General features: G+C 48.3%; 1 long non-coding RNA gene across 11 annotated transcripts; it reads right to left on the bottom strand.

Moving 5' to 3' along the window:
• Positions 1-43,750: 43,750 nt before the first annotated feature.
• Positions 43,751-143,586, bottom strand: LOC141425867 (uncharacterized). Of its 11 annotated transcripts, XR_012451047.1 has the most exons (7): positions 142,244-143,586; positions 132,561-132,713; positions 123,778-123,898; positions 62,738-62,955; positions 49,701-49,825; positions 49,452-49,610; positions 43,751-47,327 (listed from the first exon to the last, which is right to left on the bottom strand). It is a non-coding gene; the product is annotated as an uncharacterized lncRNA (long non-coding RNA). The 11 variants fall into 11 exon arrangements; XR_012451046.1 differs by lacking the exon at positions 49,452-49,610; XR_012451045.1 differs by lacking the exons at positions 49,452-49,610; positions 49,701-49,825 and having other exon boundaries at positions 123,778-123,933.
• Positions 143,587-144,179: the final 593 nt, after the last annotated feature.

Raw genomic sequence — 144,179 nt, 5'->3', positions numbered from 1 at the left:
ATTTCTATCGAGGACGGCTTGCAGGCGCCCTTCACCTGTCTCTGCTCTCCTTTACTCCTGGGAGATGTCTTGCTCAATACAGACTCCATCCATAGCTCTTTTCTTTCAGTGCTTTAAAAATGTCACATCAGTTCCTCCGGCTCCCTGATCCCCTGTGAGAGGTCTGCACTCATTGCCTCTCACCTCCTAATGCTGCTGAGTCTCTCTGGCCTCCTTCTCCTCTTCCTCCTCCCTCTCCTTCTCCTCCTTTTCCTTTTCTTGCCCTTTGTTTTCAGCAGTTTGATTATTTTTCTGCTCTAGGACTTCTTTGAGTTGATTTGGTCTGGGGTCCTTGAATCTGTGGGTTTATGTCTTTCCCCAAACTTGGGAAGTTCTCAGCCATTTTTTTTCAAATATACTTTCTGCACCCTGTTATTTCTCCTCTCCTCTGGGACTGTGATGACTTGAATGTCAGACCTTTTGCTACCATCCCACAGGTCCTGGGGGCTTTCATTTTTTCACTTTGTTTTCTGTGTGACATTCACACTGGACCATTTCTATCAACTTGTCTTCCAGCTCACCAACTCTCTCTTCGACCATCTCAACCTTTTGTTGGATCCAGTTGTGGATCTTTAAATTTCAGGTACTATGTTTCTTTTCCCAAACTTCTATTCACTTCTTCTTTGTGGCTTCTATTTCTTTCTGTGGCTTTCTGTTTCGTCTTGATATCCAGAGTGCTTGTCCTACCCTCCCAGAGCAAGCCCTGCCTTGCATAGCTGTGTTAAAAAGTCTTACAAGGCTGGGCTCAGTGGCTCACATCTGTAGTCCTAGCTACTCAGGAGGTGGAGATCAGGTCAGGGCTGGGCAAAAAGTTTGTGAGACCTGTGCATTGTGGTACGTGCCTCCATTCCCAGCTCTGCAGGAAAGCATAAATAAGAGGATTGCAGTTCATGCTGCAATCCCAGCCATGCAGGAAAACATAGCTGACCTCTGCATAAACATAGACATTGTTCAAAAAGTAGCTAAAGCCAAAAGGGCTGGGGGCATGGTCCAAATGGTAGAGTGCCTGCCTAGCAAGTACAAGGCCCCAAGTTCAAACTGCAGTACCACCCCGCAAAAAAGAATCTTTCTAGTCATTCCAGCACCTGTGTCTGTTGATTGACTTTTCCCTTGGAGTTCACTTTTCCTGCTCCTTTCTGTGCTAATTAACTTTGAATCGTCTCTGGACATTTGGACATGGTGCTATGAGGCCCCAGGTCCAGTTGAAATCCTGTGGATATGCTGATGCCTCCTGTAGCAGAGGACCAGTCAAGAGACGTCCAGAGCAGATGTCCAGAGGTCAGGCAGTCAGGTCCTCCTGTGTGTCAGGGACTCAGTGTCAGTTTGGTGTCAAAGCCTGGGCATCACTGTGGGGATATGTCTAGTGTGTGTGCCACCAAGCAGCCTAGCTGGGATTCAGGCAATGACTCTTCTCCTAGTTGGTTCTCTGTGCCTCTGCTATATGGTTTAAGGTCAGAGCTGCTCATGCCCGTAATGTCCCAGTCCTTCTCGGTGACAACAAAGGAATAATGGCAAGGGAACCCCCACCAGTCCTTATTTGGACCTTACATGGAACCCTGTGCACTTTCTTGGAGCTTGTATTCAAGCCTCAGAGGGACAAGGTAGAATCTTTAACTCTTCTTGCTCAGACTTACAACCCACAGCTGCCCATGGCACAGGGGACCATCACTTCTGGAAGGCTGTGGTGTGGGGATGAGCTGTGGTGCCAGGTGCAGAACAGGGAGCCCAGGTCTTGCACCCCACTCAGGGCAGATCACTGTCTGTGGGAGCCTCCTGGAGTCTCTGCCTGTCCTCAGTGGTCAGCCTTCCCCACTGTAAGGTGATGTGGCTCAGCCAAATACTTCCAGGTGCTTTGCCAGGCAGACTCTACACTGTTCCTCACTGAACAGCTCCTGACAGTTCATTAAAGTGGTGGGTTGCTACAGGTTACCTCAGCAGCTGGGATGGACCACTGTGCTCAAGCTCAAGTTACTCTCCCCGCACAGCACCCTCCTCTCTGGCTACCTGGGGGCTTCACTGCTGGGAAGCAGTGGATGGATGATGGATGGATGGATGGATGGATGGATGATGGATGGATAGATGGATGGATGGGTGATGGATGGATGGATGGATGGTTGGATGGATGATGGATGGATGGATGGATGGGTGATGGATGGATGGATGGATGGTTGGATGGATGATGGATGGATGGATGGATGGATGATGGATGGATGGGTGAATGGATGGATGGTTGGATGGATGATGGATGGATGGATGGATGATGGATGGATGGATGGATGGATGGATGGTTGGATGGATGGTTCTCATGATGCATGATGTGAACAGAAAACCAGCTGCACCTCTGTTGGGTGGAGGGGTGCTGTGATTTCACTCGCACCTGCATAGCTACAACCCGCCTCACCCCTCCAGTTACAAGTCCTTGTACTTGGGCTCCACAGAGCTCCTTAAGCATGTGCAGCCAGCATTCTCAGGGTGATGCCTGTGGGCCCTGAACTCAGGATCGAGCACTGGGAGCCTGGCTCTGCACTTTCTTGTTTCACCCAGAGCCAGTTACCAAACCCCAATAAGTCTGATTCCTCTTCAGCCCAGGAAAATAACAGGATGAAATAGGTGTCCTGGAAGCTGCACCATAATGACAGCAATTTCTGTCACTAATGTCCTTTAGCCATATCAGACAATGGCAGGGACAGAATATCTCTCCACTCAGAAAATGGCAGGAACTTCCCAGAATTTTCTTTTACTTTTTCTTTTCTTTTCTTTCTTTCCTTTTTTTTTTTTTTTTCGTTTTTTGTGGCACAGGGGATTGAACTCAGGGTCTCACCCTTGCTAAGCAAGCTCTCTACCACTTGAGCCACACCCCAGTCCTTTTGCTATTTAGTTTGCATTTTAGATAGGGCTTCCTCCAACCTGACTGGGATCACAAGTATGTACTGCCACACCTGGCTTGTTTTTGAGATAAGTCTCACTAACTTTTTCCCAGGCTGGCCTCAAACTACAATCCTCTTTTCTTCACCTCCTGAGTAGCTGGGATTATGGGTGTGCACCACCACACCAGGCCTTGGAACTTTCTTGAAAAGTGGTGGCTGGAATCTCTCTGTGACACCACACCACTTCACCTGGCTCAGGCTGCAGATCCAGCCCAGCCCCCCTCTGCAACCTCATCTCCTCACCATTGTCCCACTGTCCAGCTACACGGCCTCAGCTCCTTAATGCACCATCCCTCCATACCTGGGCCCTTCATCTGAACTGTTCTTTCCAGTGGGCAACTTAGTGAGGTCACCTTCTCCTTCTCGTCTTGAGCCTCAGGTGGTGTCCACCTCCTCCCTGAGTCCCTGTTACTTGGTCCCCAGAGCTCCTGAGCCCCACCACGCACTGACCTCACCCTCTTACCATTCCAGACCCCATGGACTGGGCTGGGATCCCTGAGGAAGGGTCTGGGCTGCTTGATGCTGTGACCTCAGCTCCCAGCTGACACCTGCCCTGCTGAAATTTTTAGTTGGTGTCCAGAAAACAAAACTAGCTGCTTCCTAACCAAAGGTGGGCTGGGATGGTCAAACTGCTAAGGAAACCAGGACATGGAGCATCTTCCTGTCCAAAGAGTGTGGCACCTCCATGGGCCACCTGAGTGTTGATCACAGAGACACAGTTTCCCCGGTGCACAGGAGCACCGCTGCCACAAACGCAGTCTTTAACAGATGGGAGAGAGCCCTGCTAACACCGGGGTATTCCCACCTCCTGTCTCCTTTCCCTGGAAGCCTTTGCCCCCAAATCCATACTCAACCTCCGGGCTGTCCCCAGAAGGGCTCAGTGCCCGAGCACTTCCTCCAGCAGGGCTACCTCCTCTTCCCACTACTGCTCTTCTAAGGCTCTGTCCTCTGTGTATTCAAAGGAGGGAAAGAAATCCTGCCACGTGCCAGGTTCCAACTTCCACCAAGCATGGGTCCCCAGGGCCAGCCCACATGCTCCTGCACTTCTGGCCACGTGCACTGGCTCCAGGCTGGACAGCATTTCTTCACCTGAAGCAACAGTGTCCAAAGGGAGGGAGTATGTGCTGTGAGTCCCAAGCAGGCAGTGAGCTTTGTGCTCCACAAATGGGGTTTTTCTGGGTCAGGTTCAGAAGGACTAAAGGATTGTGATGCAGTTACTGAGAGAAGTGCTGGCTCTGGGGGTCAGATGCCGCCTGATGCAAGAGAAAGGCCAGCTCCATGACATCTGTCCAGGACCATAAGGAGGCCATACAGGGGAAACGGCTGTAGCCTGGCCATAGGCCACCCGCCACTAAGTGCTAGTGTGATGTTGAACAGGGCTTCGCTTCTCGGCCATGTCCCCAAATCCGGGAGGACATGCAAGGAAGAGCCCAGTCTGGCAGACACCTTTCCTGCCCTGCACAGACTAGGTTCACACCTTCCTGGGAGGAGTGCCAGAGAAACGCCAGCCACCGCCACCTCATGTCCACATCACATATGGGCACACTAAGGCCAGGTGACCTACAGACAGGGGGAGCCCAGGGGATCTTCAATCCCAAGTCAGGGCTCTCACACGCCATGCAGGTGGTCCCTCGGGGCCTCAGAAGGGGCCTGGACTTTGCTCCTTCTGAGCATTTAACTGAGGACTAGGCACATCACCGGCCTTGGAGGCAGTATCACGGGCTCTGACTCACAAGGACTCTCTCTGTCCCCATCTTCCTCCATTGTCCCCATCCCCTTCACGTTGTAATAGAAAAATTATTCACAGGTCACTTGTTGGAAATGGCAAGGTTATAACAACCAGCCTCAAGACTGTTGTGGCAGGAAAGGGATGGAAGTCCAGACACAGCAACACTGTGGGGTGTGTGACCAGAGCAGAGACAAGGGAAAGGGCAGAGTCACTGGGCAGGCCAAGGTCAAGACAGCTCGGAAGAGCTTCCCCAAGTTTGGTCCAGGAGAGAATCTTCGCCAGCAGCTGCCCCCCTCTGACCCTGTCTCCCTCCCCAGACCAGAGCCAAGGATGGGCTTCTGGGTCCCCCGCAGCTCCATGCACTGTCTTGCCTTCTGAGACACCTGTCCCTCTCAGTCTCCATTGACTGGGCTTGGGTGTGGTGACTCAGAGATCTGTGGTTAGGGCAGCTGCACATGCTGGAATGTGGGGCAAGGGGGTGTGGGGGTCAGTGGAGGCTTGTGGTCAGAGATGTAGTGTGGATACAGTTTGAGTGGGCCCCCAAAAGTCCCATGAGTTGGAAGCTTGGAACCCAAATGATGCTCTCGGAAAGTGGTGGAAACTTTTAGAGGTGGAGCCTCAGACGGAGGGCCTGAAGTCACTGGAGCTGTGCCCTCGAAAGAGACTACAGGACTCAGTCTCTCTGTGGCTTCCATTGGCCTTGTGACCTCCTCTTCCCACATGCAATACCCCCGCTGGCACCTGCTTTGAACGGACAGAGCCAGGAAGAGCCCTCACCAGAACCTGTTCATGCTGGCTGGACTCGTAACCTCCAAACTGTGAGCTGAATAAACCTCTTTTCTTCACAAAGTTAGCTGCCTCAGGTGTTTCATTATAGTTACACAAAATGGACTGATCCATCGGGCTCTCCAGAGATACACCAGTCCTGCCAGGCGGCTCCACACTCTGCAGATCGAGAGCCACAGCAGCTGAGGAGCTCAGTCAGTGTTGGTGTGGCTCAAACCTAACAGGCTCTCTGGGATTGTGGAGTCCAAGCTCATCACCATCACCTGCTCCCGTGTCCAGCAGCACAAAGGAAATGCCAGCCACCATGCCTCATGTCCAAATGGGGCCTCCAGCACAGAAGAGGGCTGTGTATGTCCTCACACTCCCCTCCTCAGCCCCCAGGAGCCCCATCCCTGTCCTTGGGATCCCACGGGGCCAAGGCCTGAAGCGAGGGGAAGTGCTAAAGAGCATGGGTCCTTCTCCCCCACCCTCCCACCCCTATTCTGTTCATGCAGTCACTCAGTGTGTCACAGACATGCACTCTTGCCACAGGCTAACAGCGTCTTTCCAGCAGAGTGGTGGCAGGCACAAGGGAACAGTTTGGTTTTCATTCATTATTTACCTACGCCCTGCTGTGTGCTGGGCCTGGGACAGGCCAGAGGCCACACAGAAAAACAGACAAGTCCCTGTGTTCACCGAGCTGACACATGACACAAGGTGATCTCTGAGGATGGAGACAAACGATTAAACAAAGTTGTTCCAGTGACCAGTAATGGTGGTGGACTGAAATAGAGCACATGTAATTAAAATGCACACACGAAGCAAATACTGCTAGTTATTGTTAAGTGAGTGCTTTTGACACGCTCTGTTCTGCCTCCCCCCGTGGCAGTGCTGAGGAGGAGACAGAGGCTGTGAGCCCAGGCCACAGAACAGCACTGCCCAGCACAGACAAGACAGTCATAAATGCAAGCCATGTGCAATTTTCAGTTTTATACTAGCTACATTCTATTTATTTATTATTACCATCATTTTTTTATCATATTATTGCACTGAGGTACATTTTAAATAGTAAAAAAGAAACAGGTGAAGTTAATCTTTTCAAAGCATTTATTTCTAAAATTGACAATGAAAATTGCACGTATTTGTGCTGTACAATGTGATGTTTTGATTCATGTGTGTGTTGTGGAATAAATTATGGTGGTTAACACATACTAACCTCACACACTTAATCTTTCTTTGTGCTGAGAACATTTAAAAGCTTCTGTTGGAGCAATTTCCAAGTATGCAAGACATTTTTGTTAACTCTAGTCACCATGTTGCACAGTCAGTGTCTGGAATGCATTCCTTCAGTCTGCTTGAAATTTTCTACCCTCTGAGTGAAATTAATTTTAACAATATAGTTTCTTCAGTCCAATAGATCCAAAGTATTATCATTTCAATTTTGGCCATTTTATATTTTTTTCAAAATGAGTCTTTGAAAATCACAGTTTAGTTTAGATTTACATGCAGTCCAGCCATTCTTTGTGGTTTCGAAACCACACGTGGCTCATGGACATATCAGACAGCACAGATCTAGAACTTGGGGAGGAGGAATGGGGGCCCCAGAGGCTGGCATGGAAGAGGGACAAAATGGGAAGGGAAAGGTGACATTTTACATTGAGTCCTGAATTGCCAAAGAACAGGCCTTTAGAATCTCTTGGGAAAATCTTTATTGGCAAAGGAATGAGAAAGACACGGGTCTTCAGCTAGGAATAACCTTGATATATTTGAGAAGCAAGAAAAAAGGGCACTGGGCCAGAGCACACTGTCCAGAATATGTGTCAGGAGACAGGTAGGAGGCTTTAAGATGAGTACACAGGAGAGAACAGGAAAGGGCATGTGTTTGGGGACCCTCAATACTCAAATGCCTACTGGCACAGAAAGATTCAGAACAGGAAGTAGAACATGATAACATGATCAGAACAGGAAGTGCAACACACTCAGAACGGTACATAACACAATTAAACTAGGAAGTTCGGTGTGCTCAGAACAGGAAGTGGAAAGCAGTAAGTTGTGTTACAGCGGCCACATGCAGACTTGATCTCAAAAACAAGGCAGAGTCCAGTTGGCAAGTGGGCTTCTGTGGTGGAGAGCACTGGGGTTAGGAGGAGGCAAGGGGAGTGTACTGTTGTGATCTTCAGCATCTCTGTGGTTTCACCTTCCTCAGCATTTGTAGCCTACAGAAAGGCAAAGGTCTGCCATGTGGAAAACTCCCCTCCACTCTCAGGCCGAGTAAACGAGTAATCAAGCCAGAAAGCCCCACGGCAGCCACCCCTCCTGTGTGGGAGTCAGTGGTCTGGCTAAAATAGTCTTATTTTGACTGATGAGAAGAAAAGTGGAACAAAAGGGAAGTCATGGAACAGAATGATTGCTCTCACCTGAGGCAGACAGCAGGGTTCACGATGGCCTGGTGTGTGCCCCCGTTTCTGCTCATCCTGGTGTTTAATAACCCTGACATCAGTTGTTGGTTACCATAGAAACCACCACGTCTCTTTAGCTTCTCCAGGGGGGTGGGTACAAAGTCTACTGCAAGTTTGACCAGAGTCTGTCACTTTTTCCAAGCTTATTTAGATCAGTAGTTACTCCAAGGGAAGACCACCAGTCGTCCATCAGCAAGAAGAGTTCTGTGCTGCACACAGAGTTGTGTCCTCAGAGCACTGCCAGGCGTGGTCTCCAGACCTCATTAATGATCACATACTTGGGGAGGAAGGCTCTGCTTTGTGAAGCAGAAGTGTTCCACCCAGCAACTGGATGTGGTGTCTCTCAACAGCCCTTGGATTCACAGCCATGGTTCGTGAAAGAGGCTCAGTAGCCACACTGAGGAACACTGCCAGGACAATAGCCACAGAACCCCTGTAACAAAGATGCCCAGGGACACAGCCAGGTGCAGGTGAAGGTTCCAGAACAATAGGGAGAAGGGGCCCGTGGGTCAGTCACTCAGTCTATGAATCTTTGTGGGACAACTGCTATGTGTCCAGGGGATGCTGGGATGAATAAGCCAGGCCACGTCCCTGAACCTGGAGCCCACAGAGGGAAGACTGGTGGGGTCCAGCGGCCATTGTTGGAAGTCTTTGTGCCCACCTCGAATAAAGCACATCATCCTTACTCCCCAGGAGCCAGACTTCTCCAACTGTTCAGTGGAAGCCGTGCTGACTCGGTGGCCTTCTTAGAAACTTTGTAATGTGTTAACACAGCAAGGCACCAACTACTCAATCACAATGGCCAGAGGGTGGAGGCAGCTCAAGCACCCATCCCAGATGAGCGACTAACAAAATGAGCTGTGCACATCAGGTGGGATATTATTTGGTCATGAAAAGAAATGAAATCCTGACACATGCTACATAATGGAGAGACTCTGAAAACATGCTAAGTGAAATAAGCCAGTCACAAGAAAGACAAATACTGCAAGATCCCATTTACTTGAGGGTCTTAGAACATCAACCCACAAGAGACGGAAAGTAGCTACAAGTGACCTCAGGGTAGGAGGGGTGAGTTGGCGTTTAATAGGGACAGAGTTTAGTCTTGCAGGATGAAGAAGTTCTAAAGATGGATGGGAGTGATGGTTGCCAAAAAAGGGAATATGCGTCATCCTGCTGAACTGTGTACTTAAAAATGGCTACCAAGTAAATCTGGTTATGTATATTTTACCACAATAAAAAGAAAATTAAAACACTTTCATAAAAGCACTCTGCCAGGTGAGGTTCTGTGATTGTGATCAATGTTTGAAGAACAGCAATGGGACACGGTTGGCTTTCATTGGATCATCCCACAGGCGATCCTGCCAGGATTCAGGAAGTATGCTACAGTGGGGAGCAAGACAGCCAGGCCTCTGTCCTCTCGGAGCCTCTCTGGGTGGCAGGGTCACAGTGCAAGGAAGGAACGCACAATGCTATAACTTCAGATTTCATGAAGGCTGGTGCATCCGTTGGATTTTCATCAGGTGACCAAATACCTGAAGAAACACTTGAGGGGAAGGAGGATTTGCTTTTGCTCATGCTTTCGGAGGCTTCAGCCCACGGTCATCTGGCTCTGTTACTGTGGGCCTGAGGCGAAGCAGAGCACAATGGAGGAGAGGGTGTCCTGGAGCAGAGATGCTCGCCCCACAGCAGCCAAGGACAGAGAGACAGAGAAAGGCTCTGTTACTGTGGGCCTGAGGCGAGGCAGAGCACAATGGAGGAGAGGGTGTCCTGGAGCAGAGATGCTCGCCCCACAGCAGCCAAGGACAGAGAGACAGAGAAAGGAGCCGTGGACAAGACATCCCCAAGGACACCCTGGATGTCTCACTTCCTCCAGCCCAGTAATGCCATCAAATTGTGACTCCTCGAGAGATTAATCCACTGATTGGTCAGAGCCCTCGGGATCCGACTGTTATTGGCAAATGGTGTCTTCAGAAGATCTTGATCCTTGGGTTCCGAATGGAAGAATCCAAGCAGAGCACATGGATGGGGGGAGGTAGAACAGCTTTATTGAGGAAAGGGGCGTCACTTCCTTTACCAAGGAAGGGAAGAAAAAGGGCCAGGGTCTCTTTTATATCACCTTGAACTTGGAGGTGGGGAGACAATATGTCATCACCTGGCTCCTCTCACCCGTGGGCCAGGAACAGGAGCCCTTAAGCCAAGGTGGGGAGCAGTTCCAGACTATTCCTTACCTAGCCTGCTTCACAATCACCCCTCAATGTTTGAACCCACCAGCTAGGAACCAAGCCTTGAACACATGAGCCTTCTGGGGGACACTTCAGATCCAAACCACAGCAGATGGAAAAGAAAACATTAAACTGGATGAGAGAGAGAGAGAGAGAGAGTGTCCCTAAACACTGAGGTCCCTGTGCTGAGAGGCCAGAGAAGGTGGACAGAGGGGGAGACCTTGGGAAGAGGAGGCCCTGAAGGGTGAGCACAGAGAACACATCAAGAAGTCAGTGACTTTAGAGGCTGAACAAGAACAGAGTGAGCCCAAGAAGGAAGAAGAGAAATAATACAGAAGGAAATAAGTGACAAGGACAGCGAACCCACAGTGAGAAATGAGACCACAGGGAGCCAGGCACGGTTGTCATGACCCCAATGTTACAGCGAGAATGAGGTGCACAATGATGACAGAGGAGCCACAGGGTTGCACGCTGGAAAAGACGCCAGAGATGGAAAATAAAAGCCATGCCCTGCTTCAGACAGGGCAAGTGAGGCAGGTTAGTCAGAGGGAAAGGACACAAGCCACGTCACAGGGAACAGGTGGCCTCCTCAGGTCATCTCACAGGGAACAGTTGATCTAGTCCCATCCAGAACTCTCCTAAAATGCTCCTTTTGAAACAGCATTGCCATCTGGACCCAAGCTGGGGCAGGGGCACAGGGGCCCAATTATAGCTCAATGAATTCAGAATTCACGGGTGCAGTCCGCTTCCAAAAGTCACTCCTGAATACTGCCCAAGTCTCTCCTTGCTCACCCCTCGTGGTATATAAATAAACACCCATCCAACCGAGGCACTAGTGTTCTTGAGCCACAGGTGCTGCTCTTAAGCCACCACGTTCCCCACTCCCTGGGGAGTACAAGTTCCTGCTTTCACACATTTTCTGTCACGCTAAAATTCTGCTACTACTTCACAACCGTGTGTCTCCATTCGACTCTGTGTTTTGGACACCCAGGACCTGAGAGCTTCTCGACCAGGGTTTTCTCAGATCAGGCACTGGTAACATGAAGGGCAGCAGGATTTGTTTTGCTCAGGGAACAAGATACAGCTCTCTTGGTCCCTTCTCAGGGATGGAGAAGAAAGGAGATAAAGAAGGTGACCTGTGTAATCAGCAGAGAAGTTGAAATAGATGAGGCCGTCAGAGTCAAGGCTGGGTGCTGGGGCCTGGCCCAGGGGTAGAGCCTTTGCCTGGCTGTGTGAGGCCCTGAGTTCCATCCTCAGTAGCTGGGAAAAACAGTGAGCTGGAAAATGTAAGAACGCAGACAAAAGTCCTACAAGCTGGCTCAGAGACAGCAAGAGGGGAGCGGGGGAAGGGAGAGGGGGAGGGCCTGAGGAGAACTTGTGTCTGTGATGCTTGGGCCCCTCAGCTGGCACAACCACTCTCAGCTCAAGTAGCCAACAGCAAATTTGGAGACACGTGTGACTTGTGACCCACCTGGAAACCCCCTCTAGACACAGACGCCAAAGAAACCCACAAAGGCCCCAGGAGACACGAGTAAGGGTGAAGGTGGATCTTTACAGGACAAGTGAGCCCAGGTGGAAGATTCACCAAAGGAGAGCAGAGAAGCAACCGTGGCAGTGCACAGTGAGACTTGCTGCAGCGCCTCGGCAATGAGTGAGGAACTGTGTCCATCTCCAGACCAATCCTGGCCACGCAGAATGCAGGACGCGGGTGGCCCCTGAAGGAGCAGAGAAGTGAGGATGGAGCACAGAGCAAAGTGGGCTTCCCTCTGTTCAAAGTGATCTTTTCATTAAAAAAATTTTTTTAAATAATTATGTTAAAATTAAAATAATAAAATATTCATGTTAAAATATGAATTTTTTTAAATATTCATGTTAAAAATTACACACAATTCCCTCTGAACCAAATGTCTAAAAACAGACAAGACTGTAGAAAAAGATCACACATAAAATCTCTCTTGCTGGGCGTGACCTGCAAAGGGGGAGGATTGCGAGTTCGAGGACAGCCTCAGCTACATTGACCCTGTCTTACAAAGCAAAACAAGAAATCTCTCCTGTTGTGTGCAATATATACGATTGTTACGAAATTTCAGTAGCTTAAACAAGGTGATAATGGCTCAGAGACGCTTAATATAAAATTTGCTAGAATTGCGTCAGGATTTCAAACTCATGTCCACAAACGGTGTGGACATCAGTCTATGACGGAGATGTCCTGATAATCAGAGGAGAGCTGCCTGTCAAAAATGGTGGAGACTGGGCTGAGGGTGTGACTCAAGTGCTAGGGCACCTGCCTAGCAAGCAGCAGGCTGTGAGTTCAAACCCCAGAGCCATAAAAACCAAACCAAACAAAAATGGTGGAGACAAATAATTGAGGTGAAATGACCCCCTTACGTCCTGCCACACACAAATTCAAAGTAGAGATGACCATCTGTGTCCTCAAGATGGAAACATGTCTGCTGGAAAACATGCCAGCAATACATTGAAAACAAGCACTGAAGAGGGGAAGAAAGCTGGTAGATAGCACGTGACAAGAAACAGGTACCAGATGTGAACTTGCACTTAAAACTTGAAACCTGAGTGACGGACTGGTAAAAGTTGTTTTTATGGAAACTACCAAGGATTAGTACCCAGAATTTGTAAAAATCGCCCACAAATCAGTAAGAAAGGACAAGTTTTCATCTTAATTCCAAAGTCAGTGTTCAAAGGCATGTAACAACGGATCTCTCCTGCACAAGGAGAGTATGCTCACACAAATGGAGAGAGAAAAGAAAGGGCGAGGCACCCAACGGCAAAGCGCAGAGCTTCCTGGAGGCTGACACTCAGTGGGGGACCTCCCCTTGTCTAGTGGAAATTTAGCCACAGTAAATGACACTCTAAGCACCCCCAATTCCGGCAGTTCCAAGGGTTAGCAGGGAGTGAAGCCACAGGGACTCCCAGACAGCAGATGGGGACGACATTGCCCCAACTCCTCTGCAGAGCTTGACAAAGTCCTCATAGGACTCTGCAGCTGTGACACTGTGCTGGAGTGCGTCCGTACAGGAGATTCCCACATCTGCACAGGTTCGTCCCACAAATGTCTTCTACAGCTCTGTTCTGCTACGGGGAAGTTGAAAACACCCCAAATGACGGTCGACAGAGAAGAGGATAGCCACGTTTCGTGTGCTTACGGGGTGAAAGACGATGAAGCGGTCAAATGACTTCTAGATCTCAGAATACCAGCTAAAAAATTAAAAAGCCAGTAAGACATGACGCCACATTGGTAAATTTGAAGCACTCAACACAGCATTATGGTTGCCATTTATACAGATACAGGTACTAAAACTAAAAATATTAATTGCAAAAATCACAGGACAAGGTATGAGAGAGAAATAGTGAGGTGAGCCCAGGGTTTTAGCTGGAGATTCATCCTCAGAGGTGCTGGTGTAGGACCATGGCAGGGGACAGGGAGAGAAAGCCACCCCTACAAGGCAGGTCCATGAAGAAACCAGAGGCTCGTTCTGTCTGGAATGGGTGCTTTGCTCTATGGGAGACAGCGCCAGAGGGAACCTCAGAAAGTTGCCTGTTGTTCTTCCAGTTGCCAGGAATACAGCATCTACCTCGCTCTTTATTCTCTGCTTCTCCTGCTCTTTCAGAGAAAAAGAGAGGAATGTGTTCCCAAGTGGTACTAATTAAGCCATCTGGCCCGAGAACAAGACTGTAGAAATAACAAGAAGCGGGCACCTCTGCCCTCAGGGTGTGGGCACCTATAGGTGGGGTTGAATTCAGAGAGCTGTGGCAGCTGCCCAGGGAGGTCACTAGCTTGACCCTACCTTGCCTCATTTGCCATTTGAACCTGCAGGTGGTGCACAGGTGGGGACGGAAGCTATCACAGAAGTGGAGGGAATGGAGAGCAGTGGTTTCTGACCTCAGGATAGGAGTCCTTCCTGGGCATAGCATCAAATGCAAACACCGCAAAGGGAAAATTGATAGATTCGACTATTTTACTACATACAAATAAACATTTTTATCCTTGCAAAAACACTATAAACAACATTAATAGCAAAGGATACATTTTACAAGGTTAAAAAAAAGAGCTGATGTGAGCAGAGGCCAGGGCCAAGTGGACCCTGGACACAAAGGCAGATCCTCCAGGGTAGAGGAGGGGGAGTCCTGGTGGGTGAGAACCAGGCACAAGTGGCCCTCACCAGGGCAGCGTCTTTTCCTCCTCCTCCTCCCCATCCCACTCAGCACTTTCCTGAAAGCGTTGACTGACCAGCCCCAGTGGGCTAGTGAAGTGAATCGGGAATGGCGAAATCCGCAGCAAGTTCTTCCTGAGTTGTCAGGCTCAGATCAGCACTAAGTCTGAACACCCAAGACACCGTGTAGACACCCCACCCTTCCTTCAGAATCACTGCACTCCTGACTCTGAAGCACAGGTGTTCCTCAGCCCTCCACCCAGCCCTTTACCCCTGACTCACCCACAGCCGTGTCCCATCCACGTCTGTGGCAGCCTGAGAGCCCTGGAGAGCCAGTCAGGGCTCAGGACCCTCCGTGAGGCTGCTACCCGCCTGGAGTCCCGTAGAACCGAATTTAATGGGACTTCATGGTAGCACAGGCTGGCAGAGGCCGAGGAAGTGAGACAGGGCTACAAGGCAGTTTTGAGCAGATTCCCACAAGGGTCAGTTGAGCCCAAGCCCTTCCAGAGATGCCTGAAGGCATCCCACACTTAGCATCCTCTAAGTGTGATCCACTGGGCTGCATCCTCTGTCTGACCCCATCACACTCTGAGCACCTCAGGGCTCTGCTGGAGGCCCTGCTCCCAGCCTCCCCCAAAAACAGCCAGCTCACAGGCAGCCCTGTATGCACCCAGAAACAGTGACACCTCAGGAATGCGGGTGATGTAGAGACAGCACCTGCTGGAGGATGCAGAGATGAGCAAGATGGAAGACGCAGCCCTTGCGGGATGGGAGCAAAGGGTGAGAATAAAGACCTGGGAGCTTCCCAGAGGGTAGTGCAGAAGCTCACACGTCTGACAAGACAGACCCTCCTTCAGGGGAGATCAGGAACTAAGGGAGGAGGAAAAGAAACAGGGATGGGAAGGGTCGAGTGGGATTCCTGAAAGAGAAGACAGCAGGGACAATGGTTGGGGACGGTGGCTGTGTTTTCTTCTCTCCTCAGCCTTGGCCTTGGCTGTGGTCCTGGTGTGCGGCAGCTACTTCCCTGATGGGGAGGATGGAGATTGTAGTTGGGCCTTCTCTGTCTGGCCCAGACTGTGGGGAGCCCATCCCCAGTGGGCAGTGTGTACATGGGATGTCACCACCGAGGTTGCACTGAGAGTGTGGGGGGGAGGAAGCCAGGCCCCAGCTGTGACCTGTGACAGACACTGTGTCTGCGGACACTGTAGCCGGACAGGCCACAGAGCCAGCAGCTGGCCCAGAGGACCAGACAGGCTGCCCTTTGAGCACCATACAGCTGTGTGAAAATAAATTTGCTGCTTTTCCTAATAACTGGAATCAAAAGTTTGTGTAAACTCAATTGCCAGAGCACTAATAATCAGATCTCTTTCAGCAGGTCAGTCCTCAGGGCTCCAGCTATAAAACAAATGCTTGTTATGTGTAAGTGCTCCTCGGGGGTACGTAAATAATGGGGCTTTTCCAGGATACACCTCGACACACGTTAACTATTCTGTGCTTTGTATGTGGAAATCAGGTTGGTAGTGGGCTTATAAACTCGGACTCTCCCAGGTCTTTTCTCTGGTGTCAAGGCCAGCACAGGTCAGGAGAGACACACTGAGTTCTGCCCACCTCTGCCCCAGGCCAGCGTCTCCTGGCCTGAAGAATGAGTTCATTTTCTCATTTTCCCACCTGTGAACAGCTAGCAGAAAGGAAGTCGTGTCCAGAGAGCACCTTCCAAGGGCAGGAGGTTGTGGCTTTCACTTGTCTCAGGGAGGCCCTTCCTGACCATCCTCTCAGAAGCCCCTGGTACTCCTGCCCACATACAGCTGGGGTCAGGTAAGGTGAGTATTGGCACTTTCTGAGCCAGAAAAAACTTAGTTTGTCTGGCACCTACTCTGTGTCCTTCTCCTCTGCTGGCTGACCCACTCCATGCATGGGGCAAGGGTGACCCAGGGTAAAGTCCTGCAAACACAGAGCAATAGTCACCCCAAGACTTCTCATCACTGCTATAAACCTCCTGCCATCTGTAGGGGACCCCAATGATCCCAGCTCCACTGGGGTCTGAGATATCTCCTCCCAGCACATGCACCAGGGTTGGTCTGTTAAGTAGATAACAAAATGGCTTGCAAGGTGCTATGGTGTCCTCGTGCTCTGGGGAAGGCAGCCACCAGGCCTTGAGGACCCTTGTGCAGCCTGCATGACAACCAGTGGGGAGTGGAGACAGCCAGAGACTTGACAGTGGGCTTGACTGTCAAGTGAGCCCAGGAGACCAGCACCTCAGCTGACTAGACCCTGACCACATAAAACACAGCCTTAGGACAGTGACAGTGTGAACCTGGCTGCAAGCAGGTCATTCGGGGTGTGTTCTTGTCCTGACCCTTCCCTATACCTCTCTTCTGTTTCCTGGTTGCCAAGGTGAGCAACCTCGGTCCTTCAAACCCTTCTGCCATGACACTCTGCTCCACAGCCCAGAAACAATGCGGCTGAAACCTCTGAAACCATGAGCCAAAATAAGTCATCCTTCCTTTAAATAGTTTCTCAGATATTTGGTCACAGCAACAATAAAGCTAATTTACACAAGACAGGATGCCTGCTCTGGAGGGTCCGTAGACAAGGGCTCTAGGGTCCTGGAAACAGGAACAGGATGAGCTTATTCTGACTAGAGTGTGACGGTATAAGCACAGTGGGCTGGGGAAGGTTTCTCCAAGGAGAAGACGTAGCCAGTGTGGGTTTGGAGAACCTGGAAAACCAAGAATAGATGGAAGCAGAGGTAGGGTTAGGTGTGGGAGGAAAAGAAGATGAAGTCCTACAAGGTGGGTCAGAGACAGGAAATAGGAAACACGGCTGCCATGATGTCTCACCTGGCAGCTATGGAGCAGCCACGGACTGACTTGAGCAGGACTTGTGGGCTGTGGGTCCATCTGCTCGAGTCCTGAGCCAGAGGTTACCTCGGGTGGGCTGTCACTGAGTGTGTGTGACACTCAGTGTCACCTTTTACACCTGTGCTCCCCCCCCCCATCAGCAGTAGTGTTCTTCAGAAGGACGACAGAATCTTCCAGAACCTGGCCATGGCAGGAGCTGACCAGATGGAGGCAGGCTATACTTAACACGGCCCTGTCATACTGACCTCACCTGGGAGGGTAGCAGTAGGGATTGTCACCTCCTGGTTGAAGCGAGAAGGCAGACTCAATGAGGAAGGGCCTAATGTGAGCGAGGCCCAAATAAAGGTGTCCCAGGTGGTTCTTCCAGAATCTCCAGCTGTTTCTGTTCCTGGCATTCCCACCTCTGCAGCCACTCCAGTGATGACCATATCTGAGTCTCTGAGCCCAGACACTTCCTGATGCCCACAGGGGGACGCTATGGTGCTCGGGCATAGCTGGCTTTCACTGAGGACCTCCCCAGCACTGCCAGCAGGGCCTGAGCCCTCCACAGATCTAAGACACAGATCCCTGCTCCCTCCGTGCACCCCAGCTCAGTGAACTTGCCCTCCACCCGTGCAGAGCCTGGCGCCCAGCCCCAGCCCAGAAGGAGCTGGAGTGGAATTCAGCTTGCGCACTGCTGAAAAAGAACACTGGGAGCCACTGGCTTCCGGGGCCGGGCTGGAGCTGGCAGGCCCTGAATTTAACATCTCACTGCACAGCCTCCTTTCAAGGAAATAAATAAATAAAGACTGCTCTCCTGCTGGCCGGCTCCTGCAGGCTGAAATGGATTATTTTCTTTGCCCTGTGCCCAATATCTATGCTTATTGAAAAGCATATATCTGCAGTGGTGGGTTTTGAAACTCATCGGTGCGCCTGGCACCCTCAGGAAGCATCTTTCTTCTTTTGAACAGCCGGGCTCTCACGGCAGGGGTCTGCTAGGCCTTTTTATACACTGCCAGGCATTTTTCTTCCCTGAAATGAGGGCCTGGCCGGCAAGGCTCCAGAAGCAGTGAAGGCTGCTGGCAAAAAACACTTCCAGAGCTGGGTCTTTTACCCTTGGGGAGTTTGTGCTCCTGCCCAGGTCAGTGTGGCCCAAATCCAGCACTGGGGCAGGCATGTCCCTTGCCACAGCATGCCAGCTGCTGGGAGACAGGACACAGGGCACTCTGGTCCTGGATGGGAGGACAAGAGATTAGAGATTACAGTCTGATCCTACTGTCACCACTCAAGTAGAACAGGTTGATCCTGGACCTCGAACCTCTCTTCCCCCATCAGTAGCCTCATCTCCACAGAGGGCCCCGTGACTGTGCTCAGGGTCCAGGTCAGGCAGGTTCCCAAGCCATTCGTGAAACTGTGATCATGGTGACAAGTGAGATGGCAGGAGATCCCTCGGCATTCTTCTTTCTCTCCACACCTACAGAGGCTCCCAGGGATCCATGGAGTGCAGGAAACTGGGCTTGGTCACTTCATCTCATCCATCAGCGGTCCTAAGACTGAGTCTGCTTCGTGTGTTTTATAAATGGTGAAACCAAAATTCAGAGAAATGGGCTGGTCTGACCAGGATCACCCAGCTAGGAAGAGTCTGAGCTGGTATTTGTCCCTAGCCTCTCGCTGGAAACACCAGCCCACGTTTTCCCTTGAACAGATTCCCACAACCTTATCAGGTATTTGCATGTGACCCACTTCTCCCCACCATGAAACAGAAGCCTGAGCTCAGAGGGGATCCTCAGGTGCCCACAGTTACACAGCTAGGGAAAGTAGAAGTATACCCCAATTGCTTGCTTTCTGTCCAGGGCTCCATGTCCCCTTCCTCATGGTGGCCACCATCATGCAAACAGGTCTTAAGTAATAAACACCATAATTAGCATTTATTTCAGCCTCGCCTCATACACACAGGGCAATGAACAGAGAACAACAATTGAATCAAGAAAATATGGGACTTTTTAGAATAGTTTACTAGTTAAACAAAAAGAAAACTCTTGCTTTCCATCCCGGGTATTGAGCAAGGTTCCTACAGCTATTGGATTATTGAGCTGTTCCTGCAATGTAAAGTATACAAGATGGACATAATTAAAAACAATTGATTCACTATTTTTTGCCAAACCTCGGGGTGAGAATATAAACTAGTCATAATGGAAAAATGCCAGGCCCAGAGTGACCTGAGCCAAGACGATCATTGTGAGGATACAGAAGGCTGATCAGGCAGCAGTGACGAGTGTCGGCACACACAGCGGAGGGAGTGGTGACCACGCACAACAAGGGCGCCTCCATGCCATACCACACGACATGGAAATCAGTATGGTATCCCTGGGAGACCACACAGCACCAGGCCTTGGGCTCAAAACTGGGGACACAGTGAAGATCATAACAGATACAGGGCACTGCCCAAGTGGCCTCATCTCGAGGAACAGACAGACCCTATCAAGGGGAAAGCACCCTGGTGACAAAGTAGCCTGAGCTGGGTTTTCAGCTGCACCTGTTGCAGGGCTGGACACTGCCCTGAGGGCAAGTGGGGGGCTCTGGACCCAGAACAAGTGCTGTCTACACTGGGAGTTTGAACCCAGGCCGTGTCAGCCACCGAACAAGCCTTGGAAATGAAAGTTGTGCTGGATTGCATGACCTCTGCCCTAGCTCGCCACCAGGCACCCAAGCACTCAGCCACTTGGAAATCTCCTAGAGCAAGATCTCAATGAGGTGCTGAGCCCAAGCCCATGGGCCACCGGATGGCAGGAGTACTCCAACCTGCCGTTCCTTAAAGGGCCACTGTAGGAAGATGATGTCCTAGCTCTCTGTCTGCTGGCCAGAGCCAGCCTGTCTGCAGAAGACAAAACACCAAGCACAGAAGAGGTGACACGTTGGTGTGTGGAGGTTATTAGGAAAGAGACACCGGAGAGATCCGGGAAGACACAAATAAAGCCCTACCAGGGGGAAGCTGGCCAGGACCTCAGGGCGGTGCGGGGCTCTTCAAACACTAGCTCTTCATGGAGGGTGCGGGAGGGGAGCAGTCTGTGCCCATGGTCCTCGTGTGAACTCCCACTATAGCCCATTTCTAGCTACCAATGTGACACGAGCTGTTACAAAAACACAGATATGCAACCGGTGGCTGCTATGAGCACTGCCAGCCAGCCTGGAGCCTCCACAACCCCACACCTCAGAGCTCTGGCTTCTGTAGAAAGCTGGTCTGTGTGTCCCAGCACAGAAGCTGTGATAGACACTCCAATTTGTCCCTTTGCAGCCATGGGTGGAGTCACTGCAGTCTCTGCTGCAGGCGTTCAGAGCCCCAAAGTGTCCTTGACTACTTCATTTAGTGAATGCACTCAGAGTCCTTGATGTGGTCAAGGTGTCTGCTTGACCAGCAAAAACTACATACTGAAGCTGACCCACTTCCAAAGAACTCCCAGGATACACCGTCCCAACAGTGCACTGCAGCACAGGAAAGTATGGAGTATGTGACAGATCAAGCTATATGGCCAGGAGACACTGGACTTGGCCTTGGCCCAGGTGGCAACAACTGGGCAGGCAGAGAAGGAAAGCACTTCCAGGTGAATGAAGCTGGGCAGAAAAGACAGGAAGGTGGACTGAGCAAGAGTGAATGCGAGTATTAATAGAGAGACCTGGGGGGGTCCCACAGGGTCATGAGAAAATAGGTGGGCACCACGCCATGGACCGGATGCCAGGAGAGACAGCTCTGTGTGCCACACCTGCTTTGTGAAATGAGCTAAATTTGAGCTCACACGTGTCATCCCACATGCCTGCACAGCCCAGGGAAACTTGGCCTCTGGGTCCCAGGAGACTAGGGTGCAGCGAGCTTGCAGGGGACAGAGAGCCCACAGGGGACAGAGCCAGTCCAGGCTGAATCCAGGCACGTGGCTCCAGGCAACTGGGTTGTGGAAGCCTGAAGTCAAACACATTCTCTAGGAACACACAGCCCTGTAGTGCTCAGGGAGGCAACCTGTGAATATCACCCATGGGGGTGCCTGCGCCCTGACATGTCTAGATCCTCCTGCTGCTGTGACCTGCCCTGGAGGGCTCATCAGTCCGCTGCCCACTGCCAGGCTGAACCTTAAGGTTCTGGAATTCTGGATGTGACAATGTATCTTGGGACATACCACAGATTCTTCAAAGCATTAGTTGATTAATGGGGCAAACTACCACAACAGTAAGTGTGAGGGGAGGATGGGAGGTGCCCAGATTTTCTGACATTTGCCTGAATTTTCAAAGTGGTCAGAATGGTGGTGGCTGGCTGGGATCAGGAGGTCATCCTCACCACCTGGCACCATGGCCTTACCTGTGCTTGTTCCACCACCTCCACTGGCTTTGCAACTTCACAACCACCACCCGTGGCTCTGCAGTCCATTTCTGGGATCTATCCTTTTCTCTCCCCCCACCTCCGCGTTCTGTTCATCTCCCCAGGACCACACACTCCCAGCCCCCGTTCAGATGGTCATTTGTGTCCATCTCCTGTGCATTTTCCTTTCTTAGTCACTATGACTTGCATTCAAAAAGTAAAGAACCAGCATGGAAAGAGCGCACCAGGCTCAGGGGGTACTGTGTCTTCCTGCTGGACACTCTGGGCAGCATAGCCTCACCCACTCCCTAAGACGGGGCCACACGCAGAGGCCTCATGAAGGAGCCCCAGCCCCACTCAGAGGCACTTCTGGACCAGGATGCTCATTCCGCACAGCTGCACCAGGGACATGCACCTGAGTAAAAGGAGACTTCTGTGTGGAGGGGCTAGAGAGGCAGCCATGCCCACACCCCAACCGGGGCAGACAGGTGCAGGCTCGTAGCAGAGCTGGGGTGTCGCGGTATGAGGAGAACAGCTCTATTTTCCTGGGCACTATTGAGTCCCCAGGTCTGGCTCTCACAGTGACATTAATTCACCAATCCTGTGGTCACTCAGTAAATAAGAATTAATTCTAGTGATCAGAACCTCTCCCGGACTGTCCCGGAGAAGGCACAGGAGAAAACCAACCAAAGGGAGGAGACAAGCCAGGTCAGCACAAAATGAGCAATTTGAGAGGTGCAGGGGCCAGGAGAGCTGTGCCCCTGGCCGGAGGGGGGCTTACTGGAGGACCGAACACTCCATTTCTGTTCTGTTGACTCTCTAAGTGGTCTATTACCCATCCATGGCTCAATCTCCATGAGGACGGGGTGTGGCACATGAGGGTCCGAGCGATGAAGTTCCCACCCCTGGACCTCCTAACCCCTCCACATTCCATGTCTCCACTCAGACCCCAGATTCTGGGACAAGCTTCCTGCATGCCAGCCTGCCACCAACAGACATATGATCTGGGCAATCACAGGACTTGGTCCAGGCGTGTTTGGGTCCAGAGGCCTGCAGAGGTCTGGGCAGCAGCTGGCTCAGCCACGGGTGGTAAGGACACAAGACCAGGACTCCATTAGCAGGCGAGTGCTCTGAGAGTGGAGATTGTGTCATTGGCATGCTCCCCTGGGGTCCCCTTGCCAGCGCCCTTGATGAGGTTAAATCACACCAATCAATTCTGGCCACACTGGACCCCAGGGGGAGGCCACAGTAGAGAAGGCTGTCAGGCCCTGTGGCTCAGGGCCCTGGAAGAAGCTCTTCTCACCCTTGACCACAGCTGCCAGCTCTCTGATTGGATGAGAGCTCAGTGCCCAGGCATGTTCTGGCCCCTGAATCTTCAGACAGTGCTGGTCCAAGGTGATTAATCTCAGAAGAGAGACCTGGACTGAGCATCAGGGAGCAGCACTTGGCCAGCTTTGCTTCTCCATAAGCTGTGAGCAAGAGAAGCAGGGACAACTCCTCTCAGCTGTGTGCCTCAGTTTCCTCAATTTCCCCCTACTCCCACCCACTCTCACAGCTCCCACACTCATCTCTGTGTCCAGTGGTAAATGTTTCCATCTCTGGTCCTATAATCCTACATCCTTCTGGTCCTCAAATGGAGGGAACCCACCTGTGTGACATTTGGAGCAAGCTTGAGGACAGGCCTCCCTACCGCCCTCATTCAGTCGACACTGAACAACTGCTTTTGCTAAATACAGAGCTCATGAGTTGTGCACTCAGGGAAGATCCAGTCCGGGGCAGTGGGGGCAGGGAGGGCCCACGGTGAGATGTGAACAGCACTGGATGTTCTCCCTCATATGTGGACATTAGATCAAGGGCAAACACAACAAGGGGATTGGACTTTGAGCACATGATAAAAGCGAGAGCACACAAGGGAGGGGTGAGGATAGGTAAGACACCTAAAAAACTAGCTAGCATTTGTTGCCCTTAACGCAGAGAAACTAAAGCAGATACCTTAAAAGCAACTGAGGCCAATAGGAAAAGGGGAACAGGAACTAGAGAAAAGGTTAGATCAAAAAGAATTAACCTAGAAGGTAACACCCACGCACAGGAAATCAATGTGAGTCAATGCCCTGTATAGCTATCCTTATCTCAACCAGCAAAACCCCTTGTTCCTTCCTATTATTGCTTATATTCTCTCTACAACAAAATTAGAAATAAGGGCAAAATAGTTTCTGCTGGGTATTGAGGGGGGGAGAGGGAGGGGGCGGAGTGGGTGGTAAGGGAGGGGGTGGGGGCAGGGGGGAGAAATGAACAAAGCCTTGTATGCACATATGAATAATAAAAGAAAAATAAAAAAAAAAAGGAAAAAAAATTATATTACATGAAAAAAAAGAAAAAAAAAGTTAAAGACTCAAAAAAAAAAAAAAAAAAGAGGTCCTGGGAGAGGGAGGTGTCACCACCTGTAAAATGGGAATGACAATTGTACCCTTCACTGGAGGCAAAAGGAGATTACTACCTGTCAGATAATTCTTTTTTCATTTTTTGGCATCAAGACAAAGCAGTGAAGGGTGCCATGGAGAAATACTACCTTTAGCTGGTGACAGCTAATCAGTTAGAGGCTTCTTTTGTGGAAACAAAATTTTCCAAAATTAGATCACGATCATGGCCAAACAATCCTGCAAATATTCTAGAAAACAATGAGTTATACATTTAGGTGGGTAAACTGCATGTTTTGTGAGTTATATGTCAGTAAAGCTGTTAGAAGAAAAGAATATATTAAAATATATTTATTAGGACATTTTAATTGTACAGAGGAGTTTCATTATGGTAGTTGCATACATATGTATAATGTACTTAGATCAAATTCATCCCATTTATTATTCTTTCTTATCCTTCTTCCCTCCCCACATATAATTAGATCTTGCTTTTTTTATTCAATCTGCTGATCCCTGGCTTTTCACTGGGGGCATTTAGGCCATTTACATTTAATAGATTATTGATATCTTTAGGTTTAAAGTTATCATCTTGTTATTTGTTTTCTCTTTATTACATCTGTTCTTCATTCATTTTTTTCCCTTGCTTTGGATTAATTGTGTGTTTTTTATGATTCTATTTCAAGCTCCTTAAGGTGTATTAGCTGTGAGGCTTGTATTTTCAGTGGTTGCATTTAGAGCCTATGGTGTACACATATAATTTATCAGTCTACTTTCAAGTGATACAATGCTACGTTACCTGTAGTCTCTTCCCATTTTCCCCTCCCAGGCTTTCTGCAATCGTGAAACATTTTCATTTTCAGTATGCTATGACTCTCATATATGTGTTTATTTACCATTATTGATACTTTTTATTTCATTGCATAGATCCTCATTCTCAACTGACATCACTTTCTTTCTCCATGAAAGATTTTCTCCTATACCTTTTGGGCTTTGTGAGTACTGATGTATTCTTTCTGCTTTGTTATGTCTGAAAATGTGCTTATTTAACCTTCACTTTTGGAGACATAGTTTTCTGAGTATAATATTCTAGATTGATTCTTTTCCTGCAAGTTCTTTAAGGATAGAGACCTGCATTTTTCTTGCTTGTATCATTTCTGATGAGAAATCGGTTTTCATCTTCATTTTAATTTTCTATACATAATGTCTTTCTCCCCTCTGGAAGCTTTTAGGATTTTCTCTTTGTCACTGATATTAAGTATATTTTATTATGATTTTGATAATGTTTAGTATATTTTGGTTGTGTGTGCCTGGCATAGTTTTCCTTGTGTATCTTGGGCTAGAGAAAGAATGAATTTGTTGGATCTGTAGTTATATAATTTTCATTAAATTTGTCAAAACAGTTGTCCATTAAAAAAAAAAAAAAGGAATCCAAAGAGAACACAGGGAAGATGGTGCTGGGTGAAGGTTGCTGGTGGGGCCCTAGGTTGGAGACCTGAAGAAAAGGGGCCAAGCAGAGTATCCCTGAGACGTGGAGAAGATGCATCCAGGCTGAGCAGCTTCTGGCAACTTATTCATGATTCTGTCCTTCCATGAACATGAAATGAATGACTGTTACACACCTCAAGCCTCCAGGTGTCAGATACCCAGAAGAAAGTCATGCCAGGTCTGCCCAATCTTCCAGGCAAGAAATAAAAGCAATGTCACATGTTGGAGGGTTTTGCAGGCCACAGGAGATCTGTACCCCAGAGGGATGGGCTTAGTGGTTCCAGATGTTTGACCTGGGGCTTGGTGGAATGCTGGGACAGTGGTATCTTAAAGAGTGGATGGCACACAAATGGATGGACAGGAGACGTGAGAGTCGGGGGCATCAACAGAAATGGCAGCTGGAGGCCCTAGATGGTGAAGATGGTGGCTGCAGACTGGGTCTGGGTCTTTTAAGTGCTTCAACCCCCAGGAAACTGACTGTGTCCCCACTGAGGTTCTGGTCATTTATCTGAGGCGGTGGGAGACAATGGAGGATTTAAACTGGACTGTGATACAGCAGGACATGTGTCCAAAAAGCCCACTGCCATGGCCATGCAGGGCAGGCCAGACCGCAGGTGAGGAGATGATGCCCCTGTCTGGGCAAGGGAGCCTCTGCCCTACTCCTGATGGGCGTGTGCCAGAGGTTGTGAGGGAGGAGGAGGAAGAGCAGTGAGTGCAGTGGGCAGGACCGTGTGTCCAGGGGGCAGAACTGCGTATCTAGGGAACAGGACCATGGCTCCTGGGCGTAGGACCACCTGTGTCCCTCTTGCCTGTCCCTCCCAAGGACAGAGCTTAACCCAGGAGTCAGTCATGCACACAGATGTCCATCAGGAGCTATTCTCTCCTGGCATCATGACTTGGTCCCCTTTCGGGCAGCCCAATACGAAGAGGACACTCCTCATGTTGGATTCACAGGCAGGATGACAGGGAGGTCAGCTCCTAACCCATCTGCATAGTAACGGGATTTTTCCAGTTTTTATCTAGAGCTGTGGTAGCTCTGACTCGAGGCTGAGCAAGGAAAGGCCAAGCCTCATTTTCTCTTTGCTCATCCCTAATTTGTACCACTGGGTGTTTTAATTTACAAGTCAGAGTTAACAAATTGCTTGTGTGCTAGATTACCTCATGCTTCCCTGATTCCTCCCCGGCCTGCAGAGTGGCAGCAGACCCCAGGGGAGGAGCTCAGGGGGTGCTGCCTCCCCACCAGGCATCTCATCCCTGTCCTGTGAGTACCAGGGTGGGCATGTACAGCCAATGGCCTGTGCCTGGTGTCACAGAGATGGGTTTAAGTAAAATAACTAAAGCATGGATCTGTTAAGTAAGAATGAAAAAGGAGAAACCTGGTTCAAAATGCATCAGTAACAACAATAACAAAAACGGAGACCTAGGGAGTATCTCCCCAGGCAAACACCTCCGGTGCTCCACGTGCCCCAACCCTCCCATGGAAAGAAAGGCCCTACCAGCTCCACCACACAGGCACCCCGAGTTCCAAGGGACCAAGCTGGTCTGGAGTCCATGACTCACAGCGAGCCTCCATTTCTTAGCCCCTGAAGCCCTGGAGCACTGAGTCAGAGCCAGCCCAGAAAGTTCCAGGGGCATCTGAAGGCCCTACCTCACAGCCAAGCTCCTGGCCCTCTGCAACGCTGCCTGGTAAGTCACTCTGTCCCTCCATGCTACATGTGAGAGGATGTGCAGCTTTTGAAAAGAGAATCTGTCTGATTACTGAGCGGGGAGGAGGACTCGCAGGAAACGAGCATCTGCAGGTAGAACTGGAGACATGCGTGGTCTGAAAAGATGGAGCTCTGCCTAGGCTGACATCCCCTGCTGGGCCACAGGCCATGTCCCCTCCAGGAATGACCTTTCCCTACCTCTGCCTATGTCCACCTGGGGAACCCTTGGAGTCTGAAACCACTTGGGTCGGTGACACCTGGTCAAGGATGCTCCACCCCTTCTTTGCTCCATCCTCCCACCTTCCTGTCCATCCCCCCCTTCCCCACCGCCCCAATCACTGTGCTTTCCAAACTGGCCACTGTGAGGCTCCAATGGCAGGGACTCAGCCTTGCTCTGGCTTGCAGGGGAGCAAAGCAAATGAAAGGCCCAGCCCAGCTCCTTAAATGTGTCCCAAACAGAGCTGTTACAGGAAAAAGCACCCCCTTTCCCTTGAGGTGTTTTCTTTTCCTCTCTGCCCCCTATACAGCTAGTCCTATGAGAGTGTCCATGATGGAAAGGGAGGAACAGGCAGGACAGGGAGGACAGAGCACCTGGCATCCTCTGCGGGTCCCCCTGACCCTTTTAAATTCTCATAAATTCAATCAACCAGCAAACATCAGCCGGGCTTCCCAGAGTGCCAGGCACTGCCTTGAGCACCAAGAGTTGATGGCAGGTAGGAAGTGAATGATCCCTGCCCTCACAGCGTGTGCGCCTCCATGAGAAGACAAACAGACATGCACGCACAGATGTGTGCTGCCTGGAAAAATGAGCAAACCAGCCCCGTACTGTTACATCCAGAAAAGCTGGGCACAGCATATATTTATATTTTAAGTTATAAACATGTCCAAGATCAAAAGAAAGAAAACAAGTCACATATCTGAAATAAGGTCAGGACTCAAGGTCCAGCAGCCAAAGGACAACCACCTCCTGACCTGAGGAGCAGGGCCTGGGGTCCTTATTCCCATACTGAGGCAGAACAATGAAACCAGACCACTGTCTAGAGGCGTCCACTGTGGCCACTCCACCGTGCCAGGGGGACAAGATAGTGCCCATCAAGTAGGGAAGGACAAGGGAGGCTGTGTCTGCCTCTGGGCCTGGGTGACAAAAAGGATCTCAGGAAAATTAAACTCATAGGCCCTGGCCCTGTGTAGGTATAGGGTCTGAGCTTATAGGACCAGTTTGGAATAAAGGCCCTGGGTCCTTTAGCAAAAGCAAGGAAAAAAAGGAACACACACACACACATACTTGTGTATGTATGTATGTATGTGTGTGTGTGTGTATATAATATACATATCACACATTTGTATACATGTCTATATAACATATATTTATGTGTGTGTGCATATCCACCACACAGAGTCCATGACACTCCCCCAGTTAAAGACAAAAATAATTGACAAGGAAAATAAAGCCACAATAAAAAATTGTAAACCACATGAGGATATAACCCACCCTAAGTGACTGCTGGAAGACATCACAAAAAGAGAGGCTGGAACCTGTCAGCCGTCTGTCATGAGGTTATGCTGTGTAACAAGAAGACTCTGATCTTTGTGGCTTACACAGACAGGCCTTTCTCTTGGGGCAGCAGCCACAGGCAGGCATTGGCTTTGCTCTGTGCATCATTTTATCCTAAGGTCAGTCTGTGTGGACAGCCCTAAAAGGAAAACACTCATGAAGGAAGGGAAGCTGTCCAACAGCCAGCCTGTGTGACAGTTCCCACAGCTTCTGCAAAATTCGACACTTCTGCTAGATTCATTTGCCAAAAGAAACTCCAAACAGGTGTCAGTGGGCAGGAGGTCTGTCTTCTCACCAGGTGGGGTCACTGAAAGTCACCTGGCTGTGGGTGGGATGCATCCCACCTTCTACCAAGGGCAGTGAGTAACCAGGAACAAAGCACAGTCTACCACAGCACCTTAAGGACACTGGATGTTAGAATTCTGTAAAACTATAAAACTATTATATTTAAAGTGTTTCAAGAGATGAAGTAAGGACTAGAAACCACAAGGAAAGGAAAAGATTCTAAAAAGAGCACACAAGTTTGAAAAAGAACCAAATAGAACTTTTCAGAAGGAAAAATACAATGATTGAAGTGATCAAGTCAGCTAGTGATTTAAATGTAGGGTGAAACAGCTGAAAAGAGAATAAGGAAACCAGAAGACAGAGAGGTAGAAATAGCCCGGAATGCAGCCCAGAAAGCAGAAGGTGTAAAACACTGGCAGAGTTCAAGGAAAGAGAGAGAGGACAAAAATGACCCTGACTAAGGTTCATTTTCAACTGCAAGTGGAAGAATAAAGCAATCAGGACTGAGCAAGCACTGGAGGAAGGTCAGAGTTCTCAAGTAAAGGCAGCCATGCAGTCCTGACCAGGGTGACCACAGACAAGGGTGCACCCAGCCCCAGGGGGCAAGAGGCAAACAGCATTTTCAAAGCAACCAGAGGAAAACAGATGACCTGCAAAGAAGGGAAAGAGAGAGGAGGAAAGCTAAGAAGAGAGGGATGAAGAGGAGGAAGACAACGAGGAGGAGGACAGTCTTCTCAGCAATAACCCTGTCTAGAAGACAGCACCATAGTGCTTTCAAAATCCTTGAGGAAAATGGCTGAGCCTAGAATTCTCTACCAGATCAAATGAAGGGGCTCTCTTATGTCTAGGGTAAGATAGTCCCAGACAAAAGGAGTGTGGCTTATTGCTGACTAGATTAACATGTAAGCTGCCTAAAATGTCACGATGCCCTGAAGTACAACGAACAGATGAACCGGGAGCAGCTTTTACTCTACACTTAGACTGTGAGAGCAAAATAGCTCCCTCTACTTCAACAACGCCTAATAGAAGAGTGCTGAATTAACACACGCACAGGCTGAAGGCTGGTTTACCACTGGCCACACACAGGAAGGTAGGTGTACACAGGAGGTGACAGTCCTAATACAGCACACGCTGCCCTTGGTCACATTTTGGGATTGAAAGATGCACACCTGTCATTTTTAATAAGCCGGTGTTGAGCATAGATCAAGTTTTGTTCCTTTTTTTCCCTCTTCAATCGTTTCATGGAAATCTCCAGCCCCCGACCACCCTGCTCTCAGGTTCAAAGACAGGAAGCCACCTCATTTCTTTGCAGAAATCAGGGGCGGAGGACCACAGGTGCATCTCAGCCCTGACCTTTGGAGGATTAGTGTAGTCACCAACCACCACGCTTTTCTCCCTTCTGCTGTTCCTTGAGTCTGGGTCATTTTCCCCAGGGCTTCAGCGTCATGCTCTAGGAGGCTCCCGGGCTGGATCTGAGAGTGTGTAGAAAACACATTTATAACACCTGTCTGTAAGAATGCATCAGGAAATCAAATGAGGTTATTATGGGAGATCTATGGCTTAATCATGAGCACCGTGCAGACTTCAAAGGTGACAGGCTGGAGCACCAAAGCACATGTCCCAGTGCAAACTTACTGCACACACACAGCTCCGCTGGGCCCTGCCGCACACGGCCCTACAGCAGCTCTGTGGTTGCAAATGTGGCTGTCTCAGAGGTATTAGTTAATACGCTCAGGCTCTGCCTTTATCCAGGCGTCCCCAGCAAAGCAGGCTCCATCCTACGGGTTGTTTCCCAATAGCAAAGGTCCCTGGAAGTGAGTGGCACAGTTTTTTCACTCTGAGGACCACAATCTAACAGGAGACAGGTGAACCCAGCTGCACAAGAATGTATGTGACCTCAACACTACTCACTGGAGAGAGCCAGGGAGGGTCATGAGTGCACATCTGTGAACACGGCACTGAGCAGCCTGAGGTGACCAGGGCCAGCCAGCCCTGGGAGAGGACGTGAGCTCTCAAGCTTCCCCTGACCACTGACCCAAAAGGGAACCGAAGGCAGGTGATGGCTTCCTCAAAGAAAAAGGGAGATTTTCTTAGTGAACCACAAACCAACCCTGGTCACAGGATGGCAGATTGTCCACAGAGCTGGTGACAAAAAACTTTGCTTACAGCTCTTAGGGCAATTTAAGGGAATTCAGGAGTAATTTTTGCCTCCTGGGTGACTTTCAAATCAGAATCTTCACAAGACAAACTCCAATGTAGATAAGTCATTACACCAAAGTGACGTGTGGGGTGGGCCACAGAATGTTCGAGGCAGAGAAGAAATAGAAAGAGGAATGGTTTAGCTCTGCTTGAGGCTTCCAAGAGAGACTGCAGACAGAGGCAGAGGGTTGATCAGGGTTGAAAGAAGCTTGGTGATGGAGGGAAGACGCAGTCCAGACAGAAGACACAGGCAGGAAACACCAGTGCCCAGACTCTGGGTTGGCCCCGCCTCAGTGGAACCTAGCATGAAAGGAGCCCCTAAGAAAGGGGAGCAGGAGCAGGGAGCACTGTCTGGCCTCAGGGGGACACATGGAGAAGCAGAGTGCTATTGATGGAGAAAGGTACGACCACATGTGCATTTTCCAAAACTCCTATGACTGCCTGGTCAGGGAGTCGTGGGAAGTCGTTGGAACTTACAGCTTTGCTGCTCTAGGGAGTCACTGCGTGCAGGATACACCCCAGCAGTGAGGAAGAAGGTGCATACGTAGACCAGCCATTTTGACAGTGGTTGAGAGTGATGTAGGATAGGATGAAGGAGCTGGTGCCAAGCATATATCCAGGTGTGATGGGGCCACTCGCCTTCTACCAGGCACACTGCAACCCAGCGTCTCTGGTTACCAAAATAGTGATTGATTAAACAGCTATCCTTAAAATCCTCTCTTCCTCTAGCTCTTCCAGGGCTAGGACCACACCTGTGACATCCCCTGCCCAATGCCTGGCAGGGAAGAGAAAGGGCACGGTATGTACCAGACATCCGTACACCCCAGCTGAATGAATGTGCAAGAGGTGGATTTGTTAGGAAGGATAACCTGGAGCCCTGGAGATCTGTGGGATGCGAAACCCATGTCCTCGCTGACAGTGCCTACAGAACAAGGCTGCCTCCACAGGCTCCACGCCATAGTCCACACAAGACGAGGGAGGACTTTGGGGTGTTGCCAGCCCATTAGGCGCAGCGTCAGAGGAGTATGGAAAAAAAAATCTCACCGTCAGGGGCAGAGCAGTGAAGCTTAGATCTGCTCTGGGAGAGCTGGACAGGGCAGGTGCACAGCTACTCATGACTGGCTGACTGGACCTGTGGGACTCCAAGGGAGAAGAACACTTGGAGAACTGGCCAGCTGGTGAGAGCCGATGATAAGAACCCTTCTCCCCTGGGCAAGACAGGACAGACACTTATCCTGCCCAAGTGTTTGTCTGGCCTGCCTACCTCACTTCACAGCGCCATGTGTGGCTCTCTAAACCCTTTATTCATCATCACAGAATCACTTTCAACATTGCTTCTGGCCAAGAACTGTTTTGAGTGGAGGAAGCACAAACCACAAGGGGCCATGAACTGTGGGACACCCTACTGCAGACTCACTCCTGGTGACAAGTATGGAGGCCAAGGCGCGACACTGTGGTAGACAAAACCGTATGCTGACCTGGGAACAGCTGTGCTGTGACTCTTGTTGCAGGTAACCAGGAACTGCACACTCCTATAGTGAAATCTTGGAGAGACGCTGGAGACACACTTTGCAGGCATAATCACCGAGAAAAGGCATAACTTTGACTCCTCCACATCTCCAGCCGGCGCAGAGAATCTCCACTTCACGTTAAACGGAGAACCGAGGAGGCCCCCGGGGCCGCCAGTGGCCGGCGCCCATACGGCTTGGGAAGACGCGGACCAGGTGAGCTTCGCGGTACCGCGGTTCCCCCACAGACAACCCTGGGCCAGAGCAGCATAGCCCCCTGGACAGACTGACTTCCACCCGGGAAAAAAGAGAAACTGAGTACTAAGCAATAAGAACAGTTAAGACGCTGGAAAGAGGGAGGGGCGCCCTGAGCGCTGAAGATTGGGGGAAGGGAATCCTTCCCGGGACTGTAAATAAACGAGCCGGGCGGCCGGAGAGGCTCTGGCGGGAGCGGGGCGCGCCAGCAACCAGGAGCAGGGACGCTTGTGAGAGGAGGGAAGACCCACTTCCCACGTGAACTGTAAATAAACACGCAGGCCTGACAACGCGGGGCAGTGTCGCCTTTCCCAGTGCTTGGAAAGGGAAAAGCCTGTGGCAGAGGCCCCCCTCCCCCGCACAGGAGAACTCTGAGCAAACAAAGCCTGTGGGACCAGGTGAGCGCTAGCTCACCCCAGAGATCTGCATAAATAACGCCGCCAGCTACAGGCTGAGAGCAGCAGGCAGGCGAGCCACAGTTGCAGATACCACTCTCAGAACTGCCTCCAGACGCTTTTTTTTTCTTTTTCTCCCTACCTTTGATGAGAGAACAACCGAATTACACCTGCAAGCCGAAAAACTTACTGAAACTATTGCATTTGAACTGGGGACACTTGGTAGGGCTTTTTTTTTTTTTTCTTCTGTGTGTGTGTGAGTGTAGTTTTGTTCTACTTTATGCATCCCCTTTGATGAGACAACTACAGAACAACATCTGAGGCACCAACTCCAGGACTGGAGATTGAGACGGACATCCAAATTATTAAGACTGAAATTGCATTGCATATATACTTGGAAGTTTTTTGGTTTTTTTGGTTTTTTTTGTTTTTTTTTAATTTTCTATTTTCCATTTTATTTTAATTCATTTTATAAATAGATATTACTTTCATATACTTATTTTTTATTTTTTTATCTTTGATTTTCAATCCTCTCTCTGTCACTCTATTGTCTGTTCAGCTTACTGTCGATTAGTACACTAACACTCCCTGTTTATACCTTTGAAACTCTCTTGTCTGATACCTTGTTCTGCTTTCTCCCTCTTGTCTGTATATATGTTTACCCCTTTTCTTTAACTTCTTGCTTTCCATCTCAGCTCACTCTTCCATTCTCAATATTACCATTGTTATTATTACAAGCTAGAAAATACTTAATTACGCACAGTACAGGGACAGTAACAACACCAAGGACAATGACAGGAAGACAGAAAAAACAAGGAAACCAGTTTCCCCACAGCAAAAAATTAGTACAGGAACCAGAGGGGAATGAAGAGAACAGAAACTCAGAGCCAGACTCCAACAAAATGAAGATAAACTATGCCAAAGGACCCAATGAAGCCTACAAGAATAATTTAAAAGAAGACATACTACAAGTACTCAATGAGAATTTTATAGAGATGATACTGGATAGGGTCAACCAAAATGTACAGGAGACACTCAAGAAATTCCAAGACAATAAAAATAGAGAATTTGAAAAAGCAAAAGAAGAAATAAAGGAAACCATAGAAGCACTGTATAAACACCAAAATGAAAGAGAGAACACAATGAATAAATGGATAAATGAACTCAGGACAAAAATAGACAACAATAAAGAAGAAAACAGCCAGGATATGGAAAACCTCAGAAAAAAGAACGAAACAGAACTGCAAAACAAAACGGAAGGCCAATCCAGCAGAATAGAACAAACAGAAGACAGAATCTCAGAACTTGAAGATGAAATGGTAATTAAAGGAAAAACTGAAGAACTACTAATTAAACAACTCAAGACCTGTGAAAAGAAAATGCAAGAACTCACCGACTCCATCAAAAGACCAAACTTGAGAATCATGGGCATCGAAGAAGGAGAAGAGGTGCAAGCGAAGGGAATGCATAATATATTCAACAAAATAATAACGGAAAATTTCCCAAATCTAGAGAAAGATATTCCCATACAAATGCAAGAGGCCTCCAGGACACCAAACAGACCAGATCAAAATAGAACTACTCCACGACATATCATCATTAAAACAACAAGTTCAGAAACTAAGGAAAGAATATTGAAGGCTGCAAGAGAGAAAAAACAAGTAACATACAAAGGTAAACCCATCAAAATCACAGCAGACTTCTCAACAGAAACATTAAAAGCAAGAAGAGCGTGGGGTGAGATCTTCCGGGCACTGAATGAAAATAACTTCAACCCCAGGATACTCTACCCAGCAAAGCTATCATTCAAAATAGATGGAGCAATAAAAGTCTTCCATGATAAGCAGAAACTAAAACAATATGTGACCACAAAGCCACCATTACAAAAGATTCTGCAAGGGATCCTGCACACAGAAAGTGACACCCAACTTAACCATGAAAAGGCAGGCAGCACCAAACCACAGGATAAGAAAAAGCAAGACAGTAGAGAGTAACATCAAGTTAGGTACACACAATCAAACCTTCAAACAACTAAGATAACTAAATGGCAGGAATCACCACATACCTATCAGTACTAACACTTAATGTTAATGGACTTAATTCACCCATCAAAAGACACCGTTTGACAAAATGGATTAAAAAAGAAGATCCAACAATTTGTTGCTTACAGGAGACTCATCTCACCGACAGAAATAAGCATATGCTTAGGATGAAAGGCTGGAAGAAGATTTACCAAGCCAATGGCCCCCGAAAACAAGCAGGAGTAGCAATACTTATCTCTGACAAAGTAGACTTCAAACCTACATTGATCAAACGAGATAAAGAAGGACATTCCATACTAATAAAAGGGGAAATAGACCAAAAGGAAATAATAATCATCAATCTGTACGCACCCAATGTCAACGTACCCAATTTCATCAAACATACCCTGAAAGATCTAAAAGCATATATAAACGCCAACACAGTGGTTGTGGGAGACTTTAACACTCCATTATCATCAATAGATAGGTCATCCAAACAAAAACTCAATAAAGAAATCCAAGATCTAAAATATGCAATAGATCAAGTGGACCTAGTAGATGTCTACAGAACATTTCATCCAACCTCTACACAATATACATTCTTCTCAGCAGCCCATGGAACCTTCTCCAAAATAGATCATATCCTAGGGCACAAAGCAAGTCTCAGCAAATATAAGAAAATAGAAATAATACCATGCATACTATCTGACCACAATGCAGTAAAAGTAGAACTCAACAACAAAAGTAAAGACAAAAAACATGCAAACAGCTGGAAACTAAATAACTCATTACTTAATGAAGAATGGATCATCGATGCAATAAAAGAGGAAATTAAAAAGTTCCTAGAAGTCAATGAAAATGAAAACACAACCTACCAGAACCTATGGGACACAGCTAAGGCAGTCTTGAGAGGAAAGTTTATAGCCATGAGTGCATATATTAAAAAGATTGAAAGATCCCAAATCAATGACCTAATGATACATCTCAAACTCCTAGAAAAACAAGAACAAGCAAATCCCAAAACAAATAGAAGGAGAGAAATAATAAAAATAAGAGCTGAAATCAATGAAATAGAAACCAAAAAAACCATACAAAGAATTAATGAAACAAAAAGTTGGTTCTTTGAAAAAATAAACAAGATCGATAGACCCCTGGCAAACCTGACTAAAATGAGGAGAGAAAAAACCCAAATTAGTAGAATCAGGAATGCAAAAGGGGAGATAACAACAAACACCATGGAAGTCCAGGAAATCATCAGAGACTACTTTGAGAACCTATATTCAAATAAATTTGAAAATCTAAAAGAAATGGACAGATTTCTAGATACATATGATCATCCAAAACTGAACCAAGAGGAAATTAATCACCTGAATAGACCTATAACACAAAATGAAATTGAAGCAGCAATCAAGAGTCTCCCCAAAAAGAAAAGTCCAGGACCTGATGGATTCTCTGCTGAATTCTATCAGACCTTTAAAGAAGAACTGATACCAACCCTCCTTAAACTGTTCCATGAAATAGAAAGGGAAGGAAAACTGCCAAACACATTTTATGAAGCCAGTATTACACTTATCCCAAAACCAGGCAAAGACACCTCCAAAAAGGAGAACTATAGGCCAATCTCCTTAATGAACATTGATGCAAAAATCCTCAACAAAATAATGGCAAATCGAATTCAGCAACACATCAAAAAGATTATTCACCACGACCAGGTAGGCTTCATCCCAGGGATGCAGGGGTGGTTCAACATACGAAAATCAATAAACGTAATAAACCACATTAACAGAAGCAAAGACAAAAACCACTTGATCATCTCAATAGATGCAGAAAAAGCCTTTGATAAGATCCAACATCATTTCATGATAAAAGCTCTAAGAAAACTAGGAATAGAAGGAAAGTTCCTCAACATTATAAAAGCTATATATGACAAACCTACAGCCAGCATTATACTTAACGGAGAAAAATTAAAACCATTCCCTCTAAAATCAGGAACCAGACAAGGATGCCCACTATCTCCACTCCTATTCAACATAGTACTGGAATTCCTAGCCAGAGCAATTAGGCAAGAAGAAGGAATAAAAGGAATACAAATAGGTAAAGAAACTGTCAAAATATCCCTATTTGCAGACGACATGATCCTATACCTTAAAGACCCAAAAAACTCTACTCAGAAGCTTCTAGACATCATCAATAGCTATAGCAAGGTAGCAGGATATAAAATCAACATAGAAAAATCATTAGCATTTCTATACACTAACAATGAGCAAACGGAAAAAGAATGTATGAAAACAATTCCATTTACAATAGCCTCAAAAAAAATCAAATACCTAGGTGTAAACCTAACAAAAGATGTGAAAGACCTCTACAAGGAAAACTATACACTTCTGAAGAAAGAGATTGAGGAAGACTATAGAAAGTGGAGAGATCTCCCATGCTCATGGATTGGTAGAATCAACATAGTAAAAATGTCGATACTCCCAAAAGTAATCTACATGTTTAATGCAATTCCCATCAAAATTCCAATGACATTCATCAAAGAGATTGAAAAATCTACTGTGAAATTTATATGGAAACACAAGAGGCCACGAATAGCCAAGGCAATACTCAGTCAAAAGAACAATGCAGGAGGTATCACAATACCTGACTTCAAACTATATTACAAAGCAATAATAATAAAAACAGCATGGTACTGGCACAAAAACAGACATGAAGACCAGTGGAACAGAATAGAGGATCCAGATATGAAGCCACACAACTATAAGCAACTTATCTTTGACAAAGGAGCTAAAAATATACGATGGAGAAATAGCAGCCTCTTCAACAAAAACTGCTGGGAAAACTGGTTAGCAGTCTGCAAAAAACTGAAACTAGATCCATGTATATCACCCTATACCAAGATTAACTCAAAATGGATCAAGGATCTTAATATCAGACCCCAAACTCTTAAGTTGATACAAGAAAGAGTAGGAATTACTCTGGAGTTAGTAGGTATAGGTAAGAACTTTCTCAATGAAACCCCAGCAGCACAGCAACTAAGAGATAGCATAGATAAATGGGACCTCATAAAACTAAAAAGCTTCTGTTCATCAAAAGAAATGGTCTCTAAACTGAAGAGAACACCCACAGAGTGGGAGAAAATATTTGCCAATTATACATCAGACAAAGGACTGATAACCAGAATATACAGGGAACTTAAAAAACTAAATTCTCCCAAAACTAATGAACCAATAAAGAAATGGGCAAGTGAACTAAACAGAACTTTCTCAAAAGAAGAAATTCAAATGGCCAGAAAACACATGAAAAAATGCTCACCATCTCTAGCAATAAAGGAAATGCAAATTAAAACCACACTAAGATTCCACCTCACCCCTGTTAGAATAGCCATCATCAGCAACACCACCAACAACAGGTGTTGGCGAGGATGCGGGGAAAAAGGAACCCTCTTACACTGTTGGTGGGAATGTAGACTAGTACAACCACTCTGGAAAAAAATTTGGAGGCTACTTAAAAAGCTGGACATCGATCTACCATTTGATCCAGCAATACCACTCTTGGGGATATACCCAAAAGACTGTTACTCCAGAGGCACCTGCACATCCATGTTTATTGCGGCACTATTCACAATAGCCAAGTTATGGAAACAGCCAAGATGCCCCAGCACTGACGAATGGATTAAGAAAATGTGGTATCTATACACAATGGAATTTTATGCAGCCATGAAGAAGAACGAAATGTTATCATTCGCTGGTAAATGGATGGAATTGGAGAACATCATTCTGAGTGAGGTTAGCCTGGCTCAAAAGACCAAAAATCGTATGTTCTCCCTCATATGTGGACATTAGATCAAGGGCAAACACAACAAGGGGATTGGACTATGAGCACATGATAAAAGCGAGAGCACACAAGGGAGGGGTGAGGATAGGTAAGACACCTAAAAAACTAGCTAGCATTTGTTGCCCTTAACGCAGAGAAACTAAAGCAGATACCTTAAAGCAACTGAGGCCAATAGGAAAAGGGGACCAGGAACTAGAGAAAAGGTTAGATCAAAAAGAATTAACCTAGAAGGTAACACCCACGCACAGGAAATCAATGTGAGTCAATGCCCTGTATAGCTATCCTCATCTCAACCAGCAAAACCTCTTGATCCTTCCTATTATTGCTTATACTCTCTCTACAACAAAATTAGAGATAAGGGCAAAATAGTTTCTGCTGGGTATTGAGGGGGGGAGCGGGAGGGGGTGGAGTGGGTGGTAAGGGAGGGGGTGGGGGCAGCGGGGAGAAATAAACCAAGCCTTGTATGCACATATGAATAATAAAAGAAAAATGAAAAAAAAAAAAGAGAAAAAAAAATAAAAATAAATAAATAAAGTTTTATTGACACCCAAAAAAAAAAAAAAAAAACCAGGAACTGCACGTGCTGGTCCATTACTCCTGTGATCACAGTAGATTAGACAGCAGAAAGGATTCTTCAGATGTAAGTAAGGTCCCTAAACAGCTGACTACATGTAAACAAAAGGATGATTTCCTGGGGAGGCCTGACCTGGCCAAGTGGATCTTTAGAAAGGACAGATCCCATCTTCAAGGAAGTGCTGCAAAGCACAAGGGGCCAGTGGAGGTTCCAGAGCTGAGAGCTGGCATGCCAAGCAATGGCAGCTGGTCTGGGGAGGGAGAGAAGCCTCCAGCCTCCAGCCTCCAGCCTCTGGTCTCTGGCCAGCAAAAGACAGGGTGTCGTGCTACAGCAGCCAAACACCGAATCCTGCCAACAGCCACATAAGCCTGCAGCTGGCCCTAAAATCCAGGAAGGAGTGAGTCTGGACAGCTGGACACCACCTTTAGACACAGAGCAAAAAGCCCATGCTCAGTCTTCTGACCTATGGAAACCTGGGGCGGGATGGGATGCAAGCAGATGTTGCTCTGAGCCTCAAAACTTGTGGCCATCATTACATAGCATAAGAAATCAAGGTGAGACTGCCATTCTCAGAGGCAGAACTCCCTGTCCAGGAGCCAAGGGGTGGGAAGGCCACACCTCTCACTCTCACCTCAAGTCCATGGCAAAACTGTTTCTGGTCTGTACAACTCCGGGGTCTTGTCTTCTGCTGTGGGATCTTGGTGTTTACAAGAAGACTTCTCCCGTGGAGGGAGCTGAACAACAGTCTCAGTGATTTACAGCTGGAGACCACATCGGCCTCCTCGTGTCACTCTACAGGCAGAGGTGACGAGGCCACGGTGTTGTCTGGGGCGATTTATCCTGACCATCAAGATCAATGAAAATGTCACTACACAATGGTGACAAGAAAAAGATCTGTTGGGGGCTCAGGACATCCCCTGCAGTGCAGCCTTGCACTGCCAGGCACAAAGATGACCCACAAGGGCTCGGCCCTCAGAAGGAAGCTGGGCCTCCCTACAAGAGAGACCACACGACCACCTGGCAAGGGAAAACACAGAATGAGTGAGGGATAAAGGAGCTCCACACATCAACCCCGGCCTCCTGGTCAGTTACAGAAATAGGTTCTGCCATGGCCTGCAGCACTTTCTCTGTGGTTAGGTGCTCACGTGATGGTAGACCATGTCTGCCCTTTCGCCTGTGTCACCCGAAGCGTATCTCAGTTGCAGCGATCCTGATGGAACTGTGATCGGTCCAATATCCCCTTCTGCAGACTCTGCGGTTCTATGTCACCCCCCACCTTTAGCCAGCGGAAGTCAGAGTTCTGAAGCTGACCCTTCTTTGTCCCCCATGGCATATGATTCTACCTGTGGCCCAACCTCCACTCAGCACCCCCTCCTACCTGAAGTCTGGAAATTTACACACAGCTTGGGAAGAATTGGCGTTGTGTGTCCACTCGGTTATGAACATGGGCGGCTTTGTATGACCATGAAGTTCCACACGCGTCTCCATATGTCCACACAGTGGACAGCCCCAACACGACCCTCCCTGAAAGGGTGCACTGGTTTGTGGGGGCCTTCCCCTCACTGCTCTTCCCCGTAAGAATAACACCCACACCTGATGTCCCTACAAAAAAAAATATTATGGGCAGGAGCCGCTGCCTAGAGCAGCTGAGCTCTGCCTGTTGCCTGCAGCCAGGACCTCTGGGTCACACCAGGACTCAGGACATCCTGGAGGGGACGCCATTACAGAGTGCAGTGAAGTTTGCAGAGAGGTTTGACAACTTGGGATAAAGCAAAGCCATTTCATCTGTTCTTCATTTGGATGAGTATATCATTGACAGGTGGCTGCAGAGCTTCCCTGCGAGTCTGAGTCAGCCAAGAGCACCAAAGGTACAGCATGACATCCCTGCCCTTGGAGGCCCAGTCCACAAGAGGAGACAGACACCAGTCCCCCACCAGCCAGACTGGAAGCCTGACTTCTTGGACTTGGCCTCCAAGATCTCCCACATCTACAAAGATGAATTAAACACAGCCTCTGTCCTTGAGGGGCACATTCTGTGATTTGAAACAGGCATGAATCTCTGTGCTCCACAATGCTGGTTCTAGAGGCAGGAGCATTGCTGCACTATGACAGGGACATCTAGGGGCCTTGCGGGGGAGGTGGGAACCTGACTAGCACTGGAGAGATGGGTGGAGGGGAGAGAGCTCCAGGCAGAACGGCTCGTGCACACGTGGGTCCAGAAGCCTGCAGGAACAGGCAAGCAATGCTGATGGACAGACTAACTGTGCTCAGAGGAGGAGACTGCAGTCTTGAGAGGGGGGCTGAGCTACTGGCAGAACACAGACCACGGAGTTTGTCCGCTCAGATGACAAAGCTAAAGTTCATTTTCAGGTATTAGCAGACTTTGTGAGACAAGAGTGGCTTTTGGTTTTGTGACAGATCGCCATGCAATGATAAAAAGAAGAGCTTGGGCCATGTTAAAGCCAGACTATGGTTTGCATGGGTTCGGCAAAAGTTCATGTGTGGGAACGTAATTCATTTAATGATATCTGGAAGTGGGGCCTTTGCACAGTGGATGATGTCATCAGTCTGGGCCCCATGTTGGCATTAGGTGCTTTGTAAGAAGAGGAAGAGACCTGAGCTAACATGCTTGTTCTGTCTCACCAGGTGGTGCCCTCTGCCGTGCCATGGTGAACACGAGCCCTCACCAGATGCCAAGTGGGTATCAACACTCTTCTTGAACACCCCAGCCTTCAGAACCATAAGCCAAATAAACTTATCTTTTGTAAACTGCCTCGCCTCTAGTATCCAGTTATGAAACAGAAAATGAACCAGGACAACAGTGGAGATGGGGGAGGAGGTAGATGTCCACAGTATGGCATGTCTGGAGATCATGCTCTTTTTTGTCTCTGTCTGCCTGGGGCGGTTCCCAGGCTTCTGTGCCTCGCTGGCACATGTTCCAGGAATACAGTCAAATGCTCAATAATTGCAGAAAGTCAAAAAAACCAAAAGCAAAGATAGGCTCAGCGGAACACAGAGAAGAAACCATGGGCAATGACCACCAGTAGGCATTTGACCACCAATTAGTGCTTTTCAAACAAGTCTCACTGAATCTCTAAAATAGTGCTACTTAATGACACACTACATCGCCCCTTCAAGATGGGGAAGCCAATACTAAGAAAAGGTCCACAGCACAGCTGCTGCACGGTTCCCTCTGGGCTCAGACCCACATCTGCTTAATTCCCCATTGTGCTCATCCTCCCCTACACCAGGTAGTGCAAGCGGGATTGAAAGGATGTGTCCAGGACAGGTCGAGCTCACCACATCACTATCTGAACAGTGCTGTGCTCTTTCCCCTCAGCTGCCTCCTCTCTTCTTATCAGTCCAGACAGTAGCATCACTTCCACCACAGAAGCCAGAGTCCAAAGACAAGCATCAAAGGCCATGAGAGATGACACAGGCAACCACCACGGGGAGGGCCAAAGAGGACCAGATCTGGAGGCTGAGAATTAGCAGGCACAGGAATGGGTAGAAACTCCTGAAGACAGGTCATCACAGCAGCCAAGGGTGACATAAAGAAAAAGGGGAAATCTATTACATCAAACAGATCTGTCCATCAAGGATGGTGACCATCCTCCCATTGGTTTTAGCAAAACCCTTTTCCTAGCTCCATGTGAGGGGCTTGCATGGCCTCTACAGATGAGCTTGACTGCCTCACTGGTTCATCAGTTGGGTGGCTGGTTTGGTTGGTGGGTGGATAGGTGAGTTGGTTGTTTGGAAGGTGAGTGGTAGATGGATTGCTTAGTTGATTTTCTCCCTAAATGATGAAATTTTACTTTCCACATCCAACAAGAAACTCTTCCTGCACCAGCTACTAGATCTGCATTGAGCATTTATTTTTTTTTCTTTTTTTTTTCTTTTTTCTTTTATTATTCATATGTGCATACAAGGCTTGGGTCATTTCTCCCCCCTGCCCCCACCCCCTCCCTTACCACACACTCCGCCCCCTCCCTCTCCCCCCTCCTCAATACCCAGCAGAAACTATTTTGCCCTTATCTCTAATTTTGTTGTAGAGAGAGTATAAGCAATAATAGGAAGGAACAAGGGGTTTTGCTGGTTGAGATAAGGATAGCTATACAGGGCATTGACTCACATTAATTTCCTGTGAGTGTGTGTTACCTTCTAGGTTAATTCTTTTTGATCTAACCTTTTCTCTAGTTCCTGTTCCCCTTTTCCTATTGGCCTCAGTTGCTTTAAGGTATCTGCTTTAGTTTCTCTGCGTTAAGGTCAACAAACGCTAGCTAGTTTTTTAGGTGTCTTACCTATCCTCACCCCTCCCTTGTGTGCTCTCGCTTTTATCATGTGCTCATAGTCCAATCCCCTTGTTGTGTTTGCCCTTGATCTAATGTCCGCATATGAGGGAGAACATACGATTTTTGGTTTTTTGAGCCAGGCTAACCTCACTCAGAATGATGTTCTCCAATTCCATCCATTTACCAGCGAATGATAACATTTCGTTCTTCTTCATGGCTGCATAAAATTCCATTGTGTATAGATACCACATTTTCTTAATCCATTCGTCAGTGGTGGGGCATCTTGGCTGTTTCCATAACTTGGCTATTGTGAATAGTGCCGCAATAAACATGGATGTGCAGGTGCCTCTGGAGTAACAGTCTTTTGGGTATATCCCCAAGAGTGGTATTACTGGATCAAATGGTAGATCGATGTCCAGCTTTTTAAGTAGACTCCAAATTTTTTTCCAGAGTGGTTGTACTAGTCTACATTCCCACCAACAGTGTAAGAGGGTTCCTTTTTCCCCGCATCCTCGCCAACACCTGTTGTTGGTGGTGTTGCTGATGATGGCTATTCTAACAGGGGTGAGGTGGAATCTTAGCGTGGTTTTAATTTGCATTTCCTTTATTGCTAGAGATGGTGAGCATTTTTTCATGTGTTTTCTGGCCATTTGTATTTCTTCTTTTGAGAAAGTTCTGTTTAGTTCACGTGCCCATTTCTTTATTGGTTCATTAGTTTTGGGAGAATTTAGTTTTTTAAGTTCCCTGTATATTCTGGTTATCAGTCCTTTGTCTGATGTATAGTTGGCAAATATTTTCTCCCACTCTGTGGGTGTTCTCTTCAGTTTAGAGACCATTTCTTTTGATGAACAGCAGCTTTTTAGTTTTATGAGGTCCCATTTGTCTATGCTATCTCTTAGTTGTTGTGCTGCTGGGGTTTCATTGAGAAAGTTCTTACCTATACCTACTAACTCCAGAGTATTTCCTAGTCTTTCTTGTATCAACTTAAGAGTTTGGGGTCTGATATTAAGATCCTTGATCCATTTTGAGTTAATCTTGGTATAGGGTGATATACATGGATCTAGTTTCAGTTTTTTGCAGACTGCTAACCAGTTTGCATTGAACATTTATGGTGGAGTCATAGTACATATGAATTTCACTTATATCATTCCAACTCCACTTTCTGGGTACTAAATAAAAAGAAAAGAATCTAAGTGGTAGAGTTGCTTTTCCTGCCTTTCCACTCAATGAGTGAGCTGACACAGGAGACAAAAAAAGAAAAAAATGCCTCTATTCCGTTCCTGTGCATCCTCACGGTGTGAGTGACTTGCCAACCATGTGAGAGACCAGCATTGTAAGGCTATGCTTCAATCTGAAATGGCCCTCAACCCTAGCCAATGGCTTGATCCAGTTCTCAACAAAGAAATGTCCCCTGGTTGCAATGCTGGGAGCTCTCTGAGAGATCACACTGCAAAGATGTTTTTGGGTGCTTTGAGGAATCATCAAAGCAGAATTGGTTTATTCAGGATTTGTCATCAGGAAGCCCTGAAACCTCACATAAACAGGTCCATGACTGAGGTGCAGGACTCGTGTTCTTTTCATCTGTATTTACTGAGCGTGTATGGCGTATAGCAAGCACGCTGACAAATCCTGGTAAATGCAGGTGCAGCCCAATCACAGAGCTGCCTGGAGTCCCAGGAAAGCCTATCCTCAAACGGGAGGCCTGAATGATTTAGAAAAGATTGACTTCATCATTCATCCTTCGTGCACCTATTCGTCCACACAAACACTTATTAAACACCATGCATGTTCTGTTCGAAGTCCCAAAGAGACACAACAAATGAGACCGAGCCTACAGTAGAGAAAGACATCCCATGATGGCCACAGGGCCCTGGGTTTGGCCCATGGCAGAGTAGCCTTCTGCACTTGGCTTTGGTATATCACTTAAGCGGCTAAGGTCTGTGTGTCTGATGAACACATCTCCATGTCTTAGAACCTGTGCATTATAGTTCAGAAGAAGCAATGTGGCTCTAAACTGCCGCTTGAGCCAGTGTGGAGGGAGATTCTGATCCCACGTTGTGTTCTGGGAACATGCGCCACTGAGGCATGGCCAGAGCTCATTCCAGGGGGCTCCCTGGAGGCATCCAGAGTGTTTCTTGCCCTAGCATCTGAGTGGGTGTGAGGAACTAGCTCCAGGTCCATGTTTATTCATGCTGTATACTCAGTTAGCTCCAAAGCAGCTGGAAGCCCAAGTTCAGAAGTAAAACTCAACCCAGGAGTCTTTTAAGAAATCCCTCTCCCAGTGGGAGTTTTTCTGGGAACAAAAGCAAACCCATTTAACTTATTATTGAAATTGATTATCCATTCTGCAAGACTCTCTGTTGTTTTGGCCCAGAAAGAAGAAGCCACATGACTGATTATGCCAAAGGGAAAATGGACCAGAACCAGAGGGGACTTTGCCCAGCGGGGACCTCCCACGCACAGTGACTCCCAGCCACCCTGTCACATGGAACTGAGGGCTTGGGCAGTCCAGGCAAACATGTGATGTAGTAGCTCAAAGTAGCCCCTGCAGCTGACACTGCCACCGTCACTGGGCCAGAGGACCCAGCTCACTTTCACTCACAGCCCTGTCTGGGTGCCACTCACATGCTGCACCAACGAGCTGGCACTGAGACCCAGGCAACGCCAAAATGGGCACATCAGGCCATTGTGTTGGCCAAGTTAATAAGCCACCAGACAGTTGCAGAGCACAGAGAAGAGGAACTGCAGGGAGATCCGGGGGAGTGGGGTGCACATCTGGAGCCTCTTGGACCAGTGGGGATGCTCCCACCGTCCCACAGGAGCCCACTATCCTGGAGATGAGCCCAGGCTGCATAGGGGACCCAGGAAGTGCTGAGTCCCACTCAGAGCTTCTGCTCAGGGAGGTTGAACTGGGGATGGCCCATCCCCAGTACATTGTAAGCGCCTTGATCTACCTGCTGCACTCTGTCCTCACAGAGCAGGCCAGTTCCAGGCAGGCCTTACTTAGGACATGCCTGAAACCCCTGTGTGCGCAGTTTAAAAGACAAACAGAAAGTCTTTGTTCCTTGATGTCCCACAGGAGACATCAGAAGAGCACAGTCACAGGACCCTGGGACTTGCAGACAAACATCTCCAGTGCCACCCTCTGCTCTTCCTGGCTGCAGAAACTCTGATGCAGCATTTCACTCATGGAGCCTCAAATCTCATCCATGAAGAAGATGGTACCACTGCACAGCCTCATTGTGGGGAGATGGGGAGGCCAAGCCCTGATGCTGCTGAGTCCCAGGTGTTCGCAAGAAGCTGGAAAAGAGAATTTCACATTACTTGTTGTGGCTTCTATCACTGTCCCCAAAGGTAAGTGACAGTTCCTCACCTCTCTGTCCCCACTGCTTGGCTCATAGTCTTACACCACGTGTGTTGAATAACCAAAGAAAGATGGCCCTCCTTGATCTCCGGCACAGGGAGTCCATCCTAACAGATGGAACCTGTGCTGTTGACCAAGGGGCTCAGCGTCAGCCAAACGCCCCACAGTCTATGGGGATGGAATGAAGACAGAGAGCCCGGGAACTGCCTCTCCATACCAAAAGGACCATCGTGATTTGGGAAGGTAGGTTCGTCACATTCTGGGTAGTTCCAGGGAAGAGGACCCAACACCAAGGAGAGTTTGTTTGGTCTCTAGTAAAGAAGTAACTTCTGGGCAGCTGGTCGAGGTGGGAGGAGGTCCCTGTGCGGGGAAGCACTGAAAGCAGACGATAGACAGTTGCAGGGAGGTGGATCTAAGGGTCATTATCCTAAATGAGATGAGAAAAAGTGTGGGGACACAAGGGAGGAAGGCCACTGAGGGTGTCAAGGTGTGGAGTGCACAGAGGCCCCTAAGAGCCCACCTCAGAAAGCCCTGGGGCACCACCATGTAAGGCTGGTTCCTAGGGAAGATTGACCGCCGCAGGCCAGAAAGTGCTCTGAGCAAACAAAATGCTGGGAGATGTGTGACCCTATGACAGGTCAGAAAATGGCTTTATCCAGTGGACCCATTTAGGGCAGAGCAGTGAGCACAGGCCGACACTGAGATCAGGTCAAAGGAGGCCAGGACAGCAGGCCCTACACCAATGGCCTCAATGAGAGATGGGCCGTAAGAAGGCCATGGCTGGTGAGGGTGGGTGGGGAGTGGGAAGACTCCTGCAGTGAGAGGAGTGAGGAGGAGTTGAAGCAAAGCAGAAGAGAGACATGGCCGGTTAGTACATAAACGCATCCAATTAATCACAGCACCACTTGGGAAAAATCAGGTTCCCAGCAGGAACCAGAACTGACTAGAGGTTGAACTGGAGAATTAATGAGAGAACTACTTACAGAAATGAGGGCAGGATGGAGGGCCACCCTGAAGATGGCCTCAGCCAGCCTGCTGTCTCTAGTCAGGTAGGGCCAGAGGGGAAACAGCAAGAGATGGGGCCACAGGAGAAAGCAGGGAACATTGGGGACCAACCACAGTGCCAGAGCGGCAGGAGACCCCACCTCCACCTGCTTCTGCCTTATCTCCTGCCAGAACTCCCCGTGGGCAGCATGGAGCAGGGTGCTACTTTGGGACCAGTCTCCTAGGGTAAAAGGAGAGCAGGGATGGATCTGGAGGTCAGATGTGGAGTCATCAGGTCACTGGCTCAACCGAGAAACATCAGAAATGTCAGGGCAACCCCAGAGGGAGGCTGCTGCCAGAGCAGAAACCAGAAGCACAACCCCTGGTTCCTGAGCTCAGGGCCCTCAATGAGCCTGAGTCCTTTCTTTACCCCTTCCTGAGATTTCAAGGCAAGACTTGTGAAAGGGGCTCCCCAAGGTTGCCATGACAATGGATATGGACTGTTTCCAACCAAACGCTGCCAGTGGGAGCTAGAGAAGGGGAAGTAGGAAGGGTAGTCCTATGGAGTCTCCAGGTCTGTGAGAGGTAGGCGTGGTTTTCTCAGGTTTGCATCTAGTTGGTGGCCTGGACAGAACATGGGGTCCTGGGGCAAAGGATTGTCCTCAGAATTACCTCTCAAGATCTTTGACTCTGAGTCTCCATCTGCCATCAGAAAACAGGGGAGTGAGTTCCACATGGAGCCTGCCTGAGGTCCCAGGGAGCAGAGAGAATGAGGCCTGCAGACAGATACTCTGACCTGTGGGCATGAGAGAGGGCCTGGGCCACAGCGCCTGCCCCTCAAGCTTCCCCCACAAAGACCACATCTCTGCTTCCAGCTTCTACCACTAGCATAAATTTAAGGCCCAGCAAAGAATAGTTTGCTGTATAAATGACTCAGACAGCATCCTCCGGCCCCTGGGTCTGTGAGGAATACCTGCAGGACACTACAGAACTCAAGAGTGGGCAGGGGAGGGGGAGGTGCCACACCGCCATCATTTCTCAGCAGCAGTACATCACAAAAAATGCAACTGCGGTACCTTGATTCTTTCTGTTTTCCTTGGTTCCTGAAATCCATCTGGTCTTAAACCTGCCTCCTCCTTTCAGTTCTTCAATGCTAATCTCCTCCTTCCTGGCTCTCTCTGCTCCTTCTCTGCCTTGTTTTCTCCACCTGTTGCTGCAGGTCCCTGGGCCTGTCCCTGGTAACAGGGACACAACGTCTGAGATAAAGGAAGGAGCATGACCTCCTTCCAGGGGAGTTAAAAGCCTCTGGTCGGGCCCTGTCCCACCTCTTCCTATAAGGCCCGGGTGTGACCCTCCTGTGGCTGGGCAGCCGACCGACCACAAGGCCCAGGACAGAAGATCAGAGTCTGGCAAGGATGCAGGAAACCACTTGTGTCTGGGCCTTGGTTACCTAAACCGGAAAAGGAACCTCATGTCAGGCAGATGAGATGAGACCACAGCCCTGGCTTCCATTCCCCACCTCTTCTCTTCCCACCAATGCCACAGGTCCCTACACATCCTTGAGACCCTCCTCTCATCCTCCTTGGTCCTGGGCAAGCCTGACAGGTGAGCGAGAAAGGGGCCTGTGTGGAGCACTGAGGATGACCTACTCTGGACTTTGTCATCTGCAGTCCACAGTTGCTGTAGGGTCACTGTTTTACTCTGTTTTGTGCTACTATAACAGAGTACCACAGACTGGGCAATTGGTAAAGACCCTCAGAGACCTACTTCCCACATTCTGGAGGCTGAGAAGTCCAAGATCAAGGACCACCTCTGAGGATGGCCTTCCTGCTATGTCACGACATGGTGGACTGCATCACATGGAAGCCAGAGAGGGCTGAATGTACTTCGATAGCACAGCAATCCCACCTCCCGTGACAGCGATGAGCCTCTCGTGAGGCAGAGCCCCTGGCCTGCTCGCCACCTCCCAGCACTGTTCATCAGGGATTGAGTGTGTCACATAAACAGGGGGACATATGCAAGCCATAGTAGTCAGTCAGTGTCCCATGGTGCACTGGGGCTCTCGATGGATGTGCTCGGCACCTGCCAGCCTCGGAGGTGGGGTGGGGGATGGGCTTTTGGGCTCATCCCACCTTCAAAGTGAAGTAGATATCACATTGCTCAGATCTCTGATTCAATCTCCCCTCAAGTCTCCTTCTCTCACACAAGAGAAAAGGATTCTTGTGACTCCATCGGGCCACCCAAACAACCCAGGACACTGACCTCATCTGAGGGTCCTTGATTACATCACATCTGAAAAGTCCCTGTTGCTAGGTAAGAAACACACTCACAGGCTCCCAGGATGCCCTTCCTCCATCCACCACTGGGGAGAAGGACGAGAAGCTTTCAGGCAGGTGGAGTGAAGTGCACAGGGGTGCCAGGCCTCACTTCCAGCTCTGCTCAGTCCCACCCACACCAGTAGCCTTCTTGTCCCTGTGATGGGAAGACCTTGAGGACCAGGGAGGAGCCAGGGGCAGAGTGGGCAAAGACACAGATAGGAGCACTTGCCTCTTCTCAGGCCCTGAGTGGGTGAAAGATCCAGAAGACACGTGTGAGATCACAGAGCCCAGCTCCCACCTGGAGCCCTGGGATCGCTGTCCATCCTGGAGGAAGCTCCAACAAATGTCTCTTCCTTCGCAGCCCCTGGCCACTCCTTCAGGCTTTAGTTCTAGCTCACCCTCTGTCACTCTGAATGCACACAAAGTAACCCTTGTTTCCCATGCCCCTAGCTGCACCCTTTTAAGTTGGGGCTCTGCCCTTCCCTTGCCTCTTACCCCTCTCTTCTCCCTCCTCCCTGCCTTCCATTCCAACTCCAGGGTTGAGCCCTGAGATGTGATTGCTTTGCAGAAAAAGAAAGTAAAATGCATCCCCTGTCCATCCTACCTCTGCTAAACAACACAAAAACCTCGCCAGGTGTTTTCTGAGAATGATTCTTCATAAATTGAGCTCTGCCTTTGCCAGCCTGGGGAAATATTTCTTTAATATGCCTAGCCATAATGGAGAATGCTGTTAATTACAGCCCAAAGACATAAAATACACCAGGTTAAGATGGTGAATTTGGAAGCCCCAGATAAGAAATCCAAACAGTATATGACACCTGGAGACAGAAGCCATCGTGAAGATACTGCAGACACATGCAGCCATCCATCACGTGTGCTCAGCTCCTCTGACCTTCACATTCATTCATGTGGCATCCTGCCTCAAGGTGAGCCTCGGCACCACCTTCCCTAGGAAGACCTGGCTCCCACATGCCCACTGACCACCAGAAAGTAGCTGAGCCCTTGCCAGCACCCCCTCCTGCTTTGCCACCCAAGCCTCAAACCTGCATTCTTCTCTCCCTGTCCTTATGCTTGGTGGTCCCCCACACCCCCGCTCAGCTTGGCCTGCCCCAATCTACCTGCATTCCTCCCTCCCTGCTGCCCCACAGCCCAAGTGCAGGTCCTCCTGCAAACACACAAACACACTACACACGCACTCACATAACCAAACACACACACCAAGCACCTCAGCACACACATATCGTCCACACACTGAACACCATCCATCTACACAAAATGTGTCAGACACACATGCAATGCACACACACACCCACATACGCACACGTGCTCTCACCATACACCACACATGTGATATTTGAGTCCTTAGGCCCACTGAGGCAGCAACTCTAGACAGAAGCTGGGTGGGGGCTGCAGGGAGTGACAAGGCACTGGCCCCTAGGATGGACCCTTCATGAGAAGCTGTCTACTGGGAGGAGGCGACTCACTGGAGTGCAGAGCTCCCACGAGCCTGGGTGGGGGTAGGTACTGCTGTCCCTTCACCTCTCTCTGTAAGCAGCAAAAGTGTGACCCTGTGCCAGGCTTTGGGACCTCCCATGAGCTCCTGGCCTGGCACCTCCCATGAGCTCCTGGCCTGGCACATGAGGCTCTCTGTGCGTGTCAGCTGGCATCACACACTGACTGACAGGGAACCAGGACTGGCGGTGACAGCAAAAGGGCAGGTAGGATGCTTGTTGTGGCCCCTGAGCCCTGCGAGCTTTTGCTTGGTTCTGGGCAGGCACTGCTGGACGACATATTGTCTCAAAGTGGCAGCATGAAGCCAAGCCATTTTGCTTGCTCTTAACTCTGCATGACAGGGACTTGGCCAGGCACAGAGGACACAGTTTGGCTCTGTCCCACCAAGCTGGGGCCTCAACTGAGGCTGAAGAGGCTGGAGGCAGAGAGCATGGGGCATGCTGTGCAGCTGGGGTCCTTGTTCTGGCCATCAGCCTGGCTTCCATTTCTTCCCCTCCATCAGCTGCTGTGGGCTTCCCACAGCATGGTGGTCTCAGGCTAGTCTGATTTTGCAAAGCACCAAGAGATCAAGGTCAAACTACCAGTTAATTTACAGACTGGGCCCAGGGCAGGTTCGGTGTCTTATCCACCACACCTCTCTGGGCAGAGCAGTTGAGGCCCTCCCAGATTCAGAGGGAGAGAGACAAGACCCCCAAGCCTTTGTGCTACCCATGCCTGGCCCCTTTCCAGTCCAGGGCACCCCATTCAGTAATAGGACTGGCACCTGCACCACTCCTTTGTCCAAGGAGAAAACAGCTAGCAGGTACTGAGCCCTGCTGCATGCACGCCAGGCTCCTGGCCACTGCATGGCCTGTTTCATCTCTGTTTGCTCCCTTGCGCCTCACAACCACACTTGGGCAGATGGAGTAGGGACCATGATTCTTATTTGATAGATGTGGGAATTTCATCCAAATTACAAAATCACAACATTTCAATGCACAGGCAACAAGTGGCCAGGGTGTACTGCATGATGTGGACCTTAAATCCCAGTCTGGCTGCTTCTAAGTCCAGAGCTTGCTTCTCAGACTCTAGCATGTTGTCACTTTCTGGGCTTCCCTGGCATCTGTCCTTCTTCTGCCTAAATGGGAGAAAGGGGTCTCCCCTCCTCTTCTTGCTTCTTTACTGCAGAGAAGCCCAAATAAACCAGGCTGTTAGACTGTGCTTGTGGAGCCCCTGCTGTCGGGCAGGGGAGACCTAAGATCTTTCATAATTGCTGGCTTCATTGTCCCCTCTCTCCCCAGGAGTAGGGGACAGATGCAGCCAGCCACGTTCACTTAGGTCCTGGAAAGTTGTTCATACATATGTGTTGAACACATGGGGGAGTTAATGGACATTTGATTGGGTCAGGAGTCAGTGGATGGAGCAGCCCCACTGCCCTTGAGGCCTGACCCTGGTTCTCCAGTAGATGGGGACACAGGACATCAAACTGCCCTCTCCCAGGAGTGGGGTGGATAGTAACCCCGTAAAAGCCATTGTCATGTCCCAGTGGATATGACCTCATTTGGAGAAATGGTCTACAAGGACGTTAGGAGCCTTGAGAGGAGACTATACTGGATTGTCCAGGTGGCCCTAGATCCCGTGACAAGTGTCCTTATCAGAGACAGAGAGGAGGAGACCCAGAACCAGAGGAGGAGTCCAGTGATGACAGAGGCAAAGATCAGAGTGACACATCCACAGCCCATCTTGACTAGACAGGTATGGGACAGATTCTCCAGAGAGCCCTGGGAGAGAGCTAGGCCCTGATGACACCTTGATGGAGGACCAGCAGCCTCGGGGGCTGTCAGGGAATACATTCCAGCTGTTGAAAGCCCCCCAGTCTGTGGTAAGTTATTACGGCAGTCCCAGGAGGCTGATAGACCACCTAACCTGCCCGGGGTCACGCAATGGTTGAGGCTGTCCCCAGGTGGAACCTGACCAGGCTGGGCCTAACCTGGAGCTAACCAAGCACCATGGCTCTGGGTGAGGCCTAGCACCCATCTTGCTGGATGTTTGACCTTGAGCAAGTCCCTTGACCTCTCTGACATGGAACATGGTGCCTTTTGAGTCCTAAACGCAATTAGGAGTTAAAGAGGCCAATACAGCCCCAGCAAGGAATCACAGCAGCCTCTGTAGCAGGGATTTTAAAATCAAACAGGGGAAGGGAGGGAAGCCGAGGCCATCCTGAGGGCAGCTGAGACACAAGACCAGCTCAACAGGCTGGAAGACGTCAATGACGTAAGGAAGCCAACGTCAATCAAGTGATCGAAGGAGTCAGCCAGTCTGCTTATATTGATAAGCGGCTCATTAATATGAAACTTTGGTCCATTTAGCATTTCTTATTGCCAATTAGCAGTAATGTCTCCTCCACACTTGAGAGGATTGCAAATTAATGGTATCTTTTTTCCGGGGATAAGTGTGGCAAAGCCTGGGACTTTCATGTGGTTGCTTGGAGCTGACCATGGGAGCACTGAGGCATCCCGCTCTCAGGGGCAGAGGCCCGGACGCCCCAAGCCCTTGGTAGGACAGCAGGTACAGCAAATCCCAAGATCCCCAAACACTGCACAAACATGGAGGCCCTGCACCCACGGGAGCATCACCCGCCTGAGCGGAGGCCCAGCCCGCCAGCGGCGCCCATCTCTCTCTCCCCGGGTGATTAATGACAGCGCGTTGTGTCACAAAGTAAACAATGGAATTGTGCTACCAAGAGTTATGGAGGAAATAAAGCCATCTCTCTCCTGGCCCAAACAGATAGCAGGAGCTGTGGCAGGGCATTAAGCATCCTTTGCAGGGCAGAAACACATCGATTTGTGTTTAGTGCATCAGGCTGCTTACGTGGTTGGGCATTGGAAAACCTGATCAGAAGAATGTAGCATTTGTTTTTGTAACTTGCCCCCTGCCGGGGATTCCTGGGACATGTCCCAGGCCTGAGAATGGTGTTGGTGACCATGCAGACTGGACAGGTTCAACCAGACCTAGGATCCAAACCCTGATGGCAGCCCCTAGATATAAGCCACTGCAGCTGAAGTCAGGTCGCCTCTAAGCCTCAGTTCTCCCACCTGTGAAATGGGTGCCAACTGATCTAAAGTCCTCAAGTAAAGATCAAAACAGTTCCACATCAACAGAGAGGCATGTCACACTCATGCCACAGGAAGCCCTGTCCAGAGCTTTGACCCTGACCTCTGCCTGTCCACCCAAGTCCCACATTCTGCTTGTGTGTGCTTTGTGAGTTCACGTGAGGACCGGTGTGTGCAAAGGGTAGGTGGATTCTGACATGCTTGAGTTGGTGGCACCTTGTCCATCCCTGATCATAAGAATCGGACTTTCAAGGGCCTCCTCATAGGTCCACCTTACTACAGGAATCCAGAACCCTTGGGGAAAGGGACTCTCCAGGGCTCATCTCTGACCCAGCCTGGGCAAAACAAAGTCTTGATAGATGAGTAGCCCAACACTTAACAAGTGAGTTGGTGTGCATGCTGCACACAAGCACCCGGCTGAATATGTCCACACACAGATGCACCTACTTGGCCAGGTCCATCTCCACCGTCATCAGTGGCACTGAGCCCAGGCTGGGCACATGCGGGTCTTGCTCCCCACAACTGCCTGAAACCCCTGCCCCCTCCTGCCCTGCTCCCTGTGCTTTGCCCCCACCTCCCTCACTCACTTCTCCCTGCCTGCACACTCAGGGTGAGCACCTTGAGCAGATTCCCGTGGCCTCAGGGAACCCCACAGCCCCACACCCCCAACATGTGCTTCTCCCTAAAGTCGCCTATTTCAGCATCTGCCACACTGCTGAGGAAACAGCAAGACAAGGATGACCGCTCTACCCAGCCAGTTCCTCACCTTTGACTTCAAGGAAACAGGGACTGTGTGAGTTCCCCAAAGCCACGTCACAAATGGCCACAAGCTCAGTGCTTTAAAGACACATATTGTTCTCGTCCATTTCTGGAGATCAGAAGGCCATAATCAGTGTCACCAAGCTAAAACCAAGGTGTCAGCAGGGCGGTTCCCTCCAGAGGCTCCAGGGAACCCATTTCCTGCCTGTGGCCTCTGAACTGGCCCTTGGCCTCTCCCTCCATCTTCCAAGCCCACAGTACAGGCCTCCTGGTCTCTCTGCTCCCGTTGTCCCCCTCCTGATCTGTCTGTTCCATTGTTTTCCTCTTGGCAGGACAGTGTGGCCACCTTAGGCCACTCAGTCATACGGGGCCATTGCCCCATCCCCCCAAAGTTGCCCTCACCATACAAAGTCACATTCACAGCTCCTGGGATTAGGATGTACACACCTTTGTCTGTTACTGTTCTTCAACAAGCCAAGAGGGTGGGGGTCCCTCATTCCTGCTGGTCAGAGCCCTTCCTGCCATTGATATCCAAAGCTACCTAGGGTTGCTGTGACCTACGACATGAGGTGAAGGAGCCCCAGAGGGAGGCCCAGCTGTGCACTCCTTTGCACAGCTGCTTGCTAAATGCAGGAGGCGGGATCTTGGCATGGCTCCCCTGCCTGTCCTTGACCTGGCCCCAGGCTCCATGTTCTGCACTCTGTGGACATTTCCAACCTTGCCTACCAGCCTCCGCCCCAGCACTGCTGCTCCCTGGGCATGCTGGGAGCTCCCATGTGTCCTGTCTCTAGGGCAAGCTCGCTCCATGGAGGTGAACTCATGTTTTACCTCCAAGACCCAGCCCCGGTGCTGCCCTCCAGGTCCAGGTCAGCAACTTCCCTGTCTGGCTTGGTCTCACCATCTTTCAAGTGCAGAGCCATTTGCCACAAGGAGGTTTGTTGGGTTTTTTGCTTTTGTTTTGTTTGGCAGTACTGGGCTTTGAACCTAGGGCCTCACACTTGCTAAGCAAATATTCGAGCACTTGAGACCTTCCACCAACCCTTTTTGTGATGGGTTTTTTTAGAGATGGGGTCTCATGAATTACTTATCCAGGCTGGCCTTGAACCTCAATCCTCCCGATCTCTTCCTAATGAGTAGCTAGGATTATAGGCCTGAGCCACCAGCACCCCGCATATTGTGTGTCTGTGTATCTCCCAGCTGTGAGCCTGGAGGGCAGGGAGCAGAGATGCCTACTCACCACTAGTACTGTGGCCTGGACTATGTGGGCCCTGGGTCCTGTGAGTAGGAGGCATGCAAAGATAGCACATGCATACAGAAGAAGCGGAAATTCTAAAATGCACCCGAAAGATGCCCCCCAAGTCCTCTGTGCCACCATCTGCAATGCACTATCACTGTAGGATTCATTTCTGCTGTATACACCACTGACCTTGAGATAGACCAGATGGGCCAGGTCTAATCAGGCGAACCCTAGAGAACACTGTGCTTTCTCTGGCTAGGTGCAGAAGGCAGAGAAGGATCAGACATATGAGGACTGGACAGGCCGCTTCTGGTCTGGAGATGGAGGAACCACGTGAGCAGGAAATGAGTAGGTGGCCCCTTAGAGCCCCCTTCTGAAGCCAGCAAAGAAACAGGACTTGAAATACACGGCTGCAAGGAGCCACTGAAGGACCATGAAGGCAAAGTTTCCCTTGGCCTCCAGCTATGGTCTCACCCAGCTCATGCCTGACTGCAGCCTGGTGGACCCCAGGAGAAGCCCAGTGGAGTTTCGTTGGGCTGGGAGCTGATGGATGTATGCTGTTCTGAACCATTTCCTGTGCAATAAGAGCCAACGGGACTTTCCCACGCACACGAGAGGTCCACCTATTAAAGAGCATCCCGAATTTGCTCATGAACACAGCCAAGTACACAGCACTCTTACACCTGAGCCTGTGTGCACATGCCTGGGACACTGGTGACCAGACTTGGGAGAGCAAAAGTTACAGCCTCAGCATGTCCAGTGCCCCTCCTAGGGCCCCCTCCCTGCCTACCCAGGTGAGAATCACAGACTTTGAGTCCTAAGAACACATAGTGTGAGACTGAGCCCTCTGAAGAATCCCACGGCCACTGAGCACCCACCTGACCTGAGGTCACCAAACGCTGTCCCCAGCCTTGGAGTCTGGAAAGGCCCTGGCTGCCCCACTGAGGTCAGAAGGCAGCACCCACAACAGACCTGGCCTGGCTCCTCCCAGTGGTCCCTTCCATCCCCATCCACCAGGCCACTGGCCTGACTGGGTGAGCACATGGTAGAGGTACATTTTGGGACTGGGATCAGCACCAAAGTCCTGTTCCTCTGAAGAATCCCACAGCCACTGAGCACCCACCTGACCTGAGGTCACCAAACGCTGTCCCCAGCCTTGGAGTCTGGAAAGGCCCTGTTCTGAATAGGGCAGCTGCAGCTTCCCTATGTGTGGCACTGAGCATCAGTCTGACAGCCTTGTGGAACCCTGGCCAGGCTGGACAGCAGTTCACACACATCAGACATCAACAGCCTGATGACAGTGACCCTCAGCTCCAGCCCTCCTCCATTGCTCCCCTCACCTCTGGAACTCAGAACCAGGCTCCTGGCAATGCACGTCTATGCTGCAATCCAGTCACATTCACAAGGAAGGTTCCTCGTCCTCTATCAACAGAGCCCATCAGGGACCTGGGAGGTAGGGGAGGGGCCGCTCACAGTCCCACTTTGCAACAAGGAAGCTGAAGCTGAAAAGTTCTGGCAGCTGTCTCAAGATACCACCAGTATTGGGCCCTGATGAGGTGCAGGTCCCCAGCCTCAACTTCCCAATCCATTTCCAGGACTTGGGTGCAGAGACCCTGCCTATACCATCCGTGTGTCCTTCCTGGCCCTTTCCTTTGCCCCTTGCCTGCCTGACTCCTGACCATTTGCACCTGGAGTTGAGGGCTCAGCTCCCAGGCTTGGGGTTCCCGAGCTCCAGATTCTCCAGCTCTTCACAGTCACAGCACTCACGCAGGCTTGGACCTGTCTCCAAAGCAGACCGAGAGCTGAGCTGTGGGGGCCAGGCCCTTCCTCTCCTTGCCCCTGTGCTCTCAGAGCTTGTGCAGTCACTCAGTCAGTGTCAAGGGGGTTGGCTACGTGCCTGGCACTAATCTGACATTTGCTGAGTGTGGCTGGAACCACAGGCATCTTTAAGGTGCCCTCAGAGGGTCGTTCTTTCCGCAGTTGTTGGAAGGCCTCAGACAAGGTCAGGAGCATGGTGCTCACTTCATGGCCAGTGTACCTCTTCTGTCCCTACAGCAACGCCCTGGACCCTGGGCAAGGGGGCAGAGCAAGTCCAGCATAGCTCTGTGGAAGGTTTGCATCATGGCTTGGGGAGGGAAGGGGCCACCCTAGCCAGAAGATCTGATTGGTTACAGCTGACACCATAGCCTGGGTGGCCTCAGCAGAAGCTCTCCAGAGAGGCTCTTGACCTTGGGGTTTGGAGCAAGAAGACGTGGTCAAATCCAGGCCCCAAAGGCCAGCTGAAAGGAAGCAAGCACATTTTCCCATTTCTGGGAAAAGCACAGGCTTCACCCACACTAACACCTGAGGAATCTGCCATTTCAAGGGTAAACTGAGTCTCCAGGTACTTGCCAGGTAAGCAGCCACAACTCAGTCCAAGTCCATCACCACTGAGGCTGGCAGTATATGGCATTTGTGTCACCATGAAATGTCGAACCCTTTCTGGTAAGGCTGGCCTCACTAGGGCCACTCTCCAAACCCACTCTCCCTCTGAGAACAAAAGTAGGCTCTGGATTGTTTCTGCTCTGTCCCTCTCCTTCTCAAACAGACACCTCAGCTCCAAGTAAGGGGGGCGGCCCTGGGGGCAAGGAGGAGACAGACAGGCCAGGATAAGATGAAGCGGCTTCAAGAATTGGGTTGGACATTGTGCCCACCAGTTTTGTTGGCAGTCTCAGCTAAAAGCTGCCCCCTAGACATTCCATCCAATTATTTAAATCCCAGCCTCTCTCCTCGCTATGAAGATTGGACAGGATTGGACATTTATTAGCTAACTGAATGGCTATAATAAGATAGCAAATCCAAAGGAGCAGAAAATTAAATGTTCTTGAGTTATCTTATTGAAATTTTCCTTCTACGACTTTTATTGGAGGCGACAGCGCCAGAATTTCAAAGATGCATTTTAAGAGACTTCTTTATGGGGTTACCCAGCAAAAGCTGAAACCATCAAAATGAAAGCAGCCAGTGAGCCATCGGGATGGACTACCTCTGGGCACAGCGGAAACACCAGCTCCCGGCACGGCTTGCGTTTGGCAGCTGATCTGGCCCTGCTTAACAGTCCCGGGGGAGCTCAGAGCAAATACCAGCGCCTGCATGATGGGTCTGTGGATGCAGACGCTGCATTTTATTGGGAGAGTTCACTACTTTATTCATTGAATTTTGATTACTTATTATCATAAGGAGATACATTGATTTCATAAGCAAGGCAGGAAGAATAAACCACAGAATGATGCAGCTGTCAGCTCACAGCTCAGGCTTCCTTCCAGAAAACAAGGTCTCTGCCGGAGCTCAGTGTTCATCCTGATGTAGACATATCGAAGTCATTAAGACGTCTGCAAGCTCCGGGGATGGAGGAGCCTGTTAGGAGCAGCTTGGCCCAGCCCTGCTAAGGAACCCGGCTCAGAGCCTACACAGGGCCTATCTGAGATCCACGCCAGACACTCCTTCTCTGGAGCAAAGCGGCTTCTCCAGAGGTGGGTGGGTGGTTCCTGCCATGCCCCCTCCACCCTCATCCAGGTCACTCTTTCTTGAAAATGTCACCCTATTCCTCACAATATTAAAAATAAGAATTTGTGCTCGGGTTTTATATTCTAAGAGAACTGCAAGATGACACAAAACAGGTCAGTGACATTGAAGGAACATAGGTAACATTTCTAGGTCTCCTAGAAGTGACAGGCATGACACATCCCACAGGCCACAAGGGGAAGCTCCAGAAGGTGTGAGGAGCAGAAAGGACTGGGGAAGACCTAGGACAGAGCGTTTTTGGGTTTTTGTGGGAAAGGCAGGGCAGGTAGCCTGGGATTGGCTGATTTGAATAACACTGCTGGAGCTGGGGGCATTGGAGCTGTGCCTATTTGTCTGGTACCTTGACCTGGGTAACTTGGGCAGAGGGACAGTGGCTTATTGTGTGAGGGGTAGAGGAAGGAGGTGGCTAGGGGCAGGGGCTTCCAACGGGCTGGTTTGTAGATGAGCGAGGGGTTCAAGACAACTTGCTGACCGTCTCTAGGAATCAGCCAGCCCTAGGGAGCAGTCTCTCCCCACCCAGCAAGGCCCTTCATCATGTCAAACCACCATAAATCACAGAAAATAAAGACTCTGTTAACATGCAATGTGACTTCCTTGCTCCCATAAGCAAGGAGGATCTATCTATTTGATGTAAAGAAAATATCCCAAAGCTAAGAACACACACTAACTTAGGGAGCAGACACAGTGTTTCCAGAATGATGGAACATCACCTGGGGTGCTGCCATGATGCCCAACAGACAAGGGACAGGGCAAGACAGCCTTGTGCATCTGGGCCCTAGGCATTCTTAGGTGAGAGGGAACTGGTGTCGGTGTCTTGGGTGAGGGGTGCTGGTTGCACCTGGGACAGGTGGACATATTAGGTGAGAGTCCCTCAGAGGCATATGCTATTCATATAAGTCCCATTGTGCTCAGCACTGTGACCATATGGTCAAGTTTCAATAAATCAGATTAAGCCCTGCCCTTGTGACCAAGTTGTCCTCCAGAGGATACAGACACACAAGGACAGTGCAACATGGCTGCAAACAGCAATGACTACTACAAAGGGAAACAGATCCTATACACAGGAAGGCCCTCAGGCCCTGTGGTCCAACCAGGGCTGGAAGACATGGAGCTGAGACTGGAAGGCATCAGAAATGTCCTGCCCTGGACCTGGATAAATGTCCAGGCAGGGAGGGCCCCGTATGAGGTGGGGGTGCTGACTGTGACAGCCAGGAGAAGCAACTGGCTGGGGCTAGAATGCGTGTGGAAGGACAGATGGGCAGGATGAGGTCAGAGAAGCAGGTGGGAGTCAGGACTGGGACCGCAGACTATTTCCAGAGGAGCGAGCCTTTGACAGGTCTCCATCAGGATGGTGAAAGTCCAGTAGATCCTTGTACCCATGAGGATCGATTGGAATTGGTACCACATCTATGGATGCCCAGGTCCCTTACACACAACCACGTGGGGTGCAGATTCAGCCTGTGCACATCACCCATCTGCTTCAAACCCTCTCTAGACTCTGGTCACTCCCACTACATCGCAAATGCTACATAAATAGTCCTTACACTGTCTTGCGTATAGTACAGTGTAATGGCAAGGGGAAAATCTGCATGTGCTCAGTAAAACACAATCGTTTTTCTGCATATTCTCCTGAGGTTGGCTGAATCCACGGATGCAGGAGCAGAGTGAGGTGGACCTGTGAAGGAGGCCAGGACCACTGCATTGCTGTCGGGGAAGATGGCATGGTGGCTGCATTAGGAGGCAGGTTCCTGATCAGTGCAGGAGTGGGATCAACAGGACTTGGGGAACCTGGATGGGGGGCAACATGAAATATTGCCTGGATCTTGTCATTGTTGGGTCCAGGGGGACCTATAACAAATCACCACACGCTGTGTCCTCATTACCTTTCAGATGCTCAGAATGGTCATGGGGCTGATTCCTTCTGGAGGTCCCAGGGAAGAACCCATTTCTTGCTTTCTCCACCTTCTAGAAGCCTCTGTACTTGGGCTGGTGTCTCCTTCTCCATCCTCTCCTGTTGCATTTTTCCATCTCCTCTCTGTTGTGTGCTCCACCCATTCTCTCTCCTCTCTGTTGTGTGCTCCACCCATTCTCTCGGAAGGACCTGTGAATACACTGAGCTCACCTGGGGAATCCAGAACCACCTCAGTCTTCAGAACCACCTCAGTCTTCATGTCTGTAAAGCCTCCTTGTCATCCATGTAAGGTAACAGGTTAATAGATTCTGGAGATCAGGACATATGAGGGGCTGTTATTCTGCCCGACATAGGGCCTTATACCAGTAAGTGCTCTGGAAATGTTTTGGCAACATGGCCCCTCAATGGCCCATCTAGAGAAGCCTGGAGTTCAAGTACTGGAACATTCTAAGAGATCCAGAAGTCCATGTCCTGTGTCGGTAATTAGGAGGCCCACCCTGGGCAGCCCCACAAAAGATAGCACAGCAGAGGTTGCAAAATGATGGTGCCCTGCTGGGGCTCACCTGGAGAGGAGGGCCTACTGCGTGTGTCTGCCTTGTCTATCTGCCTGGTGCAAACAGGACCTTCCCTCCTCTGTCTCCCACCTTCCCACTAGCTCCTTATCACACCGCGTCACCACTGTCTGTGCCCAGCTGCCGTGAGTCCCCTGGGGTGGGGCTAGCCACATCGCACTCATTGCTATCCCTGGCTTCTGACAGAAAGGAGAGGCCTTAGACATTGGTGTTAATTAATAGGATGATCAGTACACATTTTTTTACCCCTGTTATAGAAGACTTTAGGCACACACCACATCAGCAGGCGTTAGCTCTGTGTGCAATGCGGGGCCACAGCAGATTTCCCAAAGCCAGCTGCAGGGGCTCAGAGCTCAGTCTCCAAGGACACACTGTGCATGGGCCTCTGTGCGCCCAGTACAGAGCGAGGCCTGAGGCCGCCTCTGCCCAAGCAGCTGGCGATGTCAGAGAGCTGGGTGTGGATGCTAAGTTGTAACTCAGTGTAAACGTTCAGACATCATCATGAGGCTCCACGCATGACCCCGGCCTTGGCATGATGGTAGCCAGAAAAGGCCCAGAAGAGGAGGATGTGGAGTTGCTGCTTGGAACATCAGTTTGGGGTCTCCAGGGGCATCGGTCTGCGTGGGCTTCTGTAACAAAGTGCCAGAGACTGGGTGGCTCAATCCACAGACTTTTACTCCCCACGGTTCTAGAGGCCAGGATCAGAGAGCAAAGCGTGGGTGAGTCAATCCCTCCTAGCCTCTGCCCAGCAAGCCTGGGGTTCCTTGGCCTGCAGGTGCGTCGCCCTACCCTCTGCCTCCATGTTCACACCCTCTTCCTGTCCTCTCTGTGTCCTCTCCACTCCCTACAAGGACACCAGTCATTGGATTTAAGGTTTCCCTTAAGGTGGGTGATTGCTTCTCAAGGTCCTTAACTAAACCACTTACATCTGCAATTATTTCTAAATGAAGTCACCTTGTGAAGTTCTGGTGGACATGAGTGTTAGGGACACTACTGATCAGCAAATGCTAGTTAAACAGTTTGAGATTGGGAAGGCCAAAGGCAGCAGGAGCCCAGTGTGTTCAGGGAAGGAGAAGCATCCAGTGACGAATTCAAGCAGGAGAGGAAGGAGGGTGCAAGGCCCCAAATCCATAACCACAGAAAGTGCACGGCAGATTCTGCTGAGAACTCTTAGGAAGGAGCTGCCTCCATCTGACAGCCATTCCGGCGTTCTGTTGACGCCTGCTAAATCTGTCCACGCTCAGGGCCGGGAAGAGTCATTCTCGCTTCGTGCATTACACAAGACATCTGTAAATTGGATTCTCTTTTCCTCCCTTTAAGAAATAATTTCCCTCAACCACCATACACAGACAATTTTACACCGAGGAGTGCCGGCCGCGAGGTTAGAATTGCTGAGAGTGAGTAGGAGAGGCAGATGTGAAACAATCCCCCAGCCACGGAGGTGCTTCTGGAAAATGCAATCAAATACTTGATAACTTGCTAATAGTATGGTTATTAAACAGGCTGCCTTCATCTTTCCCAGAGAGCAAGGAAATGTGCAGGAACTTGCAACACAATGGAAAATGGTTCCTTGTTGCTAATATTTACAGCGCTTTTCATTTCTAAAGAGCTCATGATCATCCTTGAGGGCTGCCCGCCCCTGCAGCTGTGCGCAGCGCCCCTCCAAAGCCCCGACTACGGATTATCTTACATAGCTCACTGCTTACCGTGCAGGATAGTCCAGGGGACTCTGCGGCCATGGACACCAAAAGGCCTGCCCTTGACTCTGACACTTGCCAGCTTTGTGACCTCCGATGAGCTGGTCAGCTTCTGTGTGCCCAGGTTTCCCTCCCCTCAAATCAAGAATGAAAATGACACTTTCTCCTACACTTGCCATGAAGCCATGATGAGGGATAAGGGAAGGTGCTCAGAAGAACCTCCGACAGGTAACAGGCAGTGAGCCTCAGTCAAGGATAGTGGGGACATGTCACCCAACAAAGGGCTGAGACAAAGGCAGACACCTGCATGGGGCAGGATGCTCCTGGATCACTGTGCACTGAAACTGCCATTCTGTCTCTGTTCCATGAAGGAGGAAGGGAAGCTGAGCCAGCCACCTGTCCCAAGTCCACACAGCTGCAACCTCTGCTCATCTGGGCCTGCTGCCTGTGAGCACCCCTCCCTGCAGGCTGCAGGTTCCTTCCAGCTCTGCCTGGATTGCCACCTAACAAATCTTAAAAGCAAGACCTGGAAGAACCAAACTGTTTCAAATAACTGCATACCAGAAAAAAAAAGCCCAAAAGGATTTCTAGGATTACAAACCCTTCAGTATTAAAGAGTGAACAATCACCACATGTGGCATCCAGCCAATAATTATCAGCATGCAAAGGAGTGAGGAATACAACCCAGGATGAGGAGGGAAATAGTCAAAACTAACCCGAAATGACACAGAAATGAAAACTAGCAGAGAAGGACATTAAAACAGTTATTGTAACTGTGCTCCATATGTTCAAGAAATTAATTCCATATGTTCGTGGAAGATGAAAACCAAAAACATCCCAAATTGAACATCCAGAGATGAGCACTGCTACGTGAAAGGAGATACACACTGGATAAGTTTACAGTCAGAAGGAAGGATTAGGAAACATGCAGGACACAAGACCAGCACGATGAAGTCTACCTACTAGTATGTTTATATAGCAAACAGCCAGATTTTGAAACTGAAAAAAATGCCCTTTACGATAGCATCAAAAGGGTCGAATGCTGGATAAAGTTAGATAAAGGATGTGATGTCTATGAAAACACGAAACATCACCAAGTGAAATTAAAAGGACCCAAGAAAATGAAGACGTAACACATCCATTTATTGAACGACTCGATATTGTTGAGTCAGTTCTTTCCAAACTGACCTGAGAATCAACACAATACCAGGCAAAAGTTCCAGCAGTTTCTTGCACAAGTAACAACCTGCTTCTAAAATTCCTGTGGAAATAAATGCAAAGGAATTAAGACAATTCAACAATTTTCTAAAAGAAATGTGATCTCTGGATGGAGAGTTCCAGATGTTCTTGCATTCTTGGGTATAGGGGCTCAAACCTGTAATTCTAGCTACGTGGGAGGCAGAGATCAAAAAGATATTGATTCAAGCCCAGCCCAAGCAAAAAGTTTACAAGACCCCATCTCAAACAATAAAATCTGGATATGGTGGCATGTACTGTCATCTCAGCTACATGGGAGGGAGAATTGTGGTCCAGGCTGCCCCAGGCATCCAAAAATAACAAAAGCAAAGAGGGTTGAGGGTGTGGCTCAAATGGTAGAGCACCTGCCTAGCAAGTGTGAGGCCTTGAGTTCAAACCCCAGTACTGCCAAAAAAAAAAAAATGCTTATAAGTTGAAAGAAAACCCAGTAACCTGACATTGTGTGGATCAAGTACTTATAAAACCAGTGGTTTTCTGATGCTGCTCTCGCCATCTCCCGCCCCACAGCCCTTCTCGTCATGACCTTGACACTCTTCCCACTGAAGAGGAGGTCTGCTGCCTCCCTTTGAACATGGATTGGTCAGTGATACAATGGAAAATGGTGGAAATAACACCAAGGCCACACTTTCACTTGTTTCCTCAGGATGTGTGCTCTGGGGAAGTCAGCTGCCAGGTAAGAAATCCAACACCCCCAAAGGTGTTCCCTAGGCTGTGAGGACACCTGAGTGGCCTGAGAGACCCAAGACCACATGCAGATAGAGAGGCAAAAGCACCCGGTCCCCAGTTCCAGTCACCATGTCACTGCAATCACAAGTGAGACCTCACGTCTAAACTCCCAGCCACTCCCAGGCTCTTGACACAGAGAAACCCTCAAGACTTAGAATGTTTTTACTGCCGGTAAATATTGGGTTGGTTTGCTACACAATAGAACTAGTGGGCATGTAATGATATTAATAACAACAGAAGTCACCCTCACGTGGCTGAGAGGAGGTGATGATGATTGCACAGCATCACATAAGGGACGTTCTGGCCATAGGCACATGGCCTGGGTCTGGGAGTATTAGACAATTAAACTGAAGCCTAGACTATAAAACGACTGCCCTGTGATCTCCAAAACTGGTAAGGTCATGAGAGTCAAGGAAGAACAGAGAACTGTTCCAGGAAAGTACACAAGAGGACAGGAACCCACAAGGCACGGTCCTGGATCTATCCCTTTTCCATAAACAACATCACTGGGACAGTCGGTGACAGTCCGTGAAGCTTGATTGGGCATCTGTGTGAAGGGAACTACTTTTGCAACTTATTTTGCAGGTTTCAAAATGCTTCAAAATAAAAAGGGAAAAATATATGGCTCTAAGTTTTGGGTTGAATGCGTCCACTCCAAAACTCAGGTGTTGCCTCTGTGACAGTTTTAAGAGGAGGAGGCGTTCATAGGTGATGAGGCTGTGAGCGCTGTCTCCTCATGGATGGGGTTGACGCCTTGTAAAGGAGACGTCGGGTAGCATTTGGCCGCTGCCCTTCTGCCTCTGTCCATGTGGAAACCTGTTCCTCTCTTCCCGTCTGGAGATTGCGGGTCTCACCAGACAACATGCTGGCACCTTGATCTTGTCTTCCCACCCCCTGGGGCTATGAAAAATATACCTCAGCTCTTTATAAGTCACCCACCCTCAAGTATTCTGTTACAGCAACACAGAGGGACTAGGACACCCTACTTTGCTAAATAATAATGGAAGGGCTTTTGCTCCAGGCTCAGAAAGGAAGATCATTTCTACCCGATCCATGCCCTGAGCTTTCATCAGGCAGTGAGCCTCCATTTGGACGCCAGCACCAAAGACACACTGCAGCTCCATCAGGAAGCTGGCTTGGCCACCGAGGTCACAGGTGGATAATCAGGGGAGAAGGCGGGGGGGGGGGGGTGGAGGAAGAGCTTCCTGAGGTCATCATTTTGCATATGGTTGTTAATGATGCAACACTAGGTCTATTAAGCAGAGTAAAAAGCAACTTTGGCCTATAGGAAAGGACCATTATGCAAATTAAGGCAGAAGCAAGCTTTTTAAAATGCACATATTTAACTAAAGCATCCAGAGTTCTGGTCATTAGTTTCTTTTTAAAATGTCCCCCAAGAAAGCACCGTTTCCACCAATTGCACTGAACAGAGCCAAGGATCCAGGCTCAAATGAACAAGGCACCTGCTCCAGACTGCTGCTTTCCATACTGTGGACCATAGAGGATGCTGCTTTAAATCTCACAGGCCAGTGTTCTCACCAGTGGAACTGCTTCCAGCCTAATTGATATTCTTCTAGATTTCAGAGTTAGCGCAGGTTCTTCAGAGCCGAGCCGAGCTGTCCCAAGACAGGCAGTGCTGAGGCTCTGGCATCTATGCTGTTTGTCTGAGGGCATCTCTGCATCCACCTGCACCATCCGATCCATGGGTGGCAGGATGTCTACTCTGCAGCCATGGAAACAGCTCTCAGAAAAGCAATTAGTGCACAGGTGTGTACTATAGATTTGCAATTTTTGAATTTATTTGTAACCGCAAAAGAAATTAGTCTATATAATGAACTAATCACTTCCTGGAATTTCAGGTTCTTTTGGATTGCCATGTAACACACATGTATCCAGCAAAATCCAGTGTTCAAAATGCCAATAATTAAATCAGCTCTGATTTCATTTCAATTACACTGAGTACAACGATCAGAGCAGATCCGGAAATTGCCTTGTGTGTATGTGTGTGAAAACACACACACACTTGTGGATTTTTCCCTTGTACCTTCTGGTTTAACAAATGAAGTTAAGTGCGAATATACTAAAATAATACTTTTTTGGAGAACTTTCTATGGGCTCAGGTATTATCTGTGTTTAACAAACAAGGATCTGATTTAGAACTGTTACTTGCTAACTTTAAAAATTGTTGAGTGCATATATGAGATGGAAAATATGTACTCACTTGCACTAATTTAATTCATGTGAACCACAAATATGCACTAGTAGTCATTTACAAATAAACAAACCTGATTACAGGTTATTCATCACCAAAGTGTCTATGCTATTCGTTAACATTTGTGACAATCCCAGGAATTGTCTTCCAATTCAGACAAGAATCCAGAAGGCTAAAGAACCCACCCAGACTTAACCTCACATGACGTCTGGAAAGCCCAGAAGCTTCCTGAGACCCTCAGCAACCCCAGGCTGCCTTCACCTGAGCTGTCCTCTTCGGATGGGACATCACTCTGTCCTGTTGGAGAACAGGTACTCCTCCAAGAGCCAGTCATGCCAGGTGCTCTGGCTCTCTCCCCCTTCACACACGGAAACACTTGTGACCTCTGGGGCTGCTGGGCTTGAAGGGAGAGCAGGTCTCCTCTCTGCTGGTCTCTGTTCCCTCCTCCTTCATAGACTATGCCAATTTGAATTTCAGGTAGCCGACTATTCTGCCTACTTCCCTTCCTAGCTGAAGTTACCTGTTCTTCTTCTGGTCACTCTCCCTGACTCCTGTCTCACTGTCACTCTCCCCAGTGGCTCCTGCCACTCTCCATGGAGATTTCAATGTCCACACAGGCACCCTTCTGCCATCCCATTGGGTTCTTGCTCTCAGTTAAATCGCCAATGCCCTCCCTCTCCAACTTTAGACCTTGTAATGTCAGTGTCTGCAGGGCCTCGGTACTAACCACAGGATACACCCTGCCCTCACAGCACAGCCTACACTTCTGCCTGCTCATTCCCCTTTTTACCCAGTCCCATTGGGCCCTCAACCCACTGACACAGCACAGCCCCTGGCCTTTGCTCATCCTCTCTGTGCCTCGCTGCCCTCCATACACAGCCAGTGTTCAGGTTTCTCACTAGAACCATCCCTTTGCTCTTTGCTCTGCTAGGAATACTTCTCTTCCAAGACACACAACGTCCCCACCCTCACCCCATCACCTCCTCCAGGTTTTACTCATAGACCACTTTTCAGAGGAACTATCTCAACCACCCACCCCACAAGTCACCCCACACCTTCTGCCCCCATCCCTACTTCCTCCTTCTCCTAAAATGAAAATCTCACGTGGTGTAAGTCCCCTCTACTAGACCATGAACCCATGGGGCAGACAGTCATGCCTGCTCAGCTCCAGGAACAGCACTGGCGCCCATGCAGTAGGTCAGGAAGTGTTGAATATATGAACTCACCCTGTTCTGTGTCACTTGTAACTTGTTGAGAAGATTTACCTTAATTTATTGAAACCATTTGCTGAAATAATAGACTCATCTGGGTTTCTTCATCTTTGTAACCCACGGGCTAGCCAGCAGTAACCAGAGAGAGTGAAACACAGCAAATGTGTGCTCATGAATGAGGGGATGAATGAACGAGTGAACGAAGGCTGAAGCTGCTTTCGAATGTACCATAGCAAATCAGGTTGCCAAGAAGTTGATTGCTTGTATTTCTTTGGGACGTCAGGTAGGGCCTTGTTTGTTATGGAGAAATTGGTTTCAGTCTAATATAGATGAGGAAGCTACTTCTCTCCTCCTGCTGCCATGTCCTGCCCTTGTGCATCCTTCTCACTAACTCAACATTCCCCACACAAGGGTGTCATCATCCCAGAATGTCCCCTCTTCCTTCATTGCCCCTGGCATAGCCCTCTCCCTGTGAGCATAACACTTTGCAGACATCAGAAAGAGTAGAGGCTGCTAACAGAATGGAGAACTGTGGAGCTTCTGGTGTTTCCCTTTGGGGATTCATCTAGAGCGCTTATCTATCCCCTGACGCAGGTCTTAGTAGCTCGTGACACTCAGGGCCTTTAATTTGCTCAAACTGTTCCTAGCGCTCTAACATCATGGACCCAAGTTCACGATTCAAATCTCTGAGCATCCTCCCAGAGTTGCCATCAGTACATCCAAGAAAGAGCACTTTGGGTCCACAAGTCCTGCACGATAGCAAGCGCATTTCGTGCTCCCTGAGCAAGACTGAAGGCAGCTCCTGGGGACTCCAGGGGACAGGGCCTGAGAGAAGGCTTGAGGCTGGGAGGATGGGCTCGGGTCTGGGGAACAGGAAGCACCAAGATCCTTTTTGTTCAGTCTCGGCACCTGGCATGGCTGGCCGCAATTCCAATGCTTCTCTCTTCCAAAGCTCACTCAGCAGGTGTCACTACTGATAAGGAAAATGATAGGATGACATTTTAAATAATAACTCACACTTGTAGTTTCTATTGTCAAGGCAATTTGGCACTCATATCTGATTTGCCCATCATGACACACCTGTGAGACAGGTTTGAACGTGTTCCCACTGCACTCATGAGACACTCAAGCTGAGACCTGGAGGGAATGGTCCCAGGTCACCCGGTCAGTACCCCGACAGCTAGAATTAGAATCCCACACGCCTGACATAGGCCCAGGGACTGGAGGCGTAGCTCAAGCTATACAGTGCCTGCTTTGTAAGCAAGTCCTGAGTTCAAACCCCAGTCCCACCAAAAAAAAATAAAAAATAAACTGACATAAGCCCAGGCCTCTTTCTTTGTGGCCTGTGCAGCGGCAGAGCTCCGTGGAGCACCATCTCAAAGCGATGGTGGCATGCACTGCAGACTGGCTCTGCCCCCTGCAGCCCCCGCCTCTGAAATCACCAACAGTCTGTGGTCAGCAGCCACAGGTTAACTTGCAATTCCTTACAGTTGATTTCCTCTTCTTTCTTTGTGTTACAAGTTACTCCATTGAAAGAAAAAGGTTAGATAAATGCTTTGTTTAGAGTGGATAAGTCAGTCCTTCTCCCCCTGGCTTGGAGCCACGCCGCCTGCCCCAGGAGTACTCTAAACGCCTTTACTACTTCATAATCGCCCTGCATTGTGCTCTGCGTTCACCTTGTTATTTAAACTCCAATAAAAGGTAAAATAAAAAAAGTTAATGGCCTAAAACTTGCTTTTTCAAACAACCTAAGAGGACATTTTACTCATAAATGTAAGCGAGGAAACAAGATTCCATTTCTCCAGTTATGAGACAAATAAATATCTTCCCAGACTCTGCAGCCATGGCATCAAGCCGGCTACCCAGCAAGGCCTCGCTCTCCAGGGCCCTGCAGGGAGCTCGCTGCTCCTCAGGACTCCAGAGCTCCTGCCACCTTGGGAGCTGTCTCCGTGATGAGGACAGTGGTTGATTTCAGCTTGGGAGGAGGACACAGCCAGCCATCCCCCTGTAACCAGCAAGCACTGGCTGAGTGTCTACAACATGCCCACCCTGGGGAGGAGCAAAGACTAAGGGGCACAGTTGCACCCTCCAGAGTCCTGCACAGAAGGAACCAGGTTACCCGAGGGAAATAGAGCCCATCAATTGTCCCCAAGGAATCACCAGGGCTCAGAGAACTGCTGTCCAGACCAGAAATTCAGCAAAGGCTCCTGGAGGGGACAACATCCATTTCTGAGAAATGAACAGAATTTTACCTGGTGAAGAAAAGCAGGGAATTCCAGAACAAGGGAGAAGTCCTTGGGAAACTGGGGAGAATCTGGGAAGCACAGACAGTTTGGGGAAGTGGACCAGTCCATGGCAGGACCATGTGAGCCAGGAGGGAGTGGAAGAGGGGAAGGACCAACTGCAAAAAGTTTCAAATGCCTGGCTGGAGCCTGGGGGCTCCTGACTCCTCCCCTGGCAAATGGGGATAGGGATGGGTGAATCTGATCATGACCGAGAATCCTTCAAATGTCACCTGATCAGAAATCCACATGCATCCTCCCAGTTTCTCCTCCCAGTGTGGGAATGAATACAAAAGACTAAAAGGAGGGAATCTCTCCCCAAGATCGCAGAGCCAGAGCCCCGCAGGGGAGAGCAGAGAAGAAGCTGGCTAGTCCCAGTGGCAGGGCCTCCTTTCATGCCCTGCAGCGCCTGCATCACTTTGAGAAGACCACATTTCAGCCAATAACTGGGCTCAGTGCTACATCTGCCACCTATGTGAAGGCCTTGGGTGGGAGGATCGCAATCCTAGATCAGTCCCAGGCAAAAACACGCGATCCTATCTGAAAAGTAATGAAAGCAAAGAAGGGCCGGGGGTATGGCTCAAGTGGTAGAGCACCTGGTGAGCAAGCACAAAGCCCTGATTTCAAACCCTAGCAACAGCAAGAAGAGGAAAAAGAGGGAGGAGGAGGAGGAGGGAGCCACCTATGAGAAATACTCAGGTAATGCTAAAGTAATTTTAGACCAAACAGTACTAAGTATTTCCAGGTATTTTCCCATATGCAAAGACATGTACCACTGGATACGTGTGAGGCTTAGAGGCAAAACCAAAGTGGGGATAGAGAATAAAGGGGGATATGCTATAATAAAACAAAAGAAACAAAACACAGTTATAAAAATATATAAAATGAACAACCTCACTGATAGCTACTGAACCTGCCCAATAAACTACTGTTCTGAAAATCCCTTTTGAAATGCCTTGCTGAATGGGCAAGAGATAATAAATCCTTGGTCCGTTTTTCATTACTGTAATGAAATACCTGAGGCAAGATAACTTGATAATAAAACAGGTTTATTTAGCTCACAGTTTGGGGGCTGAAAGTCCAAGCAGCATAGCACAGGCTCTGGCAACAGCTCCAAGATAAAGGTGGATCACAGACAGGAGGCAGAGATCGTGTCTCAAGACAGGAAGTCAGAGAGAGCCTGGGTCCTACAACCCTTCTGAGGGCAGCACCCCAATGACCTAAGGACCTCCTGCTAGGCCCCAAAAGTTCCATCATCTCCCAGTGTCACCACACTGGAGACCAGAAAGTGGAGCCTGGTGGAAGAAAGTGGGTCTTAGGGCTGTGCCCTTGAAGGAGATAATGGGACCACGGCACCTCTCTCTCTCTCTGTCTCCTTCTCTCTCTCCCTCTCCCCAACCTCTCTCTTCCTCTTTCCTTTCTGGCCACTACAAGGTGAGCAGCTCCCCCACCTGTGACCCCACCATGATGTTCAGCCTCACCACAGGCACAAAAGCAACTGGACCAAGTGACCATGGGCTGCAACCTCTGAACCTTGAGCCAAAACAAACCTTCCCTCCATTTAAGTGGCTTATTCCAGGTGTTTTGTCACAGAGATGGAAAGCTGACTTGCACGGTGGTGCTATTAGGAGGTAGTGGGAGCTGTAGGAGGTGGGTCTAGTGGGGAGAAGTTAGGCCATTGAGGCGTGCCTTCAAAGAGGATGAGGGACAGGCAGAGTGGCTCAAGTGGCAGAATACCTGCCTAGCAAGTGTGAGGCCCTGAGTTCAAACCCCAGAACTGCCACGCACACACAAAAAGAGGATGGTGGGACCACAGCCTCTTTCTCTTCTTCTGCTTCTTGACTGGCAATGGATGTCAGAGGTTTTGTTCCACCACACACTCCTGCCACAAGGAGCTGCCTTACCATACACCCAAAGCAATGGAGCCACTGGTCGTGGACTGGAACCTCCAAGCCTGTGAGCCACATCAACCTGTTGTCTTTATAAGTTGAGCGTCTCAGGTATTTGGTTACAGTGACAGAGACCTGACTAATACAGCAAGAAAGGTGGGATTCTGGAAAAGGAAAGAAGCCCTAAAGTCAGGCTTCTCATCTGCTGTACACCAAAGATCATGACCTTCTGACCTGAGTGTTGCACAGACTTGGAGCCTAGGATACAGGGCTAGGTCAGCCGAAGAGGGATGTCCCAGAAGACAAGAGAACATAGTCTGGGGCCCAAAGAGCTACCCCTCAGTCACTAGTAACCTAGAATCACAAGGACCTCAAAAAACACACAAACAGCCTACTTCAGCTCAGATCTGCTACTGAGTGGACAGAAAATACAAAATTCCTTTGATGATTTGAAATCCCACATCGACTCTCATGAACTTGTTTACTTCAAGATCACACGAACTGTGTTAAAAAGGAAAAAGAAAAAACAAAACTCAAGTAAAAAATGATTTTAAAGTTGTCCTATTCTGAGCTGGTAGTGACTTGATGCCCCTCACAGAATTTAATACAAATAAAAATCCACTTCAACAGAGCACACCTTCCACAGAGGCCACAAGTGATTCTCACAGATAAAGTCATGAGAAAATTGAGCTATGGTCAAAAAATCACAGAATAAATAAAAAGGCTGGCCATGTGCCTGGTAGCCAGCAGAAGGCTCCCTTCACAGAGCCGCCAGCTATCGCACTGAAATAAAGCAACATAAATACAGAGAATATATTTCAAGAAATAAAAAATTCAGCCAGGCGCTGAGGGCTCATGCCTGTGATCCTAGCTACTTGGCAGGCGGAGTTCAGGAGGATCACGACAACCTTACCTGGAGAGCAAGATGCACACTGAAGATCAACCTCTCAGCAGGCCCAGTGGATGCCGGAGGGATGGTTGCTGACATCCCCGTGTGTTTGAGAGAAAATACTAGAACCATGTGCAGAAAAACTGCTGCAAGGGGAAAATGCACATGTTTAGATAAGTAATTAACTGCTTTGCCATCCGTGACTTTTTGACGGTAAAGTCTAAATAGCTACTTCAGACAGAAGTAAAGCCATGCCTTGAAGACGCTGAGAAACACACAGACAAGTGGTAAGCAAAGACTGCTGAACAGAAAGTCTTGGCAAAGCTAAACTGCATAAAGTTTAGCTTTGAACAACAGCAATGCTGGGAAAAAGGAACCCTCTTACACTGCTGGTGGGAATGTAGACTAGTACAACCACTCTGGAAAAAAATTTGGAGGCTACTTAAAAAGCTAAACATTGATCTACCATTTGATCCAGCAATACCACTCTTGGGGATATACCCAAAAGACTGTGACACAGGTTACTCCAGAGGCACCTGCATACCCATGTTTATTGCGGCACTATTCACAATAGCCAAGTTATGGAAACAGCCAAGATGCCCCACCACTGACGAATGGATTAAGAAAATGTGGTATCTATACACAATGGAATTTTATGCAGCCATGAAGAAGAACGAAATGTTATCATTCGCTGGTAAATGGATGGAATTGGAGAACATCATTCTGAGTGAGGTGAGCCTGGCCCAAAAGACCAAAAATCGTATGTTCTCCCTCATATGTGGACATTAGATCAAGGGCAAACACAACAATGGGATTGGACTATGAGCACATGATAAAAGCGAGAGCACACAAGGGAGGGGTGAGGATAGGTGAGACACCTAAAAAACTAGCTAGCATTTGTTGCCCTCAGCGCAGAGAAACTAAAGCAGATACCTTAAAGCAACTGAGACCAATAGGAAAAGGGGAACAGGAACTAGAGAAAAGGTTAGATCAAAAAGAATTAACCTAGAAGGTAACACCCACGCACAGGAAATCAATGTGAGTCAATGCCCTGTATAGCTATCCTTATCTCAACCAGCAAAAACCCTTGTTCCTTCCTATTATTGCTTATACTCTCTCTACAACAAAATTAGAGATAAGGGCAAAATAGTTTCTGCTGGGTATTGGGGGGGGGCGGAGAGGGAGGGGGTGGAGTGGGTGGTAAGGGAGGGGGTGGGGGCGGGGGGAGAAATGAACCAAGCCTTGTATGCACATATGAATAATAAAAGAAAAAGGAAAAAAAAAAGACATCCCACAAATAGTCTTCAAGGAACACGAGAAAATAAATAAATAAATAAAAAAGAAAAAACAGCAATGCTAACCACAGAACACAGCCTCGGAGGCCTGAAAATGAAGTCGAAAGCTGATCATATTTATATCTGTAATCCCAGCTACAAGGGAGGTAGAGATGGGGAAAATCAGGGTTTGAGGTCAGACCACACCAAAGGAAAGAAGGAAGGAAGGAAGGAAGGAAGGGAAAGGAAGGAAGGAAGGAAGGAAGGAAGGAAGAAAGGAAGGAAGGAAAGAAAGAGACCCCATCTAAAAAATAACCTACAGCAAAAAGGGCTGGGAGCATGGCTTAAGTGACAGAGTGGTTGCCTAGCAAGCTCAAGGCCCCAAGTTCAAACTCCAGTACACACACACACACACACACACACACTCAAATTTATTGAATGTAATAAAATGGGCAAAATAGCAGAAAGTATTCTAAGATCTTTTGGGGTTTTTTGGAGAAAAGAAAATATGTTTTAGTTTGTTGAGTTTAAAAGCAAAATATTCTGGCCAGGCATGGTGGCACACACTTGTAATCCTAGCACTCTAGAGGCAGAAGCAGAAGAATCAGGAGTTCAAAGCCAGCTACATAGTGAGACCCAGACTCAAAAAAAGTAAAGTTTTCTAAGGTAAAACAGCTATTAATAAATAAACAGTACAAAAAGCAAACTCAGTTCATACATAGAAAGACAAACAATAAAGGGAAACAGGAAACATAAGAGAAATAGAAAATACAAAAGACGGACATGAATCCATATTTTAGTAATTGCAATAAGTATAAATAGTTCAAATTCATTAATTAAAAGAATGATTACTAAACTAGATTTAAAGAAGCTGATTGATTTATATGTTATTCATAAAAAGGTGAAAAATATATGAACCAAGTATTAAAATAAAAATGGATTTTTTAACAAGATAAGATATTTACTTTTTTGCCACCCAAACTTTAAAAAATACATACAATTTACAAAGGTATATTGTTCTTTGAATTACTTTTGAGCCAGGGAAAAAATTTAAGAAGATTAAACCAAGGTAAAAAATGAGAAGATAATGGCCAATATTTTGCAAAACAAGAAACTTGAGTCCCAAAGAGAATGGTGTAGCTGTCACTATGCTGACCTTTGGTAAATAAATGGATTTAATACAAAATATATAACATTAAAAAGCCTCTATAAAATAACCAAAGGTTAAATACAGCACAATACATAATAATTCCAATAACATAGCCTCAAACTGTAGAAAACCAAAATTGATACTGCCTCATCCTGTCACAGAGTTGCATCTTATGCAATTATCAATAAAGGAAAGCCAACAAATTACTAAACGCACTAAATATTTGAATGCAACAAGTAAAAATTAACAAGTCTCGGGCTTTTCATTGTTGTGCTAGTGCCTGAGAGAAACAGCTTAGAAGGGAAAGGATTTACATTGGACGGTGGTTTCAGAGGTTTCATTCCAGGAGCAGCTGGCTCCATGGCTTTGGGGCTTGAGCAGAGGCCACAGCATCACGGGGACAGGCATGGCAGAGGACAGCTCTTCAGATCATGGCAGCCAGGAGAGAGAGAGAGAGAGGGAGAGAGAACATGGCCCACTCCACTACCCCCACCTCCCGATACTCTATGAAAATCCTGAGTCCATCAGTGATCATCCCACACATCACGTCAGAGCCCCGTGATGCCTTACCAATCCCCTAGACCTCTCTCAATCCAGTCAACTCGGAAATAACCATCACATAAGGCAAAAATGAAAACAGCTGCAGAATACACATTATTTTAAAGCATACATGGGATCTTTTTTAATTAACATATATCAGATCAATCAACCTTAACACATTTCAAAGGCTTATGATTACACAGATTTTTCAGACAAAACTTTAAATAAATTGACAACTAAAGACAAAGCTGATTAGAAAGACTGCCTGTACTTGTAAAATCTTTTAAACATACTTCTAAATTAGTCCTGGGAAAAATTTTAAAGATTATAATGGAAATTTTTTAAATAATGAAATTTCAAGACTTATAAGGTTCCACTAAATCAGTGAATAAAGGGAAATTTATAACCTTAATTGCTGAGATTAGCAAATAAAAGGTTGGAAATTAATGAGCTAAGTATCCAATACAAGAACTTAGGGGAAAAAAAGCAGCAAAATACAGCCAAAAAAATAGAAGGAAGAAAGTTTTAAAAGAAGTTAAATTAATGAACAGACAGTCAAAACTACAGACAAGAGTAACAAATCTTTGACAAAACTAATTAATGATGAAACGCTATCGAGGAAAGAGTGAGGAAGAACAGTGTGAAGAAGGCAAGGCGGTAACATCTGTGCAGTACTGGAAGGGGGGACATGGGAGCCCCGCTGCTGTCAGGAGGAGGAGTCACCTGCCTGTCTCCTCGCCTTCTCCATCGGCTCCCAGACAGCACTATTAAAAACCGGTGTCAACACTTCCTCTCCCTTTATTTTTCTCAAAAACACTTTCATTCTAATTAGGAGATCCACACATATAATTATAACCCTTCTGATACAATTTAAACACCTAATTCTCTAGCACACTGTTTATTTTAATCATTGTCTGTCTCCACTAAAATTGGAACTCCACAAGGACCATGGTTGTTGTCACTTTTGTTCACTGCCACATCTCCAAGAGCTGGAAGATGACTAGGACTTTCAAAGGCACCCAGTAAAAATGTTGGAGTCAAGAGTATGACTCAGGTGGTAGCCCACAGTTTTCCGTGGCTCACACCTGTAATCTCAAAGGCAGAGATTGGGAGGATGGCTGTTCAAGGCCAGCTTGGGCAAAAAGTTAGTGAGACCTCCATGCCAGCAAATAAGTCGAGTGTGGTGGTTCACACCTTAATCCCAGCTACCCAGGGAGCCACAGGTAAGGAGAAACATGGCCCAAAGCTGATCACCAGCAAACATGTGAGACCCTATCAGAAAAAATAACTGAAGGAAAACAAGGCTGGAGATGTGGCTCAAGTGAGAGAGCACCTGCCTAGCAAGCAAGAGGCTCTGAGTTCAAACCCCAGCACTACCAAAAACAGAGACTGTGAGAGTCAGAAAAATGGCAAAATAGGAGTCTCAGGCATCACTTCCTACCCCACTCCCCACAGAAAGCCCACTACCAACTACCCATGGAGCATAACACCGTCTCTAAAACCTTAACCCTTAGAAACAAGCCTGGGATGCCTGTGTAGTCCACAGGAATGGAAGAAAGTTGATAGGATGAAGAAGAAAAGCAGTGCTACTTTGCCTGTGTCGCCATCAGGGGAGAGCGACAGCAAGCGTCTCACCCAAGGAAAGACGCAGGGCAGACCCGCAGGGGACTCTTTAACAGAGCAGATTTGTCTAAGAACGAACTAGATGTTATTAAAACGCAAGTGACTATAAAGCGATAGCCCATCCCAAAGGACAGTGGGGGGGCTTACCCGAGCCCCTGCCTTAGGCACATTTATGGACTGGGTTTATGGACTGGGTTTAATGATTATGCTATGATTATGGGGTTATCCAAGAAATGGGGTGGCATTTCCAAGACCTGGAGAATGGGGAATGGTTTACCTAGTAAAATGTCTTCAAGTCAACATGGCGACTTGAGGGGCGGTGCATGAATGAAAGAGCATTTATAATAAAGGAGCGCTCTGACTGACTCCTAGAGCTGGCAAAGTCCCTGCTGGGCTCATTGCTTGGGATCCTTGGCTACTGTACCAAGAAGTAGCCTCAACCGTGGTCAACCGTTACTCTGGGGCAATGTGGGGATGGATGTTTGGATCGGGTGCTGCACCTGCTCCCTGGTGTTATTCTCACCTCCTTTCTACCTGCCTATCCCATCATTCCCTCCTCGAGGAAATGGCCCATGGATGTTTATCAGGGTAGAAGGTAAAAACATCTCTGGTAGATGTTTTGAGCTGAAAATGAAGGTAGAGCTTCTCTATGGGGTTCATCTTCCTTGTCAGCTAATTGGTTGGGGTGGAGCCAGTCAAAGAGTAGAAGATGGAAGGCCAGGCATGGTAGGTCATGCCTGTAATCCTAGCTACTCAGGAGGCAGAGATCAGGAGGATCTCAGTTTGAAGTCAGCCCAGGCAAAGAGTTCACAAGACCCTATCTCAAAAAAACACAACACAAAAAATTGGCTGGTGGAGTGGCTCAAGGTGAAGGCCCTGAGTTCAAACCCCAGTACCGCAAAAAAAAAAAAAAATGAAGATGGAGACAGCTTGCCCTAAGGACTACAGCCTGATGTCTGTTCCTCTGGAGGAAGTGGTTGGACTCTAACAGACCATTAACTACAAGTGGAGCCCCTTTAATCTGGAAGCCATGAATGAGGTTAGCCACTTTAAAACGATGGGGCCAAAAGGGAATGCTAGAAGTGTTAAGGTTAGGCATTCCAAGGATGGGAGGAGGCACCTGGGGCTGCTCCTGGACAATCTCAGAGAAGACCACCATCCCATAGGTGAGCTGCTTGGTCTAGTACATCTTTTATATGTCTTGGACCAGGCTACCTTTGTTAATATAGAGCAGTAGTCTTCCTGGAGGAAGAGGCAAGTGGCAGCAAGCTGCAAGCATGCCAGGGGCTCAGCCGTTCTGAAGGTGGCTCCTCCTGCCAAGGAGTCCATAAAGCAGGTAGAGCCTCAGTGGTTTCCTAGACGCTAAGGCTTAATTCCTTTGCAAGATCGGAATACCTCAAAAGGGTATCAATTGGACAGTTCTGGCGTAATGTCAGGATACCAAGAAGGGAAAGTCAGAGGAAGGGAGGGAGGATGGGACATGCGTACCAAGGAGTAAATTCCCAACCATTAGGGTGGAGAGGTTAAATAGACATTATTTCCACAGAGGAAATGAATCCTTGGCTACAGGGCAGTGAGACAGAACATTTTATAGCAAATGCAGTTCTGAGAGTCATTACATTCCGGTTGCCAGGGGAATTGAGGAGCGAAGAGTAGCTGCTGGCCACCATAGTCATTCCTATTAGAGAGGACAGTCATGGGTGTATAGGAAATGTAGCATTAAGCTTTCCACCTGGTCACAGAAGAGCGTCCACCAGTGGGGATCCCAAAGCACTAGCTCTCAAGAGCTCTCGAGGGCTGAGACGTTGATTAAGCAAGTAACAATCTTGCATTATTGAAGATTTTGGATGGAAAAGGTACAAAGCACACCTGAGTGGTGGTCACTCATCACAGAACCCAGGTATGGTACAGGTGTGATGGGGTAGGAGGGAGGCTATGTGGATGATAAGTTGGGGATCCAATTCTACTTATCTACAGATTTATTTTGCAAAACCTTCTTTGAATCCTTCCCTTGTGCTTGATTTGATGTTAGGAAGAGAGGAAAGGACGAACACTGGTAAACCTTATCCTGGAGTAAATGACCAGGTGAGAATTTAGGAGTTTAGAGAATCTTGCTCCAAATTTCTTGTGACAATGCAGTAGGTCCCTGCCACATGTGGGAACCAAATTCAAGTTTGGGGTGAGCCTGAAGAGGGGTTAAGGCCCAACTTTGTGCCAGGACCAGAGCAGCCATGTTGGTCATCTCTGGACAGGACCCAACACAGATTCAGCAGGTGTGTTGAACATGTCCCATTTAGGTAAAAGTGTGTCAGACTTGATGGAGCAATGGGTGCTTAGGAGCAAGGTTGGGGGGAGGACACCCCAGAGGGAAGACCTCTGGTTCCTGGAGTCTGGCTGTAAGGAGTGCAGCAAGCAGAGTGCACATGGTAGAAGTCAGGGAGTGTGATTGCCCGGCAGATGAAAAAGCACAAAACAGAGCCGTCCCCTTTCTGCTTTTCACTACGTGTGGAGGATGTGGAGGGCTGCCTTCCGAAGAGTAGCTTGGCTCACAACTCCAGCAAGTTGGAAATTTGATCTCCTCAGAATCTGGGCCTGGAAAGCAGGTTTTGTCCTCAGGTAAATGAGCCCAACTACCAAGGTACGTCAGTGTAACAGCAGTTGGGGTGCTTAGAATTACCTGGTAGTGTCCCTCCCAAATGGGGTGCAGGCCCCAGTGTTTGTCCCTGCAGGACTCTACAAGGACCAGATCTCCAGTTTGATGTGAAAACATAAGGCTGGTCCAGGTGCTGACAAAACCTGGTTGCCATATTGTTGGATTGCTTGCTGCACTTGTCCTTGGCTGGTGACAAATTGGATGAAAGTGTGTGTTTCTGGATGGATCAGGAAGTCAGAAGTCAGGAACAGTCTTTCATCGGTCAGATCAAAGGGACAGAGGTATAGATTGGTCTTAGGGGCCACCGTTACCCTTAAGTGCAAGAGGCAGTACCTTAAGCCACAATTAGGAGGTTTTCTGGCACAGTGTTCTTTCGGGTTTGGTTGGCTAATTCTGCCTTTCTGGTAGACTGAGATCTCCAAGCCAATTGTAAGTAATAGGTGGTCTTATGTGCCTGGGCCACTGAGTGTGACCTTAGGTGTAAATGAAGTCCCATTGTCACTTTTTAGGGCTCTTGGTATTCTAAAACCAGGTATAATTTCATTAGCGTCTCTGTAGTCTTTTCAGCGTGGGTAGGGAGAGTTTCTGCCCATCCTGCAAAGGTATCAACTAAACTAAAAGATATCTGCATCCCTGAGGGAAGAACCTGAGTAAAGTCTAGTTGCTGATCTTCTTCTGGAAAAGTCCCCATCCCCTGGACAGGCTCAGCAGAGGAGGAAGCTTGCCCAATTGACCTTGGTCGTTGGTTGTTGGTTTGACAAAGGAACTCAACAATTGTCCTGTATGCCACATCAGGAAAATAGTCCTCTAATCACCTTAGAGACTGCCTCTCAGCCTAGATGACAAAAGTCATCTTCCATTGAAGGGAATGAAGAGCAAGAGAACCCCTTCTCTTTCTGACCACCCAGAAGAATTTAGGATAAATTCTAGCCTTAATGCCTGAGGATGTTCCTAAGTGGAATACACAGGCTTTGTCGATGGGCCCAGATTGGAGGAAAAGAATGCTATTACTTTGCTCTCAAGTCTAGTGAGAGAGAGAGCTGCTGTCTTGGCAGCTTTATCTGTCACATTTTTCCCTTGAGTTACTTCTGAATGATTCCTCTGGTGCCCCCGGCAGTCAATGACAGTCACTTCTGTGGGTTCCTGGACTGCCTGGAGCAAATCCAGGATTTGGGGTTCATATTTACCAGGAGAGTTTTTGTAAGTTGAAGATCCTTTTCCTTCCACAAGGCTCCATGTTCATGTAACACTAAGAAGGATTGCTGAGAGTCAGTACAAATGTTTTTCTTTGACTTTTCCAATTTGAGGACCAGGGTAAGGATAACAAATTCTGCCTTCTGCCCTGGTGGTAAAGTCCTGATTCTACAGTTTAATTACCAACAACTGCTATATATCCTGGATGTCTTTGGCCCTCTTTCATGAAGCGACTCCCTCAGCAAACCAGGTCTGGTCAAAGATTGGTCCTTAGATCTGGCCTGCTGGAGTAGTCCATGGTTCCTGTGCAGAGTAAGTTGGTGAACCTTCATCTGGTTGCGTGGGGAAGCAGTGAGGCTGGATTGAGGTTTAACATACTTTAAGGTAATGTATGGGGCATCCAGCAGCAGTGCCTAATATTTAGTCAGCCTATCACCTGGCGTCCATTGATGGCCCTTGGCATCTAGTAAGACTTAGGCCTGACACAATCAAGACTCCTAAAGTTGTCTCACAGTTTGTCCTACAGTAAGGCAGTGGCAGCTGCTATTCTCAGACTCTTAGGCCTTCTGTATGCTGCTGAGTGCAGGTGCTTTAAGAAACAAGCCACAGATTGGGGAGTTCCACCCTGTTTGAGTAAGTACTCCAGTTCAAGCCCTGACCTTTCTGCTACAAATAAGGGGAAAGGCTTTTCAGATGTGGCAGTCCCAGAGCTAGGGTAGAACTCATAAGTCTTTGAGTTTGTCAAAGCTATTTGTTGTGCAGATTTACATATTAAAGTTCCCTGCTCTCCGCCTTCTAGAGTTTGATAAAGGACTTGGCTACGACCCCCAAATTAGGAATCCAGATCCTACAAAATCCCACCACTCTGAAAGGTCCTCGGTGTCTCCTTGTCTATGGGAGGGGATATCCAGGACTCCTTGGACTCATTGAGAGACAAGGACCTCTTGCCTAGTGTTAGAATAAAATCCACATAAGGGACTGTTGTCGTACAATTTGGGCTTTTGATGGGGAGACCTTGAATCCCCTGACAGCCAAGATGGTTAGAACCGACTTGGTGTTTGGCCAGGAGGCCTGATTTGCAGGGCTACAGATGAGGAGGTCAGCTGCATATTGTAAGAAGGCTCCCTCTATCAACTTTAGCTCCCTAGCTCTTTCGCCAGGATATTGTCAACATGCAAGGGCTGTCTTCACCACACAGGATTTAGAGGAAAGAGGTCCAGAGTGAGAAAGCAAAAACCCAGTTATATCAATAAGGAATCAGGTGAGTCTATCAGACACACCCAAAGTCACCCAGGGCTTATCCATCCTCTAATGTGGATGGTTGAGGAGGGGCCACAGGTGGCCCTTGGCACCCAGACGTGGCCATCAGTTGCCCTTCAGGGCTTGATCCTGGCTCCTTTGAGAACTGGTTGAATCTTTTTCTCAGTGCCTCCTTTGCTTACAGACAGGGCAGAGTAGTTTGGGAGGCTGTTGCCCTGACAGGCACTCTTGGTTCCAGCATCCTGGGTGTGGCAGTTGAAGCAGGTACCTTGTCTACATGTCTTCTGAGGGGTCTAGGCTGGTGACCTGGAGGTGTCAAAAGGCTGCCAAAAATTGGACTTGCCCTTGAGCCTTTTGTTTTTCCCTTTCCCTCTGTTTCTCCTCCTCCATCTAGTCCCAGTTATTAAAAAGCATGGAAGATTGTCTCCATCCGTTGGTTAGGAGGAGTCTGGAAACCCAAAAGCAGCTTCTAATAACTTCGGTGTATGTCAGGAGATGACTGAGTAATTAAGTGGATTCCCAGAACGATTTGGCCTTCCTGGGAGCCAGGATATTTTAGTGACTTCCTAAGGGCTTCTATGAGTCTATCTTTAAAGAGAACTAGGTTTTCACCAAGCCTGTGAGTTGCTCCTTCTCCCTTGTCAGCATTAACCTGTTTGTCAGCTCATCTCCCAATGCCCTCATGGAGGTGCTAGATTCTTATTAAGACAGGTGAGCTCAGTGGTTTATAGCTATCTCAGTCGCCATGATTTGACTGATGGCTCCAGAGGGGCTCAGAATTGGGTATTGAATCTGCCCCTAGGGGAAAGGAACCATTTATTGCATGGTGCTCATCAGTAAATTGTTGGTCAGCATCCCAAATGAAAGCAACAGTGAGAGGGGAAGCACATGTAAGTCCTTCCAGGTGCAATTGAAGGTGACAAATGTGTCCCTGAACTGCTGCATAAAGTGGCGTGGATCTCAGAGAATCTAGAGTTTCTTCTTGTATTGTCTAAGGTTTCTCATGTGAAAGGGACATGAACCCTCACGGATGTAGGAGGATGTAGTGCCAGAGGAGGCACATTGTCTCAATTCCACAGGGTACGTTTTTCCCTGTGGAAACTCCAGCAGGAGCTGTGCCTTCCCCCTCTAAAATGGCAGCAGGGGTCATATTTCTCCCCCTAGAAATTGAATGGGGGCTCCAAAGGGGTCCTGGGTTTTTCCTGACAGTAAGACATTTCACAATTGTATGGGTTTGATACACATCTAGACTGTCTCTAAGTTCTAGTTTCATGATTATCCTAGCATGTAGAATCTCAGACCATTTCCTATGCTTTTTACAAAAAAAAAAAAATCAAGTTGGAGGATGGTATTGCAATTTAAATTTCCTTCAGGGGCCAAATTTCTCTGTCTCTTAATTTGAATGGAGGCCAAGCAATGTTACAAAAAAAATGGATTAGGGCCTTCCTTTTAAGAGAATTCATAGAGAACTGCTTCCAGTGACCAAGAGTGCATCCCAAGGGAGTCAGTCAGGATTGACTGGGAGCCTTCCACAGTCTGTGAAAGACAAAAGAGAGGGCAGGAAGGTAGGAGAGGAGACTGACATCATAAGCAAACAAAAGGAGGTCTGGCATCCTCCTTTCTCTCACACACGTGTGGAAAGTGACTCCAACTTGCCAGCTGCAGCATTTGTGAGTCCACACTCCAACCTCACAAAGGCCACATTAGGTGTGGAGTTATCCTGGGACCTCACAGAGGTCCCCCTCAGCTAATATCCCTCCTGATCCGTGATCTTATAAGGTCCCGTCCCCTTTGGAAATTCCTCTGCCAGCTGAAAATAGACTTGCTTCTCAGAGAGGGATCTGACCTCAAGGATTGAGATTCCAGTCTCTCAACAAACCTGGACTCTGTGCAGCTCACTGTAAGGCCAAGTTAGGCCATAGGAATGGTGACACATTTTTGTAAGCAATGACAAGAGATTAGTGATATACAAGACAAGCCCATGCAAGCAAGCCATCGTTGTCTGTATCTTTCAACAGTGAATAGAATGGTTGGAATAAATTACTCAGATGTTTAGTGTAAATCAGGCATTGCACAGCAGGAAAATGTCTGCCTGATGCATGGCAAAAATAGTCACACAGCTCCTCCCAGCACCAGGCAAACAGGGCAACAAAATAGGTATGAGATGAAAAGGCTGATGGAGGACTGGAGGACTGGAGTCCACTGCAGGACTTGAGAAAGTCAGGAAACAGACAAGAACAAAACCTGACGAAAATCTTAATCAAGAAGCCACAGGGGGGATGTGAGGGCGATCTGGCTGCGACATCTGTCACCCCATTGATCACCAGGGTTGATTCGGCTGATCTGGCTGGCTAGGCGGGTGTCCCCTTCCTCCCTCACCGCTCCATGTGCGTCCCTCCCGAAGCTGCGCGCTCGGTCGAAGAGGACGACCATCCCCGATAGAGGAGGACCGTTCTTCGGTCAAGGGTATACGAGTAGCTGCGCTCCCCTGCTAGAACCTCCAAACAAGCTCTCAAGAAGCCACAGGGGTTGGGCATGAATGATTTTCACAGTGCTCCCACCCACTGCATGGAGACTGACTTGTAGAGGGCAGAAGGCTCTGTGACCCTCAGATCTTGCCATGGTGAACCCCCTAAATACATTTAAGTGCCCAACTCATGCCTGGGGTACAAGGCAGTGTGGCTGTTGGTGGTGGTGTTGACAGTACTGGGTGTTGAGATCGGGGCTTGCTTGGCAGGCATTCTTACCATTTGAACCATGCCTTCAGCTCTTTTTTGCTCTGGTTACTTTGGAGATAGGGTCTCACTTTTCCCCAGGCCAACCTAGACACAACCCTCCTCTTTTATGTTTCCTACTGCAACTGAAATGACAGGCACATGCTACTACATCCAGCTATTGTTTGAAATGGGCACTCATGAACTTTTTTACCTGGGCTGGATTGGAACCATAATCCTCCCGATCTTAGCCTCCCATGTACCTGGGATGACAGGCTTGAGCCACCCCCACTTGGCTTGCAGTCTGGCTTTGATCTCAGAAGAGAGATATCTGGGGTGGGGATTGAAAGGGAATTCAATACCATGTTAGCAAAGACAGACAAATAAAATGAGCAAACCAGCTCCTTGGAAAGCACCTCTGCTGGATCTGTGACTCCTCACATGTGTCCTGCTATGACCACTAAGATATCAGGGGAGAGAGATGGCAAGTGGTTTTGGTCTCATCTGAGAATTCAAGGGCAGACACACAGCGGAGTCTTTAACAGAGCAAATTTGTTTAAGAACACGTATTTTTAACGCAGATGTGCTTATAAAGAAATAGTCCACCCTCAAAGCAAGTGCTCCAAGCCCCAGGCTTAGGCAAGTTTATGGGCAGGGTTTAATCATTACTCTTAGGATATGCACATAATTGTGGGTTGTCCAAGAGAGGAGGTGCGTGCATGAAACTTCAACTATGACAAGATGTAAATAAAGCCTCTGGCTGACCTCGAGAGTTGAGACAGTCTCTGTTGGGGTTGTTGCTGAGATTGTTGGCCACTGTACCAAGAAGTAGCCTCAACCATAGTCAACTATTTACTCCAGGACAGTGGAGGAGCAGAATTTTTGGCAAAATGCTCCAGAAACGGTGCTGCATCTGTTCCCTGCCTACTTTGAGTCATGATTATCTCGTTCCACCTGCCTACCCCATATCAGCCCATCCCCCATCAGCACAATGCCAGGTGGAGATGATTTACCTCCATGTACAACTTCCATGGAGGGGCCAGCTTTCCTGTCACTCCAGGATGCTTCCCAGGAAGCCCACCTGATGTGACCTCATGGCGAATGCTGAGGGGATTGGAATGACTGAACTGCCAGGGTCAGGAGGCAGAGGTCATAGGGATCATGTGTAGACCTTGGTGACACTGTGTTCCTGCCATGTGTGGGGCCCATTGGGAGACACCAGTCAACCTCATAGAGTTGAGCTTCTCGCCTTCAGAAGCACGGCAGGAAGCCCAACCTTCTTAAGTGCCTAGAAGGTCAGTCTCCATACCCAGCCTGAGGACCCACCCCCAAAACCACACCCAGGCAGAGAGATTTCTACCTCCATGTATCTTGAATAAATATAGGAGCTATGCTTGCTTGTGCCAGGTGGTCAACCAGCTGCTCAATTCAACCAAAGACTTTCCTCAAGCTTCCACCCTGACCAGGGAGATGATGTCAACATACATTTCTAAGGAGCATTGACTCTGTTCCTACCTGCCCCAGCTAGTGACTCCAGTTACCCTCAGAGCACAGCCTCTACACTTGCCCAATTGCAGATACCAAAAAGCAGAATTGCCTGGACAGAGAGTACATCCTATCACCATCCTGACTAGAAGCCATCTCAATACCCATTCAGCAGCTCCAACTGATAGCAGACCCAATCAGTGGTCTTGCTGGACTGTGGATGCCAGTCAGCAGCCAACCCAAAAGTATACTCTGCCTGCACAGTGTCATCACCACTGGGCCCTTCTAGAATCATGAGCTAGACTGAATATTGAAGGTCTCTCCCTGCCACAAATACCTATAAAGGCCAGGAGAGGGGAGTGTCTCCTGAACTGCACAGACAACAACAAAGGAATACAGGATTATGAAGAATCAGGGAATCGTGGCACCTCCAAAAGAAACTAATGAAGTTCTAATAATGGATCCTGAAAAAAATGAAGATCTATCAAATGCCTTACAAAAAGTTTAAGAATAACTCTCTTCAAGAATTTCAGTAAACTTCCATATTGAGTGGAATATGGAAGACAGTATATGAACAAAGAGAGAAGCTTGGCAGAGAAACAGAACCAATAAAAAAAATCAAATAGAAATTCTAGAAATGAAGATTACAATGACTGAACTGAAAACTGAACAGAAAGCTTTAGCCACAGACTTTATCAAGCAGAAGAAAGATTCAGTAACATGTAAGACCGAATATTTGAGGGAAAGCAAAGGACAACAGAATGAAAATTATAGGATATAGTCAAGAAATCAAACTTGATCTAATGTCCACATATGAGGGAGAACATACGATTTTTGGTCTTTTGAGCCAGGCTAACCTCACTCAGAATGATGTTCTCCAATTCCATCCATTTACCAGTGAATGATAACATTTCGTTCTTCTTCATGGCTGCATAAAATTCCATTGTGTATAGATACCACATTTTCTTAATCCATTCGTCAGTGCTGGGGCATCTTGGCTGTTTCCATAACTTGGCTATTGTGAATAGGGCCGCAATAAACATGGGTGTGCAGGTGCCTCTGGAGTAACAGTCTTTTGGGCAAACACAACAAGGGGATTGGACTATGAGCACATGATAAAAGCGAGAGCACACAAGGGAGGGGTGAGGATAGGTAAGACACCTAAAAAACTAGATAGCATTTGTTGCCCTTAATGCAGAGAAACTAAAGCAGATACCTTAAAGCAACTGAGGCCAATAGGAAAAGGAGACCAGGAACTAGAGAAAAGGTTAGATTAAAAAGAATTAACCTAGAAGGTAACACCCACGCACAGGAAATCAATGTGAGTCAATGCCCTGTATAGCTATCCTTATCTCAACCAGCAAAACCCCTTGTTCCTTCCTATTATTGCTTATACTCTCTCTACAACAAAATTAGAGATAAGGGCAAAATAGTTTCTGCTGGGTATTGAGGGGGGGAGCGGGAGGGGGTGGAGTGGGTGGTAAGGGAGGGGGTGGGGGCAGGGGGGAGAAATAAACCAAGCCTTGTATGCACATATGAATAATAAAAGAAAAATGAAAAAAAAAAAAGTATAGTTCAAACTAAAGACAAGGAGAAAAAAAAAAAAAAGAAATCAAACTTGTATATAACAGGAACAGTAGAAGAAACCACCAGGCTTGAATAGCACATTAGACGAAATGGACAAAGACACATACGACCATCCCATCCAATGACAAACATGCTCCTGGATAGATCCCACATCAAGTGTAAAACAAGCTTTGGTAAATTTAAGATAATTAATTTACTCTCAAGTATATTTTTGGATCATGATGATATGAAACTAGAAGTCTATAACAGGAGGAACTTCTGAAAATACACAAATACATAGAAATTGAGCAGGTTTCTCCTGAATAACCAATGGGTTGATGATGGAACTAAAAGGGGAATTAAGCCTGGTGTCGTGGCTCACTCCTGTAATCCTAGCTACACCAGGATCCTAGCTAAGATCAGGAGGATCAATTTAAGGCCAGCCTAGGCAAAAAGTTCACAAGACCCCATCTCAACCAATAGCTAAGAAATTAAAAAGTTATCTTCAGACAAACAAAAAATGGAAAAACAACACGTTAAAATTTATGGGATTCAGCAAAATCAGCTCTAAAAGAGAAGATCATAGCAACAAAAGCCTACACCAAAAAAGAGGAAAAGCTTTCAGATACACACTGTTAGTCAGCATCATTCCTGCACTCTCAATGACATAGCACAAGAATCTAGAGAACCATCTCCATTATAATACATAAGAAATCAAGTCCTCAGTAATAACTTAACTAAGGAGGTGAGACACCTGTGTACACTGCAAACTATGAAACCTGATGACAGAAATTGGAGAAAATAAATGAAGGGAAGATCCCATGCCCAAAGATTCAAAGAAATGTTGCTAAAATAGCTATCCAGCCCAGGGCCATCTACAGATGCAATGTAATCCCTATCATGGTCCCAATGTCACATTTAATGGAAATAGAAAAAAATCCTAAAATTTATACAGAACTACAAAAAGGGTAATCATGAACAAAAATTTCAAGCTTCATTGTAAAAGTATAATAATTAAAACAGCATGGTAGTAGCAAAAAAAAAAAAATAGGCACATTGACCAACAGGCCAGAATAGAGTCCAAAATAAACTCACGTGCCAGGAATACACACTGGGGAAAGGACGGTCTCGTCCATCAGTGGTGCTGGGAAATTCAGGCATCCACATCCAGAGGAATGAAGGTGACACTGACCAACATCACACAAAAATCCACTCAAAATGGACTAAAGCTGAAGTGTAAAACTAGGAGCCATAAAATCCTTAGGCGGAAGCCCAGGAGAAAAGCTACATACAACATTGTTCTAGACAATGACTTTTTTGGACTAGACCACAAAAACACAGGAACCCCCAAGCAAAAATAGCCAAATAGGATTCCATCAAACTAAAAGCACTTCTGCACAACAAAGGAAGCAAATAATCGAGTGAAGAGACTGCGCATATGGAATGAGGGAAAATATTTGCAGGCCATACATTATCCAAAATGCATAAGAAACTCAAACAAATCAAGAAAATGAACCAAGACAAAAATAGGCATTTCTGAACATAAGACACACTCATGACCAACAGATAAAGGAGAGATGCGGAACACCATTTGTCACCAAGGAAACACAGATTAAAACCACAATGGGATGTCACGTCTCCTGTAGAAGAGCCATTCTCAGAGGACAGAAGAAGAGTGCTGGCAAGGATGTAGCTGAACAGACACTTGCACCCTGTTGATGGGAATGTAACTGCACAGCCGTTAGGGAAACCACATAGGATTTCTGTGTGGTCCAGCATTCCCTTCTGGGTGTTTACCCAAAAAGATTGTCAATCTATTTTGAAGAGACGTCTGCACTCTGTTTATGGCAACACTTGCCAAGATATAGAATCCGCCTAAATGTCCATCCATCCATGGATGAATGGATGAAGAAAACATGAAACATGGTCACCGTGGAATATTATTCAGTCTTAAAAAATGAAAATGCTGTAATGTATGACAATGTGGAGGAACTGAAGAACATTGTGCTAAGTGAAATAAGCCAGGCAGAGAAGGAAAACTACTGTGCATTCTCTCTCGGATATGGAGAACAAAATAATCAAACTTAAGGAAGCAGCACGTAGAGTGGTGACTGCCAGACACCAGGGAGTGAGATAGAGAGATCTCAGGCAAGGGTCTCATACAGGAGGAGCAGGTGGCTTTGTAAGTCAATTGCACAGCATGGCGAACACAGCTGACAATGATTATAACAATATACATTAGGATTGCCAAGAATAAATGTCAAGTGTTCTCACCACAAAACTTGTTAAACTTTGAGATGAGGGGCATGTCAGAGCTTAATTTCATTGTCTCACATCTACTCACAAATCATAGCATCACCTCTTAAATATATACAATTGTGCATTGTCAGTTTATAATAAAATAAGTACAATTTTGGATGAATTACTCAGTCTACACCAAAAAGGACAAAACTCATAGGAAATGAGCAGTGAGCTCGAGCGGGCACTTTTTACAGAAAAGCAAATGCAAGTGACTTACAATCTGAAAAGACGCTCAGCCTCTTTAGCGGTCACGGACAGTCAGGGGAACGTCCAGGAGATGTTATCTGAGCCCGCTGGACATGCAAAGGCAGATTCGGACAGGTCAGTGGCCGTGGCAGTGAGCAACATGAGGTTCCAGGCTCCACTCTGGGAGGAGCACTTGGGAGAAACCTTTAGCACTGACCACCTCGGAAAGTTGAGGTCATCTGTGCTGCTCGTCCCTACTTCCTTCAACTCCAAGACCCAGATCCGACCATCTCTGCCCTGCTCTGTGCTGCCGGGTCCTGACCCCCCATGTCACCAGGGTGCATCTCCAGGTGGCCTCAGCCAAGGGATGGGGCCAGAGGTAGGAAGGTGCCATTTCTCCCCATTGCTGCACTCTGTCTACCCAGCACCCTGCTCCATCTCAGTCACAAACCAACTCAACGGTGAGCAGAAAATGCAAACCGTGTAAGAAACCACACAGCATCATTCCATTCTGTATAGCTCAGAAGCACGCAAACCTGGAGAACGTGTTATTTGTACATGAAAAAGTCAAAGCAGAGATTAATGACTCATTCGGGATACTGGCTGTCCCTGCTAGAGAAGAAGAGGGGAGCATGTGGTGATACAAAACACCCCAGGAACCTGGTTCCCACCTGCACACAGCTCCTTTTCCTCCATTCTTCGTGTCCTCCTCATATATTACGTGAGTCTGTGGTATATATTTATTATTTAATAAAACCTAATTTAAAAAAGATAATCAAGGCTTCTCCAGAACACAAACTCCATTATTTAAACAGCCATCATGCTAAAATTTTTAAAATCTGCAAAATTATGTTTTTGCAGAACTCCTAGAAATTAAAAATAGCAAACCAAAAAAAAAAGCAAGGGTCCAAACATTTTAATGATTATATTTAGTAGAGTAACATTTATAAAAAAAATAATTAACCCAATACATTACAAAGTTTTAAACACTGTCTCATGGATAAGTATATATCTAAGTACCCAACAAAAATATTAATTTTTTAGCAGGAGCCCTATATTTCATGTCAGGAACTGGAAATATAGGGAAGCCAACTCTCTGTTCCTGAAGTCAGAAAGGAAAAAACAGAAGAATGGAGAAGGAAAGAGAGCTAAAGAGGCAAGGGAGGGCAGGGTGGAGGGAGAGCAGGTGAGGACTGGTCACCTGTTGAGTGAGGGAGTGCCAGGGGTGAGGTCACGTTTGAATAGACCCCCAAGGGATAAGCAGGTGGACAGGCTTAGACAGGAACACGAGCAGGAGAGCACAGATGGACAGCAGTTGAAGAAGGTCGCTCCCTGGGGCGGTTACAGAAGAGCAGCTGCATAAAACACAGCTGCTGGGATGGGCACTTGGCTCTGCGTTCTGTGGAGTTTATACTTTGACTTGCCAAATGCCTTTTCAAAGTTCACTAAGCTCTCTGCGTCCCCATTTCCTCCTCCAAGCTGTGTCTGGCCAGTCAGATGGCAGATGATCCACCTTCCAAGTTTGTCCTAGGGAGGAAGCGAGATAACGCGAGGGCCACTCAAAGTCTGGACATGTAGAGTCCAGTCAGTGCTTGCTGTTTTTACAAAGCTCTTGTGCTGGGTGCATACACAGGAAGCAGGCATTTGGATATTAGCCTGCAAGCGATAAGGGCTCCCGTAAGAATACTGAGTAGGTCAAACGTGTGTTCTGGGCCGGTCACTCTGGCTGGGGCTGGAGAGGAGGGGAACAGGGTGGGGAGACAATTAGAGGACCACTGGCAGCAATCTGGACAAGACAATGACACCAGGCAAGAGAGCCAGCTGCACCCAGTCAATGCCGGGATCAACAAAAGCATTGTGACACCCCCGTTTCTGACTAGGGGAATCTCCTGCAGAGGCTGAAGGCCATCTCGTCCTTCTGTCCAGGTTGGATTATATTCCCCAAAGACATGTGTTGAAGTCATAACCACCAGCAGTACCTCACAACGTGACCTGGTTTGTAAATAGGGTCATTGCAGATGTAATTAGCATAGATGAGGTCATTGGGAATGGGGTGTGCCCTTAATTCACTATGACTGGGGTCATAAGACAGGGAGAGGCACCAGGGAGAAGATGGCATGTGGTGATGATGCCAGAGACTGTGGAGTGATGTGTCTACAGGAATGTGGGCAGACACCAGAAGGTAGAGCAGATAAGGATGGTCCCCCCAGCCCTCAGAGACAGTGGCCCTGCCAACGCTTAGATTGCGTTCACTGAACTGTAAGCAATCATCTCTGTGGCTGAGGCCACCCAATTTGCAGCACTTGTCACAGAGCCACAGGACGCTGACACACCCTCTTAGCCTCAACTGAAGGCTGCTTCCTCCGAGAAGGCTTTCCTCTGTGGCTGGCCCCCCACACAGGATGGCTTGGTTCGCAGAGCATCACACCACGGGACCGGTCTGTTTGCACCTTCCGTACAGTGCTCAAGACATCCAATGAGACGTTCAGCCTCGGCTGTGAGACGGGCCTCGTGCTAGATTCTTTTGCCCTGCTACAAGTGTCCCGATCACGTGTAGAGTGGGCTAGGCTATGCTAGGATGTCCGATGTCCAGTTGGTCAGGCTATGAATGCAAATTTACTTACCATATTTTCAACTCACAACTCGCTTATCAAAACATAACCCCATCGGAAGTTGGTAAATCTATCTTCATAGAAATCAGATCCTATCACAAGCGCAGTCTCTTCCAAAGTGAATTTAACCATGTTCTCTACTTCCCTGACCACCCCTGTTCCAGCAGTGGCCCCAAGAGGTCCTAAACATTTATCTCAGGAACCCCAAAGCTCGGCTCAGGGGATGAGTGGGAATAAATGAAGCCACAGAGGCATCCTGACCCGATTCCTCTAATAAGTGCACCCTGTGTTACCCCTGCAGTCCTCTGCCCACCCCTCCAAGTCAGCCATCTGTCCCTCCACCTCAATGAAGGGGGCCCTGGGGCATCACTCTGGAATGTACCAGGCATGTTGGTGATGCCAAGTGAGAGGCTCATTACCTGTGCCCAGCTTGCCATGAGGACAGATTTGCCTTGCTTGTCTTGCAAATTAAGGACTGCTCTTTCCAGCATCTTGCAGGAGGACATACTGCGTTCGGGTCTTTCTCGGCTACTCCTGCCCCCTAAAGGCTTCTCTGCTCATTGCTGGTGCCTGGCTGGGGACGATCGTCACAGGACACCCCATTTCGCTCGTTTTGTTAACCTCTCCAGTCAACTGCTTCTGCTCCTGTTTCAACAGTCTGCTCTTCACCTCTGTTCTCAACCTAGCGGCCAGAAATGCTTGCTGTTCCCTGCTTCTGCTTAATTTTGAAATGCGTTCGCGTCAAAATCTGTGTGCATATAAATGAAGCCTTGTGGCTGCAATATGGTGCTGTGGGGCTCTGGTGGAATTCAGCAACATCTGGAAACAGCTTCCGAGCTTTCCGTGCCCAGACCCACAGATGCCGGAGTTCTCAGCCACCAGGAGGAGGGGCCGTGCAGCTGCTCGCACTGCCTCTTCCGTCTCGCTGCCCCCACACCAGGCAGGGGAGGATGGGGAGAGCGGATGACTTGCAGCCACCACGAGCACACGATCCTGAGAATTTCCTGAAGAAATCTCACAGTCACCTGGCCCCACCTCCCACCCAAGTCTGTCGCACAGTGTGACCGGGGACCACTGCCCTCTGCAGAAGTTTCCCTTAGGATGAATTTCAATCGCTCACCCCGTGGCCTTTCCTGTGGGCCCTTCTTGGACATGCCACACCATCCAGTAGAAATGCTCTTTCTGCATTCTCTGGCCAGATTGATCACCTACAACACCACACAGCTCAGGCAACCAAGGAGCTGAATTTTTAATCTTATTTCATTTGAAATTATTTGCCTTTGACTGTACAGCATGCGGACTCCACAAGCTACTGTGTGGACAGTTCCGCCCTCGAAATGTCAGGAACCTGTGACCAAAACAATGGTGAACTGAGCTAAAGCTGTCTCCCTACTCCAAATACACAGAAATACAAATAAGTCCTAACAACAAAAAAAATCTTATAAAACAAAGCCAAACTCATATCAAGAAAGAAAACCCTTCCCTTATCCCCTAGGAGAAAGGCAAAGTGAGACCCTCAGCTCACAGCCCAGGGTAAAGGGCCATGGAGCCGGAAGCAGGCATTAGCCTTGGCCCCGAGATCTCATGGGAGAGCAGGGTCCAGAGGCAAGAGGGAAGACAGCCGGTCAGGTGAGCCCTGCCTCCCCTTGGTCCCCTCTGTGCTGCAGTACAGGTCTGCTGTGCGCGTTACTTCCCAACCCTTTATATGGGTTCTACCGCTATAAAGGTGGAACATTTCCCACAAAATAGCTACTGAGAGACTTTTAAATAATCATCATTTGACTGGATTTTCCTACTATATAATTTTAATTTGCTTTGTTTTTGAGTCTTTGGTTTTTAACAACGCCCTCTTCCCACTGTTAGAATTCCACCTGTCTGTGTCATTGGCCATGCTAGGACCTCCTGTCACCTCTGCTTCCTCTGGGGTGAGCTCTTCAGCACATTCTTTGAATGCCTACCTCTCCCTGCCCTGGATTCCTCTGTGTGTGATACACATTTTTATCAGAGTTGACCTGGTTCCTAGAATGGGAAGACGTTTGTATGGGGTTGTCTTTTCGAGGTGCTTCATGTGTCACTCATTCCAGGTCAGTTTGGACCTTCAGTCCTCAAGTCACCAGGGCTTTTGCACTGTGGCACTGTGCAGACTCAGATTCTGAAGCAGTCAGGGCTTGGGGCTCTCACTGCCTGGAGAGGCTTGTTCCCCTCCTGCTCCTTGAGGCCTATGCAGTTCTGCAGTTCTGCTTCTTCAAAAACCTGGTTTATCCTTCTGCACTGACAGTTTTGCATGGAGCCCCCATTTTGAATCTAGCCCTTGTATTGGCCCTGCAGTCCTCATATGAGACCCAAGGTAGGCATTGAAACCCCAACACCTAAGCAGGTGTCTGGTTACCTTCCTCCCCAGACACATGTGGCTTCCTTTCTCCTATTGTTGATCACTTGTAGTGTCCCCAGCACTGTTGTTAAATCTATGTACCAGACTGAAAAATTAATGTTTTATTAAATAAACTAATGGTTTTTATTTAACACTGTCATATACATAGACAACAAGATAAAGCAGTTTCCCAGTAGCTCATTTCACCATTTCTCTGATGATCTGTCACTATTAAACTTAGTGGCTTAGACCACCAATACACGTGGACTTGGCAGGTCCAGCAGGAATGGCGCATGTGTGTCCCATGGTCAGCGAGGGCAGAGGGTAGGGGTTGGAGAGTGCACTTCCAGGATCGCTTGCTCACTGGGCTGGCGGGTCTGTGCTGGTGGTGACAGTGGGTGCTGTCGGCAGAAGTTCCTCTTCACTGTACCTGCTCATAGCATGGTGGCTTGGGCGAAAGCACCATTTCAAGATTGTGAAAGTAGATGCGACCAGCCTTCAAGGGCTGTGCCCAAAATGGGTACAGCATCACGCTGGCCTCCTCTAGTGCCTGCCTGGGTCACGGGGAGGGGTGTGGCTGCAGCCCTGCCCAGGACTCTAGAGGGATGGGCAGTCACGTGTAACCCCGTGTGCCAGTCTCTGTGGAGTCTTCTTTTCTGCCATGCCCTGGGTTTGTAAAACACTTCTCACTGGAAACAAGAGTGACTGTCCTCACAACCCCACTTCCTCCACCCTCCATACCTTCTCTTCCTTCTTAAGATCAAGTTCCCAACATGGCTAGGACAGGAACCTACCACTTCACCCAAATCACCAAACCTAAAACAACCTCTCTGATGACCTATGGCCAGATTCCCAGCTGACTGTTGCAGCATGTTTGCAAATCCTATATTCTCGAATCTCTCTTTTGGTGGGGAAGGGATGAACTTTGAGATATTTTAAAAATGGTTCTCAATCATTCTTCCCAAGGCATGTCTGAGAAAGCACACTTCAGATAAATATGTATCAAGCGTGAAGCGTTTAAAGGTGGTTGGATCCATTTTGCATCCTTATACATGTCTTTTTAAATTAATTTTGAATTCTTAAAGGGCTTCTAAGTCATTAATTACAATTAACTCCTCCAATTGTCATGCCCTGCGCATTCTTGATCCAATCCCTGGTGTGCAATCAATCTGCATAATGGATTCCAGCAAGCCACCAGCTCCTGGTGGTAAACAGTCCAGTAATCCCTGGAGCCCCAGCCCACCAGCAGGAGCTGCTGCTGGACTGGAGTTTTTGTCCGAGAATTTGCCCTTAGCCATGCATGCTGCTCACAGAGAGTCACTTATCCACCCAGCAGGATGCTGAGATACAGGAAGGACACCATGTCCAAGTGCAAGGGCTGATAGAGAGAGGCAGAGGCCCTGGTAGAGTCAGAATAATAGAGTGAATGCCCAAAAAACACAAAATTAAAATTCTCACAAACTAATGTTAGCAAATTACTCACTAAGCAAATTGATCTTCACACTTTGGGCAGGTTCACCAAGATGGGAATGTGAGACCCAGACGTGGGCAGGGTGGACACTGTGTGTGCAGCTGGTTCCTTTGCTGCTCCAGGGTGGGAGTCTCTCCCCAGGGCCCACAGTTAGAGACGATGCCGGCCAGCTTTGAAGTCAGCAGCCCCAAGTCCACAGAGCCCCACCAATCCCTCAGGAGTCCCTCTGGAGCCCTAGGGAGCAAGAAGCACCCTCAAGAGGGTTGTTGTCAGAACCGAAGGAGGTGATGCTCGGCTCAGAGAGGCTGAGCCCTGACCCTGAGTGCTGGAAGGTAGGAACACATGCCCGGTGGTACTTTATTTGCTGAGATGGATTATAAACCCATCTACACACAGTAGATGGGAGCTTCGTCATCTGCCTCCTTAACACATTTCCAAAGACGAAGCAGCAACCGTGTCTGTGCTTATGCCAGCCGCCCTAGGAACAGGCGCGGGGGTTGCAACCCTCCTTTTTCTTTAACGACTACATTTTACATTCCTATAATTTCCCTTTGGATCTTTTTTTAACTACCTGTTCAACTGCTTGCTAACGCCCAGCTTTCCCGAGTATTCCTTTGACTCGTGCAGCTTAAACACACGCATTGAATGCCTCCTGCAACTCCGTCAGGGCAGCTCTGGAATGCCAGTTCCCTGTATGCCAGGTTGTCCATGCCATTCACTCACTGCGGCGACCCTGACATTTGTGTCCTGTGGGGGTCCTGGGCACACTCAGAGGCAGAGTCCTCCAAATGTCACCAGGGGTTGACATTTGTATACGAGGGAGCCAAGAGGCTTTGACTTCTCACTTCACGGTTTGTTTGATACAAATATGGACACTGTACATCATGGAGTTGGCATTCCAAAACCAGAAGCCGACTGCAGAAAGCAGGGACCCAGTGGTTGTCCCAGTCACTGAAGTGACAGCCTTGGTCTGACCCAAAACTTGTGAAGAGAGCTCAGTTTTGGCTATCCCCATCCCTGGGGCCTGGGGTCTCACTTCTGCCCTGTATCTCCCTTTGACTTGTATCTGAGAACCCATTCCTAACACAAGTTTTGAGCCCCAATACTTCTGAGATCTGAAGCTTTCCCTTGATTTCAACTTATATGATGGATTTGCACTTTCTGCTACGTTTTGCTCATTACTCCTGCATGTTTGAAACAAGGGTAGGTGTCCTGTATCAATTCACTCCGCCCTATTGACTATAAGTCATAAAATATATCCAGCACACACAGGCTGGTAACAGTAGTGACAGAATCACCAGTGCCCTGTTACAGTCATGCGCCACTCTCCTGCTTACAAGCTCCTTTACGTGGTATTTTGCGTATAGTTTGAACCTCACAACCATCCTATGGGCTAGATATTCGTATCCCAATTTTATAGGTGAGAAATTGAGGTTCATAGAGTAGAATCAGAACTCAGAATTAGCATCTGCCTACTTTTCAAAAAGGAAAGGCTAGAATTGGCTCTGTCCCATCCAGAACCATAGACAAGCTTCTGTAACTCAGGACTTCCAGGAAGACCAGCAATGGGGAGGCCAAGCACAAGTGCAGGGTGGAGTTGAAGAAAGGAGGCAGTCAGCTGAGCGTGGACGAGAGAAATGCAATTCTACCACCTCTTTCATTTGCCCATTCTGTTAAATAGTCTTTTGGGGAAATCTGAGTCATGGAATCTGAGTGAAAGCCTGCCAAGAAAAATCTGAGGCCATTACACACCAGACTGTAGATCTAACAATTTAAAGATGGTTTGGGCCAGTCCTCACCTAAGTAAAGAATGTGGACGGGAAAGGGTGAGAGAGCAGCATTTGAAGGATGAGGTTCATTGCAATAGAGTTCAGTATGGGGCTGCAGCAATGCCAGAAATGTCCCAGGTCCCATGCTGCATAGACATGTCTCCACTGACAGCCTCAGGCCACTTGAGGGACAGAAGCATAGGGTAGAGAGGGCCTTAGCAGCAGTCCATTCCCCCAGCAAGGGACACCTCACCCTCCATCACTATAGCAACAAAGACAGCAGCCTGATGGAGAAAGGCTGTGATGGGCAGGGAAGAGGCCAGCCCCAGTGGATCCTGTGCAACCGAGGACGGGGAGAGAGGGCTGAGATCTGCTCACTTACCAAGCTATGGGAGAAAGCAGCAAAGCCCAGCCACAGGCCAGGATGGGCAGAGGCATCCAGAGCCCTCGCATGATGCTCTGAAGGGCCACACTCCGGGTCACCCGTGGCCCAGGGACTCACTGATGACTGGTGACTCAGAGCAAGCTGTGTTCAAGGCCACCCCAGAATCTCCCAGAACCGAGAGACCTGGAGACTGTCTCTTTTCCATTGTGAACTACAGGACATGGTTCAGTGGCATGCCTAGCTGGCTTTGGCAGGGAGGGACGCTGCTCCTGTTGAGCCGTGCTCAGCAAGGGCTCCACAGATGACACATGCACTCTCTGCACGCTCGTCCCATGTGTCCCTCATTCCTGTCCCATGCAACTGGACCCTCTCATAAAGCAACCCAGCTGGGCTCTGCCTCAGGGGTTTCTGTAGGGTCTGCTGAGGCACAGTCTTCTGCAGGTATAAGGGACAGCTAGCCTGCTGTCAGCAGGCACTGTGTCCCACCCCTGTCACACCACACGGAGCATAGGCCTTGCTTGGTGTGCCAGGCGGAATTAGGAGAACCCACACTGGCAGGGAGTCAAGTGGGATTGTCCCAGGCAGAGCAAGGCATGGGAAATGAGGAGCAGGAAGGGTCCACTGTCCCGAGGACAGGTTGAGAGGCCTTATACCCTGAGGTAGCCAGTACAGCAATCTCCACTTCACAAAGGAGTGTCACCAACGTTGGCGTCTCCACCAAGGGTCACAGCAAGTGAGAGGCCCTGGGGCTGCAGCTTGGGTTCTGCCTGACTTCCTGTCGATGTGCCTGTCTGCCCTTCTGTCCAGCAGCCTTGTTGTTCAGCTGTGGTTTGAACCCAGATACCCTGCCTGGTATCTCCCATGCTGTAGCTGGTCTCCCAAGTGCATGTCTGAACCTAACCTGGAGAGAAGGCAGAGAAGGGATGGGGGTGGGCACTGGAGGCGTGGTGGTGGGCAGCAGGCAACCTGGGATCCAAGGGTGAGACCATTCCTCAAAAGAGAGCCAAGAAAGCAGAGCACGATGTGTTGGTAATGCTGTGAGGAGGCAGCAAGGACAGGCTCGCCGTGGGCACAGAGCATCGCAGGAAATTAGCAGTGGTTAGCAATGCCTCCCGCAGGGCTTTACAGCACAAGGAGGGGCTCCAGGGCGGCCAAAACCTTCAGCAACCAGAGCTCCTCAGGTCAAGTGGATCCTTGTGGAGAGCGGATAATGAAAAGCCTATGAGAACTTGATGTAAGCAAGGCGAGATGCAGCTTAATTGCTTTCATCTGTAGGCCGAGATAGGCACAGCCCTGGCCACACACAGAAAAAGCAAAACAGCTGCGTGTCCTAAGTTTGTGTTCAGAGAACGCAGGTTTCTCCTGTTACAGTGTCACGCCCCTCCTGAGAGCCTCTGCTCCACCCTGTCTGCCGCTGTTTATAAAAGGCCCTGAAGGAGGAAGGGGGGATTTTGCTTGTTGCCTTTGGCTTTTGCTTTAGAGGTTTTTTGGGCTTTGGCTTTTTGGTGTGGGAAGCTTTTTGGAAGGGAAAAGAATTACTAAAGGTAAAAGAATGTTAAAGAGAGGTTGATAGAAAGTCTGCACCGAGAACTTTAACATAGGTCTTAGGAAAGCAAAGCCAAAGAAAGAACTTTAACATAGGCTTTGGAAGCTAAAGAAAAGCCAAAGAGAACATGGGACAGTGCAAGATAGAGGAGGAGACTTTGCAAGTCTGAGCACTGAGGCTTTAAGAATGACACCTAAAAAACTAGATAGCATTTGTTGCCCTCAATGCAGAGAGACTAATGCAGATACTTTAAAGCAACTGAGGCCAATAGGAGAAGGGGACCATGAACTAGAGAAAAGGTTAGTTTGAGAAGAATTAATTTAGAAGGTAACACACATGCACAGGAAATCAATGGGAGTCAACTCCCTGTATAGCTATCCTTATCTCAACTAGCAAAAACCCTTGGTCCTTCCTATTATTGCTTATATTCTCTCTTCAAAATTAGAGATAAGGGCAAAATAGTTTCTGCCTGGTAGCGAGGGGGTGGGGGGGAGAGGGAGGGGGCGGAGTGGGTGGTGAGGGAGGGGGTGGGGGCAGGGGGGAGAAATAACCCAAGCATTGTATGCACATATGAATAAAAGGAAAAAAAAAGAAGAAAGCTAAAGAGAGAATGCTAAAGAAAAGCTGCAAGCCTGGGGGCAAAAGACTTCAAGAGCTATTAGGCTAAAGATAAGCTAGGAGAAAACATGGGACAGTGGAGGTTTTAAGGAAGACTTTAAAAGCAAGGCTTTAAAGAGCTGCAGGGAGTTAAGACCTTAAAGAATAAAGATAGAGAAAAGAAGCAATGAGGGTTGGGCGTCTCTACCCGAGTGCCCAACACACCTGACCCCACTTTCTGTCTGTCTTCTATCCTATGTCTGTCCTGAATCTCTAGTCACCCCCAACTAAGCCTAGTTAGGTTCAGTAATAACCAGGAGCAAGAGAGAAAGCCTGCTCTAACAAGGGAAGGAGCGAGAAAACAGCACCCCCTCCAGATCCTCACTGCTGGGACCTGCAGCCAACAACTCCAGAAGAAACACAACCTTCTCAGCCAAAATCATAGGAGCTGAAAGACACCAATAACTCAACAGGCTGACATGTCACCTGCAAGCACAGAAGTAATGGAGCCCCAGGAGGGCAGGGACAGGAGCACATCCCCCACACACCTGCAGAGTTTGCAGATCCTGCCAAGCTGAAAGGCAACGCCTCCGCCGATCCCCTGTAGTGCCTGGGGGTAGGGGGTTGTCAAGAACCCTGCATCCAGGTCAGAGGAGGAAGGGCTCACTCAGAGGAGCAGCAGGACAGGCAGAACCAGGACTGGGATGGTCCAGAAAGGGGTGGCATCCTCAGAGCTCATGAGCTGGAGCCCAGGGCTGTGGACATGGCCTGAGGCTGTGTTGTGCTGCCTGTGAGCTGAGAATGGGCCTTACAGGGTTGGAACAAGATGGGAAAGGAGGGAAGAGGACAAAGGGAAAAAGGAAGTGAAGGAAAAGGGAAAGCGGAAGAGAAAGAGGCCATATGTGACTGCAGGTGTTCTGTCCCCAAGCCATGGGGAATCAGAAGAGCAAAACAGGGAGAGCAAGTGTCAAAGTCAGCAGTGAAGGGTGAAGAGCAGAGCCTGGGTGGTGATGAATGGTGCCCAGCCAAGCCTGCAAGCTGCAGCGAGGACTGCCACACCCCTTCTGGGCATGGGCTTGGAGATCTCTCCTTCATCATGCTGGGGCCTGGCTGAGTCCCCAACAGAGCATCCTGTGGCAGAAAAGACCCAAATCCACCCACGGGGGTGTCCGTGAGCCATGTGCCTCTGCCAAGCACCTGAAATGTGGCTAGTGCTCCCAAAAACTGACTTTTCAATTCACTTAATTAATTTTAGCTCAGCTGACTGTGGGTGGCAGAAGCTCCTTGGAGTACGGCTCCTGGCAGGCTGCCTGGACTACCATTTGGGCATTTCTAAGCTGTGCGACCTCAGACACACTCTTAACCTTGCCTTGCCTCAGTTTCCTCTTCTGCAGACTCAGAAACCCTCACAGCACCTGCCTAGGGACTTGCTCTGAGGGTGAATGTGACAATTCACTGCAACGCTCAGAGTGCCTGCGGGATTCTGTGTGCCGAGGTCATTTACCTCCAAGGTCTGCCCTAGCAGAGGCAGGAGATGAATCAACAGGAAAGCCAGGTCCCTGTCCCCACTTGACCATACAGTCCCAGAGAACCAGAGCCAACCAGATGGTCATGCAAACAAATGGCAAGTTGACAGGTCTCTGGGAAGGACATGGGAGTTGTGCCTCTTGTGTCCGGGAGGCACAAGAAGGCAAAACCCTTGAGAGAGTGGCGGGTGTTAATCAAAGGAGGAGGAAAGGAAGACCGTCTGGCAGAACCAACAAGGCCTCAAAGGCCCTGTGGAAGGAGAAACTATGACCTGCACAGAAGAGGCTTGCACAGGAGTATGATGGGGATGAGGCCAGAGGTGGAGGTGCTGGCCATTCTGCAGGGTGTTGGGACCATTCATTCCTTCATTCTCAGGGCTGTGGGAAGACACTGAAGGGCTCCAGGTTCCCAGGCGCCAGGCCTCTCGCTCACATGCTGGAAGTCCCGTCTCTAGCAGAATGACACTAGGATTTCCTTTCCCCAAGCTTCAGCCTCCTGGCCTCCAAGTCTGGGAGCACACAGAACCAGAGACGGGATAACCACAGGAGCCCTGGGTCACACCTTGCCCCTCTTGTGTCCTCCAGGCTAGTGACTCAGTGTCTTACAGTCCCGGATGTCAGAAGTCTGACATGAGTCTCACAGAGCTAAGTCAAGGTACGGGCAGGGCTGGCTCCCCCGGAAGCTGGTGGGCAGGGGGTGTGGTCACTGTTCCTGCCTTTTCCAGCTTCTGCAGGCTCGTGTCTTCCTTGGCTTAGGGCCTCTTCCACTTTCAAAACTAGCAGGTAAAATCCTTCTCTTGTCCCTCCTTCCCCCCCACCCCAGCTCTGGCCCTCTGGCCACCCTCTTATGAGGCCTCTTGTGACAACACTGGATCCACGGAGTAACCCAGAACCATGTCCCACCTCAGGTCAGCTGATTGGTGACCTCGATTTATCTGCGGCCTGCATGCCTCATTTGCCACGTAACCCAATGGATCCACAAGTGGTGGGCTCAGTGCAGAGACTTCTCTGGGGGGCCACACTCTGCTAATCGCACCAACACTCACCCTTCCCAAATCAGACACTTCTCTAACAGCTTTTGAAAATGGCTCAGGAAAGCTGCTCCTGGTGGCACATGCTATAATCCCAACACACAAGAGGTGGAGGCAGGAAGATCTCAGGTTCCAGGCCAACCTGGGACACAAAGCACTACCATGTCTCAAAAAAAAAGGCCTAGGAGCAGTGTTCCAAATTTTTTCTAGACCTCTCGGTACCTGCTGCATACTCTGTGCCCAGCACCCCTCAAAGTCTTCACCCAGCCCAACACCCCTGCACCAGCAGCAGCCACAGGGTAGGGTCAGCAAAAGCAGGGAAGGTACTGCCCTGGTGCACCTGCCCTGGGGATGGAGCCAACAGTGGCCCTGTGGGAGCCATGCCAGGCTCAGTAGCTCACCAGGAGCCCCACCCTCAGCACAGCACACAACCCTCTGCTTCTTCATCTTCAAAATGGTGGTGAAAACAGCCTGCCAAGAGCTAGGGCACCCGCAGGCATGAGGCCCTAATTTCAAACTCCATTTCAGTATAGAAGGGAAAACCCCTTATTGGAAATGGAAATTCTAAGACTGAAAGATCATATTGCCAAAATAAATGAAGTAGATGAAAAATGAGCAGATTCACCATAGTTGAAGAGAGAATTTGTGAAATAGAAGATAGATCCAAACTGAGCATCCAGAATAAAGACTGGAAGCATAGCATGGTGGAAAACACGAGAATGGGAATCCCAAAAGGAGATAGGAGAGTGAATAGGTCAGAAAGAAAAATAGCGGCTGAGGAATTTTCAAAGTTGATGAAAGACACCAACCCACAGAAACAAGAAACATACAAACGCTGCTCAAATAAATAAAACTCCCCACAAAGGTGTGTCACCACAAAACTTCTGATAACCATAAACGATGTGAAAAAGGACATTTGACATTCAAAGATCAATTACACAAGTGACAGCTGACTTCTCAACAGAAACAGCAAGAATGAGAGTATGGTGAGTGAAATCTGCAAAGTCCTGAAAAGGACATGGATACCTTCCCAAGAACACTGCACCCGTGTAGACGCTCTTCAGAAATTAAGACTAAACAGACATGTTCTTATAAACAAAGTAGAGATCTCACCATCAGGAGACACACCAAAGGGGGTACCCAACATTGTCCCATAGGATGGAAAAAACAACCCTACTTGAAAAGGTAGAGGGTGCAGAAAAAGGCATAAGTAACAAAAAATGTGTGTGAGAGAGAGAGAAAGATAACAGTGCCTTATTGGACTAACATACAAGAATTAAAATACACAACACTACAGATAAATGGACCTTGTGTGTTTTTAGATCCTTAATTATTCAGAGCCAATTAGTATTTGACTTTAAAAAGTCACAAGTGCACATTGTAGCACTCAGGGCAACCACTCAAAGAATGTTAAAAATCGTCTAAACATTTCTGGTTAGTGGGGGAAGAAAAATAATAAAATATATAGTCCATAAATGGCAGTAAAGGAGAAAGAAGGCAAATGGAAGTGTGGATGAGAAGGGAGGACCTGGTAAGTTCTACCCACTGGTCAGTCCCCACATCAAGTGCAAATACAATCACCTCTCCACTTAAAGGCAGACTGACGTACTGTGATCAAAACAAGATCCAGCCCTCCTGCACTGGTGAAAGTCATCTGCAGAAAAAGAGGACGATAGTGAACACGGGTGAAAATCCAGACATGGATCTATGTCTGCCTCTACCAAAGTTTGTTTGCTCTGAATACCAGGAACTATAATGCCATTAGATGCAGTGGACTTTGGGGTAAAGAGGAACACGTTCAATGCATCAGGAAGGTTTAAAAATTTATGTGTACCTAGTAATGGAAGCTCAAAACGTATAAGATAAAAATTCATAGAACTAGAAGGAGAAATAGGCCAACACACAATCAAATGGGATATGTTGATACACATGTTAAGAGATGAGACTACAAGTAGAATGAAGGTCAGGAAAGAGCGACAAGTTGGAGAGCATGAATTAACAAAATATACAGAATAGCATTCCTGGTGAATGTGAAAAGAGCTCCATTTCAGCACACATATCCCACGCTTGCAAAACTGGCTGCCAGGCTGGGGCGTCAGTCAAGTCCCAACAAATCCTGAGGGAATGAAATCATCTAGCCGACTTCATTATGACAAGTCTAGAAAATGATAGCAAACTCTCCCTTCTGGCAGAGTGTGGGAGGAAGAGGTGACTGCCCTGGAAAAGGACAAGAAGTCAGCCAGGCTGCATGTGGCCAGAGTATCCGCATACGGCCACTGGGCCCTGCAGGTGCACACGGAGTTTCTATTCCCTGTACATTCTTCACCACTGTGTATGAAGGAGAAGGACCACCAGGGAGGGGGTCACCCCCAGTGCTGCAGGAAGGCAGCCACAGAAGCCGAGTTCAGAACACAGACTGACCTCCACACCAGAGAATCGAAACCCCCTCCAAGGCTCAAGAATAAAGTAAAAATTCACTAATTCTGGGGACAGAGAAGCAAAACCCATCTGCTGTCCCAGAGAGGGAGCAGGGTCCCTGGGCCCAGAATCCCAGGTCAACATGAAGCAAAGGTGTGGCCCACCAAGGAAGGGGGACTCACTCTTCCTCAAGACCTGTCACAAATTCAGCAGAGTGGCTGCCACAAAGGAGGCCTGTCCTGACCCAGGCACCAGCGACAATGCTCGTGACCCTATGGTGTTAGTGCCAGCATTTGTGGCCCCTTCTCAGAGCCAGGCAAGGTCCTAACACTCTGGGTAACATCTCATTCCTGCCCACACGATCCTTCAAAGCAGGACTGTAAAGATCCTGTCTTACGAACAAAGGTGCCAAGTTACCCAAGTAGTGGATGGTTAACTCCACCCAGAGGCAGGTTAAGGTAGAAAGAGAGGCTTGGGCCTCTATCTTGCCCTGCCTCAGTCTTCACAACACTCCGAGGACCCCAGAGAGCCAACACCACTCTCAAGGACACAACAAGCTGTGAGTTTGGGTCCCCCATGATCTCGTATAGAGTGTGTCATTTGACAGCCAGGAACAGAGTTGTCCAATGGTTAGTGTTTCAGACACTCAGCACCCCTCTTCCCCAAACCAGCCCCGGATGTGGCACCCAGATCAGAAGGGAGAGAAGAGTGTGGTAGTCCTGGCAAGGTGATGCCTAGAGCCTCAGGACAGACAAGAATGGCCCTGGTCACATCAGAGGAGCTGAAGCCCAGGAAGAGAGCCCACAGACCACCTCAAGCACACTGTCACTTCCCCACCAGCCCCTGCTGTCCTCAGGCCACAGAGCCCTGGATGAAAGCAATGTCCACCTCAAAGTGTAGCCAAGAAAGGGACAGGGGAACTGGATGCCCACAAAGTGGGCCGGCCTCACAGAGTCACTCTGAAACACTCCATGTGGAGGTTTGCACAGTTCAGAAGGAAGTGACATGGAATCCAGGACCAGTTTACCCAGCCCCAGGGGAAATGCAGACCAGAGGCAAACACTCAAATGTCAGAGAACTGGGGAACCAGAGCTCCTCAGAGCTCCTCATAAAATGCACTCAACAAGACATGAAACAAAAGAGAAGCCAGGATTGCAGAGACACAGTGAGTGAATGAAACAAGGAAAGAACAAGAACGTAAGCAAGTGAAAAACACACATATGAGCCAATGAACGTGTAGCACGCACGTGAATTAATGCAGGAAGAAACGAACAAACAAATGAATTAACGAATGAATGAACGGATGAAGCAACTGAGCTCTGAATCCATATTAACACAGAACTAAGACTAAGCAACCTGGGGAACCACAGTCACACTAGAATGTCAATGTCATAACTGTAACAAAATAAGAACAGTAACAGCAACAGAGCCAGGACGAGGGCAGAGAGAACGGAAGAGATGCAGAAGCTGCCACTGCTTTTTCCCGGCCCTGCATCATCCTCAGTGGCTGAACGGGGAATGTGTTTCAAAAGATGATGACTCTGTGCTTTGAGTGTTTCTGTCATTTATTTCCTTACGCTCAGATCATTCGGGAGCTACTATCTGTCGTGGTTAATAGGTGATCTGAAGTTCAGTGAGGGTTTCAATTTTACATCAGGTTCTTTTTCTCCTATTAAATTCATGTAAAGCTCTGTAATGTGTATTAAAAGCATGGTTAAATATTTCCATTCTTCTAACAGCTTCCTTATCCGTGAATCCTCCTTGGGAGATGCCACTACCTGTCTGTCACATGTTTGTGACATGTCTAAAGAGTTTTCTGGGGAGAAGGTCACTTGGGGCAGAGCAGGGATTCAAAGAGAGCAGAACACGGTTTCCCATTCAAAATGTTCTTTGACAATCTGAGTTCCTTGTTTCCCACCAAGGAGTGGAATCAAGTCCCCCTCCCTGGAAGTGGGCTGGCCTTGGCAACTCACTCTTAAGCAAGCTAACCTGGTGAAATGATTCTGCGTGGCTTCCAGGAGGGCCACGGGAAGCCTTGCAGCTTCTGTCTTGCAGCCTGGGAGCTCTCGCCCCGGCTCCTCCTTTGGGGGGCTCCCTCCCAGACCCAGCACCATGCTCACAGCTCTGCCACCTTGGAAAAGCCATGCCATCGACATCTACTGTTTCCAGTCTTAGAGTTCTCTGGCCCCCTGGGGCCCCCACAGCTGGGTGTGGCCACCTCCTGAGGATCCCAAAGCCTGACAGTCAGGCCACCTCCACCATGAAAGCCATCCTGACTGCAGCTCTGGACATCATGCAAGACCCATGACCTCAGAGTCCATGAGCGTACCGAGATGACCCCTGTCTGAAGCTGCTGTGCTCCAGACTGTTACGTAACATCAGATGAGAAAAGTCAGCAGCTAGGGATTATTTCTGAAGGACAAGGCTTTAGGTAACTTCTTGATTTTCCTTTACACACTACTTGAATCTTTCTTATAATTAGGAGTTATAGCTTTTATGACAACAACAAAGCCATTTACTTATTGCAAACAGCCTTCTGTGACATGGTGCTATACATCAAAGAGTTGATTTCACCATAAGTGAAGCCTCCCCAAACCTTCATTTGATCAGAGTGGTAAAGCGGTGTGAAATGCCATCGCCTCAGAGGAGAGTGACTCTTACAGTCAGACCCTGGTCAGTTGACACTGTAGCTGTGACAAGGACAAATTACCCAGTTTGGCAGTCCATGTGACCTGATTCTCCAGATAACTGTTTATATTCCAAGTCACTTTGTACTGTACTCAGCGGGACAATTGCTCCATGCCTGTGCCAGTTTGAGCCTAAGGCCGAATTCCCCAAACTCGGCTCGGTGGGCCCACGTGTGGCAATGCCCTCCCAGGAAGGCTGCCAACCCTCTGCATCCTGCACACTGCAGTAGCACCCAGCTTAGAAACCTCTGGGCTCCAAATAGCTCCCTTTACTAAGGCTGCTTCTTCTCCTCATCACAGAAAAGCTGCTCTGAGTCTTTTTATGTGAGTAAGACCCTTGTATCCATCTTCTGCCCCTGTAATGGGACCAATCCAAAACCAAAACAGGAAGAAAACACTAAGCAGCCTACATCTGTGAGTTCTTAGCGCAACTGAAGGTAAGTCCTATTCTGTGTGTTCACAAAGTCACAAAGATGATTGTTCACAGGCAGGAGCAAGAACACATATGCAATAATCACCAAGAGAGTTGATCGATCAATTCAAAATAGAGGAGCCAAAGGTAAATGGACTTGCTTTATGTTTTAAGGCATGGCTGCAGGCTGAAAAAAAAATGTCACCAAGACTTAGTGTCACACATTGCCTCAGAGCACCAGCTTCAAAGTTAAAAGCCCAAGGTTTACTCACAGTCCACCTCCCCCTGGCACTTGGTCTTGGGCAGGCTACTTGACCAACTGCACCACAGGACTGAATTCTAGATGGTGCCAATGATCGGATGAGAAAACCCATGAACAGCACTGAGCCCGGAGCCTGACTCACAAGCAGCACACAGCGAGTGTCAGCAACATACCAGATCCAAGTCCACACCCAGCCTGCAGTGAGCCGTGCTCCACACTGGACGAGACCGTGCTGGAGTCAGCGTGCACCAGTCACAACTCATCCCAACTTCAGCTCTCTGTGACCTCACCATGAGAGCTTCAAACAGCCACGGGGGGAGAAGTTGCACCATGGAAATTACCCAACAGCACAAATCCAGAGCTCTGTTTCACAGAGGGGCTGTGCAACTTTCGTCAGCACCCTGCTAGATGTACCCAAAGAGAAGAATAGAAGCCACTTAAAGGACGATGGCCGGAGGAGCGCACTGAGGCTGAGACCACGTGACCTACAAGAGTCATCCACTCATTGTTCAAATATGGTGGATGCTACATAGTGCAGGGGGCAAGAAGGCTACAGAGCCAGCTGGATTTGCATTGTCCCCTTCGAGAGATGGGAGGTCTGAGGCTCATAGGGAGGCTGAGATGAGAGAATTATAAATGGCAGAGGCAGGACCCAAACACAGGCTTTCTGCTCCATAGCCGCCTCCCCTGTCATCAAGGAGCTTCTCCTCTACTTGTCTAGGACCCAGAAGGCAACATCAGAGCAGAAGAGTGACCAGCACAGCGTGTGCCTGAGAGGCAGGTCTAACAGGGTGAGTCCCTTGGTTGAACTTTCACCCAAGACTCATGTTTTTCCACAGGAAGTGCAAGACCAAGTCAGAGAAATAAACACCCACAGCCCCAAGTGAACCCACTGAAAAGAGGTTTTCAAAAGAGAGAAAGCCTCCTTTGGTCCCCATTCATCTTCGCAAGCTGCAGAGCTTGATTTGCTTAGTTTTTATTTGGGAACATGTTGAAACAGCCCTCCAAATTAAGGAAATAACTTTACAAACTCAAGCTTTCTGTTTTCTTATTTTAGAAATGCTCATTGCCTCCATATGTCTCTTCTCTGCACTTACAGAAAAGCATTCTGCTCTCCCCTTTGCCAATTTTTAGTGATTTTTCTTTTCTTCTACTTACAATAAAGCAATCATTTCAAATTAATTGAGTTTTCATTAGTAGGTATTGCTGCGGTGTCCCAGGTACTGAACATTGACTTTGTTTCCAGGAGAATAAGACTGCAGGGAAAATAACACAAATTTTGCAAGTTCAAGTTTCAGCCCCCTCCTGCCTCCAGCATGTGGCAGGGGAGTGTACACACTGTAGGCTGGAAATAAATGAGAAATGACTAGCAGTGACACTTATTAGTGCCATGAATAAGGAGCCTACATTTATACAGATGTTCACAAGCTGAAGGCCATTTTGCTTGGGATTGCATTTTGTTCCAACCATGCTTCAACCAAGACCTGGTTATCTCTATTTTTGAATGGGAAAACCAAGACCTGGCAGTGTGCCATTGTTTGCCAAAGATCACGGAGTTGCCACTTGACATTGAGTCTTTCCAACCCCAAGTGCACTTGAGGTGAAGCTGTCAGGCAAGTTGTTCTTGACACCAGACGATGCAGAAGGGTCCCCTTGAGCAACCCTCACACTCACACTCCAGGACTGCATTCCTTCTCCCTCAAGCAATTATTTTCTTTTCTGTTCAAAACCAACAAGCACGATTCAAAGGCAGTCATTTTGATGTTTTCAAAATATCAAGAAGCTCTGAAAACTCAAACACGGAAGGGAAAATAATCTCAAGTGATTTAGAAAGAGGAAAATTTGCTCTGATGTCAAGGGCCACCGAGCTGTCTGCCATTTGCTCCTGTCTTGTAATGCTGCCCTGGCCACATAGTGGAGCCATGATGGGAAACGCAAAGCTGCGCGAAGGCTCCCATGATTTCCACGCAGATGTGAGTGAGAAATAAAAAGGTGTGCAGACTACCCACAGAGCCTGCAGCAGCAGGTACCTGATGAGACCAGAGGTGAGAGGGAGGGTGGCCCGGCACAGGCTCAGGTGGCCTGCACCTGTGTGAGCACCGACCTGAAAGGAGCACCCTCTTCCCTCCCATTTTGCAGCCCCACCTCCACTGTGCCCTCCGCACCACCTGGGCTCCAGGCTTTGTCAGTGTTTGTCTACTGTACCCAGAGCAGCCCAGCCTTAATGGAAGACCACCATAGGCCAAGGTCAGAGCCAGGGCCTGCACTCTCCCCAGGCCTCACCGGGTGTTGGGGATGCTGCAGGACCTTTGAAGCAATGACCATTGGCTGGGCTGAAACCTACAGAATTTATGCTCTTCAATTCCGATAATTTTATTACAATTGCCTCTGATTTATCACTAACTCAATCCCCATTGTCATTTCTAAGTAATTAGAGAAAACATTGTAATCTGTTATTACATCAGGAGCACAGCCCCAAATGAACACTGGCTCTGCCTTCAGCACACGCAGTAAAGTCAGTCAATACCCTCTCACTTCTTGAATGTGAACTGTTGAGAGATAGCAGGTCCCTGTTACTGTGCCATCCATAAATCCTCCTTCGTTGGAGAACAAGAAGTCCACAGGCATCCTGGAGTCCTTCACACACTTTGGCAGGTCCATCCTTCCTGCAGGTCCCCCTACTCATCCTTTGGGCCAGCAGGGAACCTAGGATCCCTACACAAAGCACTGACACAGTCCCTGCCTGAGATCACAAAACCTACTTCCTGCCAGACACCTTCATCAGATATTCCATTTCTATAAACACATCCTATGTCCAGGAGAATACCTGGACACCACGGGGGATGCCAGGGTGTTGGGTATAGCTCAGTGTGTTTAGTACAAGGCCCTGGGGTCCGTCCCCAGCACTGAAAAGGAAAAGAAAGAAGGAAGGGAGGGAGGGAGGGAAAGGGAAGGAAAGGGAAGGGAAAGAAAAGGAAGAAAGGACAGGAGAAAAGACACAAGAAAAGATGAAGAGTATCAGAAGTAAGACATGCCCCCAGCCCAGACAACACCCTAAGCCCCATCTGTAGAGCGCCACGCAGATGTCTAGGTCAAGGGACTGGCTGCAGGTGAGGCTGTGCTATGCTTCTCACTGACTGTGGGCCCTCAGACAGACAAACCTCTCACCTACTCATGCCTTTGAAAAAAACGAACTATACCAACCCATCTTCTTCTCATTGCAGCTGGCCAAGATGGTAGCCAAGTTGATGGATAGGAAACACTCACAGGTTGCAAAGTGCCATACGGTAGAAAGGACCTGGTGTTATTCCAGAAGGCAGGTGGGCATATAAACTCAAGAAATCCACTGAGGGTCAGAGGAGCGAGAGGGGATATGCACCATCCCACACACTTTCTCAGAAATGAAAGCAAAACTCACACTCATAAAGCTATTTACTATGCACAATGAATAACCAAGTATAATCCATCTCCTTGAAACAGAAAATTAAGAGAAGATGGGAGATGGGACAGTTGGAGACATATAGGTACTTGAAATTACTTATTGCATGAAAAGCTAGAAAGAGAGAAGGCTATGGAGCCCAGTGAGGAAAGCAAAGAATCATGGGAAAGATACTGTGAGGAAAGACCACATGGGCCCTGGTGTGACTAGGGACATTTGCAAAGGCGTTCTTCCAGGAAGGACAAACACAAAAGAAAAATGGGGTAAAGGGGACAGAAGCCACTCACCCCTCCCACAACACAGGAGTGTCCCAATGCTCACAAAGAAAGATGAGAAAATTAATAATTAGAACAAAAAATGACTCAAAATGAGAATAATTGGTTCCAGAATCTCAAATCATTGCACTAAGATGCTTAAAATGATAGCAGAATGAATGAGGATGTATTTTTAAAAGCACAAAAAATATAGAAAAATAAAACAGATATATAAAAATAACAGCAAATGTTTACTTAAAAAATAATTAGAAAGCTAGAGAATGAAAACTATAGTCCTTGAAATAAAATAGTGCTCAAAAGGGATTTCAAGTGAAACAGTTAAAGAGAGAGTTAGTGGACTGGAGGGCACCCTGAGGAACTTATTGCACAGGGACAAAATGGTTTGTGCAGAGGACACATGTCTGCACATACCCTTCATTTCGAGTCACATGGCGTGTGAAATTGAAGTCACGCCACTCTGTTGTCTAGATTAGAGAATCTTCATTTGCTTGTCACTTGAAAGCCCTGCTATCCAAAGACCAAAATCTGTGATTAAAATTTGAGTTCAAACTGCAAATCTGAGTGTGTTTAAATCTCAGAGGAGATTGAAATGTCAGTTTTCCTTGCTACCCTTCCTCCTGGTGGGTCCATGACCCCTTGACTCTTACAGCAAGGCTGTAGCTCGCTGGAGTCCCTGTTTTACTCAGAGATCCCACACTAGACCCCTTACCCTTGGCATCTTTCTTTTTTAGTGGTGGCGTGAAAATGATGACCCCCTCTCTCCATGAGGGTCAGTTGAGGTGTGTTACCTGCAGAGATGAACAATGGTCCAGGTGATCCTTTGTCTATCTGATAATACTGGACACATAGCAAAGAGATGCACCACAGTAGGAAGGAAGAGAAAAGCTCAAATTCTACCACAGGGAAAGACAGATGTCAATAAAGGTATGAACTAAATGGACCAGTAGACTCGTCAGCAGTGATAGGGCTCAGAAGAGATGGGAGACTGTCTTCCAAAGGCTGAGGGAAGATAATTACTAATCTACACCCATATCAACAATGACGCCAGCAAAAGAGAAAGTGAAATTCACCAGCAAAGATGTTCCCTCCAAGAGCCACAACAGGATCCTTTCAAGAAGAAAAGTACATCTAGAAGCAGCTTGTGGCATTCCAGAATGCTCCAGAGTAAGCATAGATGGCAATGATGTATAGACTGATGAATTTCATCGCATGGTCACTGTGAAACAATGGCAGCAGCCCTGGAGAGTTTAAAAGGCAGAGAAGAATGTCAGATGTCGGTAACAGAAGGGGCGATGGCAGAGTGGTCTATGTGTGATAAAGTCTGCTGAAGTCCAGGTCGCATTGGGGAGAAACAGGAGTGATCCGTCAATTGTGAGTCTTCCTCCACCATGCTTCTGTGGGGCAGCTCGTGGAGCTTAATTACCTCTCATTGTACTCCTTTCAGCTGTGCTTTGTGGGGACACATGTATATCTATGCCCCCAAAACTCGACCCAGCATTTTAAACAAAACAACACCCAGAAGGTTTCAAATGCAATTGGCAGAATGCCAGCATCACACACGTGAACATTCTGAAAAGCCCACCCAGGTCAAGGGTAGGGATGTATATCTGGATGCTGCTGGTCCCGTGGGAGGCCTCACTCCACGAAGGCTGTGCCGATGCAGTGCTAAATAGGACCCTCAAATGCTACTGCCATGTGACGGGAGCCTTCAAAGGAAAGAGCAAAGCAACACCAAGACCCTTTATCAAGAAATCTATGACAGTGAGCATCAAGACAAGAAGAAAGACGGCAGCTTACAAGTGTTTCCAAGAGTGTTGTCAAGCCCTGCTCAGAGCAGTCACTGAAGGGTGGAGAGCCCCTCGGGTCTTCTGAGTCTTGCATCTTGCCTCAAACGTCCTTCTGTCACAGTCCTCTGCCCATCCACTTCCATCCAGGACACATAGGAACTGCCTCCCCCTCCCCCCACTCCTCTCAGCTGATTCTGGACTTTAGGTGTCCACCTCTCTAGAAGAGCAATAGTTCATTACAAGAATCTGCCCTGAAGTCCATTAGAGATTTTAGCCTGGGTCTTCCTTTCAACTTCTACAAGTGACCATAGACCAGGACTCAAGCAGCAAGCACTTCCCACCATCCTGGAGTCAGAAAATCCGAGAACAAGATGTCAGTGTGGTGGGGGCTAGGGACATCAGTCAGTGACTCTCTGTGTACTCACTTAGCAGGAAAGAGGACTGGTCTCGCTGGTCTCTTCTTACAGCAAGATTAATCCCATTCACAAGGGTCCTACCTCATGACCTGTCACCTCTCAAAGACCCCACTTCCAAATACCATCACATTGGATTAGGGTTTCCCATATGAGTCTTGGGGGTCACCAACAGTCCATGAGACTCTGAATTTTCCCGAGAAGTGTGTTTATTTCTGTGTCACGCCAGGCTGTGTGGCAATCATAACAACGCTGCAGCTGAGCACGTAGACTGGAAGTACTGCTGCCTACAAAGCATGGTTGTTACCACCGTAAGTGTGGTGACCTTGGACTGACACGCAAACATTTCATGTCCTAATACGCTCGGGTTTACTTTTTTGTGACTTTTTCTGTGTTTTAGACACATTCTAGGAAACTGGATAAGGGATTTAGAACAATGTGGAATGCTTTGTAAATACTTCCCTTCTCCAGTAACAGCAGATAGGCTCCTGGTAACCCATTGATCTAGAACTTCTGATTTTCAGGAGTTTATGATGGCTGACAGGAAGAAAGAGATTTCTATGCTGCCATACTCAGACTTCACTAGAAAAATGTACAATTGAATATTGCAAGTTTAAGATGGAAAGAAAAAACATTACACCATTGTAATTACAGGGCTGGAGTGTGGCCCACACAGTAGGGAACCTGCCTAGCAAGTGCAAGTCCCTAAGTTCAAACCCCAGGACTGCCAAAGAATCCCCCCAAATAAAAACCCATCACTATCAATAATATATTGTAAAATATAACCTCCAAACCAACAATGCAAATAAGAAATTTAGGAAGTACTGTTAACCCAGTGGAAGTCAAGAAGAAGAAAGAAATGAAAGGCATGACAAAACGCACAGAATACACCAGACATGATCTGAGCGTGTAACTCACCCCCAAAGACAAAGAGCAACTGGTCCAGAAGATACAAGGTTGGAGTTAAAATTTAAGTAATTCCTGATTATAAGAAACATGTGAAGACAACTCACACAGAAAAATTACAAGAGATGGGAATATATCTGTATGCGTGTGTACATATGCATACGTATACATATAGAGACACACATAAATGAAAATGCTACATAGAAGAAAATAACCCAGCAAGATGCAGAGAGAATATAATTACCAGCAAAAATCTTTAGTGAGGATTCAAAATGAACATCAGGTAATAAAAAGAAGAAACCAAAAATAATAAAAGCCATAAACTGAGAGAACTTTTCAGATCCACAATTATTATGAGTTTAAAAAAACCTATAAGAAACGAATGCATCTGACAAACACAAGTTAATAAGTGTTTGAATTTTATATGGAAAAGACAAAGAAACTAGAATATCCAAATCAATTGTGGGGAGGGAGAAAGGAACATGGTAACATTGCACTGATTTCGAGACACAGTCTTCAGGATGATGTGTTGTGGGCAAACAGACTTGTGGGTCAGTGGAAGAGGACAGAGTCCAGAAACGGATCAGGTGAACATGGGGAATTGATTTTTGACAATGAGACAAAGATAAATCAGTCTTTTCAACAACTAGACACCCATAAGCCAGAGAACAGAGAGACAACAGACAAAGAGACAGAGGGGAGACCTTGACTCAAACCTTGTACCTTTCTCAAAGAGTAACTTAAAAAATGGACCAGAGACCTAAGCTTAAAATATAATTATTATGTCACAATGAACACCCCCCCCCACAACAAATATATCTTAATAAAAGTGGGGAAAAAAACTGTAGTTATCAAATTTCTGGAAGACTCAGAGGAGAAATATCTGTGTGACCTTGAGTTAGGGATGAGCTGTTACATATACCAACAAGAGCACAACTCATAAAGCAGAAACACATGGGAACTCATAAAAACGGAGTTTTTGTTCTGTGCAGCGCACATTTAGGAGAATGAGAACTTGGCAAGAATGTTAGTAATTCACACATCTCACAAAAGACTCAGTCCTACCAGAGCTCAGTGATTAGAAAACAGTGCCCAGGGAAAATCAGCCAAGTATCAGTGCAGACATTTCACTGAGGAGGACGTGGAGAACCAACGCCAGGGAAAGGCGCTGCACAGCCCTGGCCATCAGGGAGCTGCAGACACCTCGTTAGAGCTGCTAAAAGTGGACAAAACCAAAACCACTCTACAAGAACCTGGCAGAACCATGGCGGCAGCACACACACAAGCACCTTGGCCTCCCACGCCTTGCTGGTGACATGGAAGGGCCCGGCCACTGGAGCTTGGCAAGTTCTTTCTTAAAACTTTTATTAGCATATAATAGTTGTGTAGTGTGCTATTTGCATTTGTGCTTAATGTATCTTAGTTGGATTTACCCCTCCATCACGCTCCCTCTCCCCTGCTCTCACCTTCCTAGAACATTTCAACAGGTTTCATCTTCTATTTTCACATACGGATACAAAAAAGTCTACCATATTCCCCCCAGTCCCCCTTTTCTCATCCACCACCACCTCTCACGGACACTCATCCCTGAAAAAAGACCTATTTTTTTCTCCTGATCTTCCGTTTTTTAAGTGTATATTGATAGTTCAAGGGAGGTTCGCCTTGGTACTTCGGGCCTGGATACATTGTACTTTAATCAAATCAGCCCCCTCCCCCGTTCCTCTTCCCCCATGCTCCCCAAATACTCAACAGCTCACAGTTCAGTGCATTATAGTATATTCACATATAGCCGAGTTCTTTCAATATTTTTCATTCTCTAGCATTTTCTTTATCTCTCCCACCTCCCATAGCCCCTCAGACTCACCAAACAACTTTGTTATCTCTCCCACTGTGTGTGTGTGTGTGTGTGTGTGTGTGTGATCATATATGTGTCTATATATACATTTAACTTACAGATTTAGCTTATAGGCCTAGCTTCCACATAGGAGAGAGAACATGTGACCTTTGCCTTTCTGAGCCTGGCTCACTTCTTAGCGTGAGGTTCTCCAGTTCCATCCATGTGCCTGCAGACAACGTAATTTCATTCCTCATTGGCCAGTTCTTATAAAGCTCGTGTCCCGTAACAACAGCCACTCTGTACAGTCACACAAAAGCCTGAACGTGAGCGCAGCAGCCTCTGCGAACACTCGAATGTGCTGGGGGGAAGAAGCAGCGAAGGCAGCTTCTCCAACGGAGAAATCCAGTCGGCAAAGCCATGACCCAGCGGGGGTGGAAGAGCGCTCAGCAATGAAAAGTGCCAAGCTTCAGGTTGGCCACGTGGGCGGCTCTCAAACATGGTGCTCAGTGAAGGACGCCTGGCTGGAGTGGCTGCACACAGTTCCAGTCCACTTTCCTGACACCCCGTCCACACAAGACTGTGGTCCCAGAGCGGGTGGGAAGAGGAGCTGACCACAGAGCAATGGACAGGGGTGTTCTGGGGACATGGTACCCGCTCTCTAGCTTTGTGTCTCAGAGACGCTGTCAAAACTCACTTCTATATAGCCAAAAGCAGATTTTACTGTGTGTATCTCAAAAATAAATTTTTAAGGAGAAGGAAATACACCCAACTTAGAAATGCAAACTGGACAAGTCAGTGGAAGAAAATAAAATTATAATCCAACACCAGAAGATAGGGAAGCAAGACACAAAGAGTCACGTATGACTACAGGCAGCCTTTGCAGATCATTACCAAGTAAGGTTTTCACGGGAGTGCTGCGACAGCTCTGCCTAAGAAAGTCTGTTATTGTAATACACAAAAGTAACAGAATATAAAAGAACACACATAATCGCCAAAATAGGTACAAAAATGCCACCTGATAAAACTCAATACCCATTCAGGATAAAAATGCTCCACAAATAATACAAAGCTGTTTGGACAGGTCCATGCTGTGACCCACAGCAGCCCACACAAGCCGTTTCATGTTTCATTGAAATCAGTGACCGGACAGGGATGCAGCTCCCCAGTGAGGTAAACACCCAGGGAAGGAAGAGACAGGCGTCTTTTTCATTTTTGAACCACATAACATATATAGTTTATAGTAGATGACACATAGATAGATAGAGATAAGATAGACAGACAGACAGACCGACCAACCCGCCCTATGGAGATTTAATTCACTCAGTATACAATTCTCTTTGGCAAAGTGAACAATTCAATAGCTTGTAGTATATTCAGAGCTGTGTAACCATCACCACTATCAATTTTAGAATTCATCATCATGATGACTGGGAACCCAGCACCCACTTGTAGTCACTCCCCTCTCACCTCACTGCCCCACACCCTCAGCCTGTGGCAGCACTAATGCACTTTCTGTCTGTACTGTCTTCTACTCTGAACGTCCATGTCAGTGTAATCATAAGATATTTGGCCCTTTGTGTCTAGCCTTTTTTTAACTTAGCAGCATGTTTCAAGATCTATGCACGTTGTAGACTGTGTCAGTACTTTATTCCTTATTGTCAAATATTTCTCGGTGCTCGTGTACCACGTTTTGTCTGTCCATTCATCAGCTGGTGGGCACTGCAGTCGTCACCACATGTTGTTACACCATGTACAGCTGTATGGCTTGGGAACAGTTCTGCTGCTCTTGGGCCATTTTTGAGCAGACCAACAAATCAGAGGTGGCTCTGCGTTTGTGCAGGGAGGCACCTCTGGGTGTTTGAAGAAGCCACTCCACCTGAAATCCTACTGGAGTCCTCATTTCCCCACATTCTGCCACCACCCACAGCTAGCTTCCTTACTTCTCCATCCTACTGGGTTTGAAGGGTGACACATTGTGACTTTGAGTTGCATCTCTCTTGTGACATTTGACAGCAAACATCTTTTTTTTAATCAGTTAATGGCCATATGTTTATCTACTTGAAAAAATGTTTATTAAATTTTTTTGCCCATTTTCTCTTGCATTCAACTGGTGATTGTATTTCTGACATTTTCTGGAGAAAAGCCAGCTCCAAAGAATGGCTGTGCCTAAGCCCAGTGCCAGGGTGAATAGACACATGGAGCCTGTTGGACCAGGTGACTTTTGGGTCCCTAGCCTGCCCATCCACTTTTCACTTGCACTAACTGATCCTCAAATTCACCACCACGTTTTCGGTCACTTGAGGCAGTTCTGCCTTTTTAAGGTCTGTCCTTATTCTGTGTCAGACCATGTTAAGTTGCAGGCAACAGAATTCACTTTAAGCAGACTGGGATGTGCTACACGCTATTGGTTAGCTTACAAAATTTCTAAGAAGGGACAAAGCTGGGATGCTATTTAGACAGAAGCCAAGAAAACCAGTAAGTACACTATGAAATGGTTCCCGTGGAAACCCACCGACTACGGGGCCCGGAACACCAGGGGATTTGCTGCAGGTAGTTGAGGAAGAGAGAAAACACTATCGCACTCACCTCGGTAGTCTGTAGGGTCTCACGGTACACACTCGTGCCTTCTGCAAGAGTGTCCTGCTCATGGAAGTTGGCTTCGTTTATGTTCAGGTAGCAGGGGCTTCTGGGAAATCATATTCGGACTCTAGCTGGGACAGAAAGTCATAATGTGGAGAAGTCCTGTAATGGGCAGCAAGAAATACCAGATTTCTCTATAGACATTGAAGGGGGCCAGATGAGTAAAGGGTGGGTCAGGAAGAACAACAGCAGACATGAATTTTTTCAAGTGAATTTATGAAATTAAATGTCAAATTTCCAAAGGTGGGCTGTGTATGTAAGTGTGTATGTGTGTGTGAGAGAGAGACAGAGACAGAGGCAGAGAGAGGTAGGGGTGGGGAAAGAAATTTGTATAAAAGGACAAAAAACAATTTTGAATCAAGTTGAGTTTTTGGCCAAACAGATGTTGTATGTAATGATCATCAAAACTGGAACGAAACAAAGCAACCCTCTCCAGCCCCAGAAGACATCCTAAACAGTGAAAAATACATCCACTGTAGTACAAAAGACCCATCTTAATGGGACCATTTGTCTCTTCTTGTTGAGCTGTAGAGTTCTTTATATGTTCTAGAAAAAAGTCCCTACCACATTCGATTACAAAGCATTTTCCTTCGTTCTCTTGGTCGTCTCTTCACTTCTTTGATGGTGGTCTTCACAATACAAAAGGTTTTAGCTGGGTGAGGCTCAGTTAATCTGTTTTCCTTTTGTCTCCTGGGTCTTACTGAATTCTCTACTAAACCATTGCCTGACTGTGAAGATTATACATCTGGGATTTTTGCAACTATCTTAGTTTTGGTTCCCACATTTAAGAGCTAAATTTTGTCCCTGCCACATTTTGAGGTGCTTCTGTGCGGTGAGGCAGTGGTCCAACCTCCTTTGAATGAGGACGTTCAGTTTTCTCAGCATCATTTGTTGAAAAGCCTCTTCCTTCCCCCACTGAGTTGTCTTGGTACCTTCTTCAGAAATCAATTAACCATGGGCACCTGCGTTTACTTTGGACTCAATTCTATTCCATTGATATCTGCCATCCTTATGCCAGCATCACACCGTCCTGACAGCAGTAACTTTGCAGTAAGTTTGGAAAGGTTGTTCTTTTTGCAAGGTTGTTTGAGCTACTCTGGGACCCGTGATGTAACGTGTGAATTTTAGAATCAATATATGTATTACTAAAGAAATTCAGCTGGATTACCATAGAGGCTGTGTTGAATATGTGGATCTACTTAAGGAGCGTATTGGTCACTCTCAGAGGGATTGCTGCAGTTATCCAGGACTCCAATTAGTTCTCATGACCCTGGACAGTTACAAAGGAGCCTGGGACTCCCCCGACCCCAGGCCAGTCCCCTTCTGCATGTCCTGCTCACATCCCTCCCACCACTGTGATGCCACCCTCAACACTCAAACAGATGTCAGCACCACACCCTTGACCTACCAGCACTGTGGGCTAAATGAACCTCTTTTCTTTATAAAGTATCCAGCTTCAGACACATTGTTATAATTATGGAATGTGCCTAAGACATAAACTGTACATTTAGTTAATATGGTGGTGATATTGATTCATTCCTTGTAACAAATACACCACACAAATGCACAATGTTCTTCTCTTAAGAGAACAAGAGGAGGGATTATGGGAACTCTCTGCACTTTCTGCTCAGTTTTCCTATAAATGTAAAACTGTTCTAAAATATAAAATCTAGTTTATAAAGGTAACAAACGTATGCAGGACACATAAGGACACAGGTAAACTGAGAAGTGTAGCGTGGTCATCCAAGAAAAGGGAAAACATTGTGAAGATGACACATATCCAAAGTCAACTGATAGTTGATCAGATCCCAGGCCCAACGGGGTTAATTGTGGGGTCTGATAAACTCACCCTACAATTCATCTGGGAAGAACGAAGGGCTCAGAACTGGTGAAGAAACTTCTGAACTGAAAACGAAGGTACGGGATTTGTCCCACAAAGCACAGAAGCAATTGAATGAGCGTGATAATGACACAGGCAGAGAAAAATAAACCAAGGGACCTGATGTTAACAGTGACATTATGGACTGTGGATGTGGCTCAAGTGGTAGAGCGCCTGCCTGGCAAGCACAAGGCCGTGAGTTCAAAACCCCAGTATTGCCCAAAAAAATCATAAATGAGAATACAATCAGCAGGAATCAGCCGCTCACCATCCACACACCTGGGAGGAGAGAAAGCTGCACCCTCAGGGCTGGAAGCCCAGCTCTGGACGGCTGTCCTCAGGGACTGCAGTGAGCCTGGGCTCCAGGACCTCTCATTCCAGCCAAAAAGCAAATGAGTCTCCTCCAGATAGAGATGCAGACTTCAAGCTAAGCACAAATCCTACAGCTCTCACAGCAGGGCAAAAACGAAAATTGGTAGAGAACAAAGGAATTATTCTGTAAATGCTGCTGGGATGAGTGTCCAGGTACACAAAATAAAAAATTTGAACCCACAGTCCTGCAGAGTGTTGGGCCAAGGTTTGCCTCAAATATGCTACAGCAGTGACAGGTCATTTTCCTAAGTCCAAATGGCACCTTCTCATCGGAGCCTCCGGCCCAGCCCACAGGCCGTGAGTGATGTGTACAGATCGCCACCTCCCAGGTCTCCAGCCCCAGGGCCGGGCCACACGAGGCCAGTGGTGACAGTGGCAGAGCACATTACTGTGCCCCAGGGTAAGACCTCTGTTGTCGACAGTCCTGTATCTCCAAGCCTGTCACATTGAAACTACAACATAAATACTTTACGTGATTGATAAATCACAGGTCAGATTCTAATATCCTGGTCTGGGTGCAGTGTTTTCCTGCACCACCAACCCCAGTTAGCTACATCCTCCACAGAACAGGTAATGACAGGCAGAAACCATGTAACTCTGGACCGGAGCCCTGAGTCACCTCAGCCCTGGGGAGCAACTGCACCTGTGGCCGGCACCCACTGCCACCCCACCTCCCTCGTCACATGCACACCGGCTCCCACAAATGGGTAAGAAGCCTCCACAGCAAAAAGAAAATTGCAATCACTTTGAAAGAAAATCTGAGAGAAGATTTGGGGACTTCATAGCAGAGAGCAATTTCTTAACAAACAGAAATACACATCCACCAACAATGAAGGGAGGAAATTTTGTTCATCAAAAACAGCATCTGGAGGAAGGTATTTCAACCCCACCTTTGATGAAATTTTGTTCATCAAAAACAGTCACAGCTGGAGGAAGGTATTTCAACCCCACCACTGTGCGGGTATCTGCAATATTTAAAGGCTCACGCAGGCAAGTCACAGAGAAGTCACACACTGCCACTATAGCAGCCAGCGCTCTCCTGTGAGGCAGAACTATAAGCAATCGCTAGGATTTATTTGAAAGGTCATGACCCTGCCGGAGGCTGGAAAATCAGGGTGCAGAGGGCACTGCAACCTGGAGGCAGAATTTCTTCTTCTCTGGAAAAAACTTGGTTTATGCTATCAGGACCTTCACCTGATAGCAACCCTCGCACAAAGGAAAAGGAAGAGCCCCTGTGCTTAAAACTCACCACCTCCTGTAGTGCGGCACCTACATCAGGGTCTGGTGAGATAACAGAGTACTGGGGTCAGCCAAGCTGAGGCACAGAACTGACCATCAGAGCCACCAAATGCGAAAAGAGCTCACTCATCACTAACAACAGGAAGTGCTCATTGAGCACACCGTGGCAAATGCCAGCCTGGCAGAGGGTTGCAGTTGAGGGTGCAGAGGGAATGGAGTCCACTGCCTAGCGGGAGGCTGAGGTTTATCTCTTCAGCACTAGAACGAGATGGCCAGGGGTCTGCATCCCAGCTCTGCCACTTCTCAGCCTCTCTGTCCCAGCTGTCAGGTGAGGACGACAGCCTATGCATCACAGGGCTGCTGTGAGGACTAGTGAGCTAATCCACGTGAAAGGGCCTGGGACGTGGGAGCTGTGGTCACTGGGTGTTCATAGCAGACAGGCACAAACCTCACACACGGCCTTTCCGCGTCCAGATGTCTGCACACAAACTCACAAGACGTGGACAGCCCTGGGCATGGTGACTGTGACTGTGTCTGCCAGGAGAGGGAAATGGACTTTGCACCTGCCCAAGCAGAAATGGATGGCCAGTCACGGCAAGCACAGCAGCCACAATGACTGAGCTTCTCCAACAGGTGTCTTGAAATACATACAATATGTGAATTCCTCTCCTACAAACTTCAAGTCCACGAACAACACTGGGCGTTGACTGTGCACACACACACAGTCTGTGTGTGCACAATGAAGCAGATGCAGTGTGCATGGTCATTGCTGCTAACAGAGGAAGAGGAGAGGGTCCATGGGGACACAAAGGGGACTTTGAACACAACTGTGGCTTTTATTCTTTTAAAAACAAGCGAACTTGAATATCTAATGGTTAGCCAATAGCACAAAACGTTAAAATTTCTCATGTCCAGTTGGTGAGTGTGTGGATGCTTCCTTGTTTGGATCAGCGTTGGCTGACTTTTCACATGAAGGGTTTTTCTCCTGTGTGGGAAGTGGCCCCAGGCAGCACCTAGGCTAATGGGTACAACTGTGCTCCAATAAAACTTTATTTTCAAAACCAGACAGATGGTGGACTGCCAACCCTGCTCTTAATGGTTGAAATATTCCAATAGCTTTTCAACTCTGCTCAGTCAGTTCTCTGCTCAGAGATGAGCTTAACAATGAAACACAGATCTAGATACAAAAGGACACTCTGTCCTTGAATGTCGTGTGGAATGGACAACACAAAAAACGAAGATGTCAGGGCCACCCACTCTCCGGCCCAAGCCATCCGCCCATCCATCCAGCCCTTTCTCTGGTGCTCAGACACAACCTCCTCTAACAATATTGACCCAGACAGCAGAGCCTTCAGAGTCCTTTGCTTCAAAATATGTCAAGCTTTCCTTTCTCCCCCATCAAAGTCCCCAAAGAGGAAGACAGAAAAGTGACCCACCAAATCTTGGAAACTGACCACCACTTTTGGGCAGTACAAGGGCCACCATTGCCCCAGGATGCTGATCCAGCCCTGTCCCTGCTCCACAGCAGCAGAACCACACAAAGCCCAGGCCCTCCTTATACCCACTTGGCTCCAGACCCATTTCTCCCAGCACTGGTTCAGCCCCAGTGGACCCCAACAGCTTAGGGCTAGCCACCCACATGTGAGCTCGGGGGGTGGAGGCAGAGCCTGGTGGCAGGAGGGAACCTGCCACTCGCAGGAGGGACTCAGCAAACGCTGTTGTGTCAGTGAAGTGTCCATGATAAAGGTGTTAAACCAACACCTAGAACTTCACAGTCCCCAACCAATGCTCCCTCTTCCACTAACTGCACAGGGAACAAGAGACCCCAGGAGAAGAAGCCACTGCGGGGTGCAGACAGTCTTCTCCTGAGTCCCGGTGCAGGAGCCTACACAGAACGTGTGTTCCGTGCACTGCCACCACTGGCTGCTCACAAAGGCTGGGAGTCTCCAGGAAAAGATGAGGCAGCACTGTCTCTCCTGGACCACTGGGAGTCAGTGATGGGAGCCTCTCCTGAGCCCCCGGGGCTCGTCTCAGGGGAGCCTCCCCTTGCCAGTGCCCAGCCACCCCCAGAGGAATCAGTGGAGGCTCAGAAACAAACCCTACCTATCTTGGTGGCCTTCTACCAGCAGCAGCCTCACTTTTTCAGAGGAGTGTGGGGCGGGGAGGGGGACAGAGTCTTTGCTGAGGCAGGAGGGGACAGATGAGCAGGGGCCCCCAGATCCGAAAGTTTTGCTGGAATGGGGGCGCTGCCTCTGTGATGGAGCCACACAAGTGTGGAATGACAAGAGCTGGGGCCAGGGCTCGGAGCAGGAGCATCTAAACGCAGGAAGATTTATCAGCCTGTCACGCACCAAGTGTACTTACAATAAACCTGAAATCACTAGAGTTTCTGGAACAAATATTTATTTGTTTTGTGCACTGGCTTTGGGGCCAGTCCCTCTCTGAGTGGCACTGTGTGTGTATGGACAAATGCCAACCCCAAGCATGGCAGCCGGCAAGGGTGGGGACTGTCTCCTCCAGGCCCAGGAGCCCTGGCGCTGAAGCAGCTGAAGCGAGCGCAGGTCACCCCACCCAGGGCTCATGGGTGGCCACACCTGAGACCCATGGCTGATTCGGAGCCCACAGAAGGACACAGGGGAATGAGGGCTGTGAACTCTGCTCTGCCGGCCCCTGGCTTGGTACTCTGCAAAGGAGAGAGGCCATCTGAGCCTTGGGTTCCTGGGTCCTCACCGTGCTCGTGGCACGGCTTCCCCACGGAGGATCCCAGTGAAACAGTGGGAGCAAGAGCCTGCAGGACATCAGCCACCACATCAGGGTAAAGGGCTGTGGTGGAAGATTTAGGGTGACAATGCCCAGGCCAACCTCCATCACATGTGTCCTGATGGGGACCTAAGAGAGTCCCAGCCTCCAGTACAAAGAAAGGAAAGGAGATGGAGGAGGAGAGAGACTTCACGTTGAGTGCTTGCCCTGTGTGAGGAGCTGGGCTCCGCCTGCATCACTCTGTTTAATTCTCACCCTCGTTCTGGGAAGCACTGCTACCCCATGTTGTGACTGAGAACACTGAAGCTTAGGACAGTGACATAACTGTCAGACCATGCAGAGGGTCACTAGGAACACAGAGGTTTGACAGCAGAACCACATGTCCTACCACCCGAGGACAAGCTCCTGCCATCAAATAATGACTCCTGTCACGACCTGCCTCATGGACGCTGGCAAACAGGGGCACTAAGCCAGCCCTGTCTCCTGAACCCCTCAGAGCCCTTAGACTGTCTTCAAACATCCCTGCTAGAGCTTGGAGCTGACAAAAAGCTGCCTGTCCCCAACCCGTAGTCTGTAACTGCCTGCAGGCCTGCCTTACCCACAGGGAAGACTCAGGGTGTTTGCACCCAAGCTGTTGGAGAAGGGCAGGGGTGTCCTAAGCCCTGGGACCAGCCAGCCCAGTACAGCAGACAGAAGCCATGGTCTGTGACAAGAAGAAGGTCACTAGCCTCTTTTGAGGGGACAGTTTACTTATTTCCAGTGGATGTGGTCCTGTGGGGATGCATTTCACATTTGAAAGGGAAAACAGATGAACCCTCTCAGGTTTTAGAAATCGGTTTGAACATGGGCCTGTTTTCAGGAGAAATGCAGGTGTTACAGCCTCCGCTGCAAGAGGGGACGTGCAGAATGAACTGGCAGCCCGGCTTGAGCAAGCCATACCTGAAAGTGTCATCTCCAGAAAGGATGTTTTCCCAAGGAAATGTGCTCCAGGGAGACAGGCAGAGCTGGCAGTGCCCAGGCCAGGTCTGTGTGCACAGGGGGCTGTGACTCAGGTCCCCACAAGCAGAGAAACCTTAGGGTCCCTTGCATGGTGCGGTGAAGACAGGTACTGCCATCGACAGGGCCCCCACGCATGTTGCTGATGAGTGAACATCTCTCGTGTCCTTTTCTACTCCTTCACATTGCCTAACAAATCTTCTGCCCCCGCTGGCAGCCGACTTTCCAGCCTCGCAGTCATCCCGAAGGGCGAGGCTCTTGGTTCATAGAGAAGAATGCATAAAAAGCTTTCCTGGCTTGGACAAAGGCGCTATGAAGAGCTCCAAGATAGAGCTGTTAATTACTGTGGCACTTGCCTGGTGGCCCTGGGGCTGCCAGAAATCCCCCAAACAGCAGGGAGCTGGCTCCAGCAAGGTGGCCCTGGGCCTCTCCAGGCCACGTGTAAGTGATTCTTGCAAAACGGTTGCTCCTTGTCCTTTGTCACTGTCCTTCCAAGTCAGACAGGTGATAAAGAAGGGAGGAAGGTCAGAAGGCCTGAGCACACAAGGGAGGAGCCCGGGGCCCCTCCTCTGACACTGCAGCCCCGCCCACCACCATGTTGGAGATCCCTGGTCCTTACTTCTCCCCAGACAGTTGACAAATAGAGCCCAGCAGGGGAAGGGGGGAAGGTACAAAGAAGGGTCAGTGCCACCTGTCTAGGATGGGGAAGACAGGGGCCTGTGGACCCATCACAGCACAAACTGAGGCATATGGCTGGGAAGGAGCCATCACCCAGACAGCACCCAGGACTAGGTATCAGCTACAGCCAGCACCTCAAACTCACAATGCAGATGGTTCAGAAGGAGGTCCTGAAATGGGAAGGCCACCAGCTTTGGATGACCTAGGATTGCAGTCTGACAGTATCACAGTACACTATACTGTCATGGAGGGGACACTTGACCTTGCTCATCTCCTGAGAGCCCCCATGGAAGAGGGACGGTGTCAGGTGGTCCCAGAGGTACTTGCAGGACTCCATTCCTGGTCTACCTTCTCTCCCTTGCACCATGAAAGAAAATCGTGACCTGAACAGCTGCCAGGGATGCTTGAACCATGGCGGCACAACTGTCCCTCTAGTAATGGCTGCGTCAGCACTTGGTGCTCCTCTCGTCCCCAAACGCTGGGAGTGGTGTGTGCACCACTTCTCCAACTGGCCCATGGCCAGCTCTTCTCCCCCACTCTCCATAGGGCTGGGGAGGGGCAGACCCTCAGCCAACTCCAGACTCCCCCTGCTTGACATCCCCGCTCCTGCAGTCACAGGCAGAGGGTGGATGGATGGCCCTGTCACCAAGAGCATTTCAGAGGGCACACTTAAGTAAAACAAATCCTTCCATTGGAAATAAACCTCAAAAAACATTTTTAACAAATGGGATTAACGTCTCTCCTGGTAATGGAAACCTGAGTCTCCGAGCAAAGTCTCAGCAATTTTTCAGGCACATTTTCCTACCTTTTGCAGCAATGATTCTCAGCAGATTCCCCTGGAATAATCGGCCCATTCCAGTTGTTAGGATGTGGTCTTTAAAACTGAGTTATTCCAGAACATCTTGGAAAATAGGGGCTCTTCATCTAACCAATTATGAAACACTGCAGACGTCGTCTGCTGTCGGAGAGAAAGATTTACCATCAGAGTGGATGGCGGGCTGCCGTGGCTCCTGTGCCCTGGGACGCCTCTCTGGGGTTTCCATCATTTTGCAAGTAACATTGGGAGGATTTAAATACTCTGAGTGGGGAAAGGACGCTGCCTGGCTGCCCCTGTCAGGCTAGAGAGTGATTGAAGGGGCCCTGTGAGGATCCTCGGGAGAACTGCGCACAGAATTGATGGTCCAGCTGGGCCTGAGGTCCCACTCCGAGGCTCTCACAGTTACTCCCTCCACAATCAGTTCTCAGATGCTGGGAGACAAGGAGCCATCTCCTGGAGTTCACATGCAGAGACCAGTCCTGAACCGGTAACTCCCAGCTGGCATTCACAGTTCTCAGTGCTTGCAGATGTGCTGGCTGTACCAGGCCAGCTGAGGCCCAGAGGCACCAGTGGCAGAGGGACTTAGGTCAGGACTGGAGGGTGTTGAAGAGGTGGGTAAGCAAGCAAAAGAGAAGACGTCGAGAACAGAAGAGAATTCCCCAAGCCTGAGACTGGAGAGGAAGGACATCATCCAGGGAGCTGCACACAGTTAAGAGCTGGCCCTACACAAAAACAGATATGAAGACCAGTGGAACAGAATAGAGGACCCAGATATGAAGCCACACAACTATAACTATAACGCTAAAAATATACGATGGAGAAATAGCAACCTCTTCAACAAAAACTGCTGGGAAAACTGGTTAGCAGTCTGCAAAAAACTGAAACTAGATCCATGTATATCACCCTATACCAAGATTAACTCAAAATGGATCAAGGATCTTAATATCAGACCCCAAACTCTAAAGTTGATACAGGAAAGAGTAGGAAATACTCTGGAGTTAGTAGGTATGGGTAAGAACTTTCTCAACGAAACCCCAGCAGCACAGCAACTAAGAGATAACATAGATAAATGGGAACTCATAAAACTAAAAAGCTTCTGTTCATCAAAAGAAATGGTCTCTAAACTGAAGAGAACACCCACAGAGTGGGAGAAAATATTGGCCAACTATACATCAGACAAAGGACTGATAACCAGAATATATAGGGAACTTGAAAAACTAAATTCTCCCAAAACTAATGAACCAATAAAGAAATGGGCAAGTGAACTAAACAGAACTTTCTGAAAAGAAGAAATTCAAATGGCCAAAAAACACATGAAAAAATGCTCACCATCTCTAGCAAGAAAGGAAATGCAAATTAAAACCACACTAAGATTCCACCTCACCCCTGTTAGAATAGCCATCATCAGCAACACCACCAACAGCAGGTGTTGGCGAGGATGAGGGGAAAAAGGAACCCTCTTACACTGTTGGTGGGAATGTAAACTAGTACAACCACTCTGGAAAAAAATTTGGAGGCTACTTAAAAAGCTAGACATTGATCTACCATTTGATCCAGCAATACCACTCTTGGGGATACACCCAAAAGACAGTGACACAGGTTACTCCAGAGGCACCTGCACACCCATGTTTATTGCGGCCCTATTCACAATAGCCAAGTTATGGAAACAGCCAAGATGCCCCACCACTGACGAATGGATCCAGAAAATGTGGTATCTATACACAATGGAATTTTATGCAGCCATGAAGAAGAACGAAATGTTATCGTTCGCTGGTAAATAGATGGAATTGGAGAACATCATTCTGAGTGAGGTTAGCCTGGCCCAAAAGACCAAAAATCATATATTCTCCCTCATATGTGGACATTAGATCAAGGGCAAACACAACAAGGGGACTGGACTTTGATCACATGATAAAAGCGAGAGCACACAAGGGAGGGGTGAGGATAGGTAAGACACCTAAAAAATTAGCTAGCATTTGTTGCCCTCAACGCAGAGAAACTAAAGCAGATACCTTAAAAGCAACTGAGGCCAACAGGAAAAGGGGACCAGGAACTAGAGAAAAGGTGAGATCAAAAAGAATTAACCTAGAAGGTAACACACACGCACAGGAAATCAATGTGAGTCAATGCCCTGTATAGCTATCCTTATCTCAACCAGCAAAAACCCTTGTTCCTTCCTGTTATTGCTTATACTCTCTCTGCAAGAAAATTAGAGATGGGGTAGGTAAGGGAGGGGGTGGGGGAAGAAATTACCCAAACATTGTATGTACATACGAATTAAATAAATAAATAAAAATAAAACCCCACTAGCAAGGGGCCATCCTCTCTGAGTTCCATCTAGACACTTTCTTTTCTTTTACTTAAAAAGGCAATTAAAATCAATCATACTTTTGAGTAATAAAAAAAAAAAGCTGGCCCTAACCGGTACACAGCTGGCTCTGGCTGGTACAGAGCTGGGAAGGTGTTGGAGGGCCCAGCAAGAGATGGGAAGGACCTGGTCTGTCATGGGGGAGGCTCAGCTCCGTGCCAAAGGCAGTGGGACCCTAGGGTGATCTGAAGAGAATGTAGGATGACCAGGTCCCTGACCACTAGCAGGAAGCTGGTGTGGAGGGGATAAGGCTGGAGCTAGGAGACCACATGGAGGCTCTGGTCAGTGTAGGGGCCCAACAGACATGGACACGGACATGGCCAGGGAGGGGCAGAGGCAGCAGGAACAAGCGAAGAATCCAAGTTCTAGGTGCTTCTGACTAGGCAGCTGCAGTGCTCAGAGCTCGAAGGGATCCCCAGTGGCTAGGACATTATTCCCCCCATTCAAGTCTACCTGGGAACTCAGAATGTGACTTTATTTGGTAATTAAGGTTAGGATCACAAAACACAGTCATCCTGGATTAGGGTGGACCCTACGGTCAATGGTTCATGTCCCGGAGAGGACACACAGACACACACAAGCAGAGGCGGCCATGTAAAGATGGAGGGAAAGACATGACCACAAGCCTAGGAAACTCTCCCCCGGAGCCTCCCCTGTGGACACCTTGATCTCAGACTTCTGGCCTCCAGGCTGTGAGAGAAGAAATGTCTGTGTGTAAACCACTGTGTGGTCATGTGTCATGGCTACCCCAGGACATTTACCCATACCCAGAGACCCTATGAGCACAGGGCTGTACCTCACCCTCCATGCCCCTGTCATCTCACACAGGGAAGAGACCTGCTTTGGCCCCAGTGTCAGTGGCACCTGTCCTCACAGGAAGGGCAGTGTCAGGGTCAGGCTATGGGTGGGATGGGGATTCTTTTTCCTTTCCAGTCTCCTCCATACCACAGACACCTACAGAACTGGTAGCTAAGCAGGTGGAAGAATCTTGTCCATGTGGCTTGAGCTACACCCCAGCCTGGACAAAATGGTGTGGCTGGCCACAGCCACACAGGGTCAGCTGAAGCTAAAGGACCAGCACTGAGCTAGCAGAAGCCTAGCCTGGCTCCCCGAAGGATATGATTTGGGCAGGCTTGGAGGAGGGGAAGAATCAGAGTTTTGAGGGACAGAGTTGGGGCGGCTTGTCTCTGTCCTCTGTTCCTGCTGTGTGGCTGCTTTTGCAGAGCTGTAACTCAGATGTGCATGAGAATTGATGCCATTTCTCTAATTGCAATAAATTAATTTGAAAGCTCGGCAATGATGGGAAAGTGATTTTCTTTTCCTCACAGAGCCCAGGTGACATCTTCCTAGCCCCGCCCCCTAGTTTTCATAACAGCAAGTGTGTGTGACTTCTGCATCTCTCCCCTGCCTGGCTATCCTGGGAGCTCAGGGAAGAGTCTGAGCACAGACAGCGTGTCTTTTCAGCTCTCTCCCAACTTACTGTAAATCTGCAGGCTCTGTCTGCTGAGGACATTTATAATACGAAGGGAAAGGTTTTAAGGTCAGCTGTCAGATTGTGAACACCTAACAAGGGGCCCTGGGAGTCCATCAGATTGATGTAAAGTCTGCCAAGTGTCCTGACACACCATCTTGGTGGAAAGCCCACTGGAGGGTACTGGGGACACAGATCTTTGTCTCTGTACCTGGGGCCAGGAGTTGGAAAGTGAATAAATGAATCACACATGTGGCCCCTCCCATTCAGCTGAGCACAGTTCTAGTACCGGGCCCAGCCTGGCCCTCCAGGCCTCTAAGTCTTCACTAGGGTGACCCTGATTCAGGGGTCTCTTCTGCAAACACTGGAAAGTGGTCCCTCCCATTCATTCTTCAACAAACCAGATTATGTCACCTCCTTCGTCACCTGCCTTCCACTTAAGACCTTCAGTGACTTCTCCCAGCACCCAGGATGGAGCCAGGTCCCTAGACACCTACAGATGGCTCAGGGAACCATGTCACTATGACCCTCCTAAGACACCTTTTGAGTGTCTGTTTCCCCAGCTGGAGAGAGAGCCTGCGGTGCAGGGGCCCCCTGTAAACTGGGCCGTGTCCTGGATGTGACTCTGAGAGCATCCCACAAAATAGTGTCTGCATCCTGCTCTCAGGGCTTTTACAGAAGGTGATTCTACATACTGCATTTCGGGGGGAACAAACCCAGAAGGGCATAGAACATACTTAGCTTTGCCTGAGCGTATGTAGGGCAGTATGGAGACAGAGTCACAACCAACAGCTGATGTAGGAGCCAGTGGCTGGTGTTCACTCATCCAGAGGCACTGCAGGTAAGAGAGGACCCTATGGCTGCAGCCTGGGGCAGGGGGACTCTGAGATCCACACCACCAGTTGGGCAGCACCCAGAGCCATGAAAGCAGGATGTGGGCTTCACTTGTGGGCGGGTTGGAAGCCCCTCCCACAGCTGCAGGAGAGAGCAGAGCAGCACACAGAGCTCAGAACCGCCGCGCCCAGACATTTGACAGAGCATGGGGCAAGGCTGCCTCCCCGTCTGCGAGGCTGCACAGGCTTGAGGTCAGTAAGATGCAGGAGAGCGCAGAGGCTCTGATGTGGCAGTGGCATGACACTGGATGGCTCAGAGGGGTCTCACAGTGAGTACCAAGGTTCTGGTCGAGCATGTGCCCGTGCCATGAGGCCACAGCCTGGCAAGGTCAGCATGTGACTCAGAGTCGGCGAGGGGAAAGGGCAAGGGCAGAACAGGACAGAGACACAGAAGTATCCCCTAGCATGAGCAAGTCCTAAACGAGAGGGACTGAGGCAACACTTCCAATGTCATCATGGTTGACATATATGTATCTGTGACTGAGTGGCTATGTAAAGCCACTGTTAGACAACTGCGCTGGCTAATGCAGGTGTGGGCTAGTCACTGTTACTGAGCCCTGTGCTGTTGTCCCCACCAAGTGCTAAGTGAGCCCTATTTCCTGCCATCAGAACTTACATGGTCAGGGTAGAATCACTAGAATCCTTTTTGCCAGACCTTCAGGACTATAGAGTCAACAAGAGTCAACTCGTATCCAACTATACTGTGCATTATGCCAGATTTTCTGTGAGGTCCTCATTTAGGATACATTTTCAATATTTAGCTTCACTATTGGAGAAATACTAATTGAAGCTATTCGAGCAGGTTTTAAATAGCAAGAGAAAGACAATGGTTTCCCACTCCTCCTATCAGACGTTCACCAAAACCAGAAAAGAAAAGAACCAGAAAGACACCTGTAGCCCTGAACTGGGGGTGTGAGGAGGGCTGCTGTATTGAGTCAAGAACAAACAGAGTAGCAGAAGGCCTGTGGTGGCAGATGTTAGGGAAAGACAAAACCACAGTGGAACCAGCAGCTCCTCCCAGGACAAGGGCAATGGTGGCATGCATGACAGAAGCGCTGTGGGTGAAGTCTGCAGGTGTCCAGAGTGGCAAAGCAGGGGCTAAACCAGGAATTCCAGAGAAGCTACAAGTGTGGGAAGTGGTTACTTAGAGAGCTGCAGAGAGGAGAGGAGCTGTGCTGTGAACTCTGTGCTTGCCTAGTGTGACAGCAAGAAGTAAAATCAAAATAACCACCCCAAACACACCCTGCGTCACCAGGGAGCTTCTACTGGCTTCTAACACCCCAAGCATTTCACCACGATTAGGAGGGTTTTAAAACTTCATAGAGCAATCAATTCTGTGGACAAGATCTCAAAGGAGAGATGAAAGATAACAGAAAAGACAGGACAACAAGTGCCAGAGCTCGGGGGAAAGCAGAAGGAAAACAAACCGTGTGTGAGATGTGAGGCTGACTGGAAGGAGCACAGATGGAAATGCAGGTGGAAACACGGCCATGGCCATGGAGAGCAGGACGGAGGGAGCCAGCAACCTGACCTGGGAGTCAGCAGGACACGGAGGGTAGGAGACAAAGAGACAGAGGTGGAAGACAGATAAAGAATACCCCATGCACACTTAAATGGCATCTCAAACCTGAAAACAAAATTAATGTAGCAAAAAATTTAGTGTCCTTTGACACTGGGTACCAGTGGCTCATGCCTGTAACCCTAGCTACATAGGAGGCACAGATCAGGAGGAATGCAGTTCAAATCCAGCCCAGGCAAATAATTTGCAAGACCCTATCTCAAAAAAATCCTTGACAAAATGGGCTGGTTGGGTGTCTGAAAGTGTAGGCCCTGAGTTCAAGCCCCAGTACCACACACACAAAAAAATTAGTATCCTTTGAGAATAATTTTCGAAGTAAAAAAAAAGACTTCAGTCTCCAAATTAAAAGAGTATTTGTGTTGTGAAAAATATTAGCAAAAGACGCCACAAATGTTGCTGATTTTAAAGATAAGGAGTTCCTCAGAGAGTTGAGGGAAAGCAAGTCACACACAGGACAACATTCAGTGCTAGAAAACAGGTGAATGCCCACCAAGTCCTCCCAAAGGGAACTGCAACCCGAAAGTCTTAGAGCCAGCCAATCTGTCTTTAAAATACAAAGGCAGAATTCAAATGTATTTTTAAAACTTCAAAATCTAGAAAAAAATCCTTAGGAAGGTCTCACCCTGAAGAAACTACCAAAGGACAGCCTTGGCCAACTGAAAGAGAGAGGAAGAAACTGGGGCAAAGAACCAGCAGTGGGGAGCACGCTAGCTGACCTTTGAAGATACAGCCGGACCAGTGCAGCGTCTTAGGGAGCAGAGAGTATCGGTGTTACACCCGACAGTAACTTAGGGAAGGGGAAGACTGATAGAGGAAGGGCAGGGTGTGTGAGAGGCAGTGAGGTGCACAGATTTCCACATCGCTTAGTACCAGAAAGAAAAGATATATTTAACTCCAACAAATCAACTAATAAATGTATGCCTACATGCAACCACTAATGGATACAGATACATCATTAACAGATGTGTGTGTGCACATTAGATATAAATTCAGATTATAAATATTTTCATAGGTGTGTGAATCAATTAGTAGACTATTAGTAGGTATGTAAGTCAATTTTAAAAGCACAAAGGGTGGCGCTAAGATTTTAAAATATAGCCAAATAAAACGTGGTTGCTGGGAAGTTGAGACACAATCATCTGATCATTCATCCTGGGTGTCCACAGAGGACCAAGTAGAATACAGAGTTACAAGACAGCTTCCAAAGCAAACTTCCACCCTCCAAATGGTAAAAATAAACAAACGGACAAAGCAAAGGATACGAGGACCCTGGTGACAAACGCTCTGAAGGGCAAGCACAAGTGGAGTTCATAATTACAGCAGAGCTGACCTCACCCTTCTGTCCTCAATAAAAGGTCAAAACCATTCAGGAGGAGGCCCCAGGGACCGCGTGTGTCTCCCAGAGATAAGCTGAAGCCAAAGCCCCCGAGACGCTGACGAAGAAAGCACCCAGGCAGATGCGCTGTGACAAGCAGGGCCAGGGCCGCCAATCAACGTCACACAGGCTTTATTTGGGGACAAAAGACATTATATAAAACAAAAAGTCACTTTATGATGCTAAAGATGCAATCCACAAAGAAGTGTAGCAGTTTCAGATATTAGTCATCAGAATGTGGTGCCAGCACTGGGAAAGCAGAAGTTGAGAGGTGCCGGAGGCAGGGGCGCCTTAGGAAATGGTCACTCGGCCCCTCAGCCCCGATGGAGCAGGGCAGAAGCAGGAGGAAGCCACAGAAGCTTAAGAAGATGGCCAAAAGGTGCGCAGGCTGCACGAAACACAAAGGAGCCCAAGGACTGCTTCCCGAGAGCTCGCCGTCTCGTCACATGGAGTCCTTGGTTACATGTCGGGGAACACATGCCACCTGCGTCAAAAGACAAACAGCAGACGGGGTGGGGGAGGAAGGGTTTGTATGGTGGAGAAAGGTACCTCCTTCCCTAAAAAGAGCTTTTCAGAGCAACAAGAAGAGCAGTAGCACATCAGAAAGTGATCACAGGACATGACGCCGTCTTACAAAAGATGGAATACTAGCAGCTCTTTGACACGCGCACACACAGAGTTCTAAAATTCAAACCACCACCAGCTACCATTTTCACCTACGCGACTGACAAAGACCCCGGTGCTGGGCAGTGCTGTGTGGGTAGCAGATGGGGCCATGGCATCTCACGCACTGGTGGTGGTGAGGGGTGCGTCAGCTGGGGTTTGACTGGGAGAATGGAAACCCTCCAGGAACCTCCCTTCCGGAGGGGATTTAGTACGGGGATCACAGGCTTACAAAAATGTGGGGAGAGTAAAGGTTGGGGAGCTTTGGGAATCCAAGAAGGGTAGAAGCCGTGGGAAACCACTATGGCAGACCTCAGCTGTGTGCAGGAGTGACATGTGCGCACTGTCCCTGAACGCCACTGGCAGACCCACCCAGACTTTACTGAAGCCCAGCTCTCACTGCATCACTAACGTCAGCCTCTTTTTCTGTTAGGCTTCCAAATTCCACACTGGCGGCCCTCATTGGCAAAAATTGACAAAAGATTTGGGAGGATGGAATTTCCAGGTCTGACCTCTGCAAAACAGAGGGGTGTACCCAAAGGAGAGGGAATAATGAGAAGATCAGAACAGGTGACAATCCAGAAAAATATGCTGCTTGGAATAATCCTTGTAACACCACCCATCAGAGTCACCCTTCCACGAGTGCCAAGAATTTATCCTACAGGGATTTGAGCACATACATTTGTGTAAAAACCAAAATAACCCTATATATATGCATGAACTCACTTTCCCAGATTCGTAAGAAACTCTAAGTGCATTGCCCCTGGGGTGGAGGACTGGGAACAGGGCTGGTCAGGAGGGTCACCCTTCTTGGTGTTCACTGTTTGCTGCGTGTCCACTGATGGCATAGTTTCAAATAAGCAATGGTTTTTGAACCAGTGGGGATTCAGAGAAGTAGGACCAATGGTACAGAGATGGAGAAGGAGGCAACAGAGATGGAGGTGGAGATGATGGCCATGATGGTTGATGAAGGAGGTGGGCATGGGTGTGATGGAGATGGGGTGATGGAGGTGGAGGTGACAATGGAATTTTCCTAGCGATTTGACACCTTGGGGGGTGGCTAAGGCGTTCTTGCATGTGGTGCTGGAGCCTAAAGCTCACGGATCAGCAGCAGTGGAGGAAAGATGGGTGGCAAGTCCACAGCACCAGCAGGGTGGACAGACCCACATCCTGGCTGCCTCCATCCTTGGTCTGTGCTCTACAGAGGCAGAGCCCTTCCTTGTGGACCTACACACACGCATGCACACACATCAGAGGAGAAGAGCAGTGTTTGGCCAGCCCTGTTCCATGTCCCTGAGATAAGCCAGGTGAGGACAACTCACCTGTGCTGCCAGGGTCTGGTGCTTCACTTCTGCCCCTGCAGCGCCAGGAGAAGCCTCCTGCAGTCCTTGAGCGGAAACACACAGGAAGGAGGATTCTGGGAAGTTCAGTCTGCCTAGCCGAGCTGACACATCACAGAGCTGCCTCACTTGGTAAAAAGAACAATGTGGCCCCATTTCATATTTACTTTAAAACATTGAGAAACGATTCAGAGTCCAGGCGGGCGCAGGCTAAAATCGATGCAGTCAAGTGCTGTAGGTGACGGAATGAACGGGTGCAGACTTCTGAACAGCAATTTGGACACACAAATCAAGACCCATGGGCATCTTCACAGCACCCCTGGGAATCAGAACAAAAGGAATCACAGTCCCAAATGTTAGTGGGGGAGGGGCTCCCCTGCTCCACTGCTCCACTGCCTCATTGTCTTTAACAGTCAAGAGTGAGAAACAACGCAAACATCCAAACTCGCCCCAGGTATGTCATCTTACTGTGCACAATCATCATGCATTTCAATTACCAACTGTCGCAGCTGGAAGAGGCTTCCCGGATTAAGTACGGAAGGGCACCAGGTGCCTACACACTCTGTCTGCACCTGTGTGATAGCCACCTGGGCGCAGAGGCCACTGTGCAGTACCTGTGGAGATGCCCCTAAGTCCAGGAAAGCTGACCCCATAGCTCCCGGAGGGCAGACCTCCTCCAGAAAGCAGGTGCTGGACTGCCCTTCCTCCAGCCCCTCTCTCTGGGGGTGCTTCACACCACCTCACAAATGCTGCAGCAGCCTCCAGTCAGGCCAGCAGAGCGCCCCACTCTAGCACTGCAAAAAGGAGTTTCGGGCAGAGCAGGCCACAAGGCCAACATATCCCAGCTGGCAGTTAAAGTGGTAGCCCAGGACGGGCGGCCGGGTGTGCTCGGCTCCAGAGCTCTCTCCACCACACCCCACCATTTATTTCAGTCCTCCTGGGTTTCCACAACAGGGGAGAAGGTGCCTGCTGACTGCTTTTGTCCCATTCGTCTGATTTTTCACCTATTCAAGGCAGGGATCTGGCAGGAACTTCTACTCTACCAAGTCCACTCGTATTTCATAGATGAGATTTCCAACCTGATTGAAGTGCCTGGCTCCGGGTGGTGGGTCTCAGCAGGTTCGATATACTTCCAGCCTGGCTTCTAAGGGATTCCAGTTTGTTTCAAAATGACCCTGGCTTCAAGAAAGAAACTTGGAGGCACAGCCTGTGAAAAGACAGTGCCATCCATGCAGGAAGATTCACCAGCCAGCCCAGAAAGAGCCAGCAGGTGTTCCCCTCCGTCATGGGAATGATGACCAGAACACTCTGCAGGAAGGAGGAGACCACAGTGCCCCGCCCCTGCTCTGGTGCACCTGTGTCTCTTTACTCTTTCCTCCCACAAAGAGGGGCTGGTGGTCAGTCTGATTGGCTGGATCCAGTGGTGTACACTGGGCCACAGACTGACCTGTGCTCCTTTGCTGCATGACTTGGCTGAAGCTCCCCTCTGTCTTACTTTCTGCTGCTATAGCAAACAGAATGCCACAGGCAGAGTCACTTATAAAGAAAGTTACTTCCCATGGTTCTGAAGGCTGGGAAGTTCAGTAATGGAGGCACAGCAGCTGGGGGAGCCCTTTCTGCTCCTTCTACGCAGTGGAGGGCATCATGTGATGAGATACAGCAGGAGAGACAGCCCCCTCACTTCTGTCACAGCAACCCCGTTGGTGGGGGCAGGGAACCTGATGACCTAATCGCCTCTTAAATGTTCCCCCTACTGACACCGCGGTGCGATCAATTTCAAGATGAGTTTGGGAGGGGCCGTCCAGACCATAGCACCCCACCAGCAAGCAGTCTATTTCCCACCCTTGACTCTGGGCTGACTCAGGACTGCATCTTACCGACAGAATGTGGTGTGCCAGTTCTGAGCCTGCCTCAGGAG

The sequence above is a fragment of the Castor canadensis genome, chromosome 8 (assembly GCF_047511655.1).
Source record: "Castor canadensis chromosome 8, mCasCan1.hap1v2, whole genome shotgun sequence".
Taxonomy (NCBI): domain Eukaryota; kingdom Metazoa; phylum Chordata; class Mammalia; order Rodentia; family Castoridae; genus Castor; species Castor canadensis.
The sequence above is the reverse complement of the archived record's forward strand: the minus strand, read 5'-3'. Positions and strand labels throughout refer to the sequence as shown.